This window comes from Pseudophryne corroboree, chromosome 6, assembly GCF_028390025.1.
Source record: "Pseudophryne corroboree isolate aPseCor3 chromosome 6, aPseCor3.hap2, whole genome shotgun sequence".
Taxonomy (NCBI): Eukaryota; Metazoa; Chordata; class Amphibia; order Anura; family Myobatrachidae; genus Pseudophryne; species Pseudophryne corroboree.
The window spans coordinates 749,990,978-750,135,156 of NC_086449.1; the positions used below are offsets into that span (position 1 = coordinate 749,990,978).

General features: G+C 47.8%; 2 protein-coding genes across 3 annotated transcripts; one reads left to right on the top strand and one right to left on the bottom strand.

Moving 5' to 3' along the window:
* Positions 1-20,848: 20,848 nt before the first annotated feature.
* Positions 20,849-102,557, top strand: MRNIP (MRN complex interacting protein). 2 transcript variants are annotated; one of them, XM_063928536.1, is made up of 8 exons: positions 20,849-21,075; positions 21,201-21,260; positions 34,969-35,066; positions 43,841-43,913; positions 45,265-45,398; positions 52,561-52,657; positions 52,692-52,748; positions 101,500-102,557. In XM_063928536.1, exons 1-8 carry the CDS (start codon positions 21,016-21,018, stop codon positions 101,935-101,937), a joined length of 1,017 nt encoding a protein of 338 aa, XP_063784606.1. In that variant the 5' UTR covers positions 20,849-21,015; the 3' UTR covers positions 101,938-102,557. The 2 variants fall into 2 exon arrangements, with proteins under 2 accessions (XP_063784606.1, XP_063784607.1); XM_063928537.1 differs by lacking the exon at positions 52,692-52,748 and having other exon boundaries at positions 20,854-21,075.
* A 6,820-nt stretch (positions 102,558-109,377) lies between these two features.
* On the bottom strand, positions 109,378-131,923 carry SQSTM1 (sequestosome 1). Its single transcript, XM_063928534.1, has 8 exons — positions 131,614-131,923; positions 128,357-128,452; positions 127,853-128,067; positions 126,012-126,171; positions 118,520-118,615; positions 117,774-117,991; positions 116,935-117,142; positions 109,378-110,252 (listed from the first exon to the last, which is right to left on the bottom strand). The coding sequence occupies exons 1-8, from the start codon at positions 131,774-131,776 to the stop codon at positions 110,095-110,097; spliced, it is 1,314 nt and encodes a 437-aa protein (XP_063784604.1). The 5' UTR covers positions 131,777-131,923; the 3' UTR covers positions 109,378-110,094.
* Between the last annotated feature and the right edge of the window lie 12,256 nt (positions 131,924-144,179).

Consider the following 144,179-nt stretch of genomic DNA (forward strand, 5'->3'; position numbering starts at 1 on the left):
TCCACTCCGGGAATGAACACTGCTGACAGTGCTAACACATGATTTTCCGCCCATCGGAGAATCCTTGTGGCTTCTGCCATCGCCATCCTGCTTCTTGTGCCGCCCTGTCGGTTTACATGAGCGACCGCCGTGATGTTGTCTGACTGGATCAGCACCGGCCGGTGTTGAAGCAGGGTCTAGCCTGACTTAGGGCATTGTAAATGGCCCTCAGTTCCAGAATATTTATGTGTAGGGAAGTCTCCTGACTTTTCCATAGCCTTAAAAGTTCCTTCCCTGTGTGACTGCCCCCCAGCCTCGAAGGCTGGCATCCGTGGTCACCAGGACCCAGTCCTGTATGCCGAATCTGCGGCCCCCTAGAAGATGAGCACTCTGCAGCCACCACAACAGCGACACCCTGACCCTTGGAGACAGGGTTATGCGCCGATGCATCTGAAGATGCGACCCAGACCACTTGTCCAACAGATCCCACTGGAAAATCCTTGCATGGGACCTGGCGAATGGAATTTCTTCGTAAGAAGCTACCATCTTTCCCAGGGCTCGCGTGCATTGATGCACCGACACCTGTATACGTATTAGGAGGTCTCTGTCTAGAGACAACAACTCCTTGGACTTCTCCTCCGGGAGAAACCCTTTTTATCCTGTTCTGTGTCCAGAACCATACCCAGGAACAGTAGACGCGTCGTAGGAACCAGCTGCGACTTTGGAATATTCAGAATCCAGCCGTGCTGTTGTAGCACTTCCCGAGATAGTGCTACTCCGACGAACAACTGCTCCCTGGACCTCGCCTTTATAAGGAGATCGTCCAAGTACGGGATAATTATTTCGGCCATTACCTTGGTAAATACCTCGGTGCCGGGGACAGACCAACGGCAACGTCTGGAATTGGTAATGACAATCCTGTACCACAATATTGAGGTACTCCTGGTGAAGAGGGTAAATAGGGACATGCAGGTAATCATCCTTGATGTCCAGTGATACCATGAAATTCTCCAGGCTTGCAATAATCGCCCTGAGCGATTCCATTTTGAACTTGAACCTTCGTATATAAGTGTTCAAGGCTTTCAATTTTAGAATGGGTCTCACCGAACCGTCTGGTTTCGGTACCACAACATTTTGGAATAGTAACCCCGGCCTTGTTGAAGGAGGGGTACCTTGTTTTCACCTGCTGGAAGTACAGCTTGTGAATTGCCGCCAGTACTACCTTTCTCCGAGGGCAGCCGGCAAGGCTGATGTGAGGTAACGGCGAGGGGGAGTCACCTCGAACTCCAGCCTGTATCCCTGTGATACTATTTGCAGAAACTAGAGATCCACCTGTGGGCAAGCCCACTGGTCCCTGAAGTTCCCGAGACGCGCCCCTACCGCAGCTGTCTCCACCTGTGGAGCCCCAGCGTCATGCGGTGGACTCAGAGGAAGCGGGGGAAGATTTTTGATCCTGGGAACTGGCTGCTGGTGCAGCTTTTTTCCTTCTTCCCTTGTCTCTGTGCAGAAAGGAAGCGCCTTTGACCCGCTTGCTTTTCTGAAGCCGAAAGGACTGTACCTGAAAATACGGTGCTTTCTTAGGCTGTGAGGAAACCTGAGGTAAAAAAATTTCTTCCCAGCTGTTGCTGTGGATACGAGGTCCCAGAGACCATCCCCAAACAATTCCTCACCCTTATAAGGCAGAATCTCCATGTGCCTTTTACAGGCAGCATCACCTGTCCACTGCCGGGTTTCTAATACCCTCCTGGCAGAATGGACATTGCATTAATTCTGGATGCCAGCCGGCAAATATCCCTCTGTGCATCCTTTATATATAAGACAACATCTTAAATATGCTCAATGTTAGCAAAATATTATGCTTTTTGCAGTATACATGCTCCCATTGGGCGAAATAATCAGGCGCCATGGCCTGGTCTACCACTGCTATGCAGATGATACACAACTGTACTTGTCCTTTGCTCCGGGCACTGATAACCCAATAGCAACCCTAAATGGCTGTCTAGCTGAACTACAGGAGTGGATGAGCGCCAGTTGGCTGCGACTGAACCCGGATAAAACAGAGGTCCTTTTGATACGACCGCAACATCAAAGGACAAGACTGCAGCATAGCCAACCAACTGGACTTACACTGGGGGATTCAGAATTACAGACCAGTGATCGTGTGCGGAATCTTGGCGTTGTCCTGGATGGTGGCTTGACACTTAAACATCAGATATCAGCCACAATCAAATCCTCATTCTTTCACCTGAGGAACATAGCCAGAATCAAGCACTTAATTCCCTCAGATGACATGCCAAAAGTCATACATGCATTTGTATCATCTCGTTTAGACTACTGTAATGCCCTCTACCTTGGTCTACCAGCAAAAGAATTGCAACGCTTACAGCTGGTGCAAAACACAGCTGCCAGGCTATTAACCAACCAGCCCCGTTCTAGCCACATAACACCCATCCTCTACTCCCTTCACTGGCTGCCTGTAAGATGGCGAATCATCTTCAAGATTGGCTTACTGAGTTTCAAAGCATTACATGACCAAGGCCCAAGGTACCTGAAACAGCTTCTGACCCCATACTGCCCCACTCGATTACTGCGATCTGTAGATGAAGGACTTTTAGCAGTACCTAGAATCTACCGTAATTCATCTGGGGGTCGAGCTTTTAGTCATGCGGCTCCGACTCTATGGAACTCACTTCCCTGCACAGTGCGAGAGGCCCCAACTATAGAATCCTTCAAAAGTAGACTCAAGACTTTTCTGTTTACTAAAGCATTTCCATAGTGTCCCTTTTAGTATCTTCATGCTTTTGTATTTTATGAAAATGTACTTCATTATTTTCTGTACTATATTATGCTATGTATCTGTTAAGCACCTTGAGTCCTATTGGAGAAAGAGCGCTATATAAATAAAATTATTATTATTATTATTATTATTATCCCTGTCTTAGCGTATTAATATTATCTGACAGGGTATCAGACCACGCTGCAGTAGCCCTATTTATGCTGAGGCAATTGCAGGTCTCAGTATATAACCTGAGTGTGTAAATACAGACTTCAGGATCGCCTCCTGCTTTTTATCAGCAGGTTCCTTCAAGGTGGCCGTATCCTAAGACGGCAGTGCCACCTTTTGACAAACGTGTGAGCGCCTTATCCACCCTAAGGGATATCTCCCAACGTGACCTATCCTCTGGCGGGAAAGGGTACGCCATCAGTAACTTTTTAGAAATTACCAGTTTCTTATCGGGGGAAACCACGCTTCTTTACACACTTCATTCATTCATCTGATGGGGGAACAAAACACTGGCTGCTTTTTCTCCCCAAAAATAAAACCCCTTTTATGTGGTACTTGGGTTCATGTCAGAAAATGCGTAACACATTTTTCATTGCCGAGATCATGTAACGGATGTTCCTAGTGGATTGTGTATATGTCTCAACCTCGTCGCCACTGGAGTCAGACTCCGTGTCGACATCTGTGTCTGCCATCTGAGGTAACGGGCGTTTTTTGAGCCCCTGATGGCCTTTGAGACGCCTGGGCAGGCGCGGGCTGAGAAGCCGGCTGTCCCACAGCTGTTGCGTCATCCAGCCTTTTATGTAAGGAGTTGACACTGTCGGTTAATACCTTCCACCTATCCATCCACTCTGGTGTCGGCCCCACAGGGGGCGACATCCCATTTATCGGCCTCTGCTCCGCCTCCACGTAACCTTCCTCATCCAACATGTCGACACAGCCGTACCGACACACCGCACACACACAGGGAATGCTCTAACTGAGGACAGGACCCCACAAAGTCCTTTGCTGAGACAGAGAGAGAGTATGCCAGCACACACCAGAGCGCTATATAATGCAGGGATTAACACTATAACTGAGTGATTTTTCCCCAAATAGCTGCTTGTATACATATATTGCGCCTAAATTTAGTGCCCCCCCTCTCTTTTTAACCCTTTGAGCCTGAAAACTACAGGGGAGAGCCTGGGGAGCTGTCTTCCAGCTGCACTGTGAAGAGAAAATGGTGCCAGTGTGCTGAGGGAGAAGCCCCGCCCCTTTTTCAACTGACTTTTCTGGAATACTGGCAGGGGTAATTTTACATCTATATAGCCTCTAGGACTATATATGATGTAGATTTGCCAGCCAAGGTGTCATATATTGCCCTCAGGGCGCCCCCCCCCCCCAGCGCCCTGCACCCATCAGTGACCGGAGTGTGAGGTGTACATGAGGAGCAATGGCGCACAGCTGCAGTGCTGTGCGCTACCTTGGTGAAGACCGAAGTCTTCTGCCGCCGATTTTCCGGACTCTTCATGCTTCTGGCTCTGTAAGGGGGACGGCGGCGCGGCTCCGGGAACGAACACCAAGGTCGGGTCCTGCGGTCGATCCCTCTGGAGCTAATGGTGTCCAGTAGCCTAAGAAGCCCAAACTACCACCTTTTAGGTAGGTTCGCTTCTTCTCCCCTTAGTCCCTCGCTGTAGTGAGTCTGTTGCCAGCAGATCTCACTGTAAAATAAAAAACCTAAATATACTTTCTTTCTAGGAGCTCAGGAGGGCCCCTAGTGTGCATCCAGCTCAGCCGGGCACAAGAATCTAACTGAGGTCTGGATGAGGGTCTTGGTGGGAGGAGCCAGTGCACACCAGGTAGTCCTAAAGCTTTCTTTAGTTGTGCCCAGTCTCCTGCGGAGCCGCTAATCCCCATGGTCCTTACGGAGTCCCAGCATCCACTTAGGAGTAGGACGTCAGAGAAAAATGAATACAAAAAAAATATGTATATATACTATATTGCCTGTCGCATACATATTTTCTCATTGTGGGGGCACCGGGACAAGTTGAACCCAGAAGTTTGGAGTGCTGCGCATCACATATATTTATTTATTGTGTTTATGTGTTATCCTTGGTTCAGTTATGTGATAAGGGACAGGATTCGCTTCTGTTTGCCCACATATTTTATGACTGGAAGCCATATTGTACAGGTTGCATAATGCGTAATGAAGTTAAAACAACGTGAATCACGGTGGATTTTTGAACTGGGCACTATTACTCCACAAGGACTCAATGAAGCAAATCCATATGGGATTTTTCTATATTGACATTTTTTCCACAGCAGAGCCTCTGTGTATGTTTATATATGTATATTGCATTTGGTCATTTTTTTGTGCAGGCGGCCTGACTGGTCGGACTGATACCTGACGATTTGTTCTGGTGTCATGCCATACCTGTCGGCTATAATATGTACTAATGGTGACCAAGATTGTTTTAGTTGAATTTAGCAAAAGTTATATTTTTATTGTTTTCTTGTAATTTTCAAGGTCTCTATACTAGTATGTTATCCATATTGTATACTTTTGTGTACCATCACAATCAGAGAAATTTGACATGCGCTATATCACTTCTATTTTCTTACTACGATTTAGCTGTTTTATATAAGCAAGTAGGGTTGAGCCTATTGTCTCCTGTAAGCCTATTTACCATACGTGCTGTTGTTGGTTACCATGGTGACAATTTAGGCACTAAATATTTCTGTTCTAAGCGCTACCAGCGTGTGCCGTTTCTCTGGCGACGCTTTACCATTTCCGCCACTGAGGCATGTCACTTCCCCTCCCCGTGTGCGTTTTAGCACTGGTGGAGCGCATGGTGACTCTCAGGCTAATTGCCTTCATCGCGCCGTCTCCCTGATTACGCGATGTAATTTCCTGTTTTGAGGTGCGTCACTTCCGCTCCTCTTGTGCGTTCCAGCTGTGATGGAGCTCATGGTGACTTCCTGCCTCACTTAATTAATGCATTAAGGTACAATTCTTTGTGTTTTGGGTTGTGGTATATAAAATAAGAATTTACTCACCGGTAATTCTATTTCTCGTAGTCCGTAGTGGATGCTGGGAACTCCGTAAGGACCATGGGGGATAGCGGGCTCCGAAGGAGGCTGGGCACTCTAGAAAGATCTTAGACTACCTGGTGTGCACTGGCTCCTCCCACTATGACCCTCCTCCAAGCCTCAGTTAGGTACTGTGCCCGGACGAGCGTACACAATAAGGAAGGATTTTGAATCCCGGGTAAGACTCATACCAGCCACACCAATCACACCGTACAACTCGTGATATGAAACACAGTTAACAGTATGAAACAATAGAGCCTCTCAACAGATGGCTCAACAATAACCCGATTTAGTTAACAATAACTATGTACAAGTAATGCAGATAAACCGCACTTGGGATGGGCGCCCAGCATCCACTACGGACTACGAGAAATAGAATTACCGGTGAGTAAATTCTTATTTTCTCTAACGTCCTAGTGGATGCTGGGAACTCCGTAAGGACCATGGGGATTATACCAAAGCTCCCAAACGGGCGGGAGAGTGCGGATGACTCTGCAGCACCGAATGAGAGAACTCCAGGTCCTCCTCAGCCAGGGTATCAAATTTGTAGAATTTTGCAAACGTGTTTGCCCCTGACCAAGTAGCTGCTCGGCAAAGTTGTAAAGCCGAGACCCCTCGGGCAGCCGCCCAAGATGAGCCCACCTTCCTTGTGGAATGGGCATTGACAGATTTTGGCTGTGGCAGGCCTGCCACAGTATGTGCAAGCTGAATTGTACTACAAATCCAACGAGCAATAGTCTGCTTAGAAGCAGGAGCACCCAGCTTGTTGGGTGCATATAGGATAAACAGCGAGTCAGATTTTCTGACTCCAGCCGTCCTGGAAACATATATTTTCAGGGCCCTGACAACGTCTAGCAACTTGGAGTCCTCCAAATCCTTAGTAGCCGCAGGCACCACAATAGGCTGGTTCAGGTGAAACGCTGACACCACCTTAGGGAGAAATTGGGGACGAGTCCTCAATTCTGCCCTATCCATATGGAAAATCAAATAAGGGCTTTTACAACACAAAGCCGCCAATTCTGATACTCGCCTGGCAGAAGCCAAGGCCAATAACATAACCACCTTCCATGTGAGATATTTCAGATCCACGGTTTTTAGTGGTTCAAACCAAAGTGATTTTAAGAAAACTCAACACCACGTTGAGATCCCAAGGTGCCACAGGAGGCACAAACGGGGGCTGACTATGCAGCACTCCTTTTATAAATGTCTGAACTTCAGGTACTGAAGCTAGTTCTTTTTTGAAAGAAAATCGACAGAGCCGAGATCTGTACCTTAATGGAACCCAATTTAAGGCCCATAGTCACTCCTGCTTGCAGGAAATGCAGAAATCGACCTAGTTGAAATTCCTCTGTTGGGGCCCTTTCGGCCTCACACCATGCAACATATTTTCGCCATATGCGTTGATAATGAGTTGCTGTAACCACTTTCCTGGCTTTAGTAAGCGTAGGAATTACTTCCTCCGGAATACCCTTTTCCTTCAGGATCCGGCGTTCAACCGCCATGCCGTCAAACGCAGCCGCGGTAAGTCTTGGAACAGACAGGGCCCCTGCTGCCGCAGGTCCTGACTGAGTGGCAGAGGCCATTGGTCCTCTGATATAAATTCTTGAAGTTCTGGGTACCAAGCTCTTCTTGGCCATCCACGAGTATCGTTCTTACTCCTCGCCTTCTTATTATTCTCAGTACCTTTGGTATGAGAGGCAGAGGGGAGAACACCTAAACCGACTGGTACACCCACGGTGTTACCAGAGCGTCCATAGCTATCGCCTGAGGGTCCCTTGACCTGGAGCAATATCTTTTTTAGCTTTTTGTTAAGGCGGGACGCCATCATGTCCACCTGTGGCCTTTCCCAATGGTGTACAATCCTATTGGAAGACTTCTGGAGGAAGTCCCCATTCTCCCGGGTGGAGGTCGTGTCTGTTGAGAAGATCTGCTTCCCAGTTGTCCACTCCCGGAATGAACACTGCTGACAGTGCTAACACATGATTTTCCGCCTATCGGAGAATCCTTGTGGCTTCTGCCATCGCCATCCTGCTTTTTGTGCCGCCCTGTTGATTACATGAGCGACTGCCGTGATGTTGTCTGATTGGATCAGTACCGGCTGGTTTTGAAGCAGAGGCCTTGCTGGCCTCAGGGCATTGTAAATGGCCCTCAGATCCAGAATATTTATGTGTAGGGAAATAACCTGACTTGACCAAAGTCCCTGGAAGTTTCTTCCCTATGCGACTGCCCCCCAGCCTCAAAGACTGGAATCCATGGTCACTAGGACCTAGTCCTGTATGCCGAACCTGCGGCCCTCTTGAAGATGGGCACTCTGCAGCCACCACAGTAGAGATACCCTGGTCCTTGGAGACAGGGTTATCAGCCTATGCATCGGAAGATGAGATCCAGGCCACTTGTCCAACAGGTCCCTCTGAAAAGTTCTTGTATGGAACCTGCCTAATGGGATTGCTTCGTAAGAAGCTACCATTTTTCCCAGGACTCGCGTGCAATGATGCACCGCTACCTATTTTGGTTTTCAGGAGGTCTCTGACTAGAGATGACAACTCCTTGGCTTTCTCCTCCGGGAGAAACACTATTTCTGGTTTATGTCCAGAACCATCCCCAGGAACAGTAGACGTGTCATAGGAACCAGCTGTGACTTTGGACTGTTTAGAATCCACCTATGCTGTTGTAGCACTTTCCAAAATAGTGCTACCCCGACTACCAACTGCTCCTTGGACCTCGCCCTTATAACGAGATTGTCCAATTACGGGATAATTACAACTCCCTTTTTTTGAAGGAGTATCATCATTTCGGCCATTACCTTGATAAAACACCCTCGGTGCCATGTACAGTCCAAACGGCAGTGTCTGGACTTGGTAATGGTAATCCTGTACCACAAATCTGAGGTACTCCTGGCGAGGATGGTAAATGGGGACATGCAGGTAAGCATCCTTGATGTCCCGGGATACCATGTAATCCCCCTCGTCCAGGCTTGCAATAACCGCCCTGAGCGATTCCATCTTGAACTTGAATTTTTTTATGTTCAAGGATTTTAAATATAAAATGGGTCACACCGAACCATGCGGTTTCGGTACCCCAACCCGTGTGGAATAGTAACCCCGTCCTTGTTGAAGTAGGGGCACCTTGAGTATTACCTGCTGGGAATACCGCTTATTAATTGCCTCTAGCACAGCCTCCCTGCTTGAGGGAGTTGTCAGCAAGGCATATTTTAGGAAACGGCTGGGGGGAGACATCTCTAATTCCAGCTTGTACCCCTGAAATACTACTTGGAAGAAACAGGGATCCACCTGTGAGCGAGCCCACTAATTGCTGAAATTTTTGAGGCGGCCCCCCACCGTACCTGGCTACACCTGTGGAGCACCCGCGTCATGGTGTGTACTCACAGGAGGCGGGGGAAGAATCTTGATTCTGGGAACAGGCTGACTGGTGCAGCTTTTTCCCTCTACCCTTGTCTCTGTACAGAAAGGAAGCGCCATTTGACCCGCTTGCTTTTCTGAAGCCGAAAGGACTGTACCTTTTTCTGTGAGGAAACCTGAGGTAAAATTATTTCTTCCCAGCAGTTGCTGTGGATACGAGGTCCCAGAGACCATCCCCAAATAATTCCTCACTCTTATAAGGCTCTCTATGTGCTTTTTAAGTCAGCATCACCTGTCCAGTGACAGGTCTCTAATACCCTCCTGACAGAATGGACATTACATTTATTTTGGATGCCAGCCGGCAAAATATCCCTCTGTGCATCCCCCATATATAAGACAACGTCTTTAATATGTTTTTATGTTTGCCAACTAGTATCCCTGTTTGACAGGGTCACCGACCACGCTGCAGCAGCACTATCTGCAGGTCTCAGTCTAGTACCTGAGTGTGTAAATACAGACTTCAGGATAGCCTCCTGTTTTTTTTTTTTTTTTTTTTTTTTTTATCAACAGGTACCTATTAAAGTGGCCGTATCCTAAGACGGCAGTGCCACCTTTTTTGACAAACGTGTGACCGCCTTATCCACCCTAGGGGATATCTCCCAGCGTAACTTATCCTCCTGGCGGGAAAGAGTACGCCATCAGTAACTTTTTATAAATTACCAGTTTCTTAACGGGGGAACCCACGCTTTTCACACACTTCATTTATTCATCTGATGGGGGAACAAAACACTGCCTGTTTTTTCTCCCCAAACCTAAAACCCATTTATAGAGGTTAAAGTCAGAAATGTATAACACATTTTTTATTGCCGGGATCAAGTCACGGATTGGATTGTGTATATGTCTCCACCTTGTCGACACTGGAGTCAGACTCCGTGTCGACATCTGTGTCTGCCATCTGAGAGAGCGGGCGTTTTTGAGCCCCTGATGGCCTTTGAGACGCCTGGGCAGGCGCGGGCTGCGAAGCCGGCTGTCCCACTGCTGTTACGTCATCCACCCTTTTATGTAAGGAGTTGACACTGTCGGTTAATACCTTTTACCTCTCTATCCACTCTGGTGTCGGCCCCACAGGGGGCGACATCACATATATCGGCCTCTGTTCCGTCACCATATAAGCCTCCTCATTCAACATGTCGACACAGCCATACCGACACACTGCAGACACACAGGGAATGCTCTAAACGAGGACAGGACCCACAAAAGCCCTTTGGGGGGACAGAGTGAGAGTATGCCAGCACACACCAGAGCGCTATATACTGCAGGGACTAACTGAGTTATGTCCCCTATAGCTTTATATCTATATATATAATGTATACTGCGCCTAAATTTAGTGCCCCCTCTCTCTTTTTTTAACCCTTGTAGACTGCAGGGGAGAGCCAGGGAGCTTCCCTCCAACGGAGCTGTGAGGGAAAATGGCGCCAGTGTGCTGAGGAGATAGGCTCCGCCCCTTTTTCGCGGCCTATTCTCCCGTTTTTTATGGACTTCTGGCAGGGGTATTTACCTCATATATAGCCCCTGGGGCTATATATTGAGGTATTTTTGCCAGCCAAGGTGTTTTTATTGCTGCCTCAGGGCGCCCCCCCCCAGCGCCCTGCACCCTCAGTGACCGGAGTATGAAGTGTGTGAGAGGAGCAATGGCGCACAGCTGCAGTGCTGTGCGCTACCTTGGTGAAGACTGAGTCTTCATGCCGCCGATTTTCCGGACCATCTTCTTGCTTCTGGCTCTGTAAGGGGGACGGCGGCGCGGCTCCGGGACCGAACATCAAGGCTGGGCCTGCGGTCGATCCCTCTGGAGCTAATGGTGTCCAGTAGCCTAAGAAGCCCAATCCGGCTGCAAGCAGGCGAGTTCGCTTCTTCTCCCCTTAGTCCCTCGCTGCAGTGAGCCTGTTGCCAGCAGGTCTCACTGAAAAGAACAAATTCTAAGACTATAACTTTCTAAGAGCTCAGGAGAGCCCCTAGTGTGCATCCAACCTCGGCCGGGCACGAAATCTAACTGAGGCTTGGAGGAGGGTCATAGTGGGAGGAGCCAGTGCACACCAGGTAGTCTAAGATCTTTCTAGAGTGCCCAGCCTCCTTCGGAGCCCGCTATCCCCCATGGTCCTTACGGAGTTCCCAGCATCCACTAGGACGTTAGAGAAATATATATTGTAACGTAGTGTACTGGCTTTTGCCTGGTATGTGGTTTTATGTTATCCCTAGTTGTTATGGCTATTTAAGCCTACTTCCGGATTGATTCCACGGCAGGAAGTGATGTATGTGTGCGTTTGATTGTCCCTGATTGCTGATGGTGTAAATACTCCAATGTGGGAGTTTGCTGGACATGCTGCTCCTGGTGTCTAGCTTCTTGCATTACCTTATGGTGTCTTGAAAAAGATCATTTGGATATGATCAAAATGTCGACTTGATTATGCTCTAATAAATGACCTTTTGACGCTTTTAGAAAATGGTGAGTGCCCTCTTTCACAAATGACTATATATAAATAAATATATATATATATATATATATGTAATACCCCACAATGTGAAGTATTACAGTATGTCTGACATTGTGCATCACACTACAGTGCAGGTGTATGTCATTATATAACTGACAGACCGCAGCCCCAGCAACTGCTCAAGAGCTCAGGAGCAGGTCACATGACCAGTCAGGTGGTGAGGCCAGTCACAGTTGGGAGAGGTAGTTGATGGAGAGCTCGCTGAGGGGACAGAGAGAGGTGTGCTGGTGCTGCGTACTCGGTGCGGCATTAACAGCTGTGGTAACCGCTCCGTACCTGCATCTGATGACAAAGTTAAGCTGATTACCCCGAACAGACTCCGGTGTGTCCCGCTGAGCTTGGAGAGTGAGTCCAGTGTGGAGATCTTTATCCGCGCTCCAGAGAAGATGTCATCGCTGACGCTGATGACGGGAGCGGTAGCGGATCCCTCCCTCTGACTGCCTGCTGTAAGATACTTCTAGCGGGAACGCCTTCAGGAAAGTGTCTTGGAGGTGACTGACATTCATAGATGGAGACTCCGCCCGACAGTGAGTAAGTGTGTGAACACACAGGGAGGATCGGGAGGTGGCCCCAGACAGTCCATATAAGGCAATCAGAGGGCGCACAGAAACAGCTATAGTAGGGCTGTATGTCCCTGAAGGGATTCTCACATCCAACTGAACAATATTAATCTAAAATAGCCTATTTCAACCTACACTGACTGCCCAGAGCAAGAGAAGCTATTTTAGACCGGACACAGTATCACCTCACTTTGGCATGTAGTTGGAGCCAATTGCTGCAGCATAGTGCCACTGTCCTAAAGTCATGAAGACCCTGATATTACAGCAGCATAGAGAATACAGAGACTTAAAGTATTAGCCGAGACCTCATAATTATTACACAGTTTACCTCTAGCTATTGCATTGCACTAATACGTTGAGGACACTGCAGGTCAGTGCTTAAAGTGGTCCTAGAGAGGTGGTGGAACTCACCCCCCTCCCCACGGTGCCCATGTAATAAAGGTATTGCGCGCGCCGTAGGCGCGCGCAGCAAAAAGGGGGGGTGGCCTCAAAAAGAAAGGGGCGTGGTCACACAATAGTAATAATGCCCACAGTAGTAGTACCCAAGTGGAAATTTTGAAGTGGGGGTATGGAAAAGTGAAGGGTGCAATTATATGCACGCCGAAGGCGCACGCACTCCTGACAAGGGGGCGTGCCCTTCAGTGTAGTTTACCACACCATATACCCCTTATACACATTATGCACCACAATAGTAGGACCCCTTTCACATTATACCTCACAGTATGAGCCGAAATTCACATTTATACCACACAGTATGAGCCACATTCATATTACACCACACAGTATGAGCCAAATTCACATTACACCACACAGTATGAGCCAAATTCACATTACAAAACACGGTATGAGCCGAAATTCACATTATAGCACACGGTATGAGCTCCGGCTGCCGCTGCGGAGAGGGAGACGGGCGCCCGCTGGTAACGCGATCTCAGCGGGCGCCCGGCATCTCCCTGCAGCGCCGCCCGGGACATCGGGTTAGGTGAGCTGGGGGGAGGCGGAACTGCGTTCCGTCTCCTGGTGGAACTGACGGAACGCAGTTCCGCCCCGTTCCGGCTCACTTTAACCCCTGCTGCAGGTGAACTACAAAAACCTAAGCTGGGTTTAAGTGAGCCCTGTCCATCGCACAGTCAGTAAACAGCCAGGCAGGACCAGGTACCTATCTTATTCAGAGGGATACAGAGTTCAGCTCGAGACAATCATTTAGGACCAATATATTAAGCCTGCTTCACCTTCACAGAGATTTATCAGCACCAATTAACTCTTTCTGCAGTTAAGGGAATACTTTCAACTTATTTACAAAGAACTCGTATGGAAAGGATACAAGCAGGATTGTTCTTGGCTAAAGGCAGGGAGTACATATAAACGCTATACTTCAAAGATTCCTATTAGGCGCCATAAACTTCATGTGCACCAACGTGGTAGTAAGCTAATAACCTGCGCAGTATAAACTAAAGGGGAAAAGAACATTGATTTGTGTCACTTTAATATAGTTCTTGTCAGTGCATGCATGACACTCTATTGCTACTTTGGTTATTGAGGAATTCACTGTCCTAACCTTCTTGTATCTGGTACTAGCGGTATGCATAAATGTTCAGAGTTAAGATTTCTAATCCGCTTAAGAAGGAAGACCCAGAGACAACAGGTTTCAGCCTAATCAAACATTCTGTTTATTGTGTAGGCAATTGTTCCTGTGTATTGTGAAAAGCAAACCAATTTGTGAAATTGACATTTGTTGTAATACTTGTTGAAAGAGAAGGGCATCTTTGAACCATGGCCCTCATTCCGAGTTGTTCGCTCGGTAAAATTCTTCGCATCGCAGCGAATTTCCGCTTAATGCGCATGCGCAATGTTCGCACTGCGACTGCGCCAAGTAAATTTGCTATGCAGTTAGGAATTTTACTCACGGCTTTTTCATCGTTCTGGAGATCGTAATGTGATTGACAGGAAATGGGTGTTACTGGGCGGAAACAGGCCGTTTTATGGGCGTGTGGGAAAAAACGCTACCGTTTCCGTAAAAAACGCAGGAGTGGCCGGAGAAACGGAGGAGTGTCTGGGCGAACGCTGGGTGTGTTTGTGACGTCAAACCAGGAACGACAAGCACTGAACTGATCGCAGATGCCGAGTAAGTCTGAAGCTACTCAGAAACTGCTACGAGGTGTGTAATCGCAATATTGCGAATACATTGTTCGCAATTTTAAGATGCTAAGATTCACTCCCAGTAGGCGGCGGCTTAGCATGAGCAAATCTGCTACAATCCGCTTGCGAGCGAACAACTCGGAATGAGGGCCCATATTAATAAATAAATTGAGTTGTTGACGAAAACCAGTGACTGTTTATCCTGAGTAAATTGACAATACTCAGCTCTCTGCGAAGACAAGAGAAGACCTCCAAGTACAAGGTAGGATCCTTAGGGTATATGGACCACTAATTCCTACATTCACAGTGAGTTTGCATAACTCATCACCTGAGGGGTTCACATATATATATATATATATATATATATATATATATATATATATTCACACACTGTATATATATATATATATATATATATATATATATATATATATATAGATATATATATAGATATTGTATATATATACGGTAATAATGCCACTCCTCAGTCTGGGAATCGTGTCTAAAATCAATTAAAGAAGGCCATCATTTCCAACATTTGGGGTCTTTATTACCAGGCAAAATATATGTGTATACATATAGATAAATTAATAAAAAAAAAAATATGTATATATACTATATTGCCTGTCGCCAGTAGCGGATCTTGCCCCGGGAAAGCAGGACTTTTGCCCGGGGCGCCGCCTTCCGGAGGGTGCCGGCGCCATTCGGAGGGCGCCGCACCATGGCAAGATCCGCTGCTGCTGTGGTGCCCCCCGCTGCCGCGGCCCGCTGTCCGCTGTGAAGGGGCTGCCCGCTGTGAAGGGAAACTAGACGCTACGCGTCTAGTTTCCCTTCCTGGAGAGGATCTTCACTGTAATGATGTGCGGTGCGCGTTGACGTCATCGCGCACCGCACAGCAAAGGTCCTCTCCACAAAGGGAACTAGACGCTTAGCGTCTGGTTTACCTTCGTGGAGAGGACCTTTGCTGTGCGGTGCGCGATGACGTCATCGCGCACCGCACATCCTACAACAGTACAGGGGGCGTAACTGACCACGCCCCCTGTATGAAGCCACGCCCCCTAATGCCGCCCGGGGCGCCAGAAGCCCCGGAACTGGCCCTGCCTGTCGCATACACATTTTCTCATTTTGGGGGTACCGGGACAAATTGAACCCAGAAGTTTGGAGTGCTGGGCACCATATATATTTATTTATTGTGTTTATGTGTTATCCTTGGTTCAGTTATGTGGTGAGGGACAGGATTCGCTTCTGTTTGCCCACATATTTTATGACTGGAAGCCATATTCTAAATATTGCATAATGTGTAATGAAGACTATTTACTATGGAATGACAGCTGTCTTATAAATATGGTACATCATCTTATTTACATGAACATTGCTTGATGTCGGTGGGGGGTAGGGGTTTGGGGTGGTGGATCTCCAGGAATCGATGATGCATGAGGTGGCAACCCTATAATCAGATGTATCACTAAGGGAAAGTCTCTTAATTAATTTAATCAGCGGATGTACAAATGCGTTTGCGTCACATGTGTGGCCGCATCGCGATTGCAACTAGCGCACACACCCATGTAATCCTATTGATAGCAAGTGCACATGCAATGCACGGACTCGCTAGTTGTGGCAAACGACCTTTGATTGCTGGGACAAGCGACAAGTACGCATCTGTAATCAGTGTTCATAAATACTATCATTAGTTCTTGAGCACAGTTTCGCTTCCAATATCTGAGCACTTATATCTTAGCTGAACTCAATATCCACCGATTTGAATAAATAATTTGGGGGGGTGCACATCACACGCAGCCGCCGCGATCAGATACATGGCGGCGGGCCTCCTGCGGGCGCAGCTAAACTGTGCCGGCAGGAGGCAACCTTAATTTCTGCTTGATGAAGGGGGGGAGGCGACGGTCAACCTGCTGGGCAGTCTTGCCCTGCGATGGGCGGTCCCCAACATGCGAATAAAAGGATTGAAAATTCTGCTAATTAACAGAATTTGCAATCATTACTGAATCAGCCCCGATGCGTTGTGTAGCTATATCGGTAGTGTGCTGGAATTATGGCATTGTGGCCTTGCCTCTGCTGTACAAATACACTATTACTGGCACTGTAAAGTGTGGGGCTGAGCTACAATGACGCAGGGACGTGCGGTGAGCTAAATGACTCAGGAGGCACTGGCTAACCCCAGAGCCAGAATTCCATGCAATATATGAGCTGAAGGGTACATCTGGGCATTATACACAGGTGCAGCAGTATAAAGTCCTGGAAATTTGGTGAGTTTTGATCACTGCCTCCCCTGCCATAGACTTTTTACTCCAGAGTTTTGGCTATAAAAATTATTAGAATTATGCAAAGAAGATGTTTCAAACAAATTATTAGTATATTTCATATACTTTATTCAGTCAAAACTCTGGTTTAAACGTAAGTATGACAGGAAAGGCTCTGCCTCACCGCACGTTACGTCACTGCAATGACGTATTTCAGTGCGAATCATGTCACCAAGCAGCCCAGGCCACCCAAATTCACTCGGGAAGTGGGCAGCAGCGGATAGCCATGGCGGAACCTCTGGGAGAAGTGCCTCTTTTTTCTGACGTCTGGGAGATCCACTAGAGCAGAGTTTCCCAACCTTGGTCCTCAAGACACACTAAAATCCCTTTTCCACTGACTTCAAATCCCTGGGTTTTTGCATGTGAATGCACATCAACCCGGGATTTTTGTCAGTGTAAAAGCAAACTACCCGGGACTGTGTCCCAGCTTCCCGACCCTGCTCTTTACCATGGTTGGGCTGAGACCCAGAAATTTGTTATAGACCCAGCAATTTTCCTGGTCGTCCGCAGAAAAGGGGTATAATAGTCCAGGTTTTCCTGATATTCATGTACTGTATGAGCACAGATGGTTCAATCAAATAACTGAGGTACTAATTAAGTCATCTGTGCTTAAGTATGGCTATCCTTAAAACCTGGACTGTTAGGGGCATATTCAATTAGCCACGTGGTTTACCACACAGGGCCAATTCAATCAGTGGGGATTAACCTGTGCGGTAACGACAAGTGTGTACTTTTCCTTGCAGCTTCAGGAGCTGCGAGGAAAAGTCAGCGAGAAAAAGGTACACTCGTCTGTTAAAGCTCTGGGAAATTAAACGTCATGGATTCCGTAGTTTACGTGCAATCAGCAAGTTTAGGCACATTAACCCCTGATTTTTGGTGTGGGGAAATGCTAATTGAATAGACTGTCATCATGCAGCACAGTAATACCAGTGGCTAATTGAATATGCCCCTTTACCCTTTTCACATATGCAGCTATATCCTGGGTTTTTGCACGTGAACATGGATCAATCTGGGATTTCTGCATTTTGTGAAGGAAACAACCTGGGACTAATGTCGGGAACACACTAGACAATGTATGTACCCGGTGATATCAACTGCGGTGAGTCTATACACTGTTGCCGACATAGGCATACACAGGAGCCGATGGGGGTGCCACTCTGGTACTTCTCCCCTCCGCAGGACAACGAACTACCTCCTCCACCCCTTGCTCTGGGATGTAGACTGCTCACCAGGTGAGCAGTCTATGGCCCTCATTCCGAGTTGTTCGCTCGCAAGCTGCTTTTAGCAGCTTTGCACACGCTAAGCCGCCGCCTACTGGGAGTGAATCTTTGCATAGTAAAATTGCGAACGAAAGATTAGCAGAATTGCGAATAGACACTTCTTAGCAGTTTCTGAGTAGCTCCACACTTACTCGGCAACTGCGATCAGTTCAGTCAGTTTCGTTCCTGGTTTGACGTCACAAACACACCCAGCGTTCGCCCAGACACTCCCCCCGTTTCTTCAGACACTCCCGCGTTTTTCCCAGAAACGGCAGCGTTTTTTCACACACACCCATAAAACGGCCAGTTTCCGCCCAGAAACACCCACTTCCTGTCAATCACATTACGATCACCAGAACGAAGAAAAAACCTCGTAATGCCGTGAGTAAAATTCCTAACTGCATAGCAAATTTACTTGGCGCAGTCGCAGTGCGAACATTGCGCATGCGCATTAGCGGAAAATCGCTGCGATGCAAAGAAAATTACAGAGCGAACAACTCGGAATGAGGGCCACTGTCCTGGACGGGGAAATGTGTCGGGGGCATTTGGGGAAGTCCCAGAGCGGCACCCCCGTGTCGGCTCCTGCACACACCTATGCTTGACAATGGGCCTAATTCAGACATGATCATAGCAGCAACTTTGTTAGCAGATGAGCAAAACCATGTGCACTGCAGGGGGGGCTGATACAACATGTGCAGAGTTAGTTAGATTTGGGTGGGTTGTCTTGTTTCTGTGCAGGGTAAATATCGGCTGCTTTATTTTTACACTGCAATTTAGATTTTAGTTTGAACACACCCCACCCAAATCTAATGGTGTGTACACACGGGGCGGGATGTATTAAGATACATCGCCGCCCCTCGCCGCCCACGCAGCAATGTTGATCGCATATGTACTAACATATGCCATCAATATCGCAATGCAGTGACGGAGGCCCCCCGCAATACCTGTGAGGTGGTCTGCGGGGGGGTCTCCGTCACCTCCCAGTGGTCTCCACACTGGCGCGGGAAGCAGCAGCAGGCTGTCCCCGGCACCTCCTCCTCCCCCCTGCAGCCAGAAGGACCTCCGACTGCGTTGCTAGGGGGAGGAGGGGACTACCTTCTGGGACCAGGGCAGCCTGGAGGAAGGTATGCCGGGGGGGAGGCGTCTGCGGTGGGGGCGGCGGTCGGTGATACAAAGCCCATAGGCTTCTATAGGGTATCGCCATCCAGAGATAGGGATACCCTGGATGGCGAAAAACCGGCGGTGGGGTCTTAGTACATTTGAAAATGCAGTAAAACCCCCGAAAACGGGGGTTTTACCGCATTTTTTCTTTAGTACATCCCGCCCATGGTGAGATATTTTCTTACGATTTTGACTATATAGTCAAAATCGTAAGAAAAGTTAGTGCAGATCGCAAGCTGAAAGTCACCTTGTGATCTCGATTCAATGCTGATGCACGGTCGGCATCGCAAGCCTAGATAAAGTAAATTTTGACTATCTCTATAGAAGAGATAGTCAAAATTGACACTTAGCCAAAATCGCACATAATCAACATCGCAAGCACTGTCATTATGTGCTTGCGATGCCGACCTAGCCCCTGTCGCATAGTGAAAATCGGGCATAGCCCGAATCTCACCGTGTGTTTGTGCCTTAACTCTCTCTGCACATGTTATTTCTGCCCCCCTCCCCCTGCAGTGCACATGGTTTTGCACATCTGCTAACAAATTTGCTGCTACGATCAGGTCTGAATTAGGCCCAATGGCCCTCATTCCGAGTTGATCGCTAGCTGCTTTCGGTCGCAGCGTGGCAATTAGGTGAAAAAGCGGCATTTCTGCGCATGCGTACGGGCCGCAGTACGCACGCGCGAAGTACTTTCACACAAAACTATGCAGATTTACACAAGGGCGAGCGACGCTTTTCTGTTGCTCTGTTGATTGGTGAGTGATTGACAGGAAGTGGGTGTTTCTGGGTGGTAACTGGCCGTTTTCAGTGAGTGTGCAAAAAAACTCATGCGTGACAGGTAAAAACGCAGGCGTGCCTGTGGAAATGGGGGAGTGGCTGGCCGAACGCAGGGCGTGTTTGTGACGTCAAAGCAGGAACTAAACTGACTGAAGTGATCGCAAGGTAGGAGTAGGTTTTGAGCTGCTCAGAAACTGCATGAAAATTTTTACGAGCAATGCTGCTAACCTTTCGTTAGCACTTCTGCTAAGCTAAGATACACTCCCAGAGGGCAGCGGCCTAGCGTGTGCACTGCTCCTAAAAGCAGCTAGCGAGCGATCAACTTGGAATGAGGGCCATTGTCGTGTGCGACGGAGCAGTTGGGCCATGCTGTGTTCGGCAGCATGTAATTGCTTGCAACATTGCCAGATTGAGCTGCATGTACAGCCGACATGCGATGTCACAAGTGACCCACGGGAGCGTGCCTCAATGACAATATAAAGGGTACTTAACGGATGATTTGAATGATATATTGTTCAGAAATATCTGAATTGTGCATATCGTTCAAAAAGTCGTCCAGTGTGTACCCAGCTTAAGTCCCAGGTCCACGACCCTGCTCCCGACCAGGGTGATCCAGCTGAGAACTGGGAATTTTCCGGCTTGCTAGACCTGGCATTAGTAGTGTTCCTTGAAGGCCATGGTTAGGAAACACTGCACTGGAGATTTCTGTAAGTAGATGTTTTACTTCATACACAATAGTCTCTTTGGTCCAAAAGCCTGTAGCAATTAGCAGGTTAGAGACTGTGAGGGAGAAGCCGGCTGGTATTGAGCCCTGACTGACAGCCTGTGCGCCTACAGTACATGTGTGGTGAGATGATGTGTGTTTACTACTCAGTCAGAGCCATCATGTTACACAGGGCGGGAACTGGGACTGGGAGGTGCTGCAGACTGCACAGCACAGTGCACACACAGCTTCCTGCTCTGCAGCATGCTGGTGTGCTTACCTCTGTAGCTGCCCAGAGATCTGACTGCAGTGCTCTCACACAGCCTTCAGCTCTGCTGTCATACTCCTCATATTAATATGGTGCAGGAATTCCAAGTCCTCAGATGTTTTTCCTGTCAGACCTTTCAAGTGCACCAGGTACTGACCTATAGGGGGTAATATGCCTGCAAGTGGTGTGATTACTCCTGTCTCTGTGTAACTGCTGCACAAGTTCTTTTACCCTCATTATTTTAGGTTCTGTAACTCCAACCCTTTCTCTTTAGGTTAGAAAGAGCCAGAAATGGGCGTGCAAGCTGTGTGGGGAAAAGCAGTCACTGCTGAAGGTAAGTTACTCTCCTGTGTGGCTGCAGCAAAGGGGAGAAAGGGGATTGTGTTTCTTCCCCTCTGCAGAGGACATTCTGCACTTCACTGCAGCATTCATCTTCTGAGAACGTCTTTCATGGTTGTCTGACACTAGTAAAGTCCAAAATACCATACTAGATCGCCTACAGATGTCTGCTAGCCAAAATAGGAGTTGCTTGTGAACACTGCCATATTTCTGCAAAAGTATGTCCCACATCCAGTCAGTGACCTGTGGCTATGGTGGAGGGCACGATGGTGGGTGTGGATTATTAGATCTACACTTAAAAGGTCTACAGTCAATAGGTCTACCACTAATGGTAGACATGCATTAGGTCGACAGGGTCAAAAGGTCAACATAGAATAGGTAGACAGTAGAAATGGTCGATAGGGTCAAAAGGTCGACATGTAAATGGTCGACACAAAAAAGGTAGATTGTTTTTTGGCCTGTTTTGTCACTTTTCTGCCACAAACAAGCCCCATTAGTGTACTGAGGCCCCTCGCATGGCTCGCTTCACTCACCATGCTTCGGGCAAGGTGCCTCGCTCTGCTACCATTGCGCTCGGCACAGTTTACTATTCCCAGTCGTAGTCCACGTGGATAGCAAAGTATTAAAAAGTAAAAAAAAGAAAAAAAAAATTAAGAAAAAAAAACTTGTCTACCATGTGTCCACCATTGTCATGTCGACATTTTGACCATGTTGACCTTTTAACCCTGTCGACCGGCTGAACTGTATCTTTTACATGTTGACCCTTTTGACCCTAATGCATGTCTACCATTAGTGGTAGACCTATTGACTGTAGATCTATAGGGGGTCATTCCGAGTTGTTCGCTCGTTATATTTTTCTCGCAACGGAGCGATTAGTCGCTAATGCGCTTGCGCAATGTCCGCAGTGCGACTGCGCCAAGTAAATTTGCTATGCAGTTAGGTATTTTACTCACGACATTACGAGGTTTTTTCTTCGTTCTGGTGATCGTAATGTGATTGACAGGAAGTGGGTGTTTCTGGGCGGAAACTGGACGTTTTATGGGTGTGTGCGAAAAAACGCTACCGTTTCTGGGAAAAACGCGGGAGTGGCTGGAGAAACGGGGGAGTGTCTGGGCGAACGCTGGGTGTGTTTGTGACGTCAAACCAGGAACGAAACTGACTGAACTGATCGCAGTTGCCGAGTAAGTGTGGAGCTACTCAGAAACTGCTAAGAAGTATCTATTCGCAATTTTGCTAATCTTTCGTTCGCAATTTTGATAAGCTAAGATTCACTCCCAGTAGGCGGCGGCTTAGCGTGTGCAAAGCTGCTAAAAGCAGCTTGCGAGCGAACAACTCGGAATGAGGGCCATAGTCCGGATACCAACGGTGATTTCCCCTCACTGTTTGCATAAAGATTTACCTTTTTTTTATTTATTTTTTATTATTATTATTATTATAACATTTATTTTTTCTTTATCAAAATAATGACAGCAGAGGTATTGCCATTAGTGTTTCATCTCAGCATACACACAACAGTATTCATAAACAGCTATTTATATAGGGCACACATATTTTGCTAAACTACACAGTTATGTGCTTACATAAAGAAAAGGCCCCACACACTGACCACGGAAGTTTAAATCTTTGTAATTAGTTCAGCAGCAGAATGCACCAACAATGGTACATTTCTCACCTGCAGAGACCAAGCTGGATGTAATATAGAAGAAACCCAGTGTGGGAATAAACTATTTCTTTCGAAGGCCCTATCTGTGTGGGGTTTGTATGTTTTCCTAGTCACTGCATGGGTTTCCTCCCACAGTCCAAAAATATACTGGAAGGTTAACTGGCTTCTCACAAAAAAAGTATCCATAATGTACTGTATGTGTGCACACGTGGCAGGGAATACAGATTGTTAGCTCCTCTGGTGGCAGAAACTGACGTGAACGACTGAAATATTCTCTATAAAGTGCCTCGGAATATATTTCTGCATGTGTGTATCTCTGTTTATGTTTATCAGTACATAGATAACATCTTAAGATGGGTACACAGCGAATGAACCATATGTCGTTCGATATAAGCCCGATATGCAGGGCTGTTATCAGAAATTATGGGGCCCGGGGACTGATAAAATAGACAGGGCCCCTCCCTCCCCCCCAAAAATGATACTGCCATCTGCTCCATCCCTATGTGATGTCATGCATTGTGATGTTACATATAGGTGGAGCGTTGCGGACCTGCAGGAACTGTTTACAGAGAGCTGATGCGCAGATAAGGCTTGTTCTAAGAAGTCCTCCCTGCGCACCAGCCTGCTGTTGATTCACAGTCTGGTGCAGCTCTAAAGGTATTGACGGTAGGAGCCAGGTGTGGGCCCCATCTCTGTATGGGCCAGGACAACAGTCCCCACAGTTTCCCCCTGATGGCTGCCCTGCCGATATATGCAGGTGTCTGCAGTCGCTAGCGACATCGCCAGGTTTGAGGTGCTGCACAGCTAGCGTACTGTAGTATGCTAATGAAAGACAGAACATGATCATTCCGTCCTTCATTAACATCGAGCCAGTGTGTACGGGCAATCCCCACTGACAGGCCTTCATTCCGATGTTGGGACGAACGCACGTCGCTCCAGGGTGTACCCAGCTTTCATCCACTCAACTAAGCATGAGTGGATTAATGGATTTTTTGTACAGCTGTAAAAAAATTTTTTTTAAATAAACCCATTCCCCTCCCCTAATCTTATCTCACCGGTTACTGTGGGAAAGAATGCTGACTTTTGGGGGTTTATCACTGGTCAGTTAAGTTACCTTTTGTGCCAGAGCCCTTATAGAGTGGCCCCACAATATTTTCAGTTCTGCTCTGTTTGTAATACTAGTAGCCTGTGCCCTATGTTATGTGTTGGTATATATTTGAAATATCTTTAAGCAGGAGTGGAATTATAACTGTGATACCGGAAGCCGTGCATGCCCAGTTCATCCTCATATGGGCTTTTCTGTGCATGCTTAGAAGAGTGGAGGGCATTCCTATGGGCAATGGCAAAGCATTGCCCCAGGCCCTGCAATTGCTGGGACCGCCTGATTATCAATACAAAAGTAACAACAAACATATAAGTCTGATCAGTGGCAGAACTAGTGAGCGGTGGGCCCAGGTGCGACAAAATGCTTTGCCCCCCCCCCCCCCCCCCCCCCATACCATCCAAGTCCACCCCCTCACCCCTGGAGAGGATCTGGTGAGGGGGACTTGCTCAGGGACAGGGAAATGGATACCTAGCAACAGTTCCGTAACTAAACATTTTAGCGTTGTGTGCAAGAAACGGCATCGGAGGCCCCCCCCCCTCTATGTAAAACAGGGGCAGTGCGCGCCGTAGGTGCACGCAAAAAATACAGGGGCGTGGCCACAAAATAATACCAATTCATATAACGGTGCACAGTAGTCTCCATTATTCAAATTACGCCGCACAGTAGCACCACTACACCAGGTAGAGCCCCTTTTACAAATTACGGCGGACAGATTCCCCTTTTTACACATTACGGCAGACAGCGTCTCCTTTTTTACACATTACAGCAGACAGCGTCCCCTTTTTTACATATAACGGCAGACAGTGTCCCCCTTTTTTACACATAACGGCAGACGGCGTCCCCCTTTTTACACATAACGGCAGACGGCGTCCCCCTTTTTACACATAACGGCAGACGGCGTCCCCCTTTTTACACATTACGGCAGACGGCGTCCCCCTTTTTACACATTACAGCAGACAGCGTCCCCCTTTTTACACATTACGGCAGACAGTCCCCCTTTTTACACATTACAGCAGACAGCGTCCCCCTTTTTACACATCCCCTCATGGTGTGGAAAGACACACCAAATGAAATAGCACAGTTCCTGAAAACTCAATATAAGTACATACTGAAACTGTGTAAGCATAGGCTTTAGTATGTGTGTAAAGTTATATTTATATACCAAGCCAAGGAGTGATGTCCATGAGCCTTGATCTGCATCCTATATGAGGACTATTGCTGGACAGCAGAAGTGGATTATTATTAACTGTGAGCCTGGGCTGTGCATGTACCATGGACTGTCCCATGCAGGACACCAGTAGTGACAGCAGGACTCGATTCCATGCACACACACAGATAGCACCATGGGGTAACAGTATTGCACAGCCTTATCAGTGTCACACAAGGCCAGGCTCTAGATGCCGGGGAGGGAGCGATCAGTGTTGATAAAGCTAAATATTTATCGTATATAAAACACTTTAAGAGGTCTAAGAACACTGTACGCTATCTACGTAAGAAGTACCGTAAGGGTACGCCAGTTGCGTAACGATCGCTCAACCGTAGTCGAGACGCTCAAGCGTCACGTTCGCTTACGGCCCAGAGATCACAGGCAGGCACGCTATTGGCTGCCGACTAACGTAATGATTCGCTATAGCGTAGCGGACGCTTGGGACCACGAGGAGATCTCCAGCGGTGCAGACGCTTACGACGTTAAACCTTTATATCTATACCATTAACAACGAAATATACAGTAAACCTTAGTGTGGTGATAGAGTGTAAATGCAACCTGGTGTAACCTGATTAACTACAAAGCTGCTTGAGCGTCACCGACGCTCAGGGAATACTTAACACTATAAGAAATACACAGATACCTGGGCTTAGGGTCCAAAACCTATTGTATGTATTATGACTATTATACTTGCAAAAGAATCACAGTACAAAGCATACACTACAATATAACATAGACTAACTAACCAGATAACTACACAGGAAATACAATACAATACAATACAATCAATACAATCAAGGGAAAATAAGGGAGAAAGAGGGGAGAGAGAGATGGCTCACAATAACATCAAGACAAATATGATTGCGGAGAAACACTTACGCACAAGGGGAAACGATCGCATGCGCCTCGATATCCAGCTCCCGATTATCAGCAATGAGAACCGTTGAAGAGAGTGAACTGGATATGGTCGGCCTGCCTATTTATGCCCCACACACAATACAATTTAATGGTCCCTACAATCTCATTGTTCATTGGACACAGGAATTCGGCTTCGCATTATAACAAAAGGTCATAGGTTGATTCATACAGGTGGGCTGTGACTATTTCCAACTGCTCAGGTGGGAGGGAAACTGGGTTTCCCGCCGCATGGGTAATAAAGTGCAAATAAAGTAAATGTTCATAAACTTCTTATGTCCATAACTATTCGCACGAGCGATTGATCTGCTTCAAACCAACACCGGAATATTTCTAATTAAATATTCTTCCGATGGATACTAAACACCACTGTATTACTCCTGTCTGACCCTTCGTATCAAACAAAGAGAGATTTCTCTGTTCATGAACATTCTATATTAACCAAACTTTCAGAATCTATCAAAGGGACCATGATCTACAAAATACATTATTACTGAAAATATGTAACGAATGAGTCGCACGCTACGATTACATAAACTCTACCGTAAATACGCATACCGTGCGCCTGCGGGTGCCCGCGACTGTGAGTATGTGCACGTACGGGAGAGCGTACGCATGCGCAGCACGGACCTGTGTGAGGTGCAAATATGGTAGTGTGCATAGAGATATTTTTCTGACTTTGACAGTCCACCCTTTGGCAGTCAACAATAACTGCCACTTCCTGAAAACATTTCAAAAGGAGAAAAATATATGTTAGGGGTTAATACATTTACATGGTTGGGTAAGGGAGGAGAGAGGAGTAGGTGGGAAGAGGGTATGACCTAGTGAGATAGCAGAAGCATGTGTGTATGAGTCCATGTTTGGGGGGGGTCATGTATCATCGTACCGTACGTGTTGTAAATCAAGCTTCGAGGTATTGCGAAGTATACATGTGAATTCCTTCTTATCCCGTGGTACGGGTCTGTGGATGGGCTGTCAAACTTTACCGAGCTCTTTTCGGCTTTGGTTGTAACAAAATGGGGGAGCACATTTTAGTTGATGATACATGAATGGGGGAGGTATGTGGTTGCTGATATCTGTGCCTGTATTCCCTATCGACTATGTGTGTCATTACTTGTGGGTTGTAGAAATGAAGAAAAGACATAATTACGGTAAATGCGGTGGTATTCTATGTCAGGTAAATGTACAGTCGTCGATTGAGGTTTTGTTCGGTATCAGTTGAAAGTCGTCTTCTTTGCGCTGTTTTGCCCATTAGGTGCGAGCATAAAGCTTTGTCAATGCCAATAGATTTACAAAAATGTTGGGCTAGCGTGAGTTTAAGAATTCTAGGGAAACTGGGGATCCATGGCAAAGTTCATCAAATGTCCGTATCTAAAGTGGTCAAAACTTCTTCTTTGGTCAATCCGTTGTCTGTATAGTGTCTTGTCAACTTCCTCGTCCAAGGGGGTCTTTTTATCTTGGAGAAAAACAGAAAAACAGGTGAAAGAAACGGACCGTAGAAATCGCATTTTCATCACATCATTGTTTCTACATTTGGGTCATAAATCAAGTCCAGGTTAATTACAGTTTCCTCACTCCTTAAACTCATTACCCTAGTACGATGATTGCACTTCATTAAGGCCTGACCGCATCTAAATATCAATCCAATCGATATGACAACACCTAAGATACATAGGAGAAACTTCCCAACATCCATTATGACTCCTTGAGCCCAGTCTCCTAAACCAGAAAACCAATTTCGCGGGTTCAACCATGACACCCAACCAGTCAGCTCATTACCTACAGCAGCAAGAGTGAGATTGTGTCTCCTGCGAAATTCCCACTTCAATTGGAGAATATCGTCCATCTTTTGGTCTATGACCTCGACCGGATCCTCGGTGCTATTTGTAATATATGTGCAACATTTCACGCCGTATTGTGTTGCCAGTGTGACACAATATCCGCCTGTCACTGCTGTAAGGTAATTGAGAACCATTCTATGCTGTACCATTTCTGTTTTGTAAGCCTGAAGTTCTCTTCCAGTATACCTAAACGTGTCATCATACATTTCAGTGATATTATCTAAGAAATTTGCGAGCGCCGATATGTATTTATAATTCGGCACTCCTCTAGCGGTGCGGGTGAAATCTAACGCGATTAAGAATTGAATCCCGGTGGATTCACTTATCAGATCAGAGGCCGGATGCTCTGTCTTCTCTATCAGGTGCCTTTTAACAACGTGCTCGTAATGGGTGTGAGTATAAGGAGCTTGGGCACCACGGTGTATGTCTTTCATTTTGTCATGTGATACAGTCATTACTTCAGGCAGTACTTTTCCAATATAACACAATCCTTCAGAGTTTGGGGCAAGCCACTTGTACGCCTTTCTCCCGCATATGAAATATGCATCATCGGGGAGAACATATGGGACGGAGTAGGACATAACCATATTACACACCTTCCGGGTGAAATCTCCTAACCCTAATTCTTCCATCTGCTTAGTACACGTATCAGGTTGTACGATATGTGCACAGTATCCTGGTGATACTTCTCCAGCTCTCGTAATCCTATTTCCTAAGGTGTACCTATACCGGAAAGATTTTCCTCTACTGGCTATGTGGCGTACAAGCTCTGTATCTGTAGGCATTCTATCTGCTCTATGCGAAAAGGTCATGGTGTGGTTACTCCATGACACTTCCCAATTTCCCGGTTTTCGGGGATTGGAGATGTTGAAACATAATAGGGACCTATCCACATGGTATTGGTGGAGCTTCAAACTAGGAGGACTGGAGATGTTAAACCTCCTGTCCACCGGTCTCCCACCCTTTAGCTCAAGTACCTCCCCTACCGTTAAAGGAAATGGTACTAGCCCTGATTTGCTATGACCCTGAGGTACTTGAGAGCATACCCAACAATCTGTTTTATTTAACACATTACCCACTAAGGAGTGATAGTCACTCAATGGATGCCGGTCCATATGGATATTAAAACTGGATTGGCATTTCTTAATGCACCCATCCTCAATGACATTGTTACAGAGCCTACAGATACGGTCTTTCTTCTTAAACTAACAATCCTTCAAAATGTTTACAAATAACAAGGTTGTTAGATCGTGTCCGGTACTCGCCTTTGCCTGGTGATTGGGTTGCTATTGGAAATTTACACCTCCGTCTCAGTCATTAGAACCTTTCTGGATCCTTTCTCGACCTCACTGGTACTCTCACCGAAACAGACTACTCTGGTCAACATCAGGGTCGACAGGAAAAATCCATATCACAGTCTCTTGGGGCAAGTCCATCTTACAGGAGGAGAAAAGAAGAAATTTGTAATGGGGGTATAAGAAAACAGTTTGTGGGGGAGAGAACTTGTTACGATAATAAGTTCTCTCGTCTTGTTGTTCTTCTTGTTCTGCTGTCCTCTCAAAAGGTGCTGTCTCTTCAGTCTTCCAACTGAACATTCTGGTGATGCAATATTCCTTCCTAATCAGCGATCTTTCTGTAAGGAGCAAAAATCTGGCATTACCATTGGTCCAACTGAGGGGTGACATACCATCTTTAAACCATGAAAACATGAATGAGGAGAGAGAGAGAGTCAAAAAAACAAAAGAGAGAGAGAACACTTCATGTGCATATATATTTTACATAACTCGACAACAACCATCAATAGGAAAAGAGAAACAAAGCATTTTTAAAACATTGTCAGCATTAAGAAAACATTGTTATTATTATCAGGCTGTCATATCTACGTGTCTAATGGTCTCTTTGAACAGTCCCTCCCCACCAGCACCTGCATTACTCCACTGTTTGTATCTGGCCAGAAATACATTGTGGCGGATAGGTCATGCTGGGGTTTGGTAGACTTCTGCAAGGACCAAGTGGATATGCAATGTGTGAATTCTTACCAATAATCGTCAGAGATGGGGATAGAGAGAGAGAAAAACATTTTTCTTCACAAATACATTTACAACGTTTCACCTGGTCATTCCTGTGTCTTCAGTGAATGACCTCCCAATTTATTAACCGTTACCTCAGGCTTACCATCAGTCCTAATGATCACCTTTCCTGCCTATGTGATCCCTGATTATAATCGTGTGTGTTATAATTTTGCTCATTTCTTGGTCTAGGGGGTCTGACTTTATGTGGGTTATTACAGTTGCTGGCATAATGCCCTTCTCTTCTACAATGGTAACAAACCCTTGGCTTTCTCCATGTGCTAGGGGCCTGGGGTTCCGGTCGACTTGATGCATCCTCTAGTGCTTGGATGTTCAGTGTCATCAACCGCTCTCCCTGCGCTTCCCTGGTTCTTTGGATATTTCGGTCATGCTCGATAGCGGACTCTCTTAATGCCGCAACCGAGATACCTCTCCAATGAGGTATTGAGGTTTGTACCCTAATTTTTAGTGTGTCTTTTAAGTTGTTCATTAATACGGACACAGCTACCTCTCTGTGGTGTACGTTAGTTTCAATGTCATCTATACCAGTGTACCTAGCCATATTCTGCAGAGCCCGGTGAAAATACTCTTCTGCGGATTCACCTTCTTTTTGTTTTATTGTACAGATTTTATTCCACTTTACTACTGTAGGAAAATATTCTTTCAACTGTAGATTGATTCTTTTTACATTATCTTGGTTATACTCGTTTGTTAGTGGCACTTCCTCATCTAGCTTACAATCAGCGATAAATTTCAATGAATCAACATCGGGGGGTAAACATGCCCTCAAAACTGTCCTCCAATCTTTGTTATTTGGCTCTGCAGTATGTCCTAGCACTCTAATGTATCTTTGACAAGCAACTAAGTCTTTCCTGGGATCAGGAAATTCAGACAGAATTGTTCTTAATTCTGTTCGGGAAAAGGGGCAGTACATGGCGATGTTCCTGACGGGAGTGACTCCTGAAAAGTCAGCTTTCCCATTTGGTACTGCAATTACCCTGACAGGATTAAGTCCAGTAACGTCATTCTGAATTGATTCTACAATATGAGGTACATTTGTTTGTGCGTAATGTATAATACCATACGTACCTGTGGACACGACCTCACCTGACCCTCCGTTAGGGGGTTTGATTACAGTCTTTACCGATTTGGTCGTGTCCACCTGGATGTCTTGTGTGATGGCTGCTGGAAAAGGTGCCGACATCGTTCTGGGCTCACTTTCTTGTTGGTGTTCCTGAGGAAAGTTTAACATGGGGTGCGACTTGCATGGGTTAATAGTTGTACATTCAACAGTATTACAATTATCTTTGTTACATTTATTACACTTATTCTTATCATCTATACTACAGTTGCTAAGAGCGTTTTTATTGTTCACCCTTGTGCTTTTCTCCGCAACCACAATCCCCTCCATTGCCATGTCTCTCCTCTCAAGATGAAAGTTAGGTAAGTAAGTTACATTTCTTTGCATTTCACCTTCCTGTTGCCATAACTGTAAACAATCATAATGCTTGATTCGTCTCTTTGCTGATTTAATGAGACATATCCTTCTCCTTAAATTATGCAACACCTCTGAGTTAAAACTACCTATCCCGGGAAATGGTGCCTTATCCCCCGCAGTCATTCGTGTCCATTCATCACAAAAGGTCTCAGAGTGGGGACCATATTTCCCCCACATTACTAACCGAGCAGACCCTCGGGGTCTGCAAGCCTCTGGAGTCTGAATCCTGACTGCCGACCGTCTCTGTGTTGTGCACTTGGCTGCCATTGTGGACCTTTTTAACACATAAAAACTTCCTAAAATGCAACAAACACAGAACTTCGTTGGAAATCCTTAAAGCTCTTCCACTGAACTTCTTCTGCTCCGGGTATCTCCGTTCCGCCTTCTAGCAGACACGTGTAGCCGTTGCAGGCCCTATCTCTAGAGATTTTCCTGAGAAAATTCCCTTCCTTTTTCTTTACACAAATCACGCTTGCATGTGCTCCCTACAACACGTATGAGGGCAAGATTTACGCATCGATATATACGACCTCATATCACGTTGCGTTATTGGTCACACATACAACCGTGCGGTCCAATCGTACCACTTATAGACACTTGTTGCCCATAAATGGTAGGATCATTGGAGTCTCCCTACTGTGCTCCAAAACAGCCAGAGCGTAATTTTATCACACTCTGTTGCACGTTTTCACTCAGATCGTGCTCATCATGTTCCACACAGATCACAAAGTTCACAAAGCGGGATTATCACACAGATCACAAAGTCCACAAAGCGGGATTCAATACACTCATACCGTTTTCAACCCACTATCATTCTTATAGTTTTCTGATCAGAAAAATCATTTCCCGTAGTCTGATAGCTCTCCCCAGAGGTATTACAGTAAAGTAAGGTATTTAAACTAAGTTTTGGAAAGCTGAAATCAATTTGTGCTATTTTATCGCCTTGCGTTATTTACCGTGTTGCGCTATTTACCGCTTTGCGCTATTTATCGCCTGTTAAAATCAACTTGTGGTTTGAGTTACGTGGGCGTACACAGACGCTCCGTTGCGTAATATACGCTGCGTGCGTCGGCCTTTGGATTGCGTACGCAAGTCTTTGTTAGGGACACGTGTACGCAAAGCAAAGATCCACCGTAACACAATTTATACGTTTATCAATGCAGATGATCCTTTATCATCTACCGCGCACCACTCCGACTTCGCCTTATCTCCCAGGCAAAACCGTGTGTTTGTCTATACTTTAACTATGTTGTCTTTACTCAAACTATTGAAATAGCGGCAAATCTCTCTCAGCACGTTTATCAATTATAAAAAGCAAACAGGAGAGTGACATACGAAAATACACAAATGAAAAGGAAATGCAGATATATATGTGTGCGTGCAAGACAGAAAAATAAACCGTTTTAAAAGACACTAGCGTTTTGCTCTTACCTCCGGTTCCCGGATTCCTTCAGCACCCTTTACCTAAGCGAAGCAGACGCTTATCCCGTCAGCACTACGAGGGATACAACCTCCCGCCCTTTGCTGATGGATAATGTCTGCTGATATTACCTAGTGCAGATATGTGAAGGACTGGACGGCCCCCAATTGATAAAGCTAAATATTTATCGTATATAAAACACTTTAAGAGGTCTAAGAACACTGTACGCTATCTACGTAAGAAGTACCGTAAGGGTACGCCAGTTGCGTAACGATCGCTCAACCGTAGTCGAGACGCTCAAGCGTCACGTTCGCTTACGGCCCAGAGATCACAGGCAGGCACGCTATTGGCTGCCGACTAACGTAATGATTCGCTATAGCGTAGCGGACGCTTGGGACCACGAGGAGATCTCCAGCGGTGCAGACGCTTACGACGTTAAACCTTTATATCTATACCATTAACAACGAAATATACAGTAAACCTTAGTGTGGTGATAGAGTGTAAATGCAACCTGGTGTAACCTGATTAACTACAAAGCTGCTTGAGCGTCACCGACGCTCAGGGAATACTTAACACTATAAGAAATACACAGATACCTGGGCTTAGGGTCCAAAACCTATTGTATGTATTATGACTATTATACTTGCAAAAGAATCACAGTACAAAGCATACACTACAATATAACATAGACTAACTAACCAGATAACTACACAGGAAATACAATACAATACAATACAATACAATCAATACAATCAAGGGAAAATAAGGGAGAAAGAGGGGAGAGAGAGATGGCTCACAATAACATCAAGACAAATATGATTGCGGAGAAACACTTACGCACAAGGGGAAACGATCGCATGCGCCTCGATATCCAGCTCCCGATTATCAGCAATGAGAACCGTTGAAGAGAGTGAACTGGATATGGTCGGCCTGCCTATTTATGCCCCACACACAATACAATTCAATGGTCCCTACAATCTCATTGTTCATTGGACACAGGAATTCGGCTTCGCATTATAACAAAAGGTCATAGGTTGATTCATACAGGTGGGCTGTGACTATTTCCAACTGCTCAGGTGGGAGGGAAACTGGGTTTCCCGCCGCATGGGTAATAAAGTGCAAATAAAGTAAATTTCTAATTAAATATTCTTCCGATGGATACTAAACACCACTGTATTACTCCTGTCTGACCCTTCGTATCAAACAAAGAGAGATTTCTCTGTTCATGAACATTCTATAGTAACCAAACTTTCAGAATCTATCAAAGGGACCATGATCTACAAAATACATTATTACTGAAAATATGTAACGAATGAGTCGCACGCTACGATTACATAAACTCTACCGTAAATACGCATACCGTGCGCCTGCGGGTGCCCGCGACTGTGAGTATGTGCACGTACGGGAGAGCGTACGCATGCGCAGCACGGACCTGTGTGAGGTGCAAATATGGTAGTGTGCATAGAGATATTTTTCTGACTTTGACAGTGTTGCTTGTGCTGTGACGGTCACAAACTCACCTGAGTTCATATGCCGCATCTCAGGGGCTCACTGCTGTTGCAAGTCTCCCAATCCCCCCCCCCCCCCCCCCCCCAGTGCACATGGTTTTGCTCAACTGATAACAAATTTGCTGCTGCGACCAGGTCTAAATGTGGAAGGAAACCCATGCAAGCATGGTGAGAGTATACAAACTCCATACAGTTAGGGCCATGGTAGGAATCGAACCCATGACCTCAGTGCTGTGAGGTAGTAATGCTAACCATTATACCATCCATGCGGACCCATACGTCTCTTTACACCACAAGCTAGGGTCACAGGCCACCGGTGGTGTCCTGTAAATGACTTCCTTGAAGCAGAAAATAGCCACCTGATGCATTTAAGACAGATTGTGCTATAGAGTAAATTGTTGCAAATGATGCTGCCACATGTGCCTGACTGTGTATTAATCTGTAAACACATTTATCTCCCTATGTTCAATCTCATAGGTTTATGGTCGAGGCTCCGGAGCAGACTGCAGGCGCCATGTGCAGAAGTTGAACCTGCTTCAGGGGGAGGTGGGGCAGGCGGCTAGTTGCCCCGATGAGTAAGTTCTTATTCTGGAAGGGGAGTTGCTGAAACTCAGCTGGAATGTAGAAACCCAAACACAGGTTCTGTAATAACTGCAATAGTGTGGGTCTGTAATATCACACGTCTTTACGGCAACCAGCTTTTCTGCTTATATAACAATATTTTCAAACATTATAATTCAAATCCAACTTCTTCTGGCTGTTGTAGTGCACCTGTCGCCTAGGCTGAAGGCGGGCCGCCGATTTGTGTGTGATCCTATACGGCTCTACTAAATATGTTACCACTGTGATTACTGAATAATAGTAACCCATTCACTAGAAACCTCAGTAGCCCCACTGAGTGCTGTGGTTACTTATAAATCTTTTACACCGCCAGCTTGTAACGTGTTATTGCACATGAGCGCGCATATCCCGTGTTACTGTGCAATGTTAAAGGGCCCAGTTGGAATAATCCGGGTCAACCCAGTATTCCAACTCGGGTAGCTTGCAGGGTTGAATAGGGGTTCAACCGGGCAAGCTGTGCTGTGTAAACAGGAAGCTGGCTCTATGCCACCCAGCTCCCTTCACAGTGTATGGACAGACAGCGCTAGGAGATCATGTGATCTCCAAGCGCCACCCACACCGCAATATGCCAAGTTGGAAAACAGCGCAGAGAGGGGCCTCAGGCGGGTCGTGCCCGGAAAGCTCCCGTGTCAGGCTCCCAGGTATGACCCGCCATACTTGGTATATAAGAGGTATAAGTTTTTAAAAATATCGCTTTCTTTTATAGTCACAAACAAATGTGTCCAGTGACGTTTATTTATTACAGGGATTTCCAAGTTCAGTGCTGGCAGCCGGAGCTTATCCTAGAATCTGTGGGGTAAATTTACTAAAGCTTCTAAAACAGAGAATTGGTGATGTTGCCCATAGTAACCAATCAGATGCTGTTTATCATTTCTCTATTGCCTTTTGCTATGGGCAACATCACCAATTCTCTGTTTTAGAAGCTTTAGTAAATTTACCCGTGTCTTCACTCCATTAGGTCATTATCAGGGTTCCCATTGGCTAAAGGAAGTGTGACTGTGGAACTCTGAAAGCTGGCCAGTAAAATTAGTTCTGATTAAAGCTGGATATGTATCTTGGATATTTTTTTATGTGCTGTAGAATACAATATAATTTGCTCATATGTGGCACCACACCCCTACAATTTGTTGGTCCTAAAAGCTTTGTCATGTATGAAGCAAACCAGATGCTAGCTGTAGGTGAGAGACTCCTTCCCAGCTGCTGAATGTGATAGGGGTGCTGTTCAGAAGTATAAAACTTCACTAGGAAAACCCTGTAACGTAGCATTTCCTATGCAGATACAGCAGCATTCGCACACAGAATATAGGCATGCTGCATATCATTTTTATCAGCATAAACTGCTTGTGCGTCCTATTTGCATAGGATGTGACTAGAAGGGCTGTTTAACATACCAGGAGGCTGGAGGTATGTGGACACATCTGTATAAACTCTCTGAGCTCCTCTGTGACCTCTCATATCCTTACAAGTTATAGTAACAGGTACTATAAACCACTTACTATGATATTGTACAAGGTCTTGGACATATAGGCCCTCATTCCGAGTTGATCGCTAGCTGCCGTTGTTCGCTGCGCAGCAATCAGGCAAAAAATCGGCATTTCTGCGCATGCGTATGGTGCGCAGTACGCACGCGCGACGTACTTTCACAAGAGCCGATGCAGTTTTACACAAGGTCTAGCAACGCTTTTCAGTCACTGCTGATCGTTGAGTGATTGACAGGAAGTGGGTGTTTCTGGGTGGTAACTGACCGTTTTCGGGGAGTGTGTGTAAAAACGCAGGCGTGGCAGATAAAAACGCAGGAGTGGCTGGCTGTACGCAGGACGTGTTTGTGACGTCAAAACAGGAACTAAATAGTCTGAAGTGTTCGCAAGGTAGGAGTAGGTCTGCAGCTACTCTGAAACTGCACAATTTTTTTTTGTAGCAGCGATGCGATCCTTTCGTTCGCACTTCTGCTAAGCTAAGATACACTCCCAGAGGGCGGTGGCTTAGTATTTGCACGGCTGTTAAAAGCAGCTAGCGAGCGAACAACTCGGAATGAGGGCCATAGAGAAGCTGTTCTACGTCTGTGTGGTGTAATAGAAATGTCTTCTGATAATGATCTGTGGCCCAGATTTGTTAAGGTAATGTCCTGACTGTATAGTAGAACTGTGTTATGATGTTGTCTAGTGGTCAGATTATATTGTTAAGGTATAAACTACCAAAACTTGGAGACAGATAAAGTACCAACCAGTCAACTTCTAACTAACATTCTACAGGCTCTATTGGAAAAGTATATGGTGGGAGCTGCACATCTTAATTCTAAACATAAGAGGTGCTGCAATGCTGGGACTTGTAGTTTCACAGAGAAAAAAGGAAAGATGCAGGTGCACACTCAAGCGTCAAGAACACTGACAATCACAACTAATATAATAAACTCTGTTATTTAACATAGATAAAATCGAGGTTCTTGGCACAATTTTTGGCCCAAAAATATGGGCCCACCCACTACGACCAGGTGACCTCATCAGGTGGGTCCTTAACATTCCTAAGGTTCAAATTCAGAACACGGGACCCGGGCCAGCACAGTCCAACCTCCACAAGGTGTCACACAAGTGAAAAATATCAGTGTAAAATAAGATTTTACTCACCGGTAAATCTATTTCTCGTAGTCCGTAGTGGATGCTGGGACTCCGTAAGGATCATGGGGAATAGCGGCTCCGCAGGAGACTGGGCACAACTAAAGAAAGCTTTAGGACTACTTGGTGTGCACTGGCTCCTCCCACCATGACCCTCCTCCAGACCTCAGTTAGGATACTGTGCCCGGAAGAGCTGACACAATAAGGAAGGATTTTGAATCCCGGGTAAGACTCATACCAGCCACACCAATCACACCGTATAACTCGTGATACTATACCCAGTTAACAGTATGAAATATAACTGAGCCTCTCAACAGATGGCTCAACAATAACCCTTTAGTTAGGCAATAACTATAAACAAGTATTGCAGACAATCTGCACTTGGGATGGGCGCCCAGCATCCACTACGGACTACGAGAAATAGATTTACCGGTGAGTAAAATCTTATTTTCTCTGACGTCCTAAGTGGATGCTGGGACTCCGTAAGGACCATGGGGATTATACCAAAGCTCCCAAACGGGCGGGAGAGTGCGGATGACTCTGTAGCACCGAATAGGCAAACTCTAGGTCCTCCTCAGCCAGGGTGTCAAACTTGTAGAATTTAGCAAATGTGTTTGACCCCGACCAAGTAGCTGCTCGGCAAAGTTGTAGAGCAGAGACCCCTCGGGCAGCCGCCCAAGAAGAGCCCACTTTCCTCGTGGAATGGGCTTTCACTGATTTAGGATGCAGCAGTCCAGCCGCAGAATGTGCAAGCTGAATCGTGCTACAGATCCAGCGAGCAATAGTCTGCTTAGAAGCAGGAGTACCCAGCTTGTTGGGTGCATACAGGATAAATAGCGAGTCAGTTTTCCTAACTCCAGCCGTCCTGGAAACATATACTTTTCAGGACCCTGACTACGTCCAGTAACTTGAAATCCTCTAAGTCCCAAGTAGCCGCAGGCACCACAATAGGTTGGTTCACATGAAAAACTGATACCACCTTAGGAAAGAATTGGGAACGAGTCCTCAATTCCGCCTTATCCATATAAAAAATCAGATAAGGGCTTTTGCATGACAAAGCCGCCAATTCTGATACACGCCTGGCCGACGCCAAGGCCAACAGCATGACCACTTTCCACGTGAGGTATTGTAGCTCCACGGATTTAAGTGGCTCAACCCAATGCGACTTCAGGAAATCCAACACCACGTTGAGATCCCACGGTGCCACTGGAGGCACAAACGGGGGCTGACTATGCAGCACTCCCTTAACAAAAGTCTGAACTTCAGGCAGTGAAGCCAGTTCTATTTTGGAAGAAAATTGATAGAGCCGAAATCTGGACCTTAATGGAACCCAATTTTAGGCCCATAGTCACCCTGACTGTAGGAAGTGCAGAAATCGACCTAGCTGAAATTCCTCCTTTGGGGCCTTCCTGGCCTCACAGCACGCAACATATTTCCGCCATATGCGGTGATAATGGTTTGCGTTCACTTCTTTCCTAGCTTTAATTAGCGTAGGGATAACTTCCTCCAGAATGCCCTTTTCCTTCAGGATCCGGTGTTCAACCGCCATGCCGTCAAACGCAGCCGCGGTACATCTTGGAACAGACAGGCCCCTTGCTGCAGCAGGTCCTGTCTGAGCGGCAGAGGCCATGGGTCCTCTGAGATCATTTCTTGGAATTCTGGGTACCAAGCTCTTCTTGGCTAATCCGGAACAATGAGTATAGTTCTTACTCCTCTCCTTCTTATTATTCTCATTACCCTGGTAAGAGAGGCAGAGAAGGGAACACATACACCGACTGGTACACCCACGGTGTTACCAGAGCGTCCACAGCTATCGCCTGAGGGTCCCTTGACCTGGCGCAATATCTTTGTAGCTTTTTGTTGAGGCGGGACGCCATCATGTCCACCTGTGGCCTTTCCCAACGGTGTACAATCATTTGGAAGACTTCTGGATGAAGTCCCCACTCTCCCGGGTGGAGGTCGTGCCTGCTGAGAAAGTCTGTTTCCCAGTTGTCCACTCCGGGAATGAACACTGCTGACAGTGCTAACACGTGATTTTCCGCCCATCGGAGAATCCTTGTGGCTTCTGCCATCGCCATCCTGCTTCTTGTGCCGCCCTGTCAGTTTACATGAGCGACCGCCGTGATGTTGTCTGACTAGATCAGCACCGGCCGGTGTTGAAGCAGGGGTCTAGCCTGACTTAGGAGATTGTAAATGGCCCTTAGTTCCAGAATATTTATGTGTAGGGAAGTCTCCTGACTTTTCCATAGTCCTTGGAAGTTTCTTCCCTGTGTGACTGCCCCCCAGCCTCGAAGGCTGGCATCCGTGGTCACCAGGACCCAGTCCTGTATGCCGAATCTGCGGCTCCCTAGAAGATGAGCACTCTGCAGCCACCACAACAGCGACACCCTGGCCCTTGGAGACAGGGTTATCCGCCGATGCATCTGAAGATGCGACCCGGACCACTTGTCCAACAGATCCCACTGGAAGATCCTTGCATGGGACCTGGCGAATGGAATTTCTTCGTAAGAAGCTACCATCTTTCCCAGGGCTCGCGTGCATTGATGCACCGACACCTGTATTTGTATTAGGAGGTCTCTGTCTAGAGACGACAACTCCTAGGACTTCTCCTCCAGGAGAAACCCTTTTTATCCTGTTCTGTGTCCAGAACCATACCCAGGAACAGTAGACGCGTCGTAGGAACCAGCTGCGACTTTGGAATATTCAGAATCCAGCCGTGCTGTTGTAGCACTTCCCGAGATAGTGCTACTCCGACGAACAACTGCTCCCTGGACCTCGCCTTTATAAGGAGATTGTCCAAGCACGGGATAAGTATTTCGGCCATTACCTTGGTAAATACCCTCGGTGCCGGGGACAGACCAACGGCAACGTCTGGAATTGGTAATGACCATCCTGTACCACAATTTTGAGGTACTCCTGGTGAAGAGGGTAAATAGGGACATGCAGGTAAGCATCCTTGATGTCCAGTGATACCATGAAATTCTCCAGGCTTGCAATAATCACCCTGAGCGATTCCATTTTGAACTTGAACCTTCGTATATAAGTGTTCAAGGATTTCAATTTTAGAATGGGTCTCACCGAACCGTCTGGTTTCGGTACCACAACATTTTGGAATAGTAACCCCGGCCTTGTTGAAGGAGGGGTACCTTGATTTCACCTGCTGGAAGTACAGCTTGTGAATTGCCGCCAGTACTACCTCCCTTTCTCCGAGGGCAGCAGGCAAGGCTGATGTGAGGTGACGGCGAGGGGGAGTCGCCTCGAACTCCAGCCTGTATCCCTGTGATACTACTTGCAGAACCTAGGGATCCACCTGTGGGCAAGCCCACTGGTCCCTGAAGTTCCCGAGACGCGTCCCCACCGCACCTGTCTCCACCTGTGGAGCCCCAACGTCATGCGGTGGACTCAGAGGAAGCGGGGGAAGATTTTTGATACTGGGAACTGGCTGTCTGGTGCAGCTTTTTCCTTCTTCCCTTGTCTCTGTGCAGAAAGGAAGCGCCTTTGACCCGCTTGCTTTTCTGAAGCCGAAAGGACTGTACCTTTCTTAGGCTGTGAGGAAACCTGAGGTAAAAAATTTTCTTCCCAGCTGTTGCTGTGGATACGAGGTCCCAGAGACCATCCCCAAACAATTCCTCACCCTTATAAGGCAGAATCTCCATGTGCCTTTTAAAGGCAGCATCACCTGTCCACTGCCGGGTCTCTAATACCCTCCTGGCAGAATGGACATTGCATTAATTCTGGATGCCAGCCGGCAAATATCCCTCTGTGCATCCTTCATATATAAGACGACGTCTTTAATATGCTCTATGTTAGCAAAATATTATCCCTGTCTAGGGTATTAATATTATCTGACAGGGTATCAGACCACGCTGCAGCAGCACTATTTATGCTGAGGCAAATGCAGGTCTCAGTATAGTACCTGAGTGTGTATATACAGACTTCAGGATAGTCTCCTGCTTTTTATCAGCAGGCTCCTTCAAAGTGGCCGTATCCCAAGACGGCAGTGCCACCTTTTTTGACAAACGTGTGAGCGCCCTGTCCACTCTAGGGGATATCTCCCAACGTGACCTATCCTCTGGCGGGAAAGGGTACGCCAGCAGTAACTTTTTAGAAATTACCATTTTCTTATCGGGGGAACCCACGCTCTTTACACACTTCATTCACTCATCTGATGGGGGAACAAAACACTGGCTGCTTTTTCTCCCCAAACATAAAACCTCTTTTATGTGGTACTTGGATTTATGTCAGAAATGTGTAACACATTTTTCATTGCCGAGATCATGCAACGGATGTTCCTAGTGGATTGTGTATATGTCTCAACCTCGTCGACACTGGAGTCAGACTCCGTGCCGACATCTATGTCTGCCATCTGAGGTAACGGGCGTTTTTTGAGCCCCTGATGGCCTTTGAGACGCCTGGGCAAGTGCGGGCTGAGAAGCCGGCTGTCCCACAGCTGTTACGTCATCCAGCCTTTTATGTAAGGAGTTGACATTGTCGGTTAATACCTTCCACCTATCCATCCACTCTGGTGTCGGCCCCACAGGGGGTGACATCCCATTTATCGGCCTCTGCTCCGCCTCCACGTAACCTTCCTCATCCAACATGTCGACACAGCCGTACCGACACACCGCACACACACAGGGAATGCTCTGACTGAGGACAGGACCCCACAAAGTCATTTGGGGAGACAGAGAGAGAGTATGCCAGCACACACCAGAGCGCTATATAATGCAGGGATTAACACTATAACTGAGTGATTTTTCCCCCAATAGCTGCTTGTATACACATATTGCGCCTAAATTTAGTGCCCCCCCTCTCTTTTTAACCCTTTGAGCCTGAAAACTACAGGGGAGAGCCTGGGGAGCTGTCTTCCAGCTGCACTGTGAAGATAAAATGGCGCCAGTGTGCTGAGGGAGATAGCCCCGCCCCTTTTTCGGCGGACTTTTCTCCCGCTTTTTTCATGGATTCTGGCAGGGGTAATTTATCACATATATAGCCCTGGGACTATATATTGTGATGATTTGCCAGCCAAGGTGTATTATATTGCCCTGAGGGCGCCCCCCCCCAGCGCCCTGCACCCATCAGTGACCGGAGTGTGAGGTGTGCATGAGGAGCAATGGCGCACAGCTGCAGTGCTGTGCGCTACCTTGTTGAAGACAGAAGTCTTCTGCCGCCGATTTTCCGGAACACTTCTTGCTTCTGGCTCTGTAAGGGGGCCGGCGGCGCGGCTCCGGGACCGAACATCGAGGTCGGGTCCTGTGGTCGATCCCTCTGGAGCTAATGGTGTCCAGTAGCCTAAGAAGCCCAAGCTACCACCAGTTAGGTAGGTTCGCTTCTTCTCCCCTTAGTCCCTCGCTGCAGTGAGTCTGTTGCCAGCAGATCTCACTGTAAAATAAAAAACCTAAAATATACTTTCTTTCTAGGAGCTCAGGAGAGCCCATAGTGTGCATCCAGCTCAGCCGGGCACAAGATTCTAACAGAGGTCTGGAGGAGGGTCATAGTGGGAGGAGCCAGTGCACACCAGGTAGTCCTAAAGCTTTCTTTAGTTGTGCCCAGTCTCCTGCGGAGCCGCTATTCCCCATGGTCCTTACGGAGTCCCAGCATCCACTTAGGACGTCAGAGAAAAGTTACTTTTAGTGTACTTGGTGCTCAGAATAGCATGCACTTTCCTTTACTTTTTGAACCAGCCAGCTGGCTTCTGTACAGCTTAAGCTGGCCATACTGTATATCAGAGCTGAGATCCCCTGTCCTTCAGACTCCGATCGGCAGACATTGATGGTCAGTGATCCATCGGGAAATTTGCAAATCCTGCCTGCTAAAAATCCTGAGACTGCGCGCCTGATCATTTTATGTCTGGAATCGGTGGATCGAGGATTTCCAACATATAGGATTTCTCCAATCCCCCGACTAAGGCATCAGGAGAACGGGGAATAGACCTGACACTATGTTGATGTATGGGCTACATTACATGTTTGTGTGTTGTGATTTTTGTGGCCCACATAGTGTGTAATATGTGCAGTACATCAATCCGTAGACCAGACAAGATATCCTTATAATGTTCTCCTTCTATTTATGGGACTGCTGGGCATAATAACGCATTGCCATATATTTCTTTACAGGCGGAATGTGCAAAATGCAATCTCGGATAGTGACAATTGTGATGACACACAGGGAGGAATGGGGGCTTCACAGGTAATGTACTGTAACTGAGGTTCAGCTGTACAGTAGAAGGAGTAACTGCAGCCGTGGAGGTGTGCTGATTAGGAGTAAGGGGGCTATGTAATAGGTTCCGATCTCACGGAACTAGCAGGATTTTAGCGAGATTGACGCTTTATACTGATTGATTGTTGCTTTAGGGGCAATCTCTCTGAAATTCTGCCTTACAGCTTACTTTACAACCATGCGATACCCAACTATACAATGTCTGTACCCTGCAATACTATGCATCTAACAGATAAAAGGCGTCAAAACTTTGCAACTGTAAGCTCTTATGCATGTAATTACACCCCTGACTTCATGCCGACCCCCTATTAATATCCAACTATGTAAGACTGTAGTAAGCCTAAATAATTGCTTTTTATATTAAAAATAAAAAATCCCAGTTGTTTTAAATCTATTATGTGTAATATCCTTTATTATCATCATTCCTCTGTCTATGCTCTGCTATACAGGGTGCTCGGGCAAAGCTGAACCATCTCTTCTCAGACCCCAGCCAGTTCTGGGAGAACACTGTGCAGATGTTCTGCAGCAGTCAGCAATTCATTTTATTGATCTAGTGTAAGTTAGACCAGGGGTTGGAAACGTGGAGCACTCCAGCTGCTTTGGAACTACACACCCCAACATTTCCTGCCACAGTTTTGCCATTAGGGCATCCTGGGATGTTTATATTTACTCCCACAGTTGCTGGAGTGCCCCACACTTCCTACCCCTGAGTTAGACAATGCAAGGTCTCGTTGCTACCTATATTTGCACATTGTAAGTAAATAACCCATAAATGCATCTAAGAGGAAAAATAGATTTATCCCACATTCTAGCCCCAGTAGATTTTGCTGGCCCCTGTCAACATAGCTCCACGATAGGAATGCTAAGGTAAATTTACAGCAGGGAACGTCTGAGTATTTTCCATCCCAACACGTGGACTTTTGCCTTTAAAAAAAACATTGCAGTTTTATATCCTGGTGTGAAAATTGCAAAAAAATCAGTTGATTTATAAAAGAAAAAAAAGCTCAATAAACTTATTTATCTGAGATCCATGGATTTGGGGTTTCCTGATGCCTCCTAACAGGCTTTGCAGAAACTCCAGCTTTCTTGCAAGGGCAGGCAATGATCAGGCTGGTCAGGAACCTACTTTCATTAAATAAAGGGGGAGGGGAAATGAAATGAAAAGGGGGAGAGGCTTTGATAACTGCAACCAGACCCGTCCAAGCAGGAGAGGAGTCATGTTGTCTTCTAGAGTGTAGAGGAGCAGCAACTGAATTGTCCTTGTAGATAAATGTAGGGCTCATCTGCGTGGTTGTTTACTTATATAAGACTACACTGGCAGGAAGCAAGCGCCGTAAGCCGGTGGAATAAATATCTGGAGGAAAACAGGGACAGCGCGTGTGAAGAGGGAGAGAGCCTGAGTGACGCTGGCCAAGATGTGTTACTTTCTCGAGAGGAAAATCCATCAACTATCAGGTCAGAATCTCTTAACTAAGTGAAACAAAGAACCTTTCAGTGTAATAATATAAAGCAGATGCTGAATAGGGTATCCGGTCTCTAGGTCGACAGTAACTAGGTCGACCACTATTGATAGATGGTAACTAGGTCGACAGGGTTTCTAGGTCGACAGGTCAAAGGGTCGACATGAGTTCACTTTTTTTTTAAACTTTTTCATACTTAACAATCCACATGGTCTACGATTGGGAATAGTAACCTGTGCCGATTGCAGCAGTAGCGGAGCGAGGCACCGTTATGCGAGGGGACACGGTGCACTAATTGGGGTTCCCGATCACTGTATGGAGAAAAGGACACAAAAAAACCATTAAAAAATAAGAATTTACTTACCGATAATTCTATTTCTCGTAGTCCGTAGTGGATGGTGGGGACTCCGTCAGGACCATGGGGTTTAGCGGCTCCGCAGGAGACAGGGCACAATAATAAAAGCTTTAGGATCAGGTGGTGTGCACTGGCTCCTCCCCCTATGACCCTCCTCCAAGCCTCAGTTAGGATACTGTGCCCGGACGAGCGTGCATAATAAGGAAGGATATTGAATCCCGGGTAAGACTCATACCAGCCACGCCAATCACACCGTACAACCTGTGATCTGAACCCAGTTAACAGTATGATAACAACGAAGGAGCCTCTGAAAAGATGGCTCACAACAAGAATAACCCGATTTTTGTAACAATAACTATGTACAAGTATTGCAGACAATCCGCACTTGGGATGGGCGCCCAGCATCCACTACGGACTACGAGAAATAGAATTATCGGTAAGTAAATTCTTATTTTCTCTAACGTCCTAAGTGGATGCTTCGGACTCCGTCAGGACCATGGGGATTATACCAAAGCTCCCAAACGGGCGGGAGAGTGCGGATGACTCTGCAGCACCGAATGAGAGAACTCCAGGTCCTCCTCAGTCAGGGTGTGCCCCTGACCAAGTAGCAGCTCGGCAAAGTTGTAAAGCCGAGACCCCTCGGGCAGCCGCCCAAGATGAGCCCACTTCCTTGTGGAATGGGCTTTTACTGATTTTGGCTGTGGCAAGTCTGCCACAGAATGTGCAAGCTGAATTGTACTACAAATCCAGCGAGCAATCGTCTGCTTAGAAGCAGGAACACCCATCTTGTTGGGTGCATACAGGCTAAACAGCGAGTCAGATTTTCTGACTCCAGTCGTCCTGGAAACATATATTTTCAGGGCCCTGACAACGTCAAGTAACTTGGAGTCCTCCAAGTCCCTAGTAGCCGCAGGTACCACAATAGGTTGGTTCATGTGAAAAACAGAAAACACCTTAAGGAGAAATTGAGGACGAGTCCTCAATTCTGCCCTGTCAGAATGAAAAATTAAGTAAGGGCTTTTATATGATAAAGCCGCCCATTCTGACACACGCCTGGCTGAAGCCAGGGCTAATAGAATCTTCACCTTCCATGTGAAATATTTTAATTCCACAGTGGTGAGTGGATCAAACCAATGTGACTTTAGGAAACTCAAAACAACATTGAGATCCCAAGGTGCCACTGGGGGCACAAAAGGAGGCTGTATATGCAGTACCCCTTTTACAAACGTCTGAACTTCAGGCACTGAAGCCAGTTCTTTCTGGAAGAAATTCGACAGGGTCGAAATTTGAACCTTAATGGACCCTAATTTTAGGCCCATAGACAGTCCTGTTTTCAGGAAATGTAGGAAACGACCCAGTTGGAATTCCTCTGTAGGGACCTTCTTGGCCTCACACCACGCAACATATTTTCGCCAAATGCGGTGAAAATGTTTTGCGGTTACATCCTTCCTGGCTTCGACCAGGGTAGGGATGACTTCATCTGGAATGCCCTTTCAGGATCCGGCGTTCAACTGCCATGCCGTCAAACGCAGCCGCGGTAAGTCTTGGAACAGACAAGGCCCCTGCTGGAGCAGGTCCTCTCTTAAAGGTAGAGGCCACGGTTCTTCCGTGAGCATCTCTTGAAGTTCCGGGTACCAAGTCCTTCTTGACCCATCCGGAATCACGAGTATCGTTCTTACTCATCTCCTTCTTATGATTCTCAGTACATTTGGTATGAGATGCATAGGAGGGAACACATACCCTGACTGGTACACCCACAGTGTTACCAGAGCGTCCACCGCTATTGCCTGAGGGTCCCTTGACCTGGCGCAATATCTGTCTAGTTTTTTGTTCAGGCGGGACGCCATCATGTCCACCTTTGGTTTTTCCCAACGGTTTACAATCATGTGGAAGACTTCCCGCTGAAGTCCCCACTCTCCCGGGTGGAGGTTATGCCTGCTGAGGAAGTCTGCTTCCCAGTTTTCCACTCCCGGAATTAACACTGCTGAGAGTGTTATCACATGATTTTTCGCCCAGCGAAGAATCCTTGCAGTTTCTGCCATTTCCCTCCTGCTTCATGTGCCGCCCTGTCTGTTTACGTGGGCGACTGCCGTGATGTTGTCCCACTGGATCAATACCGGCTGACCTTGAAGCAGAGGTCTTGCTAAGCTTAGAGCCTTGTAAATTGCCCTTAGCTCCAGTATATTTATGTGGAGAGAAGTCTCCAGACTTGATCACACTCCCTGGAAATTTTTTTTTTTTCCTTGTGTGACTGCTCCCCAGCCACTCAGGCTGGCATCCGTGGTCACCAGGACCCAGTCCTGAATGTCGAATCTGCGGCCCTTTCATAGATGAGCACTCTGCAGCCACCGCAGAAGAAAACACCCTTGTCCTTGGAGACAGGGTTATCCGCTGATGCATCTGAAGATGCGATCCGGACCATTTTCCCAGCAGATTCCACTGAAAGGTTCTTGCGTGAAATCTACCGAATGGGATCGCTTTGTAAGAAACCACCATTTTTCACAGGACCCTTGTGCAATGATGCACTGATACTTTTCCTGGTTTTAGGAGGTTCCTGACTAGCTCGGATAACTCCCTGGCCTTCTTCTCCGGGAGAAAACATCCTTTTCTGGACTGTGTCCAGAATCATTCCTAGGAACATTAGACGTGTCGTCGGAAAAAGCTGCGATTTTGGAATATTTAGAATCCACTCGTGCTGTCGTAGAACTACTTGAGATAGTGCTACTCCGACCGCCAACTGTTCTCTGGACCTTGCCCTTATCCGGAAAGCGTCCATATTTCTTTTAGGAAGAATCATCATTTCGGCCATTACCATGGTAAAGACCCGGGGTGCCGTGGACAATCCAAACGGCAGCGTCTGAACTGATAGTGACAGTTCTGTACCACGAACCTGAGATACCCTTGGTAAGAAGGGCAAAATTTGGACATGTAGGTAAGCGTCCCTGATATCCAGTGACACCATATCGTCCTGGTTCGCTATCACTGCTCTGAGTGACTCCATCTTGATTTGAACCCTTGTATGTAATTGTTCAAATCTTTTAGATCTCACCGAGCCGTTTGGCTTCAGTACCACAATATAGTGTGGAATAATACCCCTTCCCTTGTTGTAGGAGGGGTACTTTGATTATCACCTGCTGGGAATACAGCCTGTGAATTTTTTCCCAATACTGCCTCCCTGTCGGAGGGAGACGTTGGTAAAGCAGACTTCAGGAACTTGTGAGGGGAAGACGTCTCGAATTTCCAATGTACACCTGGGATACTACGTGTAGGATCCAGGAGTCCACTTGCGAGTGAGCCCACTGCGTGCTGAAACTCTTGAGATGACCCCCCACCGCACCTGAGTCCGCTTGTATGGCCCCAGCGTCATGCTGCGGACTTGGCAGAAGCTGTGGAGGACTTCTGTTCCTGGGAATGGGCTGCCTGCTGCAGTCTTCTTCCCTTTCCTCTAACCCTGGGCAGATATGACTGGCCTTTTGCCCGCCTGCCTTTATGGGTACGAAAGGACTGAGACTGAAAAGACTGTGTCCTTTTCTGCTGAGATGTGACTTGGGGTAACAAAAGTGGATTTTCCAGCTGTTGCCATGGCCACCAGGTCCAATGGACCGCCCCTTTATACGGCAATACTTCCATGTGCCGTCTGGAATCTGCATCACCTGACCACTGTCGTGTCTATAAACATCGTCTGGCAGATATGGACATCACATCTACTCTTGATGCCAGAATGCAAATATCCCTCTGCGCATCTCGCATATATAGAAATGCATCCTTAAAATGCTCTATAGTCAATAAAATATTGTTCCTGTCAAGGGTATCAATATTTTCAGTCAGGAAATCCGACCAAGCCCCCCCAGCGCTGCACATCCAGGCTGAGGCGATTGCTGGTCGTAGTATAACACCAGTATGTGTGTATATACTTTTTAGGATATTTTTCAGCTTCCTATCAGCTGGCTCCTTGAGGGCGGCCGTATCTGGAGACGGTAACGCCACTTGTTTTTATAAGCGTGTGAGCGCCTTATCCACCCTAAGGTGTGTTTCCCAACTCGCCCTCACTTCTGGCGGGAAAGGGTATACCTCCAATAATTTTCTATCGGAGGAAACCCACGTATCATCACACACTTTAATTTATCTGATTCAGGAAAAACTACAAGTAGATTATTCCCACCCTACATAATACCCATATTTGTGGTACTTGTAGTATCAGAAATATATAACACCTCCTTCATTGCCCTTAACATGTAACGTGTGGCCCTAAAGGAAAATACGTTTGTTTCTTCACCGTCGACACTGAAGTCAGTGTCTGTGTCTGTGTCGACCAACTGAGGTAAATGGGCGTTTTTACAAGCCCCTGACGGTGTCTGAGACGCCTGGACAGGTACTAATTTGTTTGCCGGCCGTCTCATGTCGTCAACCGACCTTGCATCGTGTTGACATTATCACGTAATTCCTAAATAAGCCATCTATTCCGGTGTCGACTCCCTAGAGAGTGACATCACCAATACAGGCAATTTGCTCCGCCTCCTCACCAACATCGTCCTCCTACATGTCGACACACACGTACCGACACACAGCACACACACAGGGAATGCTCTGATAGAGGACAGGACCCCACTAGCCCTTTGGGGAGACAGAGGGAGAGTTTGCCAGCACACACCAAAAACGCTATAATTATACAGGGACAACCCCTTATACAAGTGTTTTCCCTTATAGCATTTTTATATATGTAATCATATCGCCAAATAAGTGCCCCCCCTCTCTGTTTTAACCCTGTTTCTGTAGTGCAGTGCAGGGGAGAGCCTGGGAGCCTTCCTCACAGCAGAGCTGAGCAGGAAAATGGCGCCGTGTGCTGAGGAGAATAGGCCCCGCCCCCTTTTCGGCGGGCTCTTCTCCCGGAGTTTGTGATATCTGGCAGGGGTTAAATACATCCATATAGCCTCAAGGGCTATATGTGATGTATTTTAGCCATAAAAAGGTATTATACATTGCTGCCCAGGGCGCCCCCCCAGCGCCCTGCACCCTCAGTGACAGTTGGTGACTGTTGGTGAAGTGTGCTGACAACAATGGCGCACAGCTGCAGTGCTGTGCGCTACCTTATGAAGACTGAAAGTCTTCTGCCGCCTGTTTCTGGACCTCTGGACCTCTTCAACTTCGGCATCTGCAAGGGGGGTCGGCGGCACGGCTCCGGGACGAACCCCAGGGTGAGACCTGTGTTCCGACTCCCTCTGGAGCTAATGGTGTCCAGTAGCCTAAGAAGCAAATCCATCCTGCACACAGGTGAGTTTACTTCTCTCCCCTAAGTCCCTCGTAGCAGTGAGCCTGTTGCCAGCAGGTCTCACTGAAAGAAAAAAACCTAACTTAAACTTTTATTCTAAGCAGCTCAGGAGAGCCACCTAGATTGCACCCTTCTCGGCCGGGCACAAAAATCTAACTGAGGCTTGGAGGAGGGTCATAGGGGGAGGAGCCAGTGCACACCACCTGATCCTAAAGCTTTTATTATTGTGCCCTGTCTCCTGCGGAGCCGCTAAACCCCATGGTCCTGACGGAGTCCCCAGCATCCACTTAGGACGTTAGAGAAAACTCATGTCGACCTGTCTACTTAGAAACCCTGTCGACCTAGTTACTGTCGACCAGTAGTGGTCGGCCTAGACACTGGCGACCTAGTTACGGTCAACCCTCCATACCACACCCGCTGAATAGGACATAAGCTACTGAATCATAGCAGCTGGGGACGGGTAACATGGACTCGGATTCAGAATTGCATGCAAGTTGTCCTCAGATGCTGCTGCATTGCGAGTTTGGAAGCAAGTACATGTCTTCTGCTGTATTCAAAGCTGGCGATGATCATGGACGACACTAAGACCCTGATTCTGAGTCGATATTGGATGCAGTTATGCATGCATCCAGAGTCCGTACACACATTAGTCGCATAAGCAATTATGATGCGTGGTCTCAGAAATGTGGTGATAATGTGCTGGCCGGTGAGGTGGATATAAGGTGCAGGGAGTGTTGCGGCATGTCACTGAAGTGGTTGCGAACAAAGGCGCATAATTGCTCACATTGGAGGCCATACGCAGTCAGAGAATTTGCATCTAGCATGACGGAAGTTGTGGGGATGATGGAAGTTTCGATTGTGCGACCTATTTGAGCCTCTAAAGATGCTGTACACCAGTCAAAGGGCATGTAGTGGCATCTGCAGAAGTCCTAGAAGCAAGACTGGTAAAGGACGCACACAAAGACGCTGCAGCGTCGGACACACTGTCCCTATCCATGCGCTTCTTCCAATAGTTGTCATTGCTATCAGTGTGCCTTTGCACCAGCCCTATATTTTGGGGAAGAGATCTGACTGAAATCAGATAGATCTCTGCATATGCTCAATTCTGCATGGCCCGTATCTCCACCACGGAACAAAGTCCTAGGTGCGAACCCCTAGTTGTCGCCTTGTTACACCCAGTGTAGTTGTAAGATCTATCTGCAGAACAGGCTTGCGTGCAACACTGAGTGAGTCCCAGTGTGTGTTACTTTTTTTATTTTATTTTGCTGCTTATTTTAATACTTTTTTCTGAATTGCATTTAAAACCACTTTTTCTTATTTTATTTATTTATTTGTTGTTGTTGTAAATTTTTGCTGTTACCTGAGGATTGTGTATTGCGGTATGTTGCAATTCGGGACCTGTCAGTAGATGGCGTTTGAGACTAGACACACCTGATGACATTAGCTATCTGCAGTGTGAATGTTTTCTACCATCGTTGTGGTGAAGCATGAAATTGTACTTATTGGACAACTTGTACTATTTTATCATTTTAGGAAACGTAAAACGAGTTTACAGTACGGCTGTGGTTTCGAAAGTCCGCATGGCGAAGGAGTGGATGCAAACAGGTCAAAGAAAAACAGGATCTGTGAGGTTTGTGTCGACAAGCAGGATATTTCTAAAACAGCCAAGAGACGCTCTACACTTCTTAGGGGCTGATGAGTATGAAGCGCAGCAAAGAGAAGTAAATGGAACAAACCCTACTGCAATGCAAGGGGTGCAAATACATTTATTTATATATTCATTATTTCTCTGACGTCCTAGTGGATGCTGGGAACTCCGTAAGGACCATGGGGAATAGACGGCTCCGCAGGAGACTGGGCACATCTAAAGAAAGATTTAGGACTATCTGGTGTGCACTGGCTCCTCCCCCTATGACCCTCCTCCAAGCCTCAGTTAGATTTCTGTGCCCGGCTGAGCTGGATGCACACTAGGGGCTCTCCTGAGCTCCTAGAAAGAAAGTATAATTTAGGTTTTTTATTTTACAGTGAGACCTGCTGGCAACAGGCTCACTGCACCGAGGGACTAAGGGGAGAAGAAGCGAACCTACCTAAGTGGTGGTAGCTTGGGCTTCTTAGGCTACTGGACACCATTAGCTCCAGAGAGATCGCACACAGGACCCGACCTCGTCGTCCGTTCCCGGAGCCGCGCCGCCGCCCCCCTTACAGAGCCAGAAGCAAGAAGGTCCGGAAAATCGTCGGCTGAAGACTTCTGTCTTCTCCAAGGTAGCGCACAGCACTGCAGCTGTGCGCCATTGCTCCTCATGCACACCACACACTTCGGTCACTGATGGGTGCAGGGCGCTGGGGGGGGGGGGGGCGCCCTGAGCAGCAATAAATAACACCTTGGCTGGCAAACTGACACCATATATAGCCCAAGAGGCTATATAGGTGTATATTAACCCCTGCCAGAAATATTAAAATAGCGGGAGAAAGCCCGCCGAAAAAGGGGCGGAGCCATCTCCCTCAGCACACTGGCGCCATTTTCCCTCACAGCTTCGCTGGAAGGATCGCTCCCTGGCTCTCCCCTGCAGTCCTGCACTACAGAAAGGGTAAAAAAGAGAGGGGGGGCACAAATTTAGGCGCAGTATAATATATATATGCAGCTATATGGGGAAAACACTCTTTATAGGTGATATCCCTGTGGTATATAGCGCTCTGGTGTGTGCTGGCATACTCTCCCTCTGTCTCCCCAATGGGCTTTGTGGGGTCCTGTCCTCTGTCAGAGCATTCCCTGTGTGTGTGCTGTGTGTCGGTACCGCTGTGTCGACATGTATGATGAGGAAAATGATGTGGAGGCAGAGCAAATGCCTGTAAATGTGTTGTCGCCCCCTGAGGGGTCGACACCTGTGTGGATGGACTTATGGAAGGAATTACGTGACAGTGTCAGCTCCTTACATAAAAGGTTTGACGACATAGGACAGCCGGCTACTCAGCTTGTGACTGTTCCAGCGTCTCAAATGTCATCAGGGGCTTTAAAACGCCCGCTACCTCAGATGACAGACACAAATGTCGAAACTGATACCGACTCCAGTGTCGACGACGATGAGACTAGTGTACCCTCCAATAGGTCCACCCGTTAAATGATTGAGGCAATGAAAAATGTATTACACATTTCTCTGACGTCCTAAGTGGATGCTGGGGACTCCGTCAGGACCATGGGGATTAGCGGCTCCGCAGGAGACAGGGCACAAAAGTAAAAGCTTTAGGATCAGGTGGTGTGCACTGGCTCCTCCCTCTATGACCCTCCTCCAAGCCTCAGTTAGATTTTTGTGCCCGGCCGAGAAGGGTGCAATCTAGGTGGCTCTCCTAAAGAGCTGCTTAGAGTAAAAGTTTGTTAGGTTTTTTATTTTCAGTGAGTCCTGCTGGCAACAGGCTCACTGCTACGAGGGACTTAGGGGAGAGAAGTGAACTCACCTGCGTGCAGGATGGATTGGCTTCTTAGGCTACTGGACACCATTAGCTCCAGAGGGAGTCGGAACACAGGTCTCACCCTGGGGTTCGTCCCGGAGCCGCGCCGCCGACCCCCCTTGCAGATGCCGAAAAGTGAAGGTCCAGAAACGGCGGCAGAAGACTCTTCAGTCTTCATAAGGTAGCGCACAGCACTGCAGCTGTGCGCCATTGTTGTCAGCACACTTCATAGCAGCGGTCACTGAGGGTGCAGGGCGCTGGTGGGGGGCGCCCTGGGCAGCAATGATAGTACCTTATTCTGGCTAAAAATACATCACATATAGCCCCTGGGGGCTATATGGATGTATTTAACCCCTGCCAGGTCTCAGAAAAACGGGAGAAGAAGCCCGCCGAAAGGGGGGCGGGGCCTATTCTCCTCAGCACACAGCGCCATTTTCCCTCACAGAAATGCTGGTGGGAAGGCTCCCAGGCTCTCCCCTGCACTGCACTACAGAAACAGGGTTAAAACAGAGAGGGGGGGCACTTATTTGGCGATATGTATATATATATTAAAATGCTATAAGGGAAAAACACTTATATAAAGGTTGTCCCTGTATAATTATAGCGTTTTTGGTGTGTGCTGGCAAACTCTCCCTCTGTCTCCCCAAAGGGCTAGTGGGGTCCTGTCCTCTATCAGAGCATTCCCTGTGTGTGTGCTGTGTCGGTACGTGTGTGTCGACATGTATGAGGACGATGTTGGTGAGGAGGCGGAGCAATTGCCTGAAATGGTGATGTCACTCTCTACGGAGTCGACACCGGAATGGATGGCTTATTTAAGGAATTACGTGATAATGTCAACACGCTGCAAGGTCGGTTGACGACATGAGACGGCCGGCAAACAAATTAGTACCTGTCCAGGCGTCTCAAACACCGTCAGGGGCTGTAAAACGCTCATTTACCTCAGTCGGTCGACACAGACACAGACACGGACACTGACTCCAGTGTCGACGGTGAAGAAACAAACGTATTTTCCTTTAGGGCCACACGTTACATGTTAAGGGCAATGAAGGAGGTGTTCCATATTTCTGATACTACAAGTACCACAAGAAGGGTATTATGTGGGGTGTGAAAAAACTACCTGTAGTTTTTCCTGAATTAGATAAATTAAATGAAGTGTGTGATGATGCGTGGGTTTCCCCCGATAGAAAATTATTGGCGGTATACCCTTTCCCGCCAGAAGTTAGGGCGCGTTGGGAAACACCCTTTAGGGTGGATAAGGCGCTCACACGCTTATCAAAACAAGTGGCGGTACCGTCTCCAGATAGGGCCGCCCTCAAGGAGCCAGCTGAGAGGCTGGAAAATATCCTAAAAAGGTATATACACACATACTGGTGTTATACTGCGACCAGCGATCGCCTCAGCCTGGATGTGCAGCGCTGGGGTGGCTTGGTCGGATTCCCTGACTGAAAATATTGATACCCTTGACAGGGACAGTATTTTATTGACTATAGAGCATTTAAAGGATGCATTTCTATATATGCGAGATGCACAGAGGGATATTTGCACTCTGGCATCAAGAGTAAGTGCGATGTCCATATCTGCCAGAAGATGTTTATGGACACGACAGTGGTCAGGTGATGCAGATTCCAAACGGCACATGGAAGTATTGCCGTATAAAGGGGAGGAGTTATTTGGGGTCGGTCCATCGGACCTGGTGGCCTCGGCAACAGCTGGAAAATCCACCTTTTTTACCCCAAATCACATCTCAGCAGAAAAAGACACCGTCTTTTCAGCCTCAGTCCTTTCGTCCCCATAAGGGCAAGCGGGCAAAAGGCCAGTCATATCTGCCCAGGGATAGAGGAAAGGGAAGAAGACTGCAGCAGGCAGCCCATTCCCAGGAACAGAAGCCCTCCACAGCTTCTGCCAAGTCCTCAGCATGACGCTGGGGCCGTACAAGCGGACTCAAGTGCGGTGGGGGGTCGTCTCAAGAGTTTCAGCGCGTAGTGGGCTCACTCGCAAGTGGACCCCTGGATCCTACAAGTAGTATCCCAGGGGTACAGACTGGAGATTCGAGACGTCTCCCCCTCGCAGGCTCCTGATGTCTGCTTTACCAACGTCTTCCTCCGACAGGGAGGCAGTATTGGAAACAATTCACAAGCTGTATTCCCAGCAGGTGATAATCAAAGTACCCCTCCTACAACAAGGAAAGGGGTATTATTCCACACTATATTGTGGTACTGAAGCCAGACGGCTCGGTGAGACCTATTCTAAATGGGAAATCTTTGAACACTTACATACAAAGGTTCAAATCAAGATGGAGTCACTCAGAGCAGTGATAGCGAACCAGGAAGAAGGGGACTATATGGTGTCCCTGGACATCAAGGATGCTTACCTCCATGTCCCAAATTGCCCTTCTCACCAAGGGTACCTCAGGTTCGTGGTACGGAACTGTCACTATCAGTTTCAGACGCTGCCGTTTGGATTGTCCACGGCACCCCGGGTCTTTACCAAAGTAATGGCCGAAATGATGATTCTTCTTCAAAGAAAAGGCGTCTTAATTATCCCTTACTTGGACGATCTCCTGATAAGGGCAAGGTCCAGAGAACAGTTGGAAGTCGGAGTAGCACTATCTCAAGTAGTTCTACGACAGCACGGGTGGATTCTAAATATCCAAAATCGCAGCCGTTTCCGACGACACGTCTGCTGTTCCTAGGGATGGTTCTGGACACAGTCCAGAAAAAGGTGTTTCTCCCGGAGGAGAAAGCCAGGGAGTTATCCGAGCTAGTCAGGAACCTCCTAAAACCAGGAAAAGTGTCAGTGCATCATTGCACAAGAGTCCTGGGAAAAATGGTGGCTTATTACGAAGCGATTCCATTCGGCAGATTCCACGCAAGAACTTTTCAGTGGGATCTGCTGGACAAATTGTCCGGATCGCATTTTCAGATGCATCAGCGGATAACCCTATCTCCAAGGACAAGGGTGTCTCTCCTGTGGTGGTTACAGAGTGCTCATCTTCTAGAGGGCCGCAGATTCGGCATTCAGGATTGGATGCTGGTGACCACGGAGGCCAGCCTGAGAGGCTGGGGAGCAGTCACACAGGGAAAAAATTTCCAGGGAGTGTGATCAAGTCTGGAGATTTTTCTCCACATAAATATACTGGAGCTAGGGGCAATTTACAATGCTCTAAGCTTAGCAAGACCTCTGCTTCAAGGTCAGCCGGTATTGATCCAGTGGGACAACATCACGGCAGTCGCCCACGTAAACAGACAGGGCGGCACAAGAAGCAGGAGGGCAATGGCAGAAACTGCAAGGATTTTTCGCTGGGCGGAAAATCATGTGATAGCACTGTCAGCAGTGTTCATTCCGGGAGTGGACAACTGGAAAGCAGACTTCCTCAGCAGGCACAACCTCCACCCGGGAGAGTGGGGACTTCATCGGGAAGTCTTCCACATGATTGTGAACCGTTGGAAAAGACCAAAGGTGGACATGATGGCGTCCCGCCTGAACAAAAAACTGGACAAGTATTGCGCCAGGTCAAAAGACCCTCAGGCAATAGCTGTGGACGTTCTGGTAACACCGTGGGTGTACCAGTCGGTGTATGTCTTCCCTCCTCTGCTTCTCATACCCAAGGTATTGAGAATTATAAGACGTAGAGGAGTAAGAACTATACTCGTGGCTCCGGATTGGCCAAGAAGGACTTGGTACCCGGAACTTCAAGAGATGCTCACAGAGGACTCATGGCCTCTGCCGCTAAGAAGGGACTTGCTTCAGCAGGTACCAGGTCTGTTCCAAGACTTACCGCGGCTGCATTTGACGGCATGGCGGTTGAACGCCGGATCCTAAGGGAAAAAGGCATTCCGGAAGAGGTCATTCCTACCCTGGTCAAAGCCAGGAAGGAGGTGACCGCACAACATTATCACCACATGTGGCGAAAATATGTTGCGTGGTGTGAGGCCAGGAAGGCCCCATGAAGAAATTTCAACTCGGTCGTTTCCTGCATTTCCTGCAAACAGGAGTGTCTATGGGCCTCAAATTGGGGTCCATTAAGGTTCAAATTTCGGCCCTGTCGATTTTCTTCCAGAAAGAATTGGCTTCAGTCCCTGAAGTCCAGAAGTTTGTCAAGGGAGTACTGCATATACAACCCCCTTTTGTGCCTCCAGTGGCACTGTGGGATCTCAACGTAGTTCTGGGATTCCTAAAATCACATTGGTTTAAACCGCTCAAATCTGTGGATTTGAAATATCTCACATGGAAAGTGACCATGCTGTTGGCCCTGGCCTCGGCCAGGCGAGTGTCAGAATTGGCGGCGTTTGTCTCAAAAAAGCCCATATCTGATTGTCCATTCGGACAGGGCAGAGCTGCGGACTCATCCCCAGTTTCTCCCTAAGGTGGTGTCAGTGTTTCACCCGAACCAGCTTATTGTGGTACCTGCGGCTACTAGGGACTTGGAGGACTCCAAGTTGCTAGATGTTGTCAGGGCCCTGAAAATATAGTTTCCAGGACGGCTGGAGTCAGGAAAACTGACTTGCTGTTATCCTGTATGCACCCAACAAACTGGGTGCTCTTGCTTCTAAGCAGACGATTGCTAGTTGGATGTGTAGTACAATTCAGCTTGCACATTCTGTGGCAGGCCTGCCACAGCCAAAATATGTAAATGCCCATTCCACAAGGAAGGTGGGCTCATCTTGGGCGGCTGCCCGAGGGGTCTCGGCTTTACAACTTTGCCGAGCTGATACTTGGTCAGGGGCACACCCTGACTGAGGAGGACCTGGAGTTCTCTCATTCGGTGCTGCAGAGTCATCCGCACTCTCCCGCCCGTTTGGGAGCTTTGGTATAATCCCCATGGTCCTGACGGAGTCCCCAGCATCCACTTAGGACGTCAGAGAAAATAAGAATTTACTTACCGATAATTCTATTTCTCGTAGTCCGTAGTGGATGCTGGGCGCCCATCCCAAGTGCGGATTGTCTGCAATACTTGTACATAGTTATTGTTACAAAAATCGGGTTATTATTGTTGTGAGCCATCTTTTCAGATGCTCCGCTGTTATCATGCTGTTAACTGGGTTCAGATCACAGGTTGTACAGTGTGATTGGTGTGGCTGGTATGAGTCTTACCCGGGATTCAAAATCCTTCCTTATTGTGTACGCTCGTCCGGGCACAGTATCCTAACTGAGGCTTGGAGGAGGGTCATAGAGGGAGGAGCCAGTGCACACCACCTGATCCTAAAGCTTTTACTTTTGTGCCCTGTCTCCTGCGGAGCCGCTAATCCCCATGGTCCTGACGGAGTCCCCAGCATCCACTACGGACTACGAGAAATAGAATTATCGGTAAGTAAATTCTTATTTTCTGATAGTACCCCAGGTGCCACAAAAAAGGGTATTATGTTCGGTGAGAAAAAACTACCAGTAGTTTTTCCTGCATCTGAGGAATTAAATGAGGTGTGTGAGGAAGCCTGGACTTCCCCCGATAAGAAATTGATAATTTCTAAACGGTTATTGGCAGCGTACCCTTTCCCGCCAGAGGATAGGTCACGTTGGGAAACATCCCCTAGGGTAGATAAAGCGCTTACACGTTTATCAAAACAGGTGGCACTACCGTCTCCGGATACGGCAGCCCTAAAGGATCCTGCTGATAGAAGGCAGGAAGCTACCCTAAAAGCTATATATACACACACGGGCATTATATTGCGACCAGCGATTGCATCAGCATGGATGTGCAGTGCTGCTGCTGCGTGGTCAGATTCCCTGTCGGATAATATTGATACCCTGGATAGGGACAATATTTTGCTGAGGGGTGGAACTGTTGGGGATGGTCTTTCAGACCTCGTTTCCACAGCTACGGGCTGGGAAATCGACATTTTGCCACAGGCTACCCCACAGCAAAAGAAAGCACCGTATTATCAAGTACAGTCCTTTCGGCCCCATAAACACAAGAGGGCTTGAGGCGCATCCTTTCTGCCGAGAGGCAAAGGTAGAGGGATAAAGCTGCAGCATACAGCCAGTTCCCAAGAGCAAAAGTCCTCCCCCGCGTCCGGTAAGTCCACAGCATGACGCTGGGGCTTCACAGGCGGACCCGGGTACGGTGGGGGCCCGTCTCAGAAATTTCAGCACACAGTGGGCTCTCTCACAGGTGGATCCCTGGATCCTTCAAGTAGTATCTCAGGGGTACAGGCTGGAATTCGAGACGACCCCCCCCCCCCCCCCCGCCGTTTTCTAAAATCTGCCTTACCAGCAACTCCCTCTGTCAGGGAGGCAGTGTTGGTGGCTATCCAGAAACTGTATTCACAGCAAGTGTTTGTCAAGGTACCCCTCCTTCAGCAAGGAGAGGGTTACTATTCCACAATGTTTGTGGTACCGAAACGGACGGTTCGGTGAGGCCCATCTTAAATTTAAAATCCTTGAACACTTATATCAAAAGGTTCAAGTTCAAGATGGAATCGCTCAGGGCAGTTATTGCGAGCCTGGTCGAGGGGGATTACATGGTCGCCCTGGACATCAAGGATGCGTACCTACATGTCCCCATTTACCCCCCTCACCAGGAGTACCTCAGATTTGAGGTACAGGACTGTCACTATCAGTTCCAGACGCTGCCGTTTGGGTTATCCACGGCACCGAAGGTCTTTACCAAGGTAATGGCCGAAATGATGATACTCCTTCGCAAGAAGGGAGTTTTAATTATCCCGTACTTGGACGATCTCCTGATAAAGGCGAGGTCCAAGGAACAGTTGGTAGTGGGGGGTAGCACTTTCTCGGGAAGTGCTACAACAGCACGGCTGGATTCTCAATATTCCAAAGTCACAGCTGGTCCCGACGACACGTCTTCTGTTCCTGGGAATGATTCTGGACACAGACCAGAAAAAAGTGTTTCTTCCAGTGGAAAAAGCAGAGGAGTTGTCATCTCTAGTCAGAGACCTCCTAAAACCGGGACAGGTGTCGGTACATCAATGCACACGAGTCCTGGGAAAAATGGTAGCTTCGTACGAAGCAATTCCATTCGGAAGGTTCCACGCAAGGACTTTCCAGTGGGACCTGTTGGACAAATGGTCCGGGTCCCATCTCCAGATGCAACAGCGGATAACCCTGTCGCCAAGGACCAGGGTGTCGCTGCTGTGGTGGCTGCAGAGGGCTCATCTACTAGAGGGCCGCAGATTCGGAATACAGGACTGGGTCCTGGTGACCACGGATGCCAGCCTTCGGGGCTGGGGGGCAGTCACACAGAGAAGAAATTTCCAAGGACTGTGGTCAAATCAGGAGATTTCGCTTCACATAAATATTCTGGAGCTAAGGGCCATTTACAATGCCCTAAGCCAAGCAAGGCCCCTGCTTCAGAACCAGCCGGTACTGATCCAATCAGACAACATCACGGCGGTCGCCCATGTAAACAGACAGGGCGGCACAAGAAGCAGGAGGGCAATGGCAGAAGCCACAAGGATTCTCCGATAGGCGGAAAATCATGTATTAGCACTGACAGCAGTGTTCATTCCGGGAGTGGACAACTGGGAAGCAGACTTCCTCAGCAGGCACGACCTCCACCCGGGAGAATGGGGACTTCATCCAGAAGTCTTCCAAATACTGGTAAACCGGTGGGAAAGACCACAGGTGGAATTGCGCCAGGTCAAGGGACCCTCAGGCGATCGCTGTGGACGCTCTAGTAACACCGTGGGTGTACCAGTCGGTTTATGTGTTTCCTCCTCCTCTGCCTCTCATTCCCAAGGTAATACGAAGGCGAGGAGTGAAAACTATACTCGTGGTTCCGGATTGGCCAAGAAGAGCTTGGTACCCGGAACTTCAAGAGATGCTTTCAGAGGACCCTTGGCCTCTGCCGCTCAGACAGCACCTGCTGCAGCAGGGGCCCTGTCTGTTCCAAGACTTACCGCGGCTGCGTTTGACGGCATGGCGGTTGAACACCGGATCCTGAAGGAAAAGGGCATTCCGGAGGAAGTCATCCCTACCCTGATCAAAGTCAGGAAGGATGTCACCGCAAAACATTATCACCGCATTGGCGAAAATATGTTGCTTGGTGTGAGGCCAGGAAGGCCCCAACGGAGGAATTTCAACTGGGGCGATTCCTGCATTTCCTACAAGCAGGGGTGACGTTGGGCCTCAAATTGGGGTCCATTAAGGTCCAGATTTCGGCCCTGTCGATTTTCTTCCAGAAAGAACTGGCTTCCCTTCCTGAAGTTCAGACTTTTGTCAAGGGAGTTCTGCATATTCAGCCTCCTTTTGTGCCCCCAGTGGCACCTTGGGATCTCAATGTGGTTTTGGAGTTCCTGAAATCATATTGGTTTGAACCACTTAAGACTGTGGATGTGAAATATCTCACGTGGAAAGTGGTCATGCTGTTGGCCCTGGCTTCGGCCAGGCGTGTGTCAGAATTGGCGGCTTTGTCTTATAAAAGCCCTTATCTGATTTTCCATATGGATAGGGCAGAATTGAGGACTCGTCCTCAGTTTCTCCCGAAGGTGGTATCCGCGTTTCACTTGAACCAGCCTATTGTGGTGCCTGCGGCTGCTGGGAACTTGGAGGATTCCAAGTTACTGGACGTAGTCAGGGCCCTGAAAATTTATGTTTCCAGGACGGCTGGAGTCAGGAAAACTGACTCGCTGTTTATCCTGTATGCACCCAACAAACTGGGTGCTCCTGCTTCTAAGCAGACTATCGCGCGCTGGATTTGTAGCACTATTCAGCTGGCGCATTCTGCGGTGGGACTACCGCAGCCTAAATCTGTAAAAGCCCATTCCACAAGGAAGGTGGGCTCATCTTGGGCGGCTGCCCGAGGGGTCTCGGCTTTACAACTTTGCCGAGCTGCTACTTGGTCAGGGGCAAACACGTTTGCAAAATTCTACAAATTTGATACCCTGGCTGAGGAGGACCTGGAGTTCTCTCATTCGGTGTTGCAGAGTCGTCCGCACTCTCCCGCCCGTTTGGGAGCTTTGGTATAATCCCCATGGTCCTTACGGAGTTCCCAGCATCCACTAGGACGTCAGAGAAAATAAGAATTTACTCACCGGTAATTCTATTTCTCGTAGTCCGTAGTGGATGCTGGGCGCCCATCACAAGTGCGGTTTGTCTGCAATACTTGTAAATAGTTATTGTTACACAAATCGGGTTATTATTGCGAGCCATCTGTTCAGAGGCTCCTTTTGTTATCATACTGTTAACCGGGGTTCCTATCACGAGTTATACGTGTGATTGGTGTGGCTGGTATGAGTCTTACCCGGGATTCAAAATCCTTCCTTATTGTGTCAGCTCTTCCGGGCACAGTGTCCTAACTGAGTCTTGGAGGAGGGTCATAGGGGGAGGAGCCAGTGCACACCAGATAGTCCTAAATCTTTCTTTAGATGTGCCCAGTCTCCTGCGGAGCCGTCTATTCCCCATGGTCCTTACGGAGTTCCCAGCATCCACTACGGACTACGAGAAATAGAATTACCGGTGAGTAAATTCTTATTTTGTATTAATTTTGAAACAAAATAATCAATGGTATCGACAAGGATACATAAAAAGCAAAATCAGAGGTACAGCTTAGATATAAAACATGACATAAAGTATAATAGTATGACCTAGTATGCTAGTACAGGTTGAGTATCCCTTATCAAAAATGCTTGGGACCAGCGGTATTTTGGATATCGGATTTTTCCGTATTTTGGAATAATTGCATACCATAATGAGATATCATGGTGATGGGACCTAAATCGATGCACAGAATGCATTTATGTTTCATATACACCTTATACACACAGCCTGAAGGTCATTTTAGCCAATATTCTTTATAACTTTGTGCATTAAACAAAATGTGTCTACATTCACACAATTCATTTATGTTTCATATACACCTTATACACACAGCCTGAAGGTCATTTAATACAATATTTTTAATAACTTTTAGTATTAAACAAAGTTTGTATACATTGAGCCATCAGAAAACAAAGGTTTCACTATCTCAGTCTCGCTCAAAAAAGTCCGTATTTTGGAATATTCCGTATTTCGGAATATTTGGATATGGGATACTCAACCTGTAATAAGCTTAAGATCTATAGTGTGAAAAAATATAAATATACTAGAACAGAAATGGTTCAGAAGACCACATTTTGTAAATTTACTCAACCAATAAGGAGATTTATGGTAAGAACTTACCTTTGTTAAGTCTCTTTCTGTGAGGTACACTGGGTTCCACAGGGATAACATCGGGGTGTAGAGCTGGATCTTGATCCGAGGCACCAACAGGCTAAAAGCTTTGACTGTTCCCAGGATGCATAGCGCCGCCTCCTCTATAACCCCGCCTCTGTACACAGGAGCTCAGTTTTGTTAACCAGTGCAATGCAGTAGCAGGTAAAAGACTACAACCGTTAGTAGCCACATATACCACATTCTCACAACAGGAGAAGGCATCAGCAGCTAATGCCATACAAACCCAAAGAAGCTAAGTGCGTCAGGGTGGGCGCCCTGTGGAACCCAGTGTACCTCGCAGAAAGAGATTTACCAAAGGTAAGTTCTTACCATAAATCTCATTTTCTGCAGCAGGGTACACTGGGGTTCCACAGGGATAACATCGGGGATGTCCTAAAGCAGTTCCTCATGGGAGGGAACGCACTGTAGCGGGCACAAGAACCCGGCGTCCAAAGGAGGCATCCTGGGAGGCGGAAGTATCGAAGGCATAGAACCTTATGAATGTGTTTACTGAGGACCAAGTAGCCGCCTTGCACAATTGTTCAAGGGTCGCACCACGGCGGGACGCCCAAGAAGATCCAACAGACCGAGTAGAATGGGCTTTGATGGTATCAGGAGCTGGAAGGCCAGCCTGTACATAAGCATGTGCAATCACCATTCTAATCCATCTGGCCAAGGTCTGCTTGTTAGCAGGCCAACCACGTTTTTGGTTTTCACAAAGGACAAAGAGAGAATCAGATCGCCTAAGCAAAGCTGTTTTCTTCACATAAATACGGAGAGCCCGTACCACATCCAAAGACCGCTCTTTGGAGGATAAACCTGGAGAGGTAAAGGCCGGAACCACAATCTCCTGGTTAAGGTGGAAAGACGACACCACCTTAGGCAAATAACCAGGACGAGTTCGGAGTATTGCCCGTTCACGGTGAAAAATCAGAAAGGGTGACCGACAGGACAAGGCCCCCAAGTCTGAAACCCGTCTAGCAGAGGCAATAGCCAGCAGAAACAAGACCTTAAGAGTAAGCCACTTAAGGTCCTCAGGTTCAAGAGGTTCAAGCGGAGACTCTTGTGAAGCCTCCAGAACAACCGACAAATCCCAAGGAGCCCCAGGTGGGACATAGGGAGGTTGAATCCGTAAAACACCATCTGAAACCATATCGACAAGGCAGAAATGTGAACCTTGAGGGAGGCCAGACAAAGGCCCAAGTCCAGGCCCTGTTGCAGGAAAGCCAAAAGTTTTGCAGTACTAAACTTGTATATGTCATGATTGTTAGAAGCGCACCAAGCAAAGTAAGAATTCCAGACCCTATGATAAATCCGAGCAAAGCATAGTATCTAAGGTTAAAAAAAAAGACAATTGTCCATCGAGTTCAACCTATTTGTGGTCTCCTATGCACGATTATTTTGTATAAAATTTTGACTGATGCTGATGTCTGCCGTTACGTTCTATCCCTCTTTTTTTATAATAACCATAGTGCGTGACTATGCCCCGTAACCCTGGATATCCTTATCCATTAGGAATTTATCTAACCCATTCTTAAAGGTGTTGACTGAGTTGGCCTTTACAACTTCCTCAGGCAGGGAATTCCAAACACGTATCGTCCTTACCGTAAAAAAGCCTTTACGCCGTATTGTGCGGAATCTCCTCTCCTCTAACCTGAGCGAGTGTCCATGAGTTCTCTGTGTTGATCTAACCAAAAACAGGTCCTGCGCAAGATCTGTATATTGTCCCCTTATATATTTGTAAATGTTGATCATGTCCCCTCTTAATCTCCTCTTTTCCAGTGTAAACATGCCTAGTCTTGCAAGCCTTTCCTCGTATTCCAGCATCTCCATACCCTTAATTAGTTTGGTCGCCCGCCTTTGAACCTTTTCTAGCTCCAGGATATCCTTTTTGTAGTAAGGTGCCCAGAATTGTACACAGTATTCAAGGTGTGGCTTCACAAGTGATTTATATAACGGGAGTATAATACTCTCGTCCCTAGCATCAATTCCCCGTTTTATGCATGCTAATATCTTATTAGCCTTCTTTGCTGCAGTCCTACTTTGGGTACTACTGCTTAGTTTGCTATCTATGAGGACACCTAAGTCCTTTTCCAATACAGAATCCCCTAATTTTACCCCATTTAGTAGGTAGGTGTTATTTTTGTTCTTGTTACCACACTGCATTACCTTACACTTGTCTGTATTGAAGCGCATTCTCCATTTCGCTGCCCAAGCTTCTAATTTAACTAAGTCGTTCTGAAGCGACTCAGCATCCCCCTCCGCATTTATAACTTTACACAATTTGGTATCATCTGCAAAAATTGACACCATGATCTCTAGACCTTCTGTTAGGTCGTTAATGAAAATATTGAACAATAGCGGTCCTAATACTGAGCCTTGCGGCACACCACTTAGTACTTCCACTTCAGTCCAAGTTGAAAAAGATCCATTAACCACAACGCGCTGCTCCCTATTATCTAACCAGTTTTTGACCCAAGTACATATTGTGCTTCCTAGCCCTGATTCTTGTAGCTTGTAGATAAGTCTCATGTGTGGTACAGTGTCAAATGCTTTGGCAAAATCTAAAAAGATTACATCCACCTCTTTACCCTGATCTAGGTTTGCGCTTACTGTTTCATAAAAGCCAACTAAGTTGGTTTGACAGGATCTGTCCTTCATAAACCCATGTTGATTCCTTTTAATGACTTTATTGACTTCAAGGAGCTTCTGAATACAATCTCTTAGAATACCTTCCAATACTTTCCCCACTATAGATTTAAGACTAACTGGTTTATAATTACCTGGTTCAGCTTTACTTCCCTTTTTGAATATAGGCACTACTTCCGCTATACGTCAGTCTTTGGGAACCATACCTGATATTACTGAATCCTTAAAGATCAAAAATAGCGGTTTTGCAAGTTCAGAGTGAAGCTCCATTGGAACCCTTGGGTGAATACCATCGGGACCTGGTGACTTATTAATCTTTAAATGTTTTAATCGGTCACAGACTACTTCCTCGCTTAAATAAGTACCTATCAGTGGGATATTCTCATTATTGAGATTATGTGTTAGTCCCTGAATTGGGTCCTCTCTAGTAAATACTGTTGAAAAAAACTCATTTAGTGTGTCCGCTATGTCATTATCATTTTTGCTTAAGACTCCCAACTTGTCTTTTAAAGGGCCTATACTCTCCTTCTTTAATCTCTTGCTATTTATGTATTTAAAAAATTTTTGGGATTCGCTTTGCTTTCCTTTGCTACTAGTTTTTCAGTTTCTACTTTAGCCGCTCTTATTTCCTTTTTGCAGATTTTTTGTTACATTCCTTATAGTGCTGAAATGACTCTGCTTTCCCGTCAGATTTGTATTTTTTAAATGCTCGCCTTTTCTTGCTCATAAGTTCCTTTATCTTTTTGTTAAGCCACATCGGTTTATGATTTTTATTCCTTTTTTTGCTGCTCGTAGGAATATATTTGAGTGTATTTTTAGCTAGCAGGAATTTTAGTACCTCCCATTTCTCCGTAGTATTTTTTCCAAAAAACAAACCTTCCCATTCAATATCCATGAAAAATACCCTCATCTTTTCAAAATTCACTTTGCTAAAGTTTAGAGTCCTAGTTGAGCCAGTATAGGGCTGTTTGTGAAAACTGATATTGAATGTGACCATATTGTGGTCGCTGTTTCCTATGGGTTCCCCTACTATAATACCTGATACCAAATCCCCATTGTTTGTTAATACCAGGTCTAAGATTGCATTGTACCTAGTTGGTTCCTCAATTAGTTGAACTAAGTAGTTATCATTAAGTGTGTTTAAAAACATATTGCCCCTAGCAGTATCGCATGAATCGTTTTTCCAGTTTATCTCTGGATAGTTAAAATCTCCCATCACTACTATGTCTCCAACTCCTGCTGCTCTTTCAATTTGCTTTAGTAACAATTCCTCATCAGATAACGTTGATACCAGGCGGCCTATAGCATACACCCAATACTAACTTTTTTTATTCCTTTTTCCCCGCATGCAATTTCTACCCATAATGTCTCGACAGTGTCTCCATTCCCATCCTGAATATCTTCCCGTATATCAGGTTTTAAAAACGGCTTTACGTAAAGACACACCCCTCCACCCTTTTTATTTAGTCTGTCTCTCCTAAACAGTGTATAGCTCTCTCATGATTGGACAGTCAATCTAGATTCGTCCCACCAAGTTTCAGTAATGCCTATAATATCATACTGTTTGCTTGCTGCAAGTATTTCTAGTTCGCCCTTTTTACCAGTAATGCTTCTAGCGTTTACATACATACAACTAAGATAAGTATTTTCCCTTAATTGAAAGGAAATGATCAGCGCGCTCTGGGGGTGTGGATTTCAGGGGGGGAGGGGGAGAGAATGGATGAAGAAGGGGGGGATGTCTTTGTTCTTATACGGGGATTGCCAATGATATGTATATTCCCTGTGTGTGCAATGACAAACGCGAGACAGAATGGGTTGTGTATATTTATTGATTGCTTTATGTAAGTCCCTTTTCAGGTGTGTCATGCAGACCACCCTTTCTGAGTGTACCCTCCTAAATGGTACACTTGTGCTTAGACCCTTACAGTCAATGTGTCCAAATACCACTAGTATTTTCCCTTGTGTTAGGGACATCTTTCACCTTATGTAGCAATGATGACCTGTAATCGTCATTGGTTAGTGCTTTGGTAAAATCTCTTTTAGTACCCATGTTAGTAACCTTACCGCCTGCTCTTACCCTCCCCCCAACTTCTCCCCCATTTCGTTTACTACCGCCATCCCCACTATTCTCACTGCATGACCCGTAGTTTCTAGCTAAATCCTCCCCCCAGGCTCCTAGTTTAAAATCTCCTCCAACCTTCTAACCATCCTCCCCCCCCCCCCTTCCCCCCCAGCATTGCTGCCCCCTCCTCAGTCAGGTGCAATCCGTCACGACAAAAGAGATGGCGCCTGACTGAGAAGTCCGCCCAGTGTTCCAGGAACACAAACCCCTCTTTCCTGCACCAATCCCTAAGCCACACATTTACCTCCCTAATCTCCCTCTGCCTCCTTGGACTAGCGTGTGGCACGGGTAATAATTCCGAGAATATTACCTTAGATGTCCTTGCCTTAAGTTTCTTTCCTAAGTCCCTATAGTCTTTCTTAAGGACATCCCACCTTCCGCTAACTTTGTCATTGGTGCCAACGTGCATCAAGACCGCCGGGTCTTTCCCAGCCCCTCCCAACAATCTATCTACCCGGTCCGCGATGTGCCGTACCCGAGCACCCGGGAGACAACAGACTGTACGGCGATCACGGTCCCGGTAGCAGATTGCCCTATCTGCCTTCCTGATGATAGAATCCCCTACAACCACCATCTGACTAGGTACCTCACAATCTTTTATCCCAACCGCGCCAGAGGGACCGCTCCTCTGGATGCTAGAGGGAGCAGTCTCCTCCGGCACCGTCATTTCTTCACTATCATCCTCCGATTCCTCGTCCAGTCGGGCAAATTTGTTCGGGTTTGATAGTTCGGAGATGTCGAGCCTCCCCCTCTTTTCTCTAACGTCCTAGTGGATGCTGGGGACTCCGTCAGGACCATGGGGAATAGCGGCTCCGCAGGAGACAGGGCACAAAAGTAAAAGCTTTAGGATCAGGTGGTGTGCACTGGCTCCTCCCCCTATGACCCTCCTCCAAGCCTCAGTTAGATTTTTGTGCCCGGCCGAGAAGGGTGCAATCTAGGTGGCTCTCCTAAAGAGCTGCTTAGAGTAAAAGTTTTGTTAGGTTTTTTATTTTCAGTGAGTCCTGCTGGCAACAGGCTCACTGCATCGAGGGACTTAGGGGAGAGAAGTGAACTCACCTGCGTGCAGGATGGATTGGCTTCTTAGGCTACTGGACACCATTAGCTCCAGAGGGAGTCGGAACACAGGTCTCACCCTGGGGTTCGTCCCGGAGCCGCGCCGCCGACCCCCTTGCAGATGCCGAAAAGTGAAGAGGTCCAGAAACCGGCGGCAGAAGACTTTTCAGTCTTCATAAGGTAGCGCACAGCACTGCAGCTGTGCGCCATTGTTGTCAGCACACTTCATAACAGCGGTCACTGAGGGTGCAGGGTGCTGGGGGGGGCGCCCTGGGCAGCAATGATAGTACCTTATTCTGGCTAAAAATACATCACATATAGCCCCTGGGGGCTATATGGATGTATTTAACCCCTGCCAGGTCTCAGAAAAACGGGAGAAGAAGCCCGCCGAAAAGGGGGCGGGGCCTATTCTCCTCAGCACATAGCGCCATTTTCCCTCACAGAAATGCTGGTGGGAAGGCTCCCAGGCTCTCCCCTGCACTGCACTACAGAAACAGGGTTAAAACAGAGAGGGGGGGCACTGATTTGGCGATATGACTACATGTATTAAAATGCTATAAGGGAAAAGCACTTATATAAAGGTTGTCCCTGTATAATTATAGCGTTTTTGGTGTGTGCTGGCAAACTCTCCCTCTGTCTCCCCAAAGGGCTAGTAGGTCCTGTCCTCTATCAGAGCATTCCCTGTGTGTGTGCTGTGTGTCGGTACGTGTGTGTCGACATGTATGAGGACGATGTTGGGAGGCGGAGCAAATTGCCTGTAATGGTGATGTCACTCTCTAGGGAGTCGACACCGGAATAGATGGCTTATTTAAGGAATTACGTGATAATGTCAACAAGCTGCAAGTCGGTTGACGACATGAGACGGCCGGCAAACATATTAGTATCTGTCCAGGCGTCTAAAACACCGTCAGGGACGTTATAATGCCCATTTTACCTCAGTCGGTCGACACAGAAGTGTCGACGGTGAAGAAACAAACGTATTTTCCTTTAGGGCCACACGTTACTTGTTAAGGGCAATGAAAGAGGTGTTACATATTTCTGATACTACAAGTACCACAAAAAAGGGTATTATGTGGGGTGTGGAAAAACTACCTATAGTTTTTCCTGAATCGGATAAATTAAATGAAGTGTGTGATGAGGCGCGGGGTTCCCCCGATAGAAAATTATTGGCGGTATACCCTTTCCCGACAGAAGTTAGGGCGCGTTGGGAAACACCCCTTAGGGTGGATAAGGCGCTCACACGCTTATCAAAACAAGTGGCGGTACCGTCTCCAGATACGGCCGCCCTCAAGGAGCCAGCTGATAGGAGGCTGGAAAATATCCTAAAAAGTATATACACACATACTGGTGTTATACTGCGACCAGCGATCGCCTCAGCCTGGATGTGCAGCGCGGGGGTGGCTTGGTCGGATTCCCTGACTGAAAATATTGATACCCTTGACAGGGACAGTATTTTATTTACTATAGAGCATTTAAAGAATGCATTTCTATATATGCGAGATGCACAGAGGGATATTTGCACTCTGGCATCAAGAGTAAGTGCGATGTCCATATCTGCCAAAAGATGTTTATGGACACGACAGTGGTCAGGTGATGCAGAGTCCAAACGGCACAAAGATGTATTGCCGTATAAAGGGGAGGAGTTATTTGGGGGTCGGTCCATCGGACCTGGTGGCCACGGCAACTGCTGGGAAATCCACCGTTTTTACCCTAAGTCACATCTATGCAGAAAAAGACACCGTCTTTTCAGCCTCAGTCCTTTCGTCCCCATAAGCATATCTGCCCAGGGATAGAGGAAAGGGAAGAAGACTGCAGCAGGCAGCCCATTCCCAGGAACAGAAGCCTTCCACCGCTTCTGCCAAGTTCTCAGCATGACGCTGGGGCCGTACAGGACCCCTGGATCCTACAAGTAGTATCCCAGGGGTACAGATTGGAAAGTCGAGACGTTTCCCCTCGCAGGTTCCTGAAGTCTGCTTTACCAACGTCTCCCTCCGTCAGGGAGGCAGTAGTGGAAACAATTCACAAGCTGTATTCCCAGCAGGTGATAATCAAAGTACCCCTCCTACAACAAGGAAAGGGGTATTATTCCACACTATATTGTGGTACTGAAACCTGAAGGCTCGGTGAGACCTATTCTAAATCTGAAATATTTGAACACTTACAAAGGTTCAAATCAAGATGGAGTCACTCAGAGCAGTGATAGCGAACCAGGAAGAAGGGGACTATATGGTGTCCCGGGACATCAGGGATGCTTACCTCCATGTCCCAATTTGCCCTTCTCACCAAGGGTATCTCAGGTTCGTGGTACAGAACTGTCACTATCAGTTTCAGACGCTGCCGTTTGGATTGTCCACGGCACTCCGGGTCTTTACCAAGGTAATGCCCGAAATGATGATTCTTCTTCGAAGAAAATGGACGACCTCCTGATAAGAGCAAGGTCCAGAGAACAGTTGGAGGTCGGAGTAGCACTATCTCAAGTAGTTCTACGACAGCACGGGTGGATTCTAAATATTCCAAAACCGCAGTTGTTTCCGACGACACGTCTGCTGTTCCTAGGGACTGGACACAGTCCAGAAAAAGGTGTTTCTCCCGGAGGAGAAAGCCAGGGAGTTATCCGAGCTAGTCAGGAACCTCCTAAAACCAGGAAAAGTGTCAGTGCATCATTGCACAAGAGTCCTGGGAAAAATGGTGGCTTCTTACGAAGCGATTCCATTCGGCAGATTCCACGCAAGAACTTTTCAGTGGGATCTGCTGGACAAATGGTCCGGATCGCATCTTCAGATGCATCAGCGGATAACCCTATCTCCAAGGACAAGGGTGTCTCTCCTGTGGTGGTTACAGAGTGCTCATCTTCTAGAGGGCCGCAGATTCGGCATTCAGGATTGGATGCTGGTGACCACGGAGGCCAGCCTGAGAGGCTGGGGAGCAGTCACACAGGGAAAAAATTTCCAGGGAGTGTGATTAAGTCTGGAGACTTTTCTCCACATAAATATACTGGAGCTAAGGGCAATTTATAATGCTCTAAGCTTAGCAAGACCTCTGCTTCAAGGTCAGCCGGTATTGATCCAGTGGGACAACATCACGGCAGTCGCCCACGTAAACAGACAGGGCGGCACAAGAAGCAGGAGGGCAATGGCAAAAACTGCAAGGATTCTTCGCTGGGCGGAAAATCATGTGATAGCACTGTCAGCAGTGCTCATTCCGGGAGTGGACAACTGGGAAGCAGACTTCCTCAGCAGGCACGACCTCCACCCGGGAGAGTGGGGACTTCATCGGGAAGTTTTCCACATGATTGTGAACCGTTGGGAAAGACCAAAGGTGTACATGATGGCGTCCCGCCTGAACAAAAAACTGGACAGGTATTGCGCCAGGTCAAGAGACTTTCAGGCAATAGCTGTGGACGTTCTGGTAACACCGTGGGCGTACCAGTCGGTGTATGTGTTCCCTCCTCTGCTTCTCATACCCAAGGTATTGAGGATTATAAGACGTAGAGGAGTAAGAACTATACTCGTGGCTCCGGATTGGCCAAGAAGGACTTGGTACCCGGAACTTCAAGAGATACTCACAGAGGACTCATGACCTCTGCCGCTAAGAAGGGACTTGCTTCAGCACGTACCATGTCTGTTCCAAGACTTACCGCGGCTGCGTTTGACGGCATGGCGGTTGAACGCCGGATCCTAAGGGAAAAAGGCATTCCGGAAGAGGTCATTCCTACCCTGGTCAAAGCCAGGAAGGACGTGACCGCACAACATTATCACCACATGTGGCGAAAATATGTTGCGTGGTGTGAGGCCAGGAAGGCTCCACGAAGAGATTTCAACTCGGTCGATTCCTGCATTTCCTGCAAACAGGAGTGTCTATGGTGTGGAGACTTAATAGAGAACACGAATGGCGCCAGAAGGCAACAAGCAGCAACCCCTTTGCACCAGTGGTACTCCCTTATACCAATATGAAACAGTGAACAAAAAAGAGTGAGTGCAATAGGGTGCGCTAAATGCGAAAAGCTGGTGAACAGATCTGCTTGACCTGTTGTATGTGATATTAGAGGTTAATACTTCCCTTTATATCACCTATAAGCATATACTTCTTAGGTCCGTTCCACATATGAAAAAGAAATAAAAAGATGCATATAGTGTAGTATGTTTAAAATGAAACAGAATTTAATCATAAAACAAATACACAAAATTCCTAAAAACACTTGTTTTTTCCTCCCACAATGATGGGTAATAAAGGTGGAGGATTACCAGATGAGAGTGATCAATGGGCGTATAAGATGTAACCTTAGGGTAACTGGCTCCGGAACCGGGTTCCCTCGTCCACGTCCCAATCGTCTGGTCAGCCTTACACCTGCTGGTGGTTCAATGGATACTTCACTCTCCTGCTGCTACGCGTTTCGGGAATGTCCCTTCATCAGGCAGTGAGAGTGAAGTGAATGGGTTGCCTCTTTATACCCACAATCTGGATTACTTCCAGGTTAAAGGTCAACAACTTTAACCAATGTTTAACATATACCAAACACTAAAAAAAAATTTTCCTATATAAACACACTTCATAATTAAAATTGCATAATAAATGGCAGAGCTGGAAATGTTCTAAAATAAGAATACAGAAGATCGTATAATGCTGACCGGAAGTGACGTCAGCGTGACCTCCGTTTTTTCTTGTGATCAATAATATATATATTAAGCCTCCCAGTTAAATACAATGAGATGGAGTCCAAGCTTGTACACACTGTATAATAGTGCTTGCTCATCAGAAGGTCTATAAACATCTGCAAAAAGTTCTATTTTGCGGACTGGTTGGAACGCATCTGGAGCGCAATGTGGCTTCCGGCAGCGTACTTCCGGTTCGGTGGAACGCATTTGGAACGCATCCGGTCTTTAGTAACGCACTTCCGGTTGCGGCAATCAGTCCTTGAAGGCGGAAAACTGTTTATAATGAAGATCTGAGACTCATATGTGACCGCTGAAGTCCATTAAATTCTATATAAGTTATACATTGGTTAATCTTCAAAAATTCAGAGATTTTGTTTTCCCTGTTGATGTTTCATATGTTTCGGTTCCATTTTGCTTGTGGGCTATCATGCCCATACTGCAGACTTAAATGAAATGACAGTTAAAATCTTTTCACATATAAATACTTAATGGTTAATACTTATGGAGAAAAAATAGAAAGGCAAAAGGGTGAAGGTTATCTTAGAATAAAAAGAGTGGGGATGAGAAAAGAATAGGAAATGAGGATTATAGGAACCACTTTAGCTCAAAATCTGAATTGAGTCCATCCGGGATGAGGCTTTTAATCTTGTGGATCCATTTCATCTCGCTCTTGGCTAAACGTGTTGCCTCATCTCTATACCTCCAGTTATTTTTAACATTCTCTATAGCTAAAAAGCGGACGATGTTATTGGTGGAACAATTATGCACTTCTTTAAAGTGATTGGATAGAGAATGGGTGGTTAGACCCTTCTTGATATTGCGGAGGTGTTCACTTAATCTGGTTTTAAGTGCCCGGCTTGTTCGGCCTATATAGACCAGGTTGCAGCTACATTCTATTAGATAAACCACATTAGTGGTATGGCATGTCATAAAGTGTTGTATTTTGTATTTGGTATCCTTCACTGTGAAATCTTCATGTTTAGAGCTTTCTGATTTGATTTCTCGACAGGCCTGACACGTCCCGCATCTAAAGAAGCCTTTATTTCTTATCGGGTGATAGTCTTTATATGGCAAGGCGCTTCTAGTGAGTTTGTCTTTGAGGTTTGGTGCCTTTCTATATATAAAGCGTGGTAATTGTGGCAATGCACTTTTTAGAACTGGATCTTTCAAGAGAAGGTGCCAATGTCTACGTACTATAGATTCCATTTTCTTATATTGACTGTTATATTGTGTTATAAAGGCAAACTGAGCTTTTGTATCTTTTTCTTTACTTCTTTTCTTCTTATTTCCCAGTAGTTCAGCACGGTTTTTTTGGAGGGTTTCATTTTTGAATTCTTCTAATTTATTTCTATCATAGCCTTTATTTATGAAGCCCATTTTCATTGTGTCTATTTGTTCTTCACATATTGTTTTTTTGCTACAATTCCGTCTGAGTCTCAAGAATTGGCTCTTAGGGACGCTAGTGAGCCAATTGAAATGATGTTCGCTGGTTGTGGCGATATAATTATTTGCATCTGTCGGTTTTCTAAAGCATTTTGTCTCCAATTTTCCATCCTCAATATATAATGATAGGTCTAAAAAACACAATTCCGTTTGGCTACTATTAATGCTTAATTTGATGTTAAGAGCATTGGAATTGAGTTCCTCTGAGAAGGCACATAGAGCTTCCTTGTTCCCTTTCCAGAAGAAAATGACATCATCAATATATCGATACCATAGAATAAGATCTTTACCAAATGTTCGGTTGGTTTTGATGTTTGTTTCTTCCCAATAGGACATGAACAAATTCGCAAAGCTTGGGGCGAATTTAGTCCCCATTGCGGTTCCAATAAGTTGGATGTAGTACGACCCATCGAAATAAAAGTAGTTATTTTTGAGAATGAATCTTATTCCTTCCAGCAGAAATTCTTTCTTATCCTCAGAGTAGTCTGTTTTGTTAAGATAATATCTGACTGCTTCAATACCTTTTTCATGTGGTATGCTTGTGTACAATGCTGCCACATCAGCTGTTGCCATCCACATTCCCTCTGTCCACTCAAATGTATTAATTTTCTGAAGTATATCAGTTGTATCCTTGAGATGGAAATCTGTCTTTATTGTCAATGGTTGTAGATGTGAATCGATGAATTCCGACAAGTTTGCTGTGAGGCTACCCACACCTGCCACGATGGGTCTTCCTGGGGGATTTGTTGGGTCCTTATGTACCTTAGGGAGTACATAGATGGTTGGTGTGGCTGGATCCAAGGAGGTGACCGCACAACATTATCACCACGTGTGGCGAAAATATGTTGCGTGGTGTGAGGCCAGGAAGGCCCCACAAAGAAATTTCAACTCGGTCGTTTCCTGCATTTCCTGCAAACAGGAGTGTCTATGGGCCTCAGATTGGGGTCCATTAAGGTTCAAATTTCGGCCCTGTTGATTTTCTTCCAGAAAGAATTGGCTTCAGTTCCTGAAGTCCAGAAGTTTGTCAAGGGAGTACTGCATATACAACCCCCTTTTGTGCCTCCAGTGGCACTGTGGGATCTCAACGTAGTTCTGGGATTCCTCAAATCACATTGGTTTAAACCGCTCAAATCTGTGGATTTGAAATATCTCACATGGAAAGTGACCATGATGTTGGCCCTGGCCTCGGCCAGGCGAGTGTCAGAATTGGCGGCTTTGTCTCACAAAAGCCCATATCTGATTGTCCATTCGGACAGGGCAGAGCTGCGGACTCGTCCCCAGTTTCTCCCTAAGGTGGTGTCAGCGTTTCACCTGAACCAGCTTATTGTGGTACCTGCGGCTACTAGGGACTTGGAGGACTCCAAGTTGCTAGATGTTGTCAGGGCCCTGAAAATATCGGTTTCCAGGACGGCTGGAGTTAGGAAAACTGACTTGCTGTTATCCTGTATGCACCCAACAAACTGGGTGCTCTTGCTTCTAAGCAGACGATTGCTAGTTGGATGTGTAGTACAATTCAGCTTGCACATTCTGTGGCAGGCCTGCCACAGCCAAAATATGTAAATGCCCATTCCACAAGGAAGGTGGGCTCATCCTGGGCGGCTGCCCGAGGGGTCTCGGCATTACAACTCTGCCGAGCAGCTACGTGGTCGGGGGGAGAACACGTTTGTAAAATTCTACAAATTTGATACCCTGGCTATAGAGGACCTGGAGTTCTCTCATTTGGTGCTGCAGAGTCATCCGCACTCTCCCGCCCGTTTGGGAGCTTTGGTATAATCCCCATGGTCCTGACGGAGTCCCCAGCATCCACTAGGACGTTAGAGAAAATAAGATTTTACTTACCGATAAATCTATTTCTCGTAGTCCGTAGTGGATGCTGGGCGCCCATCCCAAGTGCGGATTGTCTGCAATACTTGTACATAGTTATTGGTACAAAAATCGGGTTATTATTGTTGTGAGCCATCTTTTCAGAGGCTCCGCTGTTATCATGCTGTTAACTGGGTTCAGATCACAGGTTGTACAGTGTGATTGGTGTGGCTGGTATGAGTCTTACCCGGGATTCAAAATCCTTCCTTATTGTGTACGCTCGTCCGGGCACAGTATCCTAACTGAGGCTTGGAGGAGGGTCATAGGGGGAGGAGCCAGTGCACACCACCTGATCCTAAAGCTTTTACTTTTGTGCCCTGTCTCCTGCGGAGCCGCTATTCCCCATGGTCCTGACGGAGTCCCCAGCATCCACTACGGACTACGAGAAATAGATTTATCGGTAAGTAAAATCTTATTTTTCTTCCTTCTAACTGTGACCCAGCTGGCTACCTGATCATCATCCTCTTCTACCAGTGACCCCTCCCGCAACGCCTCCACCGTTCTGTCTAAACTTCGCTCGAGATTGTGAATCTCCCTCAGTCGCGTAACGGTTTGCTCTAGATCAGTTACCTGGGCTTCCAGGGCAACTGTTCGCACACACCTCGTGCAAATGTAATCACACTGGGCCAGTAGCTCCAGGTGTGCATACATCTTGCACGACATGCACTGAGTGAGGTCTCCAATCACAGCCCCTCCCATATTGTTTGTAAGGTCTAACTCCCTGTTACTCTCAAAGAAAAAGCAGCAAAAAGAACAAGTAGAAGACAAACAATCTCACTTATACAATAATTAAGCTGGCTTATACTTATCTATCTTTGTGCGGTTCTTGGTCCTTCACTTTTATGCAGCCGTAGTACTCTTTCCTGCGGCACTGATACTCCACTTAGCAGTTGCAGTTGTTCCAGCTCACTGCACCTCCTTTTCACTCGGCTTCCAGCTCCTTTTGCTGTTACCAACTCACATACACTTACAAATCCAAGCAGCACTTTAAAATACAAGCCCTTACAATGAGCCAACAAGAAGCCGGTTTATGGGCCTTCAACATAGTTTGAATGACCGCTTCAGAAAATCCTTTGGCCCTTAAGATGGGGCTCTGAACGAGGAGGTCTGGGCGCTGCAGAAGTAGAAGAGGACGCTCTATCGAGAGACCCTGCATGTCTGAGAACCAATGACGTCTGGGCCACGCTGGAGCAATTAGAAGTAGTATTCCTGCTTCTTGCTTGAACTTCCGTATTACCCTGGGCAGAAGAAACACCGGAGGGAACATGTACAGCAGCCGAAAGTTTCATGGAATTGCCAGTGCGTCCACGAACGCTGATTGAGGATCCCTTGTCCTTGCTCCGAAGACCGGAACCTTGTGATTTTGTCGAGTCGCCATCAGGTCCACATCTGGTAGGCCCCACTTGTCCACTAGGAGTTGAAATACTTCTGGATGGAGGCTCCACTCTCCGGCGTGTATGTTCTGATGACTGAGGAAGTCTACTTCCCAGTTGAGGACTCCCGGAATGAACACTGCGGAGATGGCTGGCAGATGGCGTTCCGCCCATTGAATGATCTTTGACACTTCATTCATTGCCATGCGGCTTCGTGTGCCGCCCTGATGATTTATGTACGCCACCGTGGTGGCGTTGTCTGACTGTACTTGAACAAGCCTGTTCTGCACCACAGGCAAGGCTAGTGTTTATACATTGAACACTGCCCACAATTCCAGAATGTTTATCGGGAGGAGTGATTCCTCCCTGGTCCACCGACCCTGCAGAGAGTGTTGCTCCAACACCGCGCCCCAAACCCGCAGACGGGCATCCATCGTCGGAAGGACCCAGTTGGAGTTCCAGAAGGGACGACCGCTGCTCAGTTGCTGGTCCTGTAGCCACCAGGTCAGTGACAGGCAGACCTCCGGAGTCATGTGAGTTCTGATCCGGTGAGGTAGGCCGTCCCACTTGGAGAGTATCAATCTCTGCAGAGGGCGGGAATGAAATTGAGCGTACGCTACCATGTTGAAAGCCGACATAATCGCCATTGCATCGCCGAGTGTATTGACACACGTGGGCGAGAGGGGAAGCATCTTAACCTGAAGATTCAGGACCTTCTCTGGAGACGGAAACAACCGTTGGTTGTGGGTGTCCAATAGTGCTCCCAGGTGCACCATGCTCTGAGCAGGGACCAGGGATGATTTCTTCCAGTTGATGAGCCACCCGTGGGCTTGCAGGAATTGGACCGTCCGTTCCAGATGATGGAGGAGAACCTCTGGGGAGTTCGCCAAGATCAACAAGTCGTCCAAATACGGCAGGTTCCTGATTATGACGGCGGAGCAGAGCCGCCATAACCGCCCATGACCTTGGTGAAGATTCGTGGAGCCGTGGTCAGTCCAAAAGGCAAGGCCTGGAATTGATTATGTAGGTTGCCAATAGCAAACCGCAGGTATTGCTGATGCGATATGGAAATAGGTATATGCAAGTAAGCATCCTGTATGTCCAGGGATACCATATAGTCATTGGGCTCCAAAGCCAGAACAATAGAACGAAGAGTTTCCATATGGAATTTGGAAACCTTCACAAACTTGTTCAAAGACTTGAGGTTGAGAATGGGCCGGGAAGACCCATTCGGTTTTGGAACTAGGAACAGCGTTGAATAGTACCCCCTGCCTCTCAGAGTCAGAGGTACCGTCACTATCACCCCCGTGTCCAGGAGGAATTGTACCACTAGATGGAGAGTTTTTGCTTTTACCGGATCCGAAGGGATGTTTGTGGAGCAAAACTGGCGAGGGGGGGCGTTTCTTGAAAGAGATGGCGTATCCGTGAGCGACGACTTCCCTTACCCAGGCGTCTGAAGTGGTCTGTAACCACAACTGAGTAAACCGTAGAAGTCGGCCTCCCACCCTAACTAAGCAGAGACCCTGTTAGGTTTGGGCTTAGTAGATTTGGAAGTACGAGCCTGTTTCGGGTACGCCTGACCCTTTGCTTTACCTGGAGGTCGAAAGGAAGTATTCTTAGCCTTCGGAGCCGAAGGAGTAGTACTAGGTAGACATACAGTTTTAGCAGATGCTAAGTCTGCAACAATCTTATTGAGGTCTTCCCCAAAAAGTGTGTTTCCCTTAAAAGGGATCACCTCCAAGGTCTTTCTAGAGTCCAGATCTACAGACCAGGACCGCAGCCAGAGGATCCAGCGAGCCAAAATAGGCGTCGTAGACGCCTTGGCCGCCAGGATACCTGCATCATTTGCTGCCTCCTGAATATAATGAGAGGCTGTAATGATGTATGAAAGGCACTGTCTAGTGTTCTCAGGAAAATTAGACGGCAGTTCCGCTTCAACTTCCTGAACCCAGGCCTCTATAGCTTTAGCAGCCCAAGAGGCCGCAATAGTAGGCCTGTGCACAGCTCCAGCAAGAGTGTAAATAGACTTCAAGCAACCCTCCACGCGCTTATCCGTCGGTTCCTTCAGAGAGGTGATGGTAGTGACAGGCAGAGCAGATGATACCACCAGACGCGCGACTTGTGAGTCCACCGGCTGCGGTGTTTCCCAATTTTTACTTAACTCTGCAGCGAGTGGATAACGAGCTAGCATCCTTTTAGACAGGGAGAATTTCTTACCTGGATACTCCCGGGATTCCTGACGTATGTCAACCAAGAGGTCAGAATGGGGCAAAACTAATTTAGTGACCTTCTGACGCTTGAACTTATCTGGTTTCTTAGAGGTAGCCTGAGGTTCTTCGTCATCATCAATTTGAAGAATCAGCCTGATAGTCTCCAAGAGGTCAGGAACATCCACTTGTGTCACAGGTTCCCCATCAGAGGCATCTGCATCAGTGTCTGAGGGGTCAGTATATGCGCCATCTTCATCGGATGAAGTATCCGAAACGTGTGGATTGTGAGGAAGTAATGGTCCACTTAGATGACCCCTTGGTTTTAGGCGGGCGAGGGTTAGGATTTTGCTTAGCCAAAGACTGATTATGGGGCCAATTCAGTAAGGTTAGGAAATTCTGCTAATCAGCAGAATTTGCTAACCATTAGCACGCATGCTGGGGGCCGCCCAGCGCTGGGCAAGGCCGTCCAGCATGGTGACTGGCGCCTCCGCCCCTGCTTCAAGCAGAAATTGCGAACAGCACGCAATTTCTGCTCGTTAGCCGCAGGAGTCCCGGCGCCATTTTTGTTGTCGCAGTGGCAGCCATGCAGCCGCACCTCCGACATGCCCCCGTTCGCGCGTACCTGCCCACCGTTTGGGCTGGCACGCCCCTGCAATGCTCCGTTTACACCCAGAAAACGGAGTGTTGCCGCCCTGCGACCGCCTCTGCCTGATTGACAGGCAGAGGCAATCGTAATTTCTGCGGCCCTCCGCAGGAATTGCGGGCGCATGTGCATTAGGGCCTGCTGCGCATGCGCCCGCTGCCCCTCAGCAAAAATTCCGTACGAATCGCTACTTGCGATTCATACTGAATTTGCCCCTTAATTGCTGTAACTGAGAGGACAGAGTATCTGCCCATGGCGAATTAACTGCAGGGACAATATATGGGTGTAACGGGAAGTCCCATAGGGGGCACAAGTCTAGTTACTAGCGTAGTCAGTAAATTAGAGAAGGTAGCCCACGGTGGGTTTTGATTTGCTCCCGTTGCTGTAGTCTGACTGAGGGGTATAAAACCCCCAGTACCTGAACCCTCAGCTGCAATATTTTCCTCAGAGACATCTATGGCATTAGCACTGCATGGTGTAGGATCAGCCATGGAATTATCACCCTGCGTGGCTGACATTTTACAAAAGCATAATCGTAAGGTGAAATAGTACAATATAAGTAGACAAGGTACCTGACAAAAATCCCCCTATATAGTGTGACTGCAAGCAGAGCACACACGGAGGATTGAAGAGGTATATGGTGACTGTAGGACACAGAGAAAATACCAAAAAAGTATATCCTGTGAAACACTATATTATATGAAAACCCTGAAGCACTTAGCCCCCCTCAGGGTACAGAATATAGGGATAGCAGTATATGTGAGATACACGGAATGGAAATCACACAGCAGCTATTGGCACACACACACAGTCACATGTACAATGCAGAAAATATTACAACAACAATAAAACTGCACTGAACGAGCAATACTAAGTAACTGCACTACTAAGTAAAGCTATGTAGATATAGAGATATAACAATGCACAGTAAAGACTGGATGTATATCACAGGGTACTTGTACTAAATATCCCTGACAGTATGCACTTGTTCTTAACTAACACTGTCTAAAGACATGTAGAATATTTAAGTGTCCTGTAAATGCACAGCGCTGATGATGCAGGCGGCTTTACAGAGGAGACATTGCCCAGCAGTCCCAAAGTCAGCTCAGCATGTGTGGAATGGCGCCCAAATGCTGACAGGGAGTGAGGGAGGCAGAGAGAAGCAACTCCAGGACGGGAACATTATCAGTAAAGGGCGCCTGGGGCTGGGGGAGGGGCTACAGGTCAGAGCCTTATCCCCTTGCTGGACTTCACCACCAGGTACTGCGGGCCTTAGTAAAACAGATTTTTAGTGAATCCGACCTGTGCCCTTGCGTGGTGGTCTAGTGGGGTCCCTGTACGGCCACAGTATTCACGCCAGCTGTCTCCTAAAGACTGCGCCGGATCGCAATTTCCAGCGGGTCCCACCTGAGGGACCCTCTTACCTCCTCCCTTGATGCGGCCACGCGATCCTGGAGAGTAGCGGCAGGTGTGTGCCCTAGAGAGAGAACCGGAGCCTCTGCTGTAAGTACCCGGCAACCAGAGCACGGGAGTATACAGCGCCGCCGGGGAAGGTGAGCGAGCCGCAGCACAATATGTCAAAATTACATATAGGGGTATATTCAATTGCGGTCGGATCCATTCCGACATGCATTTGTCGGAATGGATCTGACAAGGGCTATTCAATGCCCATCTCAATTCGACTTTAAAAAAGTCTAATTGAGATTAGGGACCGGAGAGGGGGGAAAGGGGAGGGAGAGCCGCTGGTAGGCTGGGGACAGCAGCGCTGCAGGAGGATGTGGCACAGACGCCAGACCTCACGGCAGCGTCCACCCGGCTCCAGCAAGCGGGACCTCACTTGCTGTAGCCGGGTGGACGCTGCCGTGAGCGGCGGCTATTACACATCCTCCTGCAGCGCTGTGCTGTAGCGCTGCTCTCCCCCCTCCCCTCCTCTCAGTTCGACTTTTTTTTAAGTCGAACTGAGATGGTCGGAAACGGGGCCAAAACCTAAAACCTGTCGAATTTGGCCCCGTTTCCATCAGTAGCACGTGAATCGGCAGCTATACCACCAATTCACATACTATTCGACAAGTCGAATTCCCTGACTTGTCGAATAAAAATGCTGGGGACTGAATAGGTGGGAACCCCTTCTGACCTCAAAAAGTTAAAAACTGCCGTCTTTTTTCGAGCAGACGGCAGTTCCGAACGTGATTGTATATACCCCATAGCACTTTTAAGTGCCTATGCTGCGACCCTTGAAGTCTTCTGTCTTCATAAAAGCTCTTTTCAGGGCTGCTCAGCGCAGCCCTCCCTGTTAGCTGCCTGCACTGCAAGCACCAACTTACAAACAGCTCATGTGCACGGAGGCGGGGTTATAGAGGAAGCGGCGCTATGCATCCTGGGAACAGTCAAAGCTTTTAGCCTGTTGGTGCCTCAGATCAAGATCCAACTCTACACCCCGATGTTATCCCTGTGGAACCCCAGTGTACCCCGCTGCAGAGAAACTAATACCCTTTCAGACCAAGACTCTGCCCCGAGATATTACCGAAGCAACATGGGGCCTAACTTGGTGAGAAAGGGTCAACCTGGGTTGTGTGCCCCAGGATTGAGTGAGACATTGGTTACAGTGGCGTAACTAGAACTTTAGGGACCCCATAGCAAAATCTTGAAAGGGCCACCACTATTGTCACAAGCGCGCGTGTATGTATGTGTCGGGGGAAATTGAAAGAGAGAAGGATAGAGAGGGAGGTCATGAAGAGAGTTTTATGGAAAAATAGGGAGAGAGAAAAAGAGAGACAGGAGCGAGAGAGAGGGTGTCAGAAAGCGAGAGAAAGGGATGAGGGGGGGCATCAGAGTGGGTGTCAAAGAGAGAGAGAATGGGGAGGAGGAAGAGAGAGAAAGAGGGTGTCAGGGAGGGAGAGTGTCAAAGAGAGGGGGAGAGAGACCATGTCAGGGAGAGACGGGGGCAGTATCGGGGAGTGAGAGTGAGAGGTGGGACCGTATCAGGGAGAGAGAGTTTCAGAGAGAGACTGTTGGGAAGATAGAGGTAGAGAGCGACAGTGTCAGGAAGAGAGAGAGTGTGTGTCATTGGGAGAGAGAAAGGAGCAAGGGAGGGAGTGTCATGGGGGGGGGATACAGGCACAAGATACATTGCCGGTCTGTCCTGAACACCGCAGAGGTCTATGATGGGGGCGGACACTTCACGGATTTAGACCCCACCCACTAAATACCCGTAAATTGCGCCACCGGAAGCCAGGACTTGGAGCTGGCCAGGAAGCGCCCCCGCACACATCCTCTGCGTAGCCTGCGGGGGAGGGGGTGCTATCGGCTGCGGCGCCCGTTCTCACCGTGGGCGGGGGTGATGGGGGGAGCAGCGGGCCTTGGGGGCAGCCAATATCTGGGTGCAGGGGTAGCAGTGGGCCTAGAAATAGCTCGGGCCCCATAGCAGCTGCACGCCCTGAACCCTCGGTAGTTATGCCACTGCTTGGTTATTCCTAGGACCAATCCGGCTCAGCTGCAGTGTGAAAGACATGACCCGATTGGTGGCTTAGGGGCGCTTGGAGATGATGCCATCTTCAAGCATCCACTTTTAGATGACGCACTGGCAGACACAGGTCCATAGTGAAAGGCGACAACCCAGGTCCAACCTGCAGTGTGAATGGGGGTAAGCACATCTGAACACTGCCTGAAAATCAGCTTCATCAGTGTTCAAAATCATGCGTCAGTCCCAGGATTATGGTCTGAAACCAGTATAACAGAGTGCACCAAGGAGTACAATGACGCACTAGGGTAACCCTAAACAACACAAACAGTGAACAGTAGTGGGGATAAGAAAACATTTGCTGACCGTTATAAAACTGAGAGTATCAATCATACAAGGACAGATTCCCCATAACTACTGAACTAGAGTGACCTAGACTGCTGGAACCATCAGCAACTCTGGGCACATAGGGGGTTGGAGAATCTTAATTTGGGGAGGCTAGCATTTATGTTCAATCCTATTTTCTCCACCCATCTGGCAGTATGAGACAGAGGGACCAATGGCAGGACAGGAACATGTTTATAGCTTAGTTAATGTACACATACAAAATGGTGAGAGGTACACACAAATAGACTACTATGTAGTAGAGAACATGCCATCAGGTGGCAGTGTAGACAAACAAAAGCTAAGCAGGTACACTAGAAGTACTGAAGTATGAGTAGTAGGCCACTAGGTGGCGATAACAATACAAATTAGCATATTCAACAAACTATGGCGGTAATTCAGACCTGACCACTAGGGTGCATTTTTGCATCCCTGTGATCAGGTAGTCGTTGCCTACAGGGGGAGGATATGGAGTGTGTGCAGGTGTGCGATCGCATTTGTAGCAGAACTGCACAAACATCAGTTTGTGCAGCTTCAGCTCAGCCCAGGACTTACTCAGCCGATGCGGTAATCGGGGCTGGAGCGGACGTCAGAATACCTCCCTCCAAACGCCTGGTCTCTCCTGCGTTTTCCTGCACACTCCTTGAAAACGGTCAGTTGCCACCCACAAATGCCCTCTTCCTAGCAATCTCCTTGCGATCACCCATGCGTTCGGAAATTTTGCACCATCCCGTCGCTGACCGGCGATCCCCGTTGCGCCTGCGCATTGCGGTGCATGTGCAGTTCAGATCTGATCGCAGGCTGTGAGAAAATGCAGCCTAGCGATCAGGTGTGAATTACCCCCTATATACAATGACCAGGTGCATAAAAATAAAATGGGGGAAACACTATGCAGCCAGTAGAGAGGAGGGAATGTGATGTGTCACCACAGAGGAAATCCAATGCAGAAAAGTCTTATACCGCTTTCACATCGCAAATGCCGGATCCCACCCGCTAAGAGAAACGTGTCCTTACCGGGTGGGATCCGGCATTTGGTCTCCTTTGATGGCTTTCCGACCCGGCAATATACCGGGTCGGTTTCCATAGCAGCGGGGGGGCGCAGCAGCAGCAGGGGCGGCGCTGGGAGATGAGCTCATCTCCTGCGCCGCCTCTCCCTATGCTGTGAATGGGAACCGTGTCGCATCGACGCGGCTCCCATTCACACTGTGCCTGACCCGGTATTCAACCCGGGTATAATCCGTCTTTCTCTAACGTCCTAGTGGATGCAGAGGACTCCGTAAGGACCATGGGGAATAGACGGGCTCCGCAGGAGACAGGGCACACACAGAAAGAATTAGGACTACTGGTGTGCACTGGCTCCTCCCTCTATGTCCCTCCTCCAGACCTCAGTTAGAATCTGTGCCCGGACAGAGCTGGGTGCACTTTAGTGAGCTCTCCTGAGCTTGCTAATAAGAAAGTATTTTGTTAGGATTTTTTTTTATTTTCAGAGAGATCTGCTGGCAACAGACTCTCTGCTACGTGGGACTGAGGGGAGAGAAGCAGACCTACTAACTGCGGATAGGTCATGCTTCTTAGGCTACTGGACACCATTAGCTCCAGAGGGATCGAACACAGGAACGCACCCTTGGTCGTCCGATCCCGGAGCCGCGCCGCCGTCCCCCTCGCAGAGCCAGAAGACAGAAGCGGCGAGAGAAGCAAGAAGACTTCAAAATCGGCGGCAGAAGACTCCTGTCTTCATATGAGGTAGCGCACAGCACTGCAGCTGTGCGCCATTGCTCCCACATTAAACCCGCACACTCCGGTCACTGTAGGGTGCAGGGCGCAGAGGGGGGGGGGGGGGGGCGCCCTGGGCAGCAATTGAGTACCTCTTGGCATAAAAGAGCATATATACAGTTGGGCACTGTATATATGCATGAGCCCCCGCCATTATTTTGCACAAAATCGCGGGACAGAAGCCCGCCGCTGAGGGGGCGGGGCTTCTTCCTCAGCACTCACCAGCGCCATTTTCTCTCCACAGCTCCGCTGAGAGGAAGCTCCCCAGGCTCTCCCCTGCAGAATCACGGTAGAAAGAGGGTAAAAAGTTAGGGGGGCACATAAATTTAGCGCAAAATCACTAATACAGCAGCTACTGGGTAAACACTAAGTTACTGTGTAATTCCTGGGTTATATAGCGCTGGGGTGTGTGCTGGCATACTCTCTCTCTGTCTCTCCAAAAGGCCTTGTGGGGGTTCTGTCCTCAAATAGAGCATCCCCTGTGTGTGTGGTGTGTCGGTACGCTTGTGTCGACATGTTTGACGAGGAAGGCTATGGGGAAGCAGAGCAGGTGCAGATGAATGTGGTGTCTCCGCCGACGGCGCCGACACCTGATTGGATGGATATGTGGAAGGTGTTTAATGATAATGTAAACTCCTTGCATACAAGGTTGGATAAAGCTGAAGCCTTGGGACAGTCATGCCTGATCCTACAGCGCAGAGGCCGTCAGGGTCTCAGAAGCGCCCACTATCCCAGATTGTTGACACAGATATCGACACGGATTCTGTCTCCAGTGTCGATGGCGATGATACAAAGTTGCAGCCTAAAATGGCCATCCGCTACATGATTATAGCAATGAAGGATGTATTGCACATTTCAGAGGAAAACCCTGTCCCTGACGAGGGTTTATATGTTTGGGGAAAAAAGGCAAGAAGTGACTTTTCCCCCTTCACATGAGTTAAATGAGTTATGTGAAAAAGCTTGGGATTCTCCTGATAGGAAAGTGCAGATTTCAAAACCGTTACTTATGGCGTATCCTTTCCCGCCAACGGACAGGTTACGCTGGGAATCCTCCCCTAGGATAGACAAAGCTTTGACACGCTTATCTAAGAAGGTGGCCCTGCCGTCACAGGATGCGGCCACCCTAAAAGATCCTGCGGCTAGGAAGCAGGAAGGTATCCTGAAGTCCGTTTATACACATTCAGGTACCCTACTGAGGCCGGCAATTGCGTCGGCCTGGATGTGTAGTGCTGTAGCAGCATGGACAGATACTCTGTCTGAGGAACTTGATACCTTGGACAAGGATACTATATTACTGACCCTGGGGCATATAAAAGACGCTGTCCTATATATGAGGGATGCCCAGAGAGACATTTGCCTACTGGGCTCTAGAATAAATGCAATGTCAATTTCTGCCAGAAGGGTCCTGTGGACTCGGCAATGGACAGGTGATGTCGACTCAAAAAAGCACATGGGGGTTTTACCTTATAAGGGTGAGGAATTGTTTGGGGACGGTCTCTCGGACCTAGTTTCCACAGCTACGGCTGGGAAGTCAAATTTTTTGCCTTATATTCCCTCACAACCTAAGAAAGCACCGTATTACCAAATGCAGTCCTTTCGATCGCAAAGAGGCAAGAAAGTCCGAGGGGCGTCTTTTCTTGCCAGAGGCAGGGGTAGAGGAAAGAAGCTGCACAATACAGCTAGTTCCCAGGAACAGAAGTCCTCCCCGGCTTCCACTAAATCCACTGCATGACGCTGGGGCTCCACAGGTGGAGCCAGGAGCAGTGGGGGCGCGTCTCCGAAATTTCAGCCACCAGTGGGTTCGCTCACAGGTGGATCCCTGGGCTATACAGATTGTGTCTCAGGGATGCAAGCTGGAATTCGAAGTGATGCCCCCTCGCCGTTACCTCAAATCGGCCCTGCCAGCTTCCCCCATAGAAAGGGAAGTAGTGTTAGCGGCAATTCACAAATTATATTCTCAGCAGGTGGTGGTACAGGTTCCCCTCCCTCAATAGGGAAGGGGTTACTATTCCACAATGTTTGTGGTTCCGAAACCAGACGGTTCGGTCAGACCCATATTGAATTTAAAATCCCTGAACATTTACCTGAAAAGGTTCAAGTTCAAGATGGAATCGCTCAGGGCAGTCATTCCGAGCCTGGAAGAGGGGGATTTTATGGTGTCTCTGGACATAAAGGATGCTTACCTGCATGTCCCCATTTATCCACCTCATCAGGAGTACCTCAGATTTGTGGTACAGGACTGTCATTACCAATTCCAGACGTTGCCGTTTGGTCTGTCCACGGCACCGAGAATATTTACCAAGGTAATGGCAGAAATGATGGTGCTTCTGCGAAAGCAAGGAGTTACAATTATCCCATACTTGGACGATCTCCTCATAAAGGCGAGGTCCAGAGAGCAGTTGCTGATCAGCGTAGCACACTCTCGGGAGGTGTTACAACAGCACGGCTGGATTCTGAATATTCCAAAGTCGCAGCTGATTCCTACGACGAAACTACCCTTCCTGGGCATGATTCTGGACACATACCAGAAGAAGGTGTTTCTCCCGGAGGAGAAGGCCCAGGAGCTCGTGACTCTGGTCAGAGACCTCTTAAAACCAAAACAGGTGTCGGTGCATCAATGCACGCGAGTCCTGGGAAAGATGGTGGCGTCATACGAAGCCATTCCCTTCGGCAGGTTCCATGCGAGGACCTTTCAGTGGGATCTGTTGGACAAGTGGTCCGGATCGCATCTTCAGATGCATCTGCTGATCACCCTATCCCCCAGGGCCAGGGTGTCTCTTCTGTGGTGGCTGCAGAGTGCTCACCTTCTCGAGGGCCACAGGTTCGGCATACAGGACTGGGTCCTGGTGACCACGGATGCAAGCCTCCGAGGGTGGGGGGCAGTCACTCAGGGAAGAAACTTCCAGGGGCTGTGGTCAAGTCAGGAGACTTGTCTGCACATCAATATCCTGGAACTAAGGGCCATATACAACGCCCTGAGTCAAGCGGAGCCTCTGCTTCGCAACCAACCGGTGCTGATTCAGTCAGACAACATCACCGCAGTGGCTCATGTAAACCGCCAGGGCGGCACAAGAAGCAGGGTGGCGATGGCAGAAGCCACCAGAATTCTTCGCTGGGCGGAGAATCACGTGCAAGCACTGTCAGCAGTGTTCATTCCGGGAGTAGACAACTGGGAAGCAGACTTCCTCAGCAGGCACGACCTCCACCCGGGAGAGTGGGGACTTCATCAAGAAGTCATCACACAGATTACAAATTGATGGGAACTGCCACAGGTGGACATGATGGCATCCCGCCTCAACAAAAAGCTACAAAGGTAGAGACCCTCAGGCGATAGCTGTGGACGCACTAGTGACACCGTGGGTGTTCCAGTCGGTTTATGTGTTTCCTCCTCTTCCTCTCATACCCAAGGTGCTGAGAATCGTAAGAAAAAGAGGAGTGAGAACAATACTCATTGTTCCGGATTGGCCAAGAAGGACTTGGTATCCGGAACTGCAAGAAATGCTCACAGAGGACCCATGGCCTCTGCCTCTCAGACAGGATCTGTTGCAACAGGGGCCCTGTCTGTTCCAAGACTTACCGCGGCTGCGTTTGACGGCATGGCGGTTGAACGCCGGATCCTAGCGGAGAAAGGCATTCCGGATGAAGTTATTCCTACGCTGATAAAGGCTAGGAAGGACGTGACAGCAAAACATTATCACCGTATATGGAGAAAATATGTTGCTTGGTGTGAGGCCAGGAAGGCCCCTACAGAGGAATTCCAGCTGGGCCGTTTCCTTCACTTCTTACAGTCGGGAGTGACTATGGGCTTAAAATTAGGGTCCATAAAACGTCCAGATTTCGTCCCTATCCATTTTCTTTCAAAAGGAACGGGCTTCTCTTCCTGAGGTTCAGACGTTTGTAAAGGGAGTGCTGCATATTAGGGCCGGCTCCAGGCCTACTAGCACCCTGAACGAAAACATGTAAAAGCGCCCCCCCCCCCCCCTCGTGCGCGCGCCGAAGGCGTGCGCGCTCCAGCAAAAGTGGGCGTGGCCTCTTGGAAAGTGGGCGTGGCCTCATGACTTCATATTATTAGGCTATAAATAAATGTTTTCACACCTTCTCTACGCACACAATTAGCAGCCTTACACATAGGAGGGCAAAATGACGTACATACTGTAATGCTTGGTGCTCATCTACGTACATGGTAAAGCATGGACAGTGCGCGCCGAAGGCGCGCAGCAAAAATGTAGGGGCGTTGCTTCGTGGGGAAGGTGCGTGGCCACATAAGTGGCAATTCGCATTACACCACACAGTAGTGCAGTTAATACACACTGCACCAGGTAGAACCTCCTAGACACTTTGCGCCAGGCAGAGCACGTTAGACACTTTGCGCCAGGCAGAGCACGTTAGACACTTTGCGCCAGGCAGAGCACGTTAGACACTTTGCGCCAGGCAGAGCACGTTAGACACATTGCCTAGCCACAGACGCCTAGCGGGAACACTACATGATATGCTCCCCAGCCGTGCCAGCTACACATGACATACACATGACATGCCCCCCAGCAATGCCAGATACATAAATGGCCACACAGTGCCAGATATGTAGATACAGAAAAGCCCCCACAATGCTAGATAAATGCCCCCACAGTGCTAGATAAATGCCCCCACAGTGTCAGATAAATGTCCCCACAGTGCGCCCCACAGTGCCAGATAAATATCCTCAGTGCCAGATAAATGCCCCACAGTGCCAGATAAATGCCCCCACAGTGCGCTCCACAGTGCCAGATAAATGTCCCCACAGTGCACCCCACAGTGCCAGATAAATGCCCCCATAGTGCTAGATAAATGCCCCCAGTGCCAGATAAATGTCCCCACAGTGCCAGATAAATGTCCCACACTGCCAGATAAATGACCCCAGTGCCAGATAAATACCCCACAGTGCCAGATAAATGCCCCCACAGTGCCAGATAAATGCCCCCACAGTGCCAGATAAATGTCCCCACAGTGCCAGATAAATGCCCCACAGTGCCAGATAAATGCCCCACAGTGCCAGATAAATGCCCCACAGTGCCAGATAAATACCCACAGTGCCAGATAAATGCCCCACATTGCCAGATAAATGCCCCCACAGTGCGCCCCACAGTGCCAGATAAATGCCCCCACAGTGCCAGATAAATGCCCCCACAGTGCCAGATAAATGCCCCCACAGTGCCAGATAAATGCCGTCCCAGTGCCAGATAAATGCCGTCCCAGTGCCAGATAAATGTCCCAGTGCCAGATAAATACCCCACACTGCCAGATAAATGTCCCCACAGTGCCAGATAAATGTCCCCAGTGCCAGATAAATGCCCCCAGTGCCAGATAAATGCCCCCAGTGCCAGATAAATACCCCACACTGCCAGATAAATGTCCCCACAGTGCCAGATAAATGCCCCCACAGTGCCAGATATGCCCCTAGTGCCAGATACACCATGCCCCACAGTGCCAGATATGCCCCCAGTGCCAGATACATCTGCCCCACAGTGCCAGATACACATGCCCCAGTGTCAGATATGCCCCACAGTGCCAGATACACCATGCCCCACAGTGCCAGATATGCCCCCAGTGCCAGATACACCATGCCCCCCAGTGCCAGATACACATGCCACACAGTCTCAGATATGCCCAAAGTGCCAAATATGTCCCAAGTGCCAGATACCCCCCCCCCCCCAGCCCCCCATGCTCACCGCGCTGCTGCCGACGGTTCGCTTGGGCGGGAAGGAGGAAGAAGCGGAGGCGGCTGCTGCTCCTGCTGTGTGAGGACGGGGTGCCTCCGGCGGGTGGGCGCACAGTTTCACACTATAAACTCAGCGCGCGCTGTGCGGCGCCAGGACCTGACGCCGCGCGTGCACGCGCACCACTGGCTGCTGGCTGAGAGTGGGACCAGGAGGCAGGCCGGGCACTGGTTTGAGCCACTTAAGACCGTGGAGTTAAAATATCTCACGTGGAAAGTGGTCATGCTATTGGCCTTAGCTTCGGCTAGGCGTGTGTCAGAGTTGGCGGCTTTGTCATGTAAAAGCCCCTATCTGGTTTTCCATATGGACAGGGCAGAATTACGGACTCGTCCGCAATTTCTGCCGAAGGTGGTGTCATCTTTTCATTTGAACCAACCTATTGTGGTGCCTGCGGCTACTCGTGACTTGGAGGATTCCAAGTTACTAGATGTAGTCAGGGTTTTGAAGATGTATGTAGCCAGAACGGCTGGAGTCAGGAAAACTGACTCGCTGTTTATCCTGTATGCATCCAACAAGCTGGGTGCTCCTGCTTCAAAGCAAACTATTGCTCGCTGGATCTGTAACACGATTCAGCAGGCTCATTCTGCAGCTGGATTGCCGCATCCAAAATCAGTAAAAGCCCATTCCACAAGGAAGGTGGGCTCTTCTTGGGCGGCTGCCCGAGGGGTCACGGCATTACAGCTTTGCCGAGCAGCTACTTGGTCGGGTTCAAACACGTTTGCAAAATTCTACAAGTTTGATACCCTGGCTGAGGAGGACCTTGTGTTTGCTCATTCGGTGCTGCAGAGTCATCCGCACTCTCCCGCCCGTTTGGGAGCTTTGGTATAATCCCCATGGTCCTTACGGAGTCCCCAGCATCCACTAGGACGTTAGAGAAAATAAGATTTTACTCACCTGTAAATCTATTTCTCGTAGTCCGTAGTGGATGCTGAGCGCCCGTCCCGAGTGCGGACTTCTTCTGCAATACTTGTATATAGTTATTGCTTAAAATAAGAATTTACTTACCGATAATTCTATTTCTCATAGTCCGTAGTGGATGCTGGGAACTCCGTAAGGACCATGGGGAATAGCGGCTCCGCAGGAGACTGGGCACAAAAAGTAAAAGCTTTAGACTAGCTGGTGTGCACTGGCTCCTCCCCCTATGACCCTCCTCCAAGCCTCAGTTAAGATACTGTGCCCGGACGAGCGTACATAATAAGGAAGGATCTTGAATCCCGGGTAAGACTCATACCAGCCACACCAATCACACCGTACAACTCGTGATCTGAACCCAGTTAACAGTATGATAACCGTAGGAGCCTCTGAAAAGATGGCTTCCAACAATAAACAACCTGATTTGTTTGTAACAATAACTATATACAAGTATTGCAGACAATCCGCACTTGGGATGGGCGCCCAGCATCCACTACGGACTATGAGAAATAGAATTATCGGTAAGTAAATTCTTATTTTCTCTGACGTCCTAGTGGATGCTGAGAACTCCGTAAGGACCATGGGGATTATACCAAAGCTCCCAAACGGGCGGGAGAGTGCGGATGACTCTACAGCACCGAATGAGAGAACTCCAGGTCCTCCTCAGCCAGGGTATCAAATTTGTAGAATTTAGCAAACGTGTTTGCCCCTGACCAAGTAGCTGCTCGGCAAAGTTGTAAAGCCGAGACCCCTCGGGCAGCCGCCCAAGATGAGCCCACCTTCCTTGTGGAATGGGCTTTTACAGATTTTGGCTGTGGCAGGCCTGCCACAGAATGTGCAAGTTGAATTGTACTACAAATCCAACGAGCAATCGTCTGCTTAGAAGCAGGAGCACCCAGCTTGTTGGGTGCATACAGTATAAACAGCGAGTCAGATTTTCTGACTCCAGCCGTCCTGGAAACATATATTTTCAGGGCCCTGACTACGTCCAGCAACTTGGAGTCCTCCAAGTCCTTAGTAGCCACAGGTACCACAATAGGTTGATTCATGTGAAACGCTGAAACCACCTTAGGGAGAAATTGAGGACGAGTCCTCAATTCCGCCCTATCCAAATGAAATATCAGGTAAGGGCTTTTATAGGATAAAGCCGCCAATTCTGATACGCGCCTGGCTGAAGCCAGGGCCAACAGCATTACCACTTTCCATGTGAGATATTTCAAATCCACTGTGGCAAGTGGTTCAAACCAATGTGATTTTAGGAACCCTAAAACTACATTGAGATCCCAAGGTGCCACTGGAGGCACAAAAGGAGGCTGTATATGCAGTACCCCTTTGACAAACGTCTGAACTTCAGGCACTGAAGCCAGTTCTTTCTGGAAGAAGATCGACAGGGCCGAAATTTGAACCTTAATGGATCCTAATTTTAGGCCCATAGACAATCCTGCTTGCAGGAAATGTAGGAAACGACCCAGTTGAAATTCCTCCGTAGGGGCCTTCTTGGCCTCACACCACGCAACATATTTTCGCCAAATGCGATGATAATGTTTTGCAGTTACATCCTTCCTGGCCTTGATCAGGGTAGGGATGACTTCATCTGGAATGCCTTTTTCCTTCAGGATCCGGCGTTCAACCGCCATGCCGTCAAACGCAGCCGCGGTAAGTCTTGGAACAGACAAGGTCCCTGCTGGAGCAGGTCCTTCCTTAGAGGTAGAGGCCACGGGTCCTCCGTGAGCATCTCTTGCAGCTCCGGGTACCAAGTTCTTCTTGGCCAATCCGGAGCCACGAGTATCGTTCTTACTCCTCTCCTTCTTATGATTCTCGGTACTTTTGGTATGAGAGGAAGAGGAGGGAACACATATACCGACAGGAACACCCACGGAGTTACCAGAGCGTCCACCGCTATTGCCTGAGGGTCCCTTGACCTGGCGCAATATCTGTCCAGTTTCTTGTTGAGACGGGACGCCATCATGTCCACCTTTTGGTTTTTCCCAACGGTTTACAATCACTTGGAAGACTTCTGGATGAAGTCCCCACTCCCCCGGGTGGAGGTCGTGTCTGCTGAGGAAGTCTGCTTCCCAGTTGTCCACTCCCGGAATGAACACTGCTGACAGTGCTATCACATGATTTTCCGCCCAGCGGAGAATCCTTGCAGCTTCTGCCATTGCCCTCCTGCTTCTTGTGCCGCCCTGTCTGTTTACGTGGGCGACAGCCGTGATGTTGTCCGACTGGATCAATACCGGTTGACCCTGAAGCAGAGGCCTTGCTTGACTTAGGGCATTGTAAATGGCCCTTAGCTCTAGGATATTTATGTGAAGAGACGTTTCCATGCTTGACCACAAGCCCTGGAAATTTCTTCCCTGTGTGACTGCTCCCCAGCCTCTCAGGCTGGCATCCGTGGTTACCAGCATCCAATCCTGAATGCCGAATCTGCGGCCCTCTAGAAGATGAGCCTTCTGTAATCCAGCAGATCCCACTGAAAAGTTCTTGCATGGAATCTTCCGAATGGAATCGCTTCGTAAGAAGCCACCATTTTTCCCAGGACTCTCGTGCACTGATGCACTGACACTTGTACTGGTTTTAGGAGGTTCCTGACTAGCTCGGATAACTCCCTGGCCTTCTCCTCCGGGAGAAACACCTTTTTCTGGACTGTGTCCAGAATCATCCCTAGGAACAGTAGACGTGTTGTTGGAATCAGCTGTGATTTTGGGATATTTAGAATCCACCCGTGCTGACGTAGCACTACCTGAGATAGTGCTACTCCGACCTCTAACTGTTCCCTGGACCTTGCCCTTATCAGGAGATCGTCCAAGTAAGGGATAATTAATACGCCTTTTCTTCGAAGAAGAATCATCATTTCGGCCATTACCTTGGTAAAGACCCGTGGTGCCGTGGACAATCCAAACGGCAGCGTCTGAAACTGATAATGACAGTTTTGTATCACAAACCTGAGGTACCCTTGGTGAGAAGGGTAGATTGGGACATGGAGATAAGCATCCTTGATGTCTAGAGATACCATATAGTCCCCTTCTTCCAGGTTCGCTATCACTGCTCTGAGTGACTCCATCTTGAATTTGAACCTTTTTATGTAAGTGTTCAAAGATTTTAGATTTAAAATTGGTCTCACCGAGCCGTCCGGCTTCGGTACCACAAACAGCGTGGAATAATACCCCTTTCCCTGTTGTAGGAGGGGTACCTTGATTATCACCTGCTGGGAATACAGCTTGTGAATAGCTTCCAATACTGCCTCCCTGTCGGAGGGAGACGTTGGTAGAGCAGACTTCAGGAACTGGCGAGGGGGAGACGTCTCGAATTCCAATTTGTACCCCTGTGATACTACCTGCAGGATCCAGGGGTCCACTTGCGAGTGAGCCCACTGCGCGCTGAAATTCTTGAGACGGCCCCCCACCGTGCCCGAGTCTGCTTGCAGAGCCCCAGCGTCATGCTGAGGACTTGGCAGAAGCGGGGGAGGGCTTCTGCTCCTGGGAAGAGGCTGCATGGTGCAGTCTTTTTCCTCTTCCTCTGCCCCGGGGCAGGAACGAGCGGCCTTTTTCCCTCTTGCCCTTATAGGGACGAAAGGACTGGGTTTGAAAAGACGGTGTCTTTTTCTGCTGAGAGGTGACCTGGGGTAAAAAGGTGGATTTTCCAGCCGTTGCTGTGGCCACCAGGTCCGATAGACCGACCCCAAATAACTCCTCCCCTTTATACGGCAATACTTCCATATGTCGTTTGGAATCCGCATCACCTGACCACTGTCGCGTCCATAACGTTCTTCTGGCAGAAATGGACATCGCACTTACTCTAGATGCCAGGGTGCAAATATCCCTCTGTGCATCTCGCATATATAGTAATGCATCCTTCAAATGCTCTATAGTTAATAATATACTGTCCCTATCCAGGGTATCAATATTTTCAGTCAGGGAATCCGACCAAGCCACTCCAGCGCTGCACATCCAGGCTGAGGCGATCGCTGGTCGCAGTATAACACCGGTATGTGTGTATATACCTTTTAAGATATTTTCCAGCCTTCTATCAGCTGGTTCCTTGAGAGCGGCCGTATCCGGAGACGGTAACGCCACTTGTTTTGATAAGCGTGTGAGCGCCTTATCTACCATAGGGGGTGTTTCCCAACGTGCCCTAACCTCTGGCGGGAAAGGGTATAGTGCCAATAATTTATTAGAAATCAGCAGTTTTTTATCGGGGGAAACCCACGCTTTATCACACACCTCATTTAATTCATCTGACTCAGGAAAAACCACTGGTAGTTTTTTCACACCCCACATAATACCCTTTTTTGTGGTACTTGTAGTGTCAGAAATGTTCAATGCCTCCTTCATTGCTGTGATCATGTAACGTGTGGCCCTACTGGACATTACGTTTGTCTCGTCACCGTCGACACTGGATTCAGTGTCAGGGTCTGTGTCGACCATCTGAGGTAACGGGCGTTTTAGCGCCCCTGACGGTGTCTGAGACGTCTGAACAGGCACTAATTGATTTGTCGGCTGTCTCATGTCGTCAACAGTTTTTTGCAAAGTGCTGACATTGTCACGTAATTCTTTAATTACTACCATCCAGTCAGGTGTCGACTCCCTAGGGGGTGACATCACTAACACAGGCAATTGCTCTGCTTCCACATCATTTTCCTCCTCATACATGTCGACACAATCGTACCGACACCCAGCACACACACAGGGAATGCTCTGATAGAGGACAGGACCCCACTAGCCCTTTGGGGAGACAGAGGGAGAGTTTGCCAGCACACACCAGAGCGCTATATATATATATACAGGGATAACCTTATATAAGTGTTACTCCCTGTTATAGCTGCTGTATTTATATATTAGCTGCCAATAGTGCCCCCCTCTCTGTTTTACCCTGTTTCTGTAGTGCAGGACTGCAGGGGAAAGTCAGGGAGCCGTCCTTCCAGCGGAGCTGTGAAAGAAAATGGCGCTTGTGTGCTGAGGAGAAAGGCTCCGCCCCCTTCACGGTGGCCTTTTCTCCCGCTTTTTTCAGGAAACTGGCAGGGGATAAATGCATCCATATAGCCCAGGAGCTATATGTGATGCATTTTTTTTAGCCATATAAGGTTTTTATATCGTTTTTATTGCGTCTCAGGGCGCTCCCCCCCAGCGCCTTGCACCCTCAGTGACCGGAGTGTGAAGTGTGCTGAGAGCAATGGCGCACAGCTGCCGTGCTGTGCGCTACCTTATTTGAAGACAGGAACGTCTTCTGCCGCCGCTTTCTCCGGACCTCTTCGCTCTTCTGGCTCTGTAAGGGGGCCGGCGGCGCGGCTCCGGGACCCATCCAGGCTGAACCTGTGATCGTCCCTCTGGAGCTAATGTCCAGTAGCCAAGAAGCCCAATCCACTCTGCAGTCAGGTGAGTTCGCTTCTTCTCCCCTTAGTCCCACGATGCAGTGAGCCTGTTGCCAGCAGGACTCACTGAAAATAAAAAACCTATTTAAACTTTTACTTCTAAGCAGCTCAGGAGAGCCACCTAGCTTGCACCCTTCTCGTTCGGGCACAAAAATCTAACTGAGGCTTGGAGGAGGGTCATAGGGGGAGGAGCCAGTGCACACCAGCTAGTCTAAAGCTTTTACTTTTTGTGCCCAGTCTCCTGCGGAGCCGCTATTCCCCATGGTCCTTACGGAGTTCCCAGCATCCACTAGGACGTCAGAGAAATAAGGGTTATGTTATGTTTGCATCAGGTTGTCTGATGCTCTGTTGTTGTTCATACTGTTGACTGGGTAAGTTTATCACGAGTTATACGGTGTGATTAGTGTGGCTGGTATGAGTCTTACCCTGGATTCCAAAATCCTTTCCTTGTACTGTCAGCTCTTCTGGGCACAGTTTCCTTAACTGAGGTCTGGAGGAGGGTCATAGAGGGAGGAGCCAGTGCACACCAGTAGTCCTAATTCTTTCTTAGAGTGCCCTGTCTCCTGCGGAGCCCGTCTATTCCCCATGGTCCTTACGGAGTCCCCAGCATCCACTGCGGACTACGAGAAATAGATTTACCGGTGAGTAAAATCTTATTTTTATACCGGGTTGAATTACCGGGTCAGGCGACCCGCTAATTCGCCGAAAGTGCTTTCACATCGCACACTGACCCGTGTCGACACGGCAATATGCTGTGTCGATACCGGGTTATTTGTGCGATGTGAAAGGGGTATTAGTGAGACTGTGGTCCAAGAGTCCTAGCTCAGCCGAAAAGGTCCCTAAATGTGGAGCAGGTAACGGGTACATGTCAGCACTGGAGCAGTAGCACCCGTAGCCTGAGTGGGTCTCAGTGGAAGAGGTATGCATTCGTAGAGGAGGGTGATACAAGGAAGGGGATGTCCAAGGACGATGGATGAAGGCCTCCAGGGAACTCACGGTGCAGCAGAGCTGGAGGGGTTGGGTACGATATCCTGGCGGTGACCATAGACTGTCACAATCCCATGGGCCAGTGTTCTACACCCTCGCTGCAAGAGATCAGCACCCATTTGCACCAGCCCTGGACCTCTGTAAAATAGCTCTAATAATGGGACAGACGAATATATTGTTTCTTGTATATATATTTTTTCCTTAATGCATGTATTTGATTTATTCTAGAACTCGGGTGTATCTGCACCAGGCGCCAGTCAGCCATACAGCAGGAGAACAGAGGACATAGGTTCTTCTAAGTGTCGTGGAAAGCCAGTATCGCACACATTACCTGTTGTGGTCCAGTCCTGCACTGAATCTAGATGGGAGAGGTTTCTTCCCAGCAAAGAGCCAGAGGAAGAGCACATCTCCAGTACGCCCAGTTTCCAGAATAGGGAACCAGAAGTAGACATTGATTTAAATCAAACTCCCCCTTATAAGAAAGCCGGGCAGGGATGGTTATCTGCCATTGAGCAGGGGAATCAGCCTATTGGGCCAGATATGTTGCCTGGTCATCCTTTAGCGGATCATCAGACAGACCATAGCCCTAAAGCTGGGGCTTCTAGCTCACTCCCGAAACCCCTCACTCTGTTCCACACAGATGACGACTTTGATGATGACTATTAATACCAATAGCAGCCTAAGCTCTGCTTCTAGAGACAGCGCACCAACTGCCTACACACAATGAGAACGCGGCCTGACAATGCAGAGACCTAATGATATCACTGAGGCACAAAGCAGTGGTCCTGGTTCTTCGGGACCTGCATTATCTCTTCACCTCGTGCACTAACAGCAGAGAGATAGAACTTGTGTATATATTACTTTATCTATGGTCTTTGTTTACAAATTCATGTACAGCTGGGTATTGTACAGGTGCAGTCCCATGTATGGATTCTGGGGCAGATTTATTAAACCTGGTGAAGTGATATAGTGGAAGGTGATAACGCACCGGCCAATCAGCTTTTGGATGCCATGTTTCAAGCTGGGCTTGAAAATGACAGTTAGGAGCCGACTTGCTGGTGCGTTATCACCTACCACTTTATCACTTCACCAGGCTTAATAAATCTGCCCCACAGTTTTACTGTACAGATACATGTTACAAGAGGTTTATTCAGAGTTAAAAACAAAGTTCAGATGAAAAATCAAATGTATATGATAATTCAGGTTAGACCAGAACACTGGAAAGCAGTCAAAATAGCATGGGCCTGAAAGTAGTTTAAATAAAGAAATCCGATTGTTTTACCATGTCCGGTGGTGTTGTGCATCATTGGAAATATTATGTAATCTTGTTTATCTTCTAATGTTCTGTTTATACTAATCTTATACAACCAGTGGTACTGTGCCTAACAGTAAAGGTTGACTTAGTGCCTATCACTACTGCCTCACAGACCCGAGGTCCTGAGTTCAATTCCTGAGCTAGACACTGTGTAGAGATTGTAGGTTCTCTTCATGTATGTTGTGGGTCAGCCAGGCGTTACACTTTTCTCACATTTCCCAAAAACATACCGGTAGGTTAATTGGTGTCTGACAATAAAATAATGCATCCATGCGGTAGGGAATATAGGGGCAAATGTATTAACCTGGAAAAGGCATGAGAGTGATAATAAGAATTTACTTACCGATAATTCTATTTCTCGGAGTCCGTAGTGGATGCTGGGGTTCCTGAAAGGACCATGGGGAATAGCGGCTCCGCAGGAGACAGGGCACAAAAAGTAAAGCTTTAGGATCAGGTGGTGTGCACTGGCTCCTCCCCCTATGACCCTCCTCCAAGCCAGTTAGGTACTGTGCCCGGACGAGCGTACACAATAAGGGAGGAATTTTGAATCCCGGGTAAGACTCATACCAGCCACACCAATCACACCGTACAACTTGTGATCTAAACCCAGTTAACAGTATGATAACAGCGGAGCCTCTGAAAAGATGGCTCACAACAATAATAACCCGATTTTTGTAACTATGTACAAGTATTGCAGATAATCCGCACTTGGGATGGGCGCCCAGCATCCACTACGGACTCCGAGAAATAGAATTATCGGTAAGTAAATTCTTATTTTCTCTATCGTCCTAGTGGATGCTGGGGTTCCTGAAAGGACCATGGGGATTATACCAAAGCTCCCAAACGGGCGGGAGAGTGCGGATGACTCTGCAGCACCGAATGAGAGAACTCCAGGTCCTCTTTTGCCAGGATATCAAATTTGTAGAATTTTACAAACGTGTTCTCCCCTGACCACGTAGCTGCTCGGCAGAGTTGTAATGCCGAGACCTCTCGGGCAGCCGCCCAAGATGAGCCCACCTTCCTTGTGGAATGGGCCTTAACCGATTTAGACTGTGGCAGGCCTGCCTCAGAATGTGCAAGTTGAATTGTGTTACAAATCCAACGAGCAATCGCCTGCTTAGAAGCAGGCGCACCCAACTTGTTGGGTGCATACAGTATAAACAGCGAGTCAGATTTTCTGACTCCAGCTGTCCTGGAACATATTTTCAGGGCCCTGACAACTCCTAGCAACTTGGAGTCCTCCAAGTCCCTAGTAGGTGCAAGGCACCACAATAAGCTGGTTCAGGTGAAACACTGACACCACCTTAGGGAGAGAACTGGGGACGAGTCCGCAGCTCTGCCCTGTCCGAATGGACAAACAGATATGGGCTTTTTTGAGAAAAAACCACCAATTTGACACTCGCCTGGTCCAGGCCAGGGCCAAGAGCATGGTCACTTTTTATGTGAGATGCTTCAAATCCACATATTTGACTGGTTTTAAACCAATGTGATTTGAGGAATCCCAGAACTACGTTGAGATCCCACAGTGCCACTGGAGGCACAAAAAAGGGGTTTGTATATGCAATACTCCCTTGACAAACTTCTGGACTTCAGGAACTGAAGCCAATTCTTTCTGGAAGAAAATTTACAGGGCCGAATTTGAACTTTAATGGACCCCAATTTGAGGCCCATAGACACTCCTGTTTGCAGGAAATGCAGGAAACGACCGAGTTGAAATTTCTTTGTGGGGCCTTCCTGGCCTCACACCACGCAACATATTTTCGCCACACGTGGTGATAATGTTGTGCGGTCACCTCCTTTCTGGCTTTGACCAGGGTAGGAATGACCTCTTCCGGAATGCCTTTTTTCCCTTAGGATCCGGCTTTCCATCGCCATGCCGACAAACGCAGCTGCGGTAAGTCTTGGAACAGACATGGTACTTGCTGAAGCAAGTCCCTTCTTAGCGGCAGAGGCCATAAGACCTCTGTAAGCATCTCTTGAAGTTCCGGGTACCAAGTCCTTCTTGGCCAATCCGGAGCCATGAGTATAGTTCTTACTCCTCTACGTCTTATAATTCTCAGCACCTTAGGTATGAGAAGCAGAGGAGGGAACACATACACCGACTGGTACACCCACGGTGTTACCAGAACGTCCACATCTATTGCCTGAGGGTCTCTTGACCTGGCGCAATACCTGTCCCGTTTTTTGTTCAGACGGGACGCCATCATGTCCACCTTTGGTATTTCCCAACGGTTTACAATCATGTGGAAAAAACTTCTCAATGAAGTTTCCACTCTCCCGGGTGGAGGTCGTGCTGAGGAAGTCTGCTTCCCAGTTTCCATTCCCGGGATGAAAAACTGCTGACAGTGTTATCACATGATTTTCCGCCCAGCGAAAAGTCCTTGCAGTTTCTGCCATTGCCCTCCTGCTTCTTGTGTCGCCCTGTCTGTTTACGTGGGCGACTGCCGTGATGTTTTTCCCACTGGATCAATACCGGCTGACCTTGAAGCAGAGGTCTTGCTAAGCTTAGAGCATTATAAATTTACCCTTAGCTCCAGTATATTTATGTGGAGAAAAGTCTCCATACTTGATCACACTCCCTGGAAATTTTTTCCTTGTGTGACTGCTCCCCAGCCTCTCAGGCTGGGCTCCGTGGTTACCAGCATCCAATCCTGAATGCCGAATCTGCTGCCCTCTAGAAGATGAGCACTCTATAACCACCACAGGAGAGACACCCTTGTCCTTGGATATTGGGTTATCCGCTGATGCATCTGAAGATGCGATCCGGACCATTTGTCCAGCAGATCCCACTGAAAAGTTCTTACGTGAAATCTGCCGAATGGAATTGCTTCGTAGGAAGCCACCATTTTTACCAGGACCCTTGTGCAATGATGCACTGTTTTTAGGAGGTTCCTGACTTGCTCGGATAACTCCCTGGCTTTCTCTTCCGGGAGAAACACCTTTTTCTGGACTGTGTCCAGAATCATCCCTAGGCACAGCAGACGTGTCGTCGGGATCAGCTGCGATTTTGGAATATTTAGAATCCACCCGTGCTGATTGTAGCAGTATCCGAGATAGTGCTACTCCGACCTCCAACTGTTCCCTGGACTATGCCCCTATCAGGAGATCGTCCAAGTAAGGGATAATTAAGACGCCTTTTCTTCGAAGAAGAATCATCAATTCGGCCATTACCTTGGTAAAGACCCCAGGGTGCCGTGGACAATCCAAACGGCAGCGTCTGAAACTGATAGTGACAGTTCTGCACCACGAACCTGAGGTACCCTTAGTGAGAAGGGCAAATTTGGGACATAGAGGTAAGCATCCCTGATGTCCCGGGACACTATATAGTCCCCTTATTCCTGGTTCGTTATCACTGCTCTGAGTGACTTCATCTTAATTTGAACCTTTGTAAGTGTTCAAAAAAAATTTTTTAGAATAAGTCTCACCTAGCCTTCTGGCTTCAGTACCACAATATAGTGTGGAATAATACCCCTTTTCTGTAGTAGGAGGGGTAATTTAATTATCACCTGCTGGGAATACAGCTTGTGAATTTTTTCCCATACTACCTCCTTGTCGGAGGGAGACTTGGTAAAGCAGACTTCAGGAGCCTGCGAAGGGGAAACGTCTCGACATTCCCATCTGTACCCCCGGGATACTACTTGTAGGATCCAGGGGTCCTGTACGGTCTCAGCGCCATGCTGAGAACTTGTCAGACGCGGTGGAACGCTTCTGTTCCTGGGAATGGGCTGCCTGCTGCAGTCTTCTTCCCTTTCCTCTATCCCTGGGCAGATATGATCTTATAGGGACGAGAGGACTGAGGCTGAAAAGACGGTGTCTTTTTCTGCAGAGATGTGACTTAGGGTAAAAAACGGTGGATTTTCCAGCAGTTGCCGTGACCACCAGGTCCGATGGACCGACCCCAAACAAGTCCTCTTCCTGTATACGGCCATACTGTGCCGTTTGGAATCTGCATCACCTGACCACTGTCGTGTCCATAACATCTTCTGGCAGTTATGGACATCGCGTTTATTCATGATGCCAGAGTGCAAATATCCCTCTGTGCATCTCGCATATATAGAAATGCTCTATAGTCAATAAAATACTGTCCCTGTCAAGGGTATCAATATTTTTAGTCAGGGAATCCGACCAAGCCACCCTAGCTCTGCACATCCAGGCTGAGGCGATCGCTGGCCGCAGTATAACACCAGTATGTGTGTATATACTTTTTATTATATTTTCCAGCCTTGTCAGCTGGTCCTTGAGGACGGCCCTATCTATAGACGGTACCGCCACTTGTTTTGATAAGCGTGTGAGCGCCTTATCCACCTTAAAGGGTGTTTCCCAACGCGCCCTAACTTCTGGCGGGAAAGGGTATACCGCCCATAATTTTCTATCGGGGGGAACCCACGCATCATCACACACTTTATTTAATTTATCTGATTCAGGAAAAACTATGGTAGTTTTTTCACATCCCACATACTACAAGTACCACAAAAGAGGGTATTATCAGAAATACGTAACACCTCCTTCATTGCCTTTAACGTGTGGCCCTAATAAGGAATACGTTTGTTTATTCACCGTCGACACTGGATTCAGTGTCCCTGTCTGTGTCTGTGTCGACCGACTAAAGTAAACGGGCGTTTTAAAACCCTTGACGGTGTTTTTGAGACGTCTGGACCGTACTAATTGTTTGTCGGCCGTCTCATGTCGTCAACCGACCTTGCAGCGTGTTGACATTATCACGTAATTTCCTAAATAAGCCATCCATTCCGGTGTCGACTCCCTAGAGAGTGACATCACCATTACAGGCAATTGCTCCGCCTCCTCACCAACATCGTCCTCCTACCTGTCGACACACACGTACCGACACACAGCACACACACAGGGAATGCTCTGATAGAGGACAGGACCCACTAGCCCTTTGGAGAGACAGAGGGAGAGTTTGCCAGCACACACCAAAAACGCTATAATTATATAGGGACAACCTTATATAAGTGTTTTCCCTTATAGCATCTTAATATATATATATATAAGCATATCGCCAAATTAGTGCCCCCCCTCTCTGTTTTAACCCTGTTTCTGTAGTGCAGTGCAGGGGAGAGCCTGGGAGCCTTCCCTCCAGCCTTTCTGTGAGGGAAAATGGCGCTGTGTGCTGAGGAGATAGGCCCCGCCCCTTTTTCGGCGGCCTCGTCTCCCGCTCTTAACGGATTCTGGCAGGGGTTAAATATCTCCATATAGCCTCCGGAGGCTATATGTGAGGTATTTTTAGCCAAAATAGGTATTCATTTGCCTCCCAGGGCGCCCCCCTCCCAGCGCCCTGCACCCTCAGTGACTGCCGTGTGAAGTGTGCTGAGAGGAAAATGGCGCACAGCTGCAGTGCTGTGCGCTACCTTTAGAAGACTGAGGAGTCTTCTGCCGCCGATTCTGGACCTCTTCTTACTTCAGCATCTGCAAGGGGGCCGGCGGCAAGGCTCCGGTGACCATCCAGGCTGTACCTGTGATCGTCCCTCTGGAGCTGATGTCCAGTAGCCAAGAAGCCAATCCATCCTGCACGCAGGTGAGTTCACTTCTTCTCCCCTAAGTCCCTCGTTGCAGTGATCCTGTTGCCAGCAGGACTCACTGTAAAATAAAAAACCTAAGCTAAACTTTCCTAAGCAGCTCTTTAGGAGAGCCACCTAGATTGCACCCTTCTCGGCCGGGCACAAAAATCTAACTGGCTTGGAGGAGGGTCATAGGGGGAGGAGCCAGTGCACACCACCTGATCCTAAAGCTTTACTTTTTGTGCCCTGTCTCCTGCGGAGCCGCTATTCCCCATGGTCCTTTCAGGAACCCCAGCATCCACTAGGACGATAGAGAAAAACCAGTGATAAGTGCAAGGTGATAAACGCACTAGCCAGTCAGCTCCTATATATAAATTGACAGGAGCCGACTGGCTGGTGCACTTATCACTTCCTTATCCCTATTCCAGGTTAACACATCTGCCCCATAGATTGTAAACTGCACCGCAATGCAGTGGTGAAGGAATAAAGTCTCTGTACTGTGCTGCGGAATATGTGTGCACTATATAACTGTCAAATGCCAGTAGAAAATGTAAAAACTGAACTCCAATTATGTGAGGAGAAGGAGAAGGTGGTAGGTCCTTCCTGGTAACAGGTAGATTTGGAAGAGGTAAGTTTTCCATTACAAAATACATGCCTTTTGCTAAATCTCAGTCTAGTAACCATTGATACATAATGGCCCTCATTCCGAGTTGTTCGCTCGGTAATTTTCTTCGCATCGCAGCGATTTTCCGCTAATTGCGCATGCGCAATGTTCACACTGCGACTGCGCCAAGTAAATTTGCTATGCAGTTAGGTATTTTACTCACGGCATTACTAGGTTTTTTCTTCGTTCTGGTGATCGTAATGTGATTGACAGGAAGTGGGTGTTTCTGGGCGGAAACTGGCCGTTTTATGGGTGTGTGTGAAAAAACGCTGCCGTTTCTGGGAAAAACGCGGGAGTGTCTGAAGAAACGGGGGAGTGTCTGGGCAAACGCTGGGTGTGTTTGGGACATCAAACCAGGAACTAAACTGACTGAACTGATCGCAGTTGCCAAGTAAGTCTGGAGCTACTCAGAAACTGCTAAGAACTGTCTATTCGCAATTCTGCTAATCTTTCGTTCGCAATTTTACTATGCTAAGATTCACTCCCAGTAGGCGGCGGCTTAGCGTGTGCAAAGCTGCTAAAAGCAGCTTGCGAGCGAACAACTCGGAATGACCACCAATATACAATAAGTTGCCCTCGGGAGAAAACCAAAACCAGTCAGTCATAGGTGATGCTCAGAAACGTTTAATTGCAAGTTGTGACACATTCAGAGTATTACAGAATAATCACAGGATTCATAGACAGGACCCAAAGAGATTAGCACTGTGGAAATAGGTCTGTTCTATATGTGACAACCTATATAGAGAGCTCATAGAGTGGAAGTTGAGATACTCAAATATGCAGACAAATTAATAGAATATATTGAATATTCCGGCTTCTAAACTGCTATTTTAGATTAAAACATTTAAAAAAAAAAAATTCTGTAAAAAAAAAGTCAATACATATAATGTTCTAGCATAAGGCAATAATTATATATTTATAATCTATATCTCTCCAACTTTGTACTGATTCAGTCAACCCCAAGCAATGTTTTATGAAGTTTGTCATATTGTGGCATTATATATATTCTTGCCTATATAGTATAGATAGATGGTAAGCCGCCCCTGGGTGTAACTGCTGCAGAGCATGCTGGGACATGTAGTGACACAGACAGCCTAGGTGGGAAGTGACACAGCACAGTGTTATTGGTTTGGGACAATGTCACATTGGTGATGGGCTTTATTGGGCCTTACAGAAGTTGCCCTGCAGCTCATTTTAGGAATACCGGCTCTAACAGACAAGACTTCCCACAGCGTATAATCAGCCATTAATCATACTAGTAAGGTAAGAGGAATATAAGACGCAGAGTTAGAAAAAAAGGCCATAAAACAGAAGGCATGTTGAAGTTATGGGTGAGGAAGATGCCGCACAGACTGCATGGTGTCCAGTGCAGCCCCGATATCAAATTGTTTTGCTTGCAGAAGACGTGTGAGCCAGCCGCCTTCATCTGTGAACCCCATGGACAGCATCTGTGACAGAGATTCGATGAGCTGGGGATGCGCTTCTGTAAGAAGAATGAACAGAGCCAAATTAGTAAGTTTAAGGAGAGACTACATTGGTTGCAGCTGTATTAGAATCTGCAACTCAAATTTTAATACATTTTCTAGAATGTACGCGATAGATAATATCCAGAATCTGCACTGTAATAAGTCAACCCCTTGACGTTCTAGACCTAGAAAGCAATTCGTATCATAAGCCCAGCTTCATTTGCACTATAATTGTACTACCAGCTGTGAATGTACTACAGTCTAAACGTGTGACGGTGCTCTTAAAATAGAGGTTTACGGGAATATTCAATTAGCCATGGAGTTCCCAGCCAGACCTATTCAATTAGTGGTGATTACCCCAAGCATGTATCCCAGATGGTGGACTTAACCTCACAGCTTTGTGAACTGCGAGGAAAAGTCAGAGACAAAAAACGTCAGGAACGGAGTGTTAACATGCAGGGAAAATCCACTGTTACCGCAGAATCAGTGCGTTTCCACGTAGCGATGCTATTCAATTAAAAGAAAAAACGAGATTTATGTTAAGAACTTACCTTTGTTAAATCTCTTTCTGCGGGGTACACTGGGCTCCACAAGGATTGGACAATGGGGTGTAGAGTAGGATCTTGATCCGAGGCACCAACAGGCTCAAAGCTTTGACTGTTCCCAGAATGCACAGCACCGCCTCCTCTATAACCCCGCCTCCCTGCACAGCTCAGTTTTTAACCAGCCCAATGCAGTAGCAGGAAAAGAGACAACGGTTAGTAGCCACATACACCACACTCTTACGACAAGAGAAGTGTCAGCGGCTAATGCCATACCAACCCAAAGAAGCCAAGTGCGTCAGGGTGGGCGCCTTGTGGAGCCCAGTGTACCTCGCAGAAAGATTTAACAAAGGTAAGTTCTTACCATAAAGCTCGTTTTCTGCTGCGGGGTACACTGGGCTCCACAAGGATTGGACAATGGTAATGTCCTAAAGCAGTTCCTTATGGGAGGGGGGCGCACTGTAGCGGACACAAGAACCCGGCGTCCAAAGGAAGCATCCTGGGAAGCGGCAGTATCGAAGGCATAGAACCTTATGAACGTGTTCCCGGAGGACCACGTAGCCGCCTTGCACAATTGTTCAAGGGTCGCACCACGTTGGGCCACCCAAGAAGGTCCAACAGACCGAGTAGAATGGGCCGTAATGCGAGTAGGAGCTGATAGACCAGCCTTCACATAAGCAATCACCATTCTAATCCATCTGGCCAGGGTTTGCTTGTGAGCAGGCCAGCCACGTTTGTGAAATCCAAACAAAGAGAATCAGATTTTCGAACAGAAGCAGTTCTCTTCACGTAGATACGGAGAGCCCATACCACATCCAAAGACCTCTCTTGGGAGACAGATCAGGAGAGACAAGGGCCGGAACCACAGTCTCCTGATTAAAGGTGGAACGAAGAAACCACCTTAGGTAGATAGCCGGGACGAGTCCTAAGAACCGCCCGGTCACGGTGAAATATCAGATATGGGGAACTACAGGACAAGGCACCCAAATCCGATACTCTTCTATCAGAGGCAATAGCCAGCAAGAACACCACCTTAAGGGAAAGCCACTTAAGGTCAGCTGAACCCAGGGGTTCAAACGGAGGCTCCCGCAACGCCTCCAAAACCACCGACAAGTCCCAAGGAGCCACAGGCGGGACATAGGGAGGTTGGATACGCAACACACCCCGAGTGAAAGTATGAACATCAGGTAGTCGCAATTTTTCTCTGAAACCACACCGACAAGGCAGAAATATGAACCTTGAGGGAGGCCAGACGCAGGCCTAAATCTAGGCCCTGCTGCAGAAAAGCCAAAAGTTTGGCTGTACTAAACTTGGAAGAGTCATAATTATTAGATGCGCACCAAACAAAGTAGGAATGCCAGACCCTATAGTAAATCCAAGCAGAAGCCGGTTTCCGGGCCCGCAACATAGTTTTAATGACCTCTTCAGAAAAATCCTTAGCCCTCAAGACGGAAGCTTCAAGAGCCACGCAGTCAAAGACAGCCGGGCTAGGTCCTGGTAGACACAGGGGTCCTGAACGAGGAGGTCTGGGCGTTGTGGAAGCAGAAGTGGACGCTCTGACGATAGGCCTTGCAGGTCTGAGAACCAGTGCCGTCTGGGCCACGCCGGAGCTGTGAGAAGCAGATTTCCTTTTTCTTGCTTGAACTTCCGAATTACCCTGGGCAGGAGTGACACCGGAGGGAACACGTACGGCAGCCTAAACCTCCACGGCACCGCCAGCGCATCCACGAATGCTGCTTGAGGATCACTTGTCCTTGCTCCGAAGACCGGAACCTTGCGATTGTGTCGAGACGCCATCAGATCTACATCTGGAAGACCCCCACTTTTCCACTAGGAGTTGAAACACTTCTGGATGGAGGCTCCACTCGCTGGCATGCACTTCCTGACGACTGAGAAAGTCCGCTTCCCAATTCAGGACTCCCGGAATGTATATTGCCGATATGGCCGGTAGATGGCGTTCCGCCCATTGAAGGATCTTTGACACTTCCTTCATTGCTGAACGGCTTTGAGTGCCGCCTTGATGATTTATGTAAGCCACTGTGGTGGCGTCCGACTGTATTTGAACAGGACAGTTCTGAATTAAATGCTGGGTCAGGTTCAACGCATTGAAGACCGCCCGCAATTCCAGAATGTTGATAGAGCGGAGAGACTCCTCCTTGGTCCACCGACCCTGAAGGGAGTGTTGCTCCAGCACCTCGCCCCAACCTCTTAGACTGGCATCTGTCGTCAACAGGACCCAGTTGGATATCTAGAAGGGACGGCCCTTGCACAACTGTTGGTCCCGGAGCCACCAAAGTAGCGACAGACGGATCTCCGGAGTCAATGAGATCATGTGAGACCTGATCCGGTGAGGCAGGCCGTCCCACTTGGCTAGAATCAGCCTCTGGAGGGGGCGAGAAGGCAATTGAGCAGCCTCCACCATGTCGAATGCTGAGACCATGAGGCCCAGCACCTGCATTGCCGAATGTATCGACACTTGCGGACAAGAAAGGAAGAAACGAATCCTGTCCTGAAGCTTCAGGACTTTCTCCTGAGACCAGAACAACCGCTGGTTGTGAGTGTCCAATAGTGCTCCCAGGTGCACCATGCTCTGAGCAGGGACCAGGGAGGATTTCTTCCAGTTGATGAGCCACCTGTGGGCTTGTAGAAACCGGACCATCATATCCAGATGACACAGGAGAAGTTCTGAGGAATTGGCCAGGATTAACAGGTCGTCCAGGTACGGCAGTATCCTGACCCCTTGACGGCGGAGTACCACAGTCATTACTCTGGTGAAGACTCGCGGAGCCGTTGTCAAACCAAAAGGTAACGCCCGAAACTGGTAATGAAGGTTGCCAATAGCGAACCTCAGGTATTGTTGATGTGACGCTGCTATAGGAATATGCAGGTAAGCATCCTGTATATCCAGGGAGATCATGTAGTCCCCAGGTTCCAAGGCCAGAACTATAAAGCGAAGGGTTTCCATATGGAACTTGTAAACCTTCACAAACTTGTTCAGTGCCTTGAGGTTGAGAATGGGCCGGGAGGACCCATTCGGTTTCGGGACTAGAAACAGCGGAGAATAGTACCCCCGGCCCCTCTGAGCAAGAGGCACCTGTACTACGACTCCTGTATCCAGGAGGGTCTGTACCACCGAATGCAGAGTGTCTGCCTTTGTCTGGTCCGACGGGACGTCTGTCTGGCAAAATCGATGAGGGTCGGGTTTTGAAGGCTATGGCGTAACCCCGAGTGACGTCTTCCCGTACCCAGGCATCTGAAGTGGTCTTCAACCATTCCTGGGCATACACTAGAAGGCGGCCCCCCACCCTGGGATCCCCCAGGGGGAGGCCCGCCCGGTCATGTGGCAGGCTTATCGGTCTTGGAAGCAGGCTGACGGGCAGCCCAGGCTCTTTTTTGGCTTCGGCTTACCAGGTTTGGAAGTGCGGGCCTGCTTGTGGTACGCCTGACCTTTTGCTTTACCTGAAGGACGAAAGGACGTACCTTTAGCCTTCGACACAGAAGGAGCGGTATTTGGTAGACAGGCAGTTTTGGCAGTAGCCAAGTCAGCCACTCTTATTTTAAGTCCTCCCCAAACAGAATATCTCCCTTGAAATGGAGTACCAGGATCACAGCCACAATATCCGGTGAGCCAGGACTGACGTAGTAGGAGCCTTGGCTGCTAGGATACGGCATCCGAAGCCGCCTCTTTAATATAGCGAGAAGCTGTGACAATATATGACAAGCATTGTCTAACATTGTCAGAGGAGATTTCAGTATCTAACTCCACGCTTCAATAGCCTCGGCAGCCCATGTAGCTGCAATAGTGGGCCTTTGCGCAGCACCCGTGAGGGTGTAAATCGCTTTCAGATAACCCTCCACACGCTTATCCGTAGGCTCTTTTAGAGACGTGACGGTAGTGAGAGGCAGAGCTGAGGAAACTACCATCCTAGCCACATGTGAGTCCACTGGAGGAGGCGTTTCCCAATTCTTAAACTGCTCTGGCGCAAGGGGATAGCAAGCCAGCATTTTCTTGTGAGGCACAAACTTCGTACCCGGGTTTTCCCAGGGTTCCTGACGTATATCCACTAGGTGGTCAGAGTGAGGTAAAACTTGTTTAACCACCTTCTGACGCTTGAACCTATCTGGTTTCTTAGGAGGGACGGATGGCTCGGGATCATCCGTAATCTGCAGAATTAACAATAGCCTCCACAAGATCAGGAACATCCACATGTGAACTACCCTCCCCGTCAGCCGTATCGGAGTCAGAACCTGTGGGGTCAGTATACGTGCCGTCTTCATCAGATGAGGTGTCAGTGACAGCAGTGGATTGTGAGGAGACAAGCACTCGCTTAGAGGACCCCTTGGACTTAGGCGAGCGATGGTCAGACTTTTTAGTAGTCAGGGACTGGTTCAACTTCTTTAACTGAACAGATAAATCGTCTGCCCACGGCGGGTTAGCTGCAGGGACCACATACGGTTGTACCGGCATTGGGGGTCCCATAGGGGGTGTTAGTTTATGAACTAGCGTATGCAGAAGCGTGGAAAAAGCGGCCCACGGTGGGTCAGTATGTGCCTCCGTTGCCACAGTCCCACTGGGGGGCAAGGAGCCCCCAGAACCAGAGCCCACAGCTGCTATATTCTCCTCATATGGATCTGTGGCTTCAGCAACACCGGCAGTGTGTTCAGCCCCAGAACCGTTACCCTCAGAAGCAGACATGATATACTTGCAGTATGAGGTAACACAGTACAATTATCAGCAGCACTATACCTCTAAACCCAAACCCCTGCGCAGTGTAGTCAGCACCAGCAGAGATAAAGGAGAGATATGGTGACTAAATCACAGAGAAAAATACGTAATACAGTATATCTTTGTGAAAATCCTATATTAGATAACACCTGACGCACCAAGCCCCCTCAGGTTATGGAATATAGGGATAGCAGGTTGAGTGAAAGACACGAAATGGACAACACTCAGCTATCAATGCACACACAGATAGTCACAGTTTGTACAATGCAGAGGTTATTACTGACAATAATACTGCACTGCACTAGCTTACACAGTTATATAACAATAGATATAACAGTACACAGTAAGAACTGGATGTATATCACAGGGTAATTGTACTATAAAACCCTGACTAAGTGCACTCTTTCTTACTAACACTGACTAAAAAAAAAAAAAAAAAAAAGGCAGGTAGAATACTTAAGTGTCATGTAAAGTCACAGCACTGACAACCAGGCGGCTTTACATAGGAGGATTTGCCCAAGCAGTCCCAGGAACAGTGAGCTGAGGGATAATGGCGCTGCAGACACTGACAGGGAGTGTGGAAAAGACGGAGATGCAGCTCCAGGGCGGGAACACTTACTAGAAATGGCACCCTGGGGGAGGGGCTTCAGGTCTAAGCCTTATCCCCTCTGCTGGCAAAACCACCGGGTACTGTGGGCGATATAAGAATTGGTTTAGAGAGAAAACCTGCGCCCATACCCTGGTGATCTAGTGGAATCGCCTGTATCCACAGTGTCCACTGACCGCGCCGGATCGCGATAAAGACCGGGTCCCGCAAGCGGGACCCACTTACCACCTCCTGAAGCACGGCCACGCGATCCTGGAGAGCCCCAGCCGTGTGTGTCTAACGTGAAGAAAACCGGAGCCTCCGCTGTAGGTACCCGGCAACCAGGGCTCGGGAGTGTACAGCGCCGCTGGGGAGAGCTGGAGCTGCAGCAGTGAATGTCACAAGACACTTACCACCGCTGCTGCCCTTGAAGTCTTCACTTTTTACCTCATAAAAAGCTTTTCTTTGGGCTGCTTGGAGCAGCCCCTCTGTTAAGTGCCTGCTTACTGCAGCACCAACTTACAAAACTGAGCTCCTGTGCAGGGAGGCGGGGTTGTAGAGGAGGCGGCGCTGTGCATTCTGGGAACAGTCAAAGCTTTGAGCCTGTTGGTGCCTCGGATCAAGATCCTACTCTACACCCCATTGTCCAATCCTTGTGGAGCCCAGTGTACCCCGCAGCAGAAAAAAAACCCTGACACCTTTTTCCCGCGCCTAAAATCGGCTTTCCCTATACCACTGGGATTTTAGCCGGCAAATAACCAAGGGGTTTAATTAAATATGCCCATTATAGAATGATCTGTAACATTGTCATGCCATTTGACCATAAGTCCATTTAATAGGATTACCTGCAGGAAGATGTGGGTAGAGAGCAGCTTCCCTTAGACCCGTGGATGCATGTGTAGGTCTGTCTGGGTCCAGAGCACACGGCTCATCTGTCTGGTCACCAAGAAGTGACTGCAGCTCACCAGAGGACGGGTCGACTTCTTTGGGGAAAACATGAGTCCAATCATCGTCACCCCCTGTAGAGCTGCTGCTGCGTTCGCCTTGTTCCTGCTGAGGATATAAAAAGGTGCCATTACTTATGTATCACTGGAAGAAATGTCAGCATGCAGGATTGCACCCTTTGAAGCTGTAAGGGATGAACCTGTATTGCCAAGAAATGCACCAAACCCACTAAGTGAGTAACAGGTTGGTCTAATTATCCAATGAGGACCCAGCCCTGGTCACTGTGACCCAGGGGAAGACACAAGAAGTAGGATGTAAGCTCACTAGGACAATAACACGGCTGCAATACAGCTTATTGGAATCTACAGTATAACCATCTACCTGCATAAATACAGTCAACCTTTTCACAAAGCACATTTCCATTCTCTTCAAGTCCTAAACCATTGATTTCGTATCAGTCAGGTCTCCATACCAACCTAAAGCAGCCATTTCCATTTAGATATATCATTCATAATATGCAGCAAAGATTTTGTACAAAACCACCTTTAACACAGTTTCACGGCCATGGTGTTCTGCGCATTGGAAGTTCTTGGTGTCTTATAGGTCATGCCACAATAACCAGCTGGCAGAGAACTGGTGACGTTATCGGCAGTGCAGATTGCTGTATGGGATGGCTTTCCTAGGCAAAGGTACAGAATGCAGCAGGCATCCCAATTACACAGCAAATAAGGAAACTCACGTTGTCACATTGTGCAGGTGAATGTAAAGATACATTTTTCATCTGTTTATCAATGTGGTCTGTGTCCATGCACTCAGAGTTGTTGTTTTCAGATCCATTCTCCTTGCTCTGGGGGTTTGGGGGTGAGGATGTGCTGTTTGGTTGGGAATCTTGGGATTGCTGGCCTGCGACCTTGCTGCGCTTCCCACCGTGCTCCACATCGATGTCCACATCAATCCCTGCAAGTATCAAAGTGTTATCAGGTAAACTGGATGAGATCTTTATAGTCACTAAAGACCTTGACATTTCCAACAGCATAGCTGAAAGACTTATGCCAGTGCTGAGCTTATCTACAATGGGTGCACATAGCCTACTGGTACCGGGGGAGGTGGCACACACTGTACACCCATATAATTATACTATCCTCTACGAAGTCTCGCATCAGCCGGCGCTGTAGACAAATCACTGGGAAAATGGTGCAGTGGCCATTTTCCCAGAGATTTGCACAGGCACATTAGAGGGGCAGACCAGCATGGTGGCTGCACGTGGGCCTTCTGGTCTCTTAATCGTCCCTGACGCACAGTACAAGCTATACTAAAAGAAACAAAATGCTAAGCCTATCCCAGGACCATCAGAGAACAATCACTCTACAGTAGGTCATGTAAAGGACATTGTTAGACCTAGATTACTGTGGGGGGGGGGGGGGAGCGTTCTACATCCCAATTACAAGAATGGACACCACCACCAAGCTCAGTATCCGCACTTACCCAGAGGGCTCAGCATGGCCGCCACACTCTCCCCAATATTCTGCAAGAAGGAAACGTTAGGATTTTGGCAGGGCTGCGAGGAAGTGCCAGGAGCACCTAGGAGAGGACAGAAAATGAGAGGAATAAAACACACGGCTCTTTGAATACATTACAGGTGTACAGAGTTTATATGTAGCAGTTTCAGCTATCAGGCTGCTACCTAGTCTATAATAGCCATAGCAAGAGTCTTACTACAAGTGCATACAAGTCAGACTGGTTGTTATGGGCCAAGGACAATGTGTCCCAATTCCGCTTTACTAAATAGGCTCCTTATATTGGGAATCTATTATTATTATTATTATTATTAACAGTTTCTTATATAGCGCAGCATATTCCGTTGCGCTTTACAATTAGAACAGTAATAGAACAAAACTGGGTAAAAACAGACAGAGGTAGGAAGGCCCTGCTCGCAAGCTTACAATCTATAGGGAAATAGGCATAGATACACAAGGATAGATGCTACCTATTGCATAATGGTCCACCAGATTGCTAGGTTCTTAATGGGTTGTATGATGATACCCCACAAAGTTATCCAAGTGTCAGGAGGGTGTGAGACTAAAGAAAGACAAGATATGTGATGTTATGAATACTCTACAGAGGATGTAATTAGATAGGGAAGCACTGAAGGTTATGTGGGTGGGTCAGGAATTTGATAGGCTTGTCTGAAGAGGTGAGTTTTCAGGGAACATTTAAAGGTTTGGAGACTCTAGTGGTCAGTTTCAGATGCTTTTAGTGCTAAGCAGTGTATTGTAGTCAGTCTCGCTTCATTATACCACTAATGTGTCCTAGCACCGCTATACAAGCCAAAGCTTTGTTTCTAATAGGATAACAATATCCCTGCATGCGTATACTGGGGGGCTGAGGGGGATGTGGAGTGTGTGTATGTGTATGTGTATATGTATGCGTGTATGTATGTATGTATGTATGTATGTATGTATGTATGTATGTATGTATGTATGTATGTATGTACGCACTTTTTGACATGGCAGCTAGACCCTTTGCCTGGTTATTTCCCTGAGGAAGGTTATTCACCGAAAACGGCTGTTAGGGAGTTTTCCAGTGTTACATTACCATCTTGATGCGATGAGTATATGCCTTTGTCGTTTTATGCTGATGTCAATGTGACTATTCTATGATTGAAGTACAGTTTGGAGTAAAACTTGTCTTGAAAACTACGCAGAGTGCTGGTTCTGTCTTAAACCTCACCCCGAGTGTTTGGCATGTGACTCTATTATTCATTATTTAACCGGACACCTGCTTCTTATCAATGGAGAGTGTCAGTGCGGCTTCCTGGGACTTTGTTCTGTGATTTGGAGATTATATATATATATATATATATATATATATATATATATATATATATATATATATATATATATATATATATATATATATATATTGTGACAAGAACACTGGGATAGTGTTTGAAGGCAGGTATATTTGTCCCAGGTTCTTGTCTTACATGTTTTAGAAAATGTTAACTTCTAGGAAAAATGCTTTTTGTTTTGTCTGAACCTTTTCAGTTTGCTGTAAAAGCTGGGTAAAGGCTCTGAGAGAGAGATAAGGCGAGTTCTAGACATTGGGCCCAGTTCGGGTCTTTGGCCTCACAGAGGGCTAATCAGGGTTTCAGCTGTGTAAGTGTGTTATAGTGCTGCTAACCTGATTAGTATGGGCAGACTGCCTGGGAAGGCTGAGGGATCTGTGTGTGAGAGACACGCTTTCTGATGCAAGTAAGCTATACAGTATGTACTGAAGAACTCTGTGTTTTGTTTAGTGACAGTTAGGAATATCTTATGTTTAGTTAGTGCCGGACAGGCAAGGTATTTTTATTTTGGGGTTTGTTTTATTTTCTGTTTCAATAAAACTGGCCGGGGTCAGTTGTACCAGAAACTGGACTTGTGTTGTTCCTCAGCTGCTGCGTGCTACCATATTCCCCAGGAAAAGGCGCCTTGCACCCCTACAGTGTTACAACTTGGTGGAGAATGCGAGCAACCCCGTTCTGCGCATAAGTGAAAGCAGCAGCTTTGTGAGGCCTGCAGAAAACGGTGGTTTATGCAGATACAGCCCAGTGTGAAGTTACTGAGACTCACCCCCGAGGGTTTGATATATGTCTTGGGTGAAAGCAGCTACAAAGCCGCCTGAAAAATCTGTCGACATGGAGGATCTGCTTAAAGCCTTGCTGCAAGCTACAGCGGCTCAGCAGGAGGCCAACCGACAGCAGCAGGTGGCAATGGAGGAAAATAGGAGACAGCAGCAGGTGGCTATTGACGAACTTTACCGGCAACAGCGTCAGGATAGAGAGGCCTTAACAGAAGTGGTGCAGAGCCTTGCAGCCCGGATTGGAGATGTGGCCGTCAGTGCTCCGACCAGCTCTAGTTCTATACGGGCCAGTCACTTCTTGCAGAAAATGACAGAGGCTGACGATGTGGAGGCCTACTTGACCACGTTTGAAAGGACTGCAGAGCGTGAGAACTGGCCAAAAGCACAGTGGGCCAGTCTGCTGGCACCTTTTCTGTCAGGTGAGCCCCAAAAAGCGTACTTTGATTTAAGCCCTGCTGAGGCTCGGGACTATGATAAACTAAAGACTGAGATCCTGACCCGCCTGGGAGTCACGCTGTCAGTACGAGCACAACGGGTGCACCGTTGGGTGTACGCCATGGAGAAGCCTCCGCGCTCTCAGATGCACGACCTTATTCAGCTAACAAAAAAATGGCTACAGCCAGAGACATTAACTGGTCCCCAGATGGTTGAAAGAGTCGTCATGGACCGCTACTTGAGATCTTTGCCCATGGTCCTGCGCAAGTGGGTGAGCCATGGAAACCCGGGTACTGCTGACCAATTAGTAGACATGGTAGAGCGGTATTTGGCAGCAGAGGAACTACTGATGACCACCCAGCAACCCATAGATCCTCGACAGCGCCCTTCAGTAAAGACTGGTAAGACTGTTCCGTGGGAAAACGTTGCTGGGCGGTTAAGAGAACGCAAGGCTGGAGAGACTGTAAACACTGGCCCTGGAGACAGGCCAATGGGGCTAGAACGGTCTATGTTGCCCAAACGGGTTGATAATCGTGTGGTTAAATGTTTTAGATGTGGTATGCCAGGTCATGTTGTTGCCAATTGCCCAGTCATGCAAGAACCCATGCAATGTGATGCTGCCTTTGAATGTCGCAGAATGTCTTTCTTTGCTAGGTTAGCCTGTACTGTGGTACCTTCACCTGAGCTGGAAAAACAAATGTGTGATGTGTTCTTAGAGGGTAACCGGGTAGAGGCCTTGCTAGATTCAGGAAGTTTAGTTACCCTCGTGAAAGCTGGGTTAGTGAACCCCTTAAAGGTCCAGCAAATACCTATTGGGGTAACTTGCATACATGGGGATACCCAACATTATGCCACTGCTGAGGTGAATATAGAAACTTGTTGTGGGTCAGCAATGGTTAAAGTGGGACTGGTCCCTACCTTGGTGCATGAGGCCATAATAGGGAGGGATTTTCCTCATTTTTGGAAACTGTGGGAATCACGGTTATCAACAGATGTGAGAAGTAAAAAGCCAGTTGATAATACCGGTGATTTTATGGATGTACGTGGGTCTTCGGAACTTTCTGGCCCTTTGCCTTTTGCTAGTTTGGCTGGGGAAGTGACAGATGGGGAGTCCAGTGAGGACCCTCTTGCCGGGAACAGAGACATAGTAGTTAGAACTGAAAGCGTGCCTGACCTGGAGGTAAAGAAGGATCTGTTTGCGTCTGAACAGTTAAAGGATCCTACCTTAATAAAGGCTAGAGAGAATGTTAAGATTGTTAATGGGGAACCTGTGGTACCAGGTGACAGGGTTACGTATCCCCACATGGCCATCTGTAATGAGCTCTTGTACCACATTGTCAAAAGGGGTGAGGATGTGGTAGAACAGCTGGTAGTTCCCCAGCCTTATCGGAGAACGGTACTAGATTTAGCTCATAGTCACGTTACCGCAGGACATTTAGGGGCAGAAAAAACCACTGAAAGAGTTTTACAAAGGTTCTTTTGGCCAGGGGTTTATAAAGAAGTGTCTGAATATTGTTCTTCCTGTCCTGAATGCCAGTATCATGCCCCTAGACCCCATTTCAGGAGCCCACTAGTTCCCATGCCTATTATAGAGGTCCCGTTTGACAGAATAGCCATGGATCTCGTGGGGCCCTTGTTAAGGTCTGCTCGGGGCCATCAGTATATCCTGGTAATTATGGACTATGCCACTCGATATCCTGAGGCTGTCCCTTTACGCACTATCACAACCAAGGCGATAGCTAAGGAGCTGGTGCAGGTATTTAGTAGAGTGGGAATACCAAAAGAAATTTTGACTGACCAAGGTACTCCATTTATGTCAAGGATCATGAAAGAATTGTGCAAGTTATTTAAGGTCACTCACCTCAGGGCGTCCATCTACCATCCCCAAACTGACGGGTTGGTGGAAAGGTTTAATAAAACATTAAAAAGTATGTTAAAAAAGGTTGTTGAGAGAGATGGGAAAAGCTGGGATTGTTTGTTGCCCTACTTGTTAATGGCCATCAGAGAAGTTCCTCAGTCCTCTACGGGGTTTTCTCCGTTTGATTTGTTGTATGGTAGACACCCCAGAGGGTTGTTGGATATTGCCAAAGAGACGTGGGAAGGACAGCCCACTCCTTATAGAAGCGTTATTGAGCATGTAACACAAATGCAGGATAGGATTGCAGCCGTGGTACCTGTTGTCAGAGAGCACATGGAACAGGCCCAAAGTGCTCAACAGAGGGTCTATAACCGGAGTGCCAAGATACGGGAATTTGCTCCTGGAGATAGAGTTCTTGTTTTGGTACCCACTGTGGAAAGCAAATTCCTAGCTAAATGGCAGGGTCCATTTGAGATTAGGGAAAAAGTGAATGAGGTTAATTACAAAGTATACCAGCCGGGAAAGAGAAAACCCGAACAGATTTACCATGTTAACTTAATCAAACCCTGGAAAGATAGGTTGTCTCTGTCAGCGGAGCCTTGCCCTTCGGTGTCTTCACCCCGGTTGCTTCCCGCAGTGAAGGTGTCAGAGACATTATCAGCTGATCAGAACAATCAGGTTAAAGAATTTCTCATCCAAAATAGGGAGGTGTTTTCAGAGCTGCCTGGCCGAACGACCATAATAAAACATGACATTGTCACAGAACCAGGGGTCAGGGTTCATTTAAAGCCATATAGGATTCCTGAAGCTCAGCGAGAAGCTATTTCTAAGGAAGTTAAAACCATGTTAGAACTTGGAGTCATAGAGGAGTCTAACAGTGAGTGGTCCAGTCCCATAGTGCTCATCCCGAAGCCCGACGGTAGCATACGCTTCTGTAATGACTTTCGTAAGTTAAATGAGGTGTCCAAGTTTGACGCATACCCCATGCCCCGTGTGGATGAGCTTGTAGAAAGGCTGGGAACAGCCAGGTTTCTCACCACATTGGACCTGACCAAAGGTTACTGGCAAATACCTTTATCTGATAGCGCCAAAGAAAAAACAGCCTTTTCGGTTCCGGAGGGGCTGTACCAGTATAAGATGTTACCCTTTGGGTTGCATGGGGCTCCAGCAACCTTTCAACGGGCGATGGATAAAATTTTGAGGCCCCATAGAAAATATGCAGCTGCCTATTTGGATGATGTGGTAATTCACAGTACAGACTGGGGGTCCCATTTGGTTAAAGTACAAGCAGTACTGGACTCAATCAGAGAGGCAGGGTTAACTGCTAACCCAAAGAAGTGCTGCCTCGCAATGGAGGAGGTCAAATACTTGGGCTTCACCATAGGCAGAGGTCTGATTAGGCCCCAATTGAATAAAGTTGATGCTATTCAAAACTGGCCTCGTCCAGTGAATAAAAAACAGGTAAGGGCTTTTTTGGGAATTACTGGGTACTATAGACGGTTTATTCCTAATTTTGCGACCACAGCGGTGCCGTTGTCAGACCTTACCAAAGGGAAGCAGTCAAATGTGGTGAAATGGAACCCTGATGCAGAAAAGGCGTTCCAAGCGTTAAAAGTGGCTTTGTGTTCACAACCGGTGTTGATAACACCAGATTTTTCAAAAGAAGACAGACAGATGCCTCAGAGGTAGGGATAGGTGCTGTGCTGTCCCAAACCAGAGATGGGGACGAACACCCTATCATTTATTTGAGTAGGAAACTCAATGAGCATGAAAAAAGGTATGCCATTGTGGAAAAGGAGGCTTTGGCCATTAAGTGGGCACTAGATACCTTGAGATATTACCTCTTGGGTAGACAATTCAGACTAGTGACAGACCATGCCCCTTTAAAATGGATGTATGTAAATAGAGGCAAGAATGCTCGTGTAACTAGATGGTTTCTAGCGTTGCAGGACTTTAAGTTTACTGTCGAACATAGACCGGGAACACAATTGGCCAACGCAGATGCATTGTCTCGCATCTTCTGTTTGGGGGCTACAAGTGTTCCGGCCCCTAGGTCGAAACAGGGGAGGGGGATATGTGACAAGAACACTGGGATAGTGTTTGAGGGCAGGTATATTTGTCCCAGGTTCTTGTCTTACATGTTTTAGAAAATGTTAACTTCTAGGAAAAATGCTTTTTGTTTTGTCTGAACCTTTTCAGTTTGCTGTAAAAGCTGGGTAAAGGCTCTGAGAGAGAGATAAGGCGAGTTCTAGACATTGGGCCCAGTTCGGGTCTTTGGCCTCACAGAGGGCTAATCAGGGTTTCAGCTGTGTAAGTGTGTTATAGTGCTGCTAACCTGATTAGTATGGGCAGACTGCCTGGGAAGGCTGAGGGATCTGTGTGTGAGAGACACGCTTTCTGATGCAAGTAAGCTATACAGTATGTACTGAAGAACTCTGTGTTTTGTTTAGTGACAGTTAGGAATATCTTATGTTTAGTTAGTGCCGGACAGGCAAGGTATTTTTATTTTGGGGTTTGTTTTATTTTCTGTTTCAATAAAACTGGCCGGGGTCAGTTGTACCAGAAACTGGACTTGTGTTGTTCCTCAGCTGCTGCGTGCTACCATATTCCCCAGGAAAAGGCGCCTTGCACCCCTACAGTGTTACAATATATATATAATTTTTGTACTATACACGCTCTGAAACGTATGTACGCAAGTACGGACAATGCAGAGTCACTCATTCCAATGCAATCTACACTTAGAATTGAAGTAGCAGTAAATAGGCTGGAATGGGGTGTTCTCACAGAGCATGTCAACAGAACTATAGACTATGCAGAGTTGGATGCAAGTATAAAATGCGCCTGTTTGTAGACCTAATCTTTTACACCTGGGTTACAGTAGGTGCAATCATGCACCGATAACTAGTTCTGAACCAATCATACACACAGGGGAGCGGGTGCACAGCATGCAGCTGAATAGGGGCATTGTGTGACATGCACGCACTGCGGTAGCACAAACACCAGATTCCCCTGTAACAGGCCCAGAAGCAGCCCTTACATCCCAGCATACTAGACACTTACTGTTCTCTGGTGCAGGTGGATTCTGTGTGGCAGCACATCCAGGTGCCTGCTGAGAGTTCTGCCAGTGGTGTCCTCTGCCATGGTAACCCCAATCATGCATCCACGGAAAAGGTGGCATGCCATGGTGCTTCTTGCGGAACCAGCAACCACGAGGATACGGCTGAGGAGGAAAAATACATTAGAATCTATGCATACACATCCCAGACATGCAGAGACTACTCATGTTATGGGCCAAGCCTACATGTCAGTGTCTATGTGTCCCAGACATGTATAGAGACTGCTTGTGGTATGTGCCAAGCCTACATGTCAGTGTCTGATGTGTCCCAGACATGTATAGAGACTGCTTGTGGTATGTGCCAAGCCTACATGTCAGTGTCCGATGTGTCCCAGACATGCAGAGACTACTCATGTTATGGGCCAAGCCTACATGTCAGTGTCTATGTGTCCCAGACATGTATAGAGACTGCTTGTGGTATGTGCCAAGCCTACATGTCAGTGTCTATGTGTCCCAGACATGTATAGAGACTGCTTGTGGTATGTGCCAAGTCTACATGTCAGTGTCTGATGTGTCCCAGACATGTATAGAGACTGCTTGTGGTATGTGCCAAGCCTACATGTCAGTGTCTGATGTGTCCCAGACATGTATAGAGACTGCTTGTGGTATGTGCCAAGCCTACATGTCAGTGTCTATGTGTCCCAGACATGTATAGAGACTGCTTGTGGTATGTGCCAAGTCTACATGTCAGTGTCTGATGTGTCCCAGACATGTATAGAGACTGCTTGTGGTATGTGCCAAGCCTACATGTCAGTGTCTATGTGTCCCAGACATGTATAGAGACTGCTTGTGGTATGTGCCAAGCCTACATGTCAGTGTCTATGTGTCCCAGACATGTATAGAGACTGCTTGTGGTATGTGCCAAGCCTACATGTCAGTGTCTGATGTGTCCCAGACATGTATAGAGACTGCTTGTGGTATGTGCCAAGCCTACATGTCAGTGTCTGATGTGTCCCAGACATGTATAGAGACTGCTTGTGGTATGTGCCAAGCCTACATGTCAGTGTCTATGTGTCCCAGACATGTATAGAGACTGCTTGTGGTATGTGCCAAGCCTACATGTCAGTGTCTGATGTGTCCCAGACATGTATAGAGACTGCTTGTGGTATGTGCCAAGCCTACATGTCAGTGTCTGATGTGTCCCAGACATGTATAGAGACTGCTTGTGGTATGTGCCAAGCCTACATGTCAGTGTCTATGTGTCCCAGACATGTATAGAGACTGCTTGTGGTATGTGCCAAGTCTACATGTCAGTGTCTGATGTGTCCCAGACATGTATAGAGACTGCTTGTGGTATGTGCCAAGCCTACATGTCAGTGTCTGATGTGTCCCAGACATGTATAGAGACTGCTTGTGGTATGTGCCAAGCCTACATGTCAGTGTCTGATGTGTCCCAGACATGTATAGAGACTGCTTGTGGTATGTGCCAAGCCTACATGTCAGTGTCTATGTGTGTGAGCTCAGCAGCAGCTGTGGATTAGGTCTCTGCAGTAATAAAGCCAGGAACAGCATTGCTGCCCGCTCTAGTAAACGGTAACTGTCCATCTATCTTCAGTATATTTTACTTTATTCGTTTATACAAGTCCTCTTGCAACTTTCACTATCTTATGCTTTGTCTTTCTCATTACATCATTGGAAGGACGAGAAGATGATACTTGGAATCATTTCTCACATTACAGCCGGGCAGCTCTCAGTTTCAGCACTAGAACATACTGGTCCCATATGTCACAGTATAGTACTAATATAATATAATATCTCTATCACAGTAGACGGAGTGGATACTTACGATAGGAGTTGGGAACATGATCATGTTGTGCTCCTGGTGAATGCCTTTTCCCTCGCAGGCGCTGCACAGGTCATAGTCCGGGCAGGTCAGGCACTTGTACCTGTTCCCGACCACAGGAGAGTCGCAGCCGTCACAGGTCACGTTGGGATGCACCACATTCTGCGCATTTTCTTGCCCACAGTGTGAGCGGTGATCACGCTTTAGTTCTCTCCTCTCTAGAAATAACGTGACAGGCAGAATAAAGACCAGGCAATCGCAGCAAAGGGGACTGAACATATGGCAGAGTTATAGCGCTATACACTAGATTACAGAGGAGTTGCAGCAAGCACAGTATAATATTCATTTAAATTCACTTTCCAAGTACAGTACAGAGGTCAGATACAGAACGAGTCTGGTCAAAAATCGCAAAATGTGGCATGAGAAATGCACAAAGACACTGCAATGTGTGCCGTGGAATAATGCGCATAACCTAATAATGTCTGCTCAGTGGCATATCGTACATACCTTTAACGTAGAGACGGAAAACTCCTTCATTCATCATATCAAGGCCCATTCTCAGTTCTTCGTCAGTAGAAAAGGCAACCAGATCTCCCTCCTCATCTGGAAACATAAATGTATATATAAGTTGCAGTTGTGTGAATGAGACAATGATAACGAGAGACTCATTTCTCTGCCATGGCCAAAGTTCCTCCCAGAATGGATGGAAAAAGGCAACTTTGCATCCAGTAACAGCGCTATGCAGGAAAAATGTAGCTACCGTTATATGCGCCAAGAACTGAATGACCCTTATATTCAATTTATTCCAAGATAATACAATATTTACACAACAATGGGCTCATTTATCAATGAGTGATAAATTTCACTGTGTGATAAATTGCACCAGCTAATCAGCTCCTGTCATTTTTCAAACACAGTCTGTAACATGGTAGTTAGGAGCCGTTGGCTGGTGCAATTTATCACTCACAGTGAAAGTTATCACTCATTGATAAATGAACCCATAAAGCTAAAGATCAGCTCCTCTTTAGTATTACCAATCAGAAGCAGCTGCCACATAACACATACCTGCTCTTGTGTACAACTAGTTGGATGTATGCAAGTTTACTTTAGCGTTGAGTATTTCCCATGCGTATTTACTTACCCAGCCTGCATGCAGAGCTGGTACAGATCAAACACATGACAGGCTAGGTTACACAGCCACAGGCAAAACTCCTAATCAGCTGCAGATTTCACTATAATTTTGCAAGTCTGGTATTTTGTTGGTAAAGAAACAGACGGTCATTAGAATATTATCAGTGTCACTTTTCTAACCTACTGGGGGATATTTAGCAAATCTCAAATCCTGGCAAGAGATAAGGAGTAGCAACCATTCAGCTCCCAACTTCCGTGTTACAGGCTGAGCTACATGACAGCAGCTGATTGGCTGGTGCTTTGTCTGTATGCAAGATTTGATAACTCTCCGCATTATCTTATAGACTGGAGAACCGAAGTCTCAGACACGCAGTGTAATGCGTTTATACCATCTAAAGGCCGAAAACGATATTCCTGCAAGCTTAAGCATCTAGTTACACTTCGGAAACATTTAGGAAGTGGCCAGATCCTTAGCAGATTATAGATCGATAAGCAAATTGCCCATACCACATGGTATTTTGTGCTTTTATTTAAAAAAATAAAATAAATCATAATAATAATAATAATAAATAATAATATAATGTAGTCAAATTGCAAAAATTGGATACAAGAGACTGCATCCGTTATAAATTGTACAGACTATGAGAACTCAAGTAGGTTGTCAACTGGACCATGCCCAGTCAGGCCATATAAGGATGTTACACTCTACACCCTGCCTAAACGCAGCACCTCGGAGCAGTCATATGGCAAAAGGATCATAAACACATGTAAATGAATAACAGAAGGATTTTCAGATATATTAGTATCACCATTACAGATGCCAATTAATAGCCAGGTGTGAGATTCAACTATGGCCATTGGCTGCTAGAGCTTCAGATGAACACGTTCTATTGTGTATCAGTAACAGGCACACCACTATTTCTACAGTGTAACAGGCCTGCTGTGTCGCTCACATCACCTCCAGGTGTTACACAGCTACATAACCCCCTCCCTTATTAGCAGAGCCAGCCTCTCTTTTGTAACCAACACTGTTACCAGGCTCCAGCTGGATTAATATTGTATATTCCCAGCGCAAGTGTCATTGGCTGTGGGCACAGACGCTGGCAGGAACCCTCTCATCTGATACTGCCCCAGGAACCTGGATAATACATCTCTCCAGCTGAAGGTCAGCGACAGCCTAGAGGTCCTAATGGAAGGACGTTCTGCTAGTTTGGGGGACTTATTTTGGGTTTCAAAGGAAACAACACACACATAGGAAAGATGCATATAAGCAGAGGAGCAACTAGTCTCAAATCACTGCAACTAACCTGCCCTACCACTTACTAATGTTACCATTACGGTAACGCCCAGCCCTGGCTCCGCAGATTACCTTTGCTCTTACTGCACCTCTGCCAAACCTAAGTAAATTGCATAAACACAATACAAAGGGCACATTCCTCTGGCCGGGCGTCACTGTGTTATTCTAAACCAACAAAATGTTATCTGTGAAAACACAGCTGTCAGGCCAAGTCTATTGTGTGGCCCCAATTACCCCAACAGACTTTGGAAGGTTTTGTTAACAGTATAAAGAGACCACAACCATATAGTAATAACACACTGGTAGCGCCCTTTATAAGCAGTATTTGAGCAGTAGTGCTACCTCACCTGCATCACCATACATACACGTCTCCGCAGACACCGATCCTTAAGCAGCACCATATACTGTAGCCCAGTTTGTCACGTTACAGATAAGAGGTCTATGTACTAAGCCTAGGACAGAGATTAAAGTAGCAACCAACCAATCAGGTACTAACTACCATGTTACAGGCTGTGTTTGAAAAATGACAGTTAGGAGCTGATTGGTTGGTAGTTAATTTCTCTCCACGGCTTAGCACATCAACCCCAAAGTCACTAAGCCGCACCATGCATACCGCCATGAAGCTTTATACCGAATGTGCATCTTAATCGTATCACTAATGCTGTAAAAGTACAGTGCACGGGTATCCTGGATCCGGGAATTGCTACCCGTGACAGAGAATCTATGGTGCAAACAGGAAACATCATCTTTCTGGCGGGACGAGCAAAAGATTGTAAGCTCATATGAGCAGGGCCCTCTTCCCTACATAACTACGCTAATGGCACACCGGAATAATGTATATATGCGACTCTATATATTGCCTGTACTTAATATATGATGTTTTCAGTTTTAGCCCATATGTGCGGCGCTACAGAAGTCTTGAGGCGCCTTATATAGAAAAAGCAGAAGTGACACTTGATAATGGGGCCAGGTACATGGTAACATGGTGCCCAGTGACAGCTACAGCCCCTAGGGCAGCCCTGGCCAACCTGTGGCTCTCCAGCTGTTGTGAAACTACAAGACCCAGCATACCCTCCCACATATGAGCTGGTAAAGCATGCTGGGACTTGTAGTTTCACAACAGCTGGAGAGTCACAGGTTGGGCAGGCCTGCACTAGGGGGCAGGGACAGTCAGGTGTGTAGGAAGAGAACACTGCTACTGATAATGGTATAGTAAAATAGATAATAAGTAATATAATAGACAGCACAGTCCCCAGTGACCCCGGCAGCAGGAGGGGGCGGTGTATACTGTATACATAGATAGCATGTGTATATAATGCACAGACAGTACACTCACCCCGGTACAGCATCTGGAAGCAGCCGGCTCTCAGGCCTGGGAAGACTTCGGCCACCTTCCCGGCCAGGCGGTCCCAGCCCGGGGCCTCCGGCAGCGTGAAGCGGCGGATCTCCTTCTGATTCTCGTCCTTGCCCAGCAGGTAAGCCTTCACTGTCACCGACATGTCTGCCAGCGTCCCGGTCCCGTCCGCTTGGTGGTGGTGGTGGTGTTGGTGTTGGAGGATGATGTCGCAGCAGAAATGATCGGCAGATCCCGTTGTACAGAACACACGCTGTCGCTGCGACTGTCACTGTCACTGTATCCTGACGTGACGCAGCCTCAGCTTCTATATGCGCCGGTCCCGGGAAATTCCCCGCCCACTGTCAACAGAGAGGCGGCCCTGCAACTAGCCACGCCCACAGAGCGAGGGAACGCGTTGACAAGCTAACCACGCCCACTCCGTGCACTTTTGCTGTACTAAAATAGCCACGCCCACCTAGCCTTGGATTGCTGTATAGTGTATGCGAGCATTTCTGGTAGATAGCCACGCCCCCCCCTTTAAGTGATGTCACCATGAGCTAGCAAAACAAAGGGAGTTCCTGTAAAGCAGGGGGGTGAGTGAGGGACGGATGAGATTCTAGAAGGATCAAGAAAGAATATGTGTTCCATCCATTCAAATCTATTGAGGACACCCTTGGAGAACGTAAACACTCCACACAGATAGGCTGTGCTGTAAATGCATAACAATGATGCAGTCCATATACTGCCTGCATACTTCCCCCAACTGTCCCGAATTTGGGGATCATTCCGAGTTGATCGTAGCTGTGCTAAATTTAGCACAGCTACGATCAGGCACTCAGACATGCGGGGGGATGCCCAGCACAGGGCTAGTCCACCCCGCATGTCAGTGCCGCCTCCCCCCCCACAGAAGTGCAAAAGCATCGCACAGCGGCGATGCTTTTGCATTTCAGGAGTACCTCCCGGCCAGCGCAGCTTCTGCAGGTGGCCGTGAGAACCTCTTCGCTGAACGGGTCGCAACAGCCGCGGCCCGCCACCCCAATGATCCGGCCACGCCTGTGTTGGCCGGACCACGCCGACGCCCAGCCCCCTCCCGTCCAGCGACTGCCTCTGCCTGTCAATCAGGCAGAGGCAATCGCTAGGCAACGATGGCCTTCGGATATCTGGCATGCGACGGCGCATGTGCAGTACTGACCCGATTGCACCACTGAAAAAACTGCAGCGTGCGATAGGGTCAGAATGACCCCCTTTGGCGGGACAGTTGTATTTTTGACCACCCTCTATGTCTCTCCTGTTCCTCTAATCGCATTCACTTCCCTGGGCCCACTACAGGACCACTAGGCCCCACTCCCTACCGTCTCTCCTTGTCACCTCTCATTATCTCCATTCATGGCTCACTAAGCTACCTCCTTGCCCAAAACCTGCAGTTTCGCTTCCTCAGGCAGGAGCCCGCACCATCATTACATTGTGATATTAATGTGATATTATTAATTTGATTTCTCTTACGTCCTAGAGGATGCTGGGGACTCCGTAAGGACCATGGGGTATAGACGGGCTCCGCAGGAGATAGGGCACCTAAAAAGAACTTTGACTATGGGTGTGCACTGGCTCCTCCCTCTATGCCCCTCCTCCAGACCTCAGTTAGATCTTGTGCCCAGAGGAGAATGGGTGCACTGCAGAGAGCTCTCCAGAGTTTTCTGTTGAAGAAGAATTTTGTAGGTTTTTTATTTTCAGGGAGGTGTTGGCAACAGGCTCCCTGCATCGTGGGACCGAGGAGAGAGAAGCAGAGCTGGCTTGTCAAGTTGGGCACTGCTTCTAAGGCTACTGGACACCATTAGCTCCAGAGGGAGTCGGAACACAGGTCTCACCTGGGGTTCGTCCCGGAGCCGCGCCGCCGTCCTCCTCACAGATGCCGAAGATAGAAGCCGGATGAGAAGGCAGAAGACATCTTAGGCGGCAGAAGACATCAGATCTTCATGAGGTAAGGTGCGCAGCGGTAAGCTGCGCGCCATTGCTCCCAGTCACACACACACAGAGCAGCACTGAAGGGTGCAGGGTGCAGGGGGGGGCGCCCTGGGCAGCAATAAACCTCACATTTGGGCACATGCAGATTGATTAGGCTGCGGAGGCAGTAAATCTATAGTCCCCCGCCATTTTAATTGAAAAATCACTGGGACCGAAGCCCGCCGTCGGGTGGGCGGGGCTTGATCCTCAGCACTAACCAGCGCCATTTTCTCCACAGAAGCTGCATGAGAAAAAAGCTGGCTCCCTGGTCTCTCCCCTGCTGAACTTCACAGGCTGGAAAAAAGAGGAGGGGGGCACATTGGCGACGCAGTGAGTGGGAATTGGTATATTATATATAGAAAAGCGCTATCTGGCCACATTTTTTCCAGTGTTTTTAAGCGCTGGTGTGTGCTGGCATACTCTCTCTCTGTCTCTCCTTAGGGCCTGATTGGGGTTTTGTCCCCTTATAGGTTAATCCCTGTGTGTGTGGGGTGTCGGTACGTGCGTGTCGACATGTCTGAGGCGGAAGGCTTCTCCAAGGAGGAGGTGGAGCAAATGAGTGGTGTGTCCCCGTCGGTTGTGCCGACTCCGGATTGGATGGACATGTGGCATATGTTGAATGCAAGTGTGGCATCTTTACATAAAAGGCTTGATAAGGCTGAATTAGGGGGGACATCAGGGGGTCAATCCTCGGATTGGACCGACTCACAGGGCCCGTCGAGGTCTCAAAAGCGTCCCTTAACACAAGACACTACTACCGACACGGATTCTGATTCCAGTGTCGACTACGACGAAGTAAAATTGCACCCTAGGGTGACTAAAACCATTCAGTGTATGATTATGGCAATAAGGAATGTGTTGTATATTGAGGATGAACCCTCGGCCCCCGACACAAGGGTACACATGTTTAAGGAAAAGAAACAGATTATTAACTTTCCCACATCTCATGAATTAAATGAATTCTTTGGAAAAGCTTAGGAGACTCCGGAAAAGAGACCGCAGATCCCCAAAAGAATTTATATGGCATACCCCTTCCCTAAGCAGGACAGGGAGATTTGGGAATCACCCCCCACTGTGGACAAGGCTCTGACGCGCCTGTCCAAGAAAGTGGCGCTACCGTCTCCTGACACAGCGGCCCTTAAGGACCCTGCAGATCGCAGGCAAGAAACTACCTTAAAGTGTATTTATTCTCATACGGGTGCTGTGCTAAGGCCGACAATTGCGTCGGCATGGGTGTGTAGCGCAATTGCAGCTTGGACAGATGAGCTGACAGATCAATTTGATAATATGGATAAGGATACTATATTCTTAACTCTAGCCCATATAAAAGACGCAGGATTGTCATTACCAATTTCAGACGTTGCCGTTTGGACTCTCCACGGCCCCGAGGATTTTCACCAAGATAATGGCGGAAATTATGGTGGTCCTGCGCAAGCATGGAGTCACAATTATCCCATACTTGGACGATCTCCTGATAAAAGCGAGATCAAGGGAGAAATTGCTGAGCAGTGTGGCGCTCTCTCTGAGAGTGCTCCAGCAACACGGTTGGATTCTAAATCTACCGAAGTCACAGTTGATTCCGACAACTCGACTACCGTTCCTAGGTATGATACTGGATACGGAACAAATGAAGGTCTTCCTCCCAATAGAGAAAGCCCAGGATATCCCGAACATGGTCAGAGACCTGCTAAAACCGAAAAGGGTGTCAGTTCACCAATGCACTCGAGTTCTGGGAAAAATGGTGGCGACCTACGAGGCCATTCCCTTCGGAAGGTTCCATGCAAGGACTTTTCAATGGGACCTTCTGGACAAGTGGTCCGGGTCCCATCTGCACTTACATCGGAAAATAACTCTGTCCCCAGGGTCCAGAGTGTCCCTCCTGTGGTGGTTGCAAAGTGCTCACCTCCTGGAGGGTCGCAGGTTCGGAATTCAGGATTGGATCCTGGTTACCACGGACGCGAGCCTCCGAGGATGGGGAGCGGTCACACAGGGAAAAAAAATTCAGGGTCTTTGGTCAGACCAGGAGTCCTGTCTACACATCAATGTGTTGGAACTCAGGGCCATTTACAACGGCCTTCGACAAGCGGAGAGTCTTCTTCGAAACCTACTGGTTCTGATTCAATCAGACAATGTCACAGCAGTGGCTCATGTGAACCGCCAAGGCGGGACACGAAGCAGAGTCGCGATGGCGGAAGCAACAAGGATCCTTCGCTAGGCGGAAAATCATGTAAGCGCTCTGTCGGCTGTCTTCATTCCGGGAGTGGACAACTGGGAAGCAGACTTCCTCAGCAGACACGATCTCCATCCAGGAGAGTGGGGACTTCATCAAGAAGTCTTTGCAGACGTAACGCGTCTTTGGGGAACTCCTCAAATAGACATGATGGCGTCACGCCTCAACAAAAAACTTCGGAGGTATTGTGCCAGGTCTCGGGACCCTCAGGCAGTAGCAGTAGACGCTCTGGTAACACCGTGGGTGTTCAAATTGGTCTACGTGTTTCCTCCTCTTCCTCTCATCACAAAAGTGTTGAGGATCATAAGACGAAGAAGAGTACAGACGATACTCGTTGTCCCAGACTGGCCTTGAAGGGCCTGGTACTCGGATCTACAAGAGATGCTCACAGTAGATCCCTGGCCTCTTCCTCTCAGGGAAGACCTGTTGCAACAGGGGCCCTGTGTATTTCAAGACTTACCGCGGTTACGTTTGACGGCATGGCGGTTGAACGCCGAATCCTAGCGAAAAAGGGGATTCCGGAAGAGGTCATCCCTACTTTAATAAAGGCTAGGAAGGAGGTGACGGTAAAACATTATCACCGTATCTGGCGAAAGTATGTGTCTTGGTGTGAGTCCAAGAATGCGCCTACGGAAGATTTTCATCTGGGTCGTTTTCTCCACTTCCTACAGACAGGAGTGGATATGGGCCTGAAATTTGGCTCTGTTAAGGTACAGATTTCGGCCCTCTCGATTTTCTTTCAGAAGGAATTGGCTTCTCTTCCAGAAGTCCAGACGTTTGTAAAGGGAGTGCTGCACATCCAGCCCCCTTTTGTGCCTCCAGTGGCACCATGGGACTTGAACGTGGTGTTGCAGTTCTTAAAATCACACTGGTTTGAACCGCTTACCAAGGATGAGTTGAAATTTCTTACCTGGAAGGTGGTCATGCTGTTGGCCTTGGCATCAGCAAGGCGAGTGTCTGAATTGGCGGCTTTGTCACACAAAAGCCCCTACTTGATTTTTCATGTGGATCGAGCTGAATTGAGGACACGTCCGCAATTTTTGCCTAAAGTGGTTTCTTCATTCCATATGAATCAACCTATTGTGGCAGAGCCGGCCCTAACCAATATGATGCCCTAGGCATGATTTTGGCTGGTGCCCCCTAGCACCGCCGCTAGTTATGCAGGAGATGCCTGGCATGAGTCAGCTGGCAGCTCTGCTAACGTTGGGCGCCTTTTGTTTATGAAAATGCATCTTATTATTTGCATTACTATGCAGCTAGGATGCTCAAGCAGCTTCTGCTGATTAAAATGATATGCAGCATGCCTATATTCTGTGTGCGACTGTGGCTGTATCTGCATACGCAATGCTACATTACAGTGATTTCCAGGAATACACTGCAATTTAGCATTTTGTATGCAGATACAGCCGCAGTCACATACAGAATATAGGCATGCCGCATATCATTTTAATCAGCAGAAGCCGCTGGTGCCCCTAAGCATACCAGATGCCCTAGGCATTTGCCTAGTTTGCCTATGCCTAAGGCCGGCTCTGTATTGTGGTGCCTGTGGCTACAAGTTACCTGGAGGATTCCAGATACCTGGATGTAGTCAGGGCCTTAAAGATTTATGTAGCCAGAACGGCTAAAATTAGGAAAACAGAGGCTCTGTTTGTCCTGTATGCTGCTAATAAGATTGGCGCACCTGCTTCGAAGCAGACTATTGCTCGCTGGATCTGTAATACGATTCAGCAGGCTCATTCTACGGCTGGATTGCCGGTACCAAATTCGGTTAAAGCCCATTCCACTAGGAAGGTGGGCTCTTCTTGGGCGGCTGCCCGAGGCGTCTCGGCATTACAACTTTGCCGAGCGGCGACTTGGTCGGGGTCAAACACTTTTGCTAAATTCTACAAGTTTGATACCCTGGCTGATGAGGACCTAGCGTTTGCTCAGTCGGTGCTGCAGAGTCATACGCACTCTCCCGCCCGATTGGATGCTTTGGTATAAACCCCATGGTCCTTACGGAGTCCCCAGCATCCTCTAGGACGTAAGAGAAAATAAGATTTTAAACCTACCGGTAAATGTATTTCTCCTAGTCCGTAGAGGATGCTGGGCGCCCGCCCCAGTGCGGAAACTCTGCAAGACTTGTATATAGTTGTTGCTTACATAAGGGTTATGTTACAGTTGGAATAGGTCTTGGACCGTTACTGTCGTTTGTTCATACTGTTAACTGGTTATGTATGTTCCAGGTTACATGGTATGATTGGTGTGGGCTGGTATGAATCTTTCCATTGGATTGCTAAATCCTGCCTTGTATTGTCCATCTCCTCTGGGCACAGTTCTCTAACTGAAGTCTGGAGGAGGGGCATAGAGGAAGGAGCCAGTGCACACCCATAGTCAAAGTTCTTTTTAGGTGCCCTATCTCCTGCGGAGCCCGTCTATACCCCATGGTCCTTACGGAGTCCCCAGCATCCTCTACGGACTAGGAGAAATAGATTTACCGGTAGGTTTAAAATCTTATTATTTCTAACTTCACCAATTCCCCATTCCCTTTCTCAACCATCATCTTCTTTCTTTACACTTATCCCTCACCTTTCTCCATCACTGCCTCCCAAGGCTACTATCACTAAACGTAACCTTGAGACTAATGACACAGAGGGGGAGATGTACTAAGTAGTGATAAAAGCGGAAAAGTCTGTGGGAATTTGTGCCCAATCATTCTGTAGAGCACTTATGAGGTCAGGCACTGATGTTGTACGAGAAGGCCTGGCCGCAATCTCTGTTCCAATTCATCCAAAAGGTGCTCAGTAAAGTTGAGGTCAGGGCTCTGTACGAGCCAGTCAAGTTCTTCCACACCAAACTCATCAAACCATGTCTTTATAGTCCTTGCTTTGTGTACTGGGGCACAGTCATGTTGGAATAGAAAAGGTCCTTCTCCAAACTGTTGTCACAAAGTTGGAAGAATAGCATTGTTCAAAATGTCTTGGTATGCTGAAGCATTAAGATTGTCCTTTACTGGTGATATGGGGCCTAGTCCAAACCCTGAGATCGCATTCCATTGCTGAGTTACTCCACTTCAAATTTATGCTCTCAATCTACAGTGCTGCCCTTTCCCTCTCTAAACAGTCTTAATTCAAGACCCTTATCTCCTCCCAGCCCTCCAACTACTGTCGTCACTTCGCCACTTTAAATTCCCACCTCTGCCCACCCCCTTGTTTTCCCTCCTCACACTCTGCCCTTCACTATGTCACCCACTTCACATCTAACATTGAATCCATACATCAGGACATCACATCCCACTAGACCAGGGGTGGGCAATTATTTCAGCTGAGGGGCCACTTGACACTTTCCTGTCAGTTTTCGAGGGCCGCACACAAAATATCAGCTCCCCTATGTGCCAAGAATATAGGGACGTGGCTTCATGGGGAAGGGGTGTGGCCAAAACATAATACAGATTCATTTTAGGCTGCACAATAGTCTCCATTATTCAAATTACGCCACACAGTAGCGCCACTTACACACATTACTCCAGGTAGAGCCCCTGTCACATATTACGCCAGGTAGAGCTCTCTTTTACACATTACAGCAGGTAGAGCCCCCTTTTACACATTACGGAAGGTAGAGCCCCCTTTTACACATTACGGCAGGTAGAGTCCCCTTTTTACACATTAACATTTTATTTGGGATAATCATTGCACAGCAAGCAAATTATCCAGTGTCTTATGGCCCCTGGGGAAAGGTGTGACACAGTGACAGAACACGGGGGTGGGACACGGTGATGGAACACAGGGTATGACACGGTGACAGAACACGGGGGAAGGGGGTTACACGGTGACAGAACGCGGGGGGGTGACACAGTGACAGAACGCGGGGGGGTGACACAGTGACAGAACACGGGAGGTGACACAGTGACAGAACACGGGAGGTGACACGGTAACAACACGACGGGGTGACTTAGTGACAGAACACAGGGGGGTGACACGGTGACAGAACACGGGGGGGGTGACACGGTGACAGAACACGGGAGTGGTGACAGTGACAGAACACGGGGGTGGTGACAGTGACAGAACACGGGGGGGTGACAGTGACAGAACACGGGGGGTGACAGTGACAGAACACGGGGGGGGTGACTTAGTGACAGAACACGGGGGGGTGACACGGTGACAGAACACGGGGGGGGGTGACAGTGACAGAACACGGGGGGTGACAGTGACAGAACACGGGGGGGGTGACAGTGACAGAACACGGGGGGTGACAGTGACAGAACACGGGGGGGTGACATAGTGACAGAACACGGGGGGTGACAGAACACGGGGGGTGACACAGTGACAGAACACGGGGGGGGGGGACACAGTGACAGAACACGGGGGGTGACACAGTGACAGAACACGGGGGGGTGACAGTGACAGAACACGGGGGGTGACACAGTGACAGAACACGGGGGGGTGACACAGTGACAGAACACGGGGGGGTGACACAGTGACAGAACATGGGAGGTGACACGGTAACAACACGGTGGGGTGACTTAGTGACAGAACACAGGGGTGACACAGTGACAGAACACGGGGGGGGGGGGTGACACCGTGACAGAACATGGGGGGGCTGACTCAGTGGCAGAACACACGGGGGTGACACAGTAACAGAACGTGGGGGGGTGTCACGGTGAGAGAACACGGGGGTGACAGGACACGGTGACAGAACACGGGAGGTGACACGGTAACAACACGGGGGGGTGACTTAGTGACAGAACATGGGGGGGTGACACGGTGAAAGAATCCAGGGGAGGGGGGGGTTGGGGGGTGGTACAGCAAGCATTAAAGATCTCCCCCCTAACCTAAAAATAGTCTGACGCCACTGCCCGCACACACAAACATATACACACACACACACACACACACACACACTCTCTCATATACACACACACACTCTCTCATATATACACACACACACACTTTCCCTCACTTTTTCCATTAACTTACTGATCTGTGTCTGTCTGGCAGTGGCAGGAAGGATGGATCTCTAGCAGTGGCTTTTGTAGCTCCGCCCCCTAAAGTTCCGCATAGCCCCGCCCCTCATCTCCGCATAGCTCCGCCCCCTTTTCGTCTGATCGCTGCCTTTGCCAATGGGGACTCTGGAGGATGTGTCAGGCGCCGTGCAGCAGCAGCAGGGGAGACAGGCGCCGTCCAGCAGCAGCAGGGGAGACAGGCGCCAGCAGCTTGGAGTACTGCAGAGCAATGACAAGCAGCTCAGTCAGTTGGGCGCTTGTCATTGCATGCTGGTGGGAAGCAGTGGGCCGGTCAGGATCGGTTTGCGGGCCGCATCCGGCCCGCGGGCCGTATTTTGCCCACCCCTACACTAGACCATCAGCTCCCCATCCCCTCCTTTATCAGCCTACCCCTGCCCATCCATTCTACCAACTCTAGTTTCTCTCTCCCCAGTATCTGGAGATAAAATCACGGCCCTGATCTGGTTCCCCCTTCCCTTCCACATCATCTCGCCACACTCCCGAATACCCTAACCTCCCAAAATGTCATTATGTTTTGATGGCACCACCATCTCTAGCCTGCAAGTGCGCTGTTTTGGAGTTATCCTTGACTCCTCCCTCTCCTTCAAACACAGGGGGGTACACACAGAGAGATCCGTGTTTAAAATCAAACAATCTGACTAGATTGCTTAGATTTTAAGTACGGCTCTGTCGTGTGTATGCCGCATCGCTATCGCCAGTGCAAGATTGGCCTGCATGCAGGCTCAATCTAGCGGGTCGCTCACTTCAGCGCTGTGCTGAGCGGGGGGAGAGATGTGTGCTGGGCGGTCTGTGTTAAGATCGCTCAGCACACATCTCTCCCGTCAGTACTGGCCTTACCACCTCTCTTCACTGCAATCTGTCCTAAATGCTGCTGCTCAGCTCATCTTTCTCTCCAAACGCACTACTCACCTCTACTACAAGCCCTACACACAGTAGCGGATCTTGCCACGGGCAAGCAGGACTTTTGCCCGGGGCGCCGCCTTCCGGAGGGCGTCGGCGCCCTCCGGAGGGCGCCGGACCATGGCAAGATCCGCTGCTGCTGTGGTGCCCCCCACTGCCGCTGCCCGCTGTCCCGCTGTCCTGTGAAGGGAAACTAGACGTTATGCGTCTAGTTTCCCTTCGTGGGCTGCCCCTGGAGAGGACCTTAACTGTAATGATGTGCGGTGCGCGTTGACGTCATCGCGCACCGCACAGCAAAGGTCCTCTCCACGTAGGGAACTAGACGCTTAGCGCCTAGTTTTCCTTTGTGGAGACGACCTTTGCTGTGCGGTGCGCGATGACGTCATCGCGCACCGCACATCCTACTACAGTACAGGGGGCGTAACTGACCACGCCCCCTGAATGAAGCCACGCCCCCTAATGCCGCCCGGGGCGCAAGAAGCCCCGGAACCGGCCCTGCCTACACATTAAGTATAAATGTGAAAGTGAAGACTGTATATTTTACACTTGTATACATTAGTGTGGTACACCTTTTGGCTCTTCAAAGCAGTGTCATATTTGTATGTCTGCTGGTGGTATAGAACATTCTATGATAAGGGAAATCACTTTCCCTAATTAATTATTTGAACAAGTGACATGTAAAGAGATAACATAGGTATCAGGAGTCTGCTATAGCATACTGTGCAGTATGTACTAGTGGGATCCGGTCTCTAGGTCGACAGTAACTAGGTCGACCACTATTGGTCGACGGTAACTAGGTCAACATTGTCTCTAGGTCGACAGGTCAAAAGGTTGACATGTTTTTCACAATTTTTTTTATTTTTTGACCTTTCCCATACTTAACGATCCACGTGGACTACAATTGGGAATAGTAACCTGTGCCGAGCGCAGCGGTAGCAGAGCGAGGCACCTTGCCCGAAGTTCGCTCACCATGCGAGGGGATACAGTGCACTAATTGGGGTTCCCGGTCACTGTACAGAGAAAACGACACCAAAAAAACATAAAAAACTCATGTCGACCCATTTGACCTGTCGACCTACACCATGTCGACCTAGAGACCATGTTGACCTAGTTACTGTCAACCAATAGTGGTCGACCTAGTTACCGTCGACCTTGCATACCACACCCGTACTAGCAGGGCCGGATTAAGGGCCACATGGGCCTGGAGCTGAAAATTGTCAAGGGCCTACCCTGAGATGGAGAGGTGTTGTGACCAGTGCTGAGTGGGTGTGGCACGAGTCACGTGTGGGTGTACACTATGTGCCCCAATGTCTCCCTAAATACATAAACATAGAAAAATTGGATCATTTTGTGAGAAAGCTACAAAACCGATTTTAATACTTATGATTTATGATTGGGTAGCTGTCATCATGATCCTACTGCCAGCATGATGGGCCTATTTTTATGTGGAGGCCTGGAGCTGCAGCTCCATCTGCCCCATTGTTAATCTGGCCCTGTGTACTAGGGCAGGTTACTTATTGCGAAGACGTCAGCAACTTGGATTTTGGTCAATGTTATCTCAATGGAAATAGACTTTCAGAAAAATATGGTAGCAAACAGTGAGCAACGTACATTTGAGAACAGATAAGGAACTGAAGTGTACTCTTTTTTTCGGGATTATTTTTTTAATTTGTGATATTGTGTAATAAAACAAGAGAAGTATAAATAATTATTAATGCCATAGTTTCATTCTTTTCATTTGAAATTAATTATAAACTACAGTATAATCATAATTAAAAAACAAAACAAAAATAAGAGTAAGATGACATGTAGAAAATCTTAAAATGGAGAATACACTGGAGCTTTTACAGTCCATGAATGACAGAAGCATCTTATGCTGGCGCTGCTTAGTCATGGTAGGCCTGTACTACGTAATGGCTCTCATCCTGTTTTATTACATAAGGATGATCCAACTATAGGAGAGTTTTACAGCGCCATAACCACCTAGAAGGGCCCTTTGCTGTCAGAATCATGTGACACTCCCGTGATCGCTATGTCATTTGGCCTTGTGTTATTGTTTCAGCCTGCATTGTTATCCCCTAGTTGTCTGCTTACATGCAGTGCTGAGTCACAGGCAGTGAGAGCCATGCTATAGTGTCATACTGTACACTCACTTGTATGTGCTGAGAGACAGACTATTCTTGTCCCATTTATTATTGGAAACAACTGACCCAAATGTAGCCTACATAGTACATGGGGTTAGATACATAATTCAGAACTATTTCATAGAGCAAAATGGGAGATTTCGAAGATGCAAAATAATATCATAAAGAGTATTTGTTTGTATGTATACACTCAAAAGAGATTGGGAATAAGTAGATGTAGAGATTACAATTTCACTTACCATACCCTGAGAAGAATATATAGGGATCACAGCATACACTGCAGGGACGT

Excerpts from the sequence above, each read along its gene's own strand:
- MRNIP (XM_063928536.1), top strand. The coding sequence starts at position 21,016 with ATGGTGCAGGAATTCCAAGTCCTCAGATGTTTTTCCTGTCAGACCTTT. Across the intron at positions 21,261-34,968 it reads AAAAGCAGTCACTGCTGAAG|GTTTATGGTCGAGGCTCCGG; the intron begins GTAAGTTACTCT and ends TCAATCTCATAG. Across the intron at positions 52,658-52,691 it reads AGAAAAACAGGATCTGTGAG|CCAAGAGACGCTCTACACTT; the intron begins GTTTGTGTCGAC and ends TTTCTAAAACAG.
- SQSTM1 (XM_063928534.1), bottom strand. The coding sequence starts at position 131,776 with ATGTCGGTGACAGTGAAGGCTTACCTGCTGGGCAAGGACGAGAATCAG. Across the intron at positions 117,143-117,773 it reads CACCTGCACAATGTGACAAC|CAGGAACAAGGCGAACGCAG; the intron begins GTGAGTTTCCTT and ends TTATATCCTCAG. Across the intron at positions 110,253-116,934 it reads CTACCCACATCTTCCTGCAG|AAGCGCATCCCCAGCTCATC; the intron begins GTAATCCTATTA and ends TTCTTCTTACAG.